General features: G+C 46.4%; 2 protein-coding genes across 5 annotated transcripts in view; one reads left to right on the top strand and one right to left on the bottom strand.

Moving 5' to 3' along the window:
- Nucleotides 1-16,012, top strand: part of lig1 (ligase I, DNA, ATP-dependent) — a 22,272-nt gene extending 6,260 nt beyond the window's left edge. The window contains 11 exon segments of the mRNA XM_055641230.1: nt 1,213-1,308; nt 1,500-1,610; nt 8,862-8,933; nt 9,956-10,100; nt 10,200-10,282; nt 13,974-14,126; nt 14,494-14,547; nt 14,665-14,808; nt 15,018-15,110; nt 15,546-15,638; nt 15,955-16,012. Coding sequence (XP_055497205.1) covers nt 1,213-1,308; nt 1,500-1,610; nt 8,862-8,933; nt 9,956-10,100; nt 10,200-10,282; nt 13,974-14,126; nt 14,494-14,547; nt 14,665-14,808; nt 15,018-15,110; nt 15,546-15,620 — 1,026 coding nt within the window. The 3' untranslated portion in view covers nt 15,621-15,638; nt 15,955-16,012.
- Nucleotides 16,013-38,052: 22,040 nt separating this feature from the next.
- On the bottom strand, nt 38,053-97,781 carry LOC129700574 (exocyst complex component 3-like). Of its 4 annotated transcripts, none has more exons than XM_055641193.1 (12): nt 96,807-97,781; nt 85,254-85,709; nt 62,616-63,270; nt 59,289-59,406; nt 58,432-58,557; nt 54,711-54,811; nt 52,295-52,384; nt 47,074-47,197; nt 46,868-46,990; nt 46,607-46,762; nt 44,035-44,153; nt 38,053-38,628 (listed from the first exon to the last, which is right to left on the bottom strand). In XM_055641193.1, exons 2-12 carry the CDS (start codon nt 85,654-85,656, stop codon nt 38,448-38,450), a joined length of 2,196 nt encoding a protein of 731 aa, XP_055497168.1. In that variant the 5' UTR covers nt 85,657-85,709; nt 96,807-97,781; the 3' UTR covers nt 38,053-38,447. The 4 variants fall into 4 exon arrangements, with proteins under 4 accessions (XP_055497168.1, XP_055497166.1, XP_055497165.1 ...); XM_055641191.1 differs by lacking the exon at nt 96,807-97,781 and adding an exon at nt 91,896-91,986; XM_055641190.1 differs by lacking the exon at nt 96,807-97,781 and adding an exon at nt 91,275-91,887.
- Between the last annotated feature and the right edge of the window lie 4,719 nt (nt 97,782-102,500).

Raw genomic sequence — 102,500 nt, 5'->3', positions numbered from 1 at the left:
CCAACCCCTGTACCCCCCCCCCCACCCCCCGTACCCCCCCCCCCCCCCCCCGTACCCCCCCCCAACCCTGTTCCCCCCCCCCAACCCCGTACCCCCCCCCAACCCCCCCCACCCCCCCCCCCCAACCCCGTACCCCCCCCCCAACCCCGTACCCCCCGACAACCCTGTCCCCCCCCAACCCCCGTACCCCCCCACCCCCGTACCCCCCCCAACCCCGTACCCCCCAACCCCGTACCCCAACATCCCCCCCAACCCCGTACCCCCCCCCAACCCCGTACCCCCCCCCCAACCCCGTACCCCCCCCCAACCCCGTACCCCCCCCCAACCCCGTACCCCCCCCCCCCAACCCCGTACCCCCCCCCCCCCAACCCCCGTACCCCCCCTCCTCCCCCCAACCCCTACCCCCCCCCCCAACCCCAACCTCCCCCCCAACCCCGTACCCCCCCCCAACCCCGTACCCCAACCCCCCCCAACCCCGTACCCCCACCCCACCCCAACTTCCCCCCACCCCGTACCCCCCCCCCCCAACCCCCAACCCCCCCCCAACCCCGTCCCCCCCAACCCCGTCCCCCCCCCAACCCCCCCCCCCCCAACCCCCCCCCAACCCCCGTACCCCCCCCCCAACCCCCCCCCCCAACCCCCCCCCCAACCCCGTACCCCCCCCCAACCCCGTACCCCCCCTTCCCCCCCAACCCCGTACCCCCCCCAACCCCCCCGTACCCCCCCCCCCCCCCCGTACCCCCCCCCCAACCCCGTACCACCTACCCCCCCCCAACCCCGTACCCCCCCCCCCCAACCCCCCCCCCCCCCCCCCCACCCCAACCCCGTACCCCCCCCCCCCCCACCCCCGTACCCCCCCCAACCCCGTACCCCCCCCCAACCCCGTACCCCCCCCCCCCTCACCCCGTACCCCCCCCAACCCTGTACCCCCCCCCCCCAACCCCGTACCCCCCCCCCCAACCCCGTACCCCCCCCCTGTTACCCCCCCCCAACCCCCGTAACCCCAACATCCCCCCCAACCCCGTACCCCCCCCCCCAACCCCGTACCCCCCCCCAACCCCGTACCCCCCCCCCCCCCCCACCCCGTACCCCCCAACCCCGTACCCCAACTTCCACCCCAAACCCCGTACCCCCCCAACACTCCCGCAACCTCAGCCCTAAAACTGTGCCCCACTCTCTGCCCCTCTGTCTCCACTACTGTCTCCCCCCCAGATCCACGTGTTGGAGTCGGGCGACGTTCACATCTACAGTCGCAACCAGGAGAACAACACGACAAAGTACCCCGACATCATCAGCAGGGTCAGCAAGGTGAGGGGTGGGGGGGGGAGAGAGAGGGGGGAGAGAGAGGGGGGGGAGGGATGGGAGGGAGAGGGAAAGGTGAGAGAGAGGGGGGAGAGGGGGGGAGGGGAAGAGGGAGAGACAGACAGAGAGAGAGAGGGGGAATTAAGGGCAGGGGATGGAATGTGTGTGGCCACTCTACCCACTCTCTACTATCCCAGGTGTGTAAGGCCCACGTTCGCTCCTGTGTGCTGGACACTGAGGCCGTGGCCTGGGACAGAGACAAGAGACAGATTCAACCCTTCCAGGTCCTGACCACCCGCAAGAGGAAGGTGCGTGAGGGGGGGGGGGGGGGGGGAGAGGGGGGGCTGAGGGTCACAAGTTCTCGGAGCAGTATTAGAAACATAGAAATTAGGTGCAGGAGTAGGCCATTCGGCCCTTCGTGCCTGCACCGCCATTCAATATGATCATGGCTGATCATCCAACTCAGTATCCCGTACCTGCCTTCTCTCCATACCCCCTGATCCCCATAGCCACAAGGGCCACATCTAACTCCCTCTTAAATATAGCCAATGAACTGGCCTCAACTACCCTCTGTGGCAGAGAGTTCCAGAGATTCACCACTCTCTGCGTGAAAAAATTAGGCCATTCGGCCCATCAAGTCCACTACGCTATTCAATCATGGCTGATCTATCTCTCCCTCCTAACCCCATTCTGCCTTCTCCCCATAAACCCCTGACACCCGTACGAGTCAACAATCTCTCTGCCTTGAAAATATCCACTGACTTGGCCTCCACTGCCATCTGTGGCAAAGAATTCCACAGATTCACCTCCCACAGACTAAAGAAATTCCTCCTCAACTCCCTCGGAAAGGAACATCCTTCAAATCTGAGGCTGTGACCTCTGGTCCTAGACTCACCCACTAGTGGAAACATCCTCTCCACATCCACTCCATCCAGGCCTGTCACTATTCGGTGAAGTTTCATGAGGTCCCCCCTCTCACTGTCTCTCACTGTGCAGTTTTGGTCCCCTAATTTGAGGAAGGGCATTCTTGCTATTGAGGGAGTGCAGCGTAGGTTCACCAGGTTAATTCCCAGGATGGCGGGGCTGTCATATGCCGAGAGAGTGGAGCGGCTGGGCTTGTACACTCTGGAATTTAGAAGGATGGGAGGAGATCTTATTGAAACATAGAAGATTGTTAAGGGTTTGGACACGCTAGAGGCAGGAAACATGTTCCCAATGTTGCGGAAGTCCAGAACCAGGGGCCACAGTTTAAGAATAAGGGGTAAGCCATTTAGAGCGGAGACGAGGAACCACTTTTCCACCCAGAGAGTTGTGAATCTGTGGCCATTTAGGACTGGGATGAGGAGAAATTTTTCCACCCAGAGGGTGGTGAATCTGGAATTCGCTGCCTCAGAGGGCGGTGGAGGCCGGTTCTCTGGATGTTTTCAAGAGAGAGCTAGATTGGGCTCTTAAAAATAGTGGTCAGGGGATATGGGTAGAAGGCAGGAATGGGGTACTGATTGGGGATGATCAGCCATGATCACATTGAATGGCGGTGCTGGCTCGAAGGGCCAAATGGACTACTCCTGCACCTAGTCTATTGTCTCTCTCTCTGTCTCTCTGTCTCTTCTCTCTCTCTGTCTGTCTCTATCAATCTGTCTCTCTCTCTCTCTGTCTCTCTCTCTCTCTCTAGTCTCTGTTTTTTTTCCATTTCAAAAACGTTATTCAGCACAAACACATGACACATCGACAACACAATCAGGTGACAATGTAACAAATAATCATTATAGTACAATGATGCATTCAGTATTTACAATACTCTCAACCCCACGTGGTGACCAGCGCCCACGGAAGGCCTCCAGTCCCCGTGGACACCGCATGTTCCCTCTCCATGGACACACGTGCACGAACGTAGGCCCGGAAGAGGGGCAGGCAGCCGACTCTAGCCTGACCATCGACCGCCTGCTGCCTGGACCCGCGTATGGCCATCTTGGCCAGGCCCAGGAGTAGACTGACAGGTAAGTCCCACCCTCCCACTTGGCTCTCCCCACACCCTCCCTTGTGTCCAAACACTAGAATCATGGGACTAAAATGTAACCAGAACTTTAGGAACAACCCCTTCAGATATTGATACAGGGGCAGTAGCCTCTCACACTCCATATAAATGTGGAACACGGTCTCTTCCTCGCCACAGAAAATACAGACAGCGGACGAGCCCGTGAACCGACTCAAAAGTTTGTTACATGCCACTGATCTGTGCAGCACTCTCCACCCCAGGTCCCCAATGTAAAGGGGGACAACTCCCTTGTAGAGGGACCCCCACTGGGGACCACCCCCTCCTTCAGGTGGTAACACCGTCTGCCATGGTGTGTCAGGACGGGAAACGAAGGCAAGGAGGTGCAGAATATGCAGGAACATTCTATACAGTGAGCGTCTCTTGCAATCATGAAATGGCACGCTAATCATCTCAGAAAGGCGGCTCAGGTTGCGTGGAGCCGGTGCCCGAGATATATCCCGGAGCCGAGGCCGATGAGCAGATCTGGCGGAGCGGGTGAAAGCTCAGTCTGAACCACTATAAGCGCGCGCCTCTCCTCGACACCCGCCATGACAGTGTGGGGTCCGGCCACTCCCGCAGCCGCAACATCCCCCTCCCCTCGTGGAGCAACACGCTGGCTGAAAACAGCCAGATTCCTCACTCTTAACACATCCCGGTAGAAAACAGGCAAGCCCCTTAGGGCGGGTCAACTGATGCCCGCCACCGGGAGCCGCGAGACCCCCCTTAGACAACGACCCTGACTGAAAAAATACGTGGCCAGAGTGTGCCATCTGGGGGGGTTCTCTATATACATAAACCTCCGCAGTCCTGAGGCGGAGAGCCGCCACCTGGGTACGCACCAATACAATGGACTGGCCGCCCTCCTCTAACGGGAGACTCAGGACCGCTGCGGAAACCCGGTGCTTCCTATTTCCCCAAAATAAATCTACCAGCTTCTTATGTAAAGCAGTTACAAATATAGAGGGCGGGACAAGAGGAGCCAGCCGGTACCATAATATGGAGGCCACCAGCTGGTTTATGACCAACACCCTCCCCTGAAAGGAAAGAACTCCAAGCAGGCCTGACCAACGCCCCAGCCGGGCAACCACTTTCTTCAACTATTCTGTCTCCAACTCCTGCCAGTTTGCCGGCCAAGTATCCTCAGTGGGACTCAGATACACTCCCAGATAGAGGAGGTGTGTGGTGCTCCATGCATACATTGCCAACTCCTCTGGCAGGGAGTCCACCTGCCACTGACCCACTAAAAGTCCAGAGCACTTGCTCCAATTAATCCTGACAGAAGATGCATCCGAGAAAATCTCCTGGCAGTCACGCAACCTCCGCAGGTCACCAGGATCAGTGAACATAAGGAGTACATCATCGGGCATACCCCGAAAGAACCTGATCAAGAGACAGAAAAGCAGCTGACTGACCAGTACCCTGTGCTAGATGAATCAGGTCCCTAACCAGGTGGATGTTACCCTGAATGGACCGACCAGGGACTGTATAGGACTGGTCATGGTGAATCAGCTGAGACAGCACAGAGCCCAGGCGATTTGCCATCGCCCGTGCAAACACTGCATATACTCTGTACATAGGAGAGAGGCCGGGCGCCAGTTTTTCAACAAGCGGAGTTCCCCCTTCTTGGGCAGCAGGACAACAACTGCTCTACGCCACGAGAGGGGCATCTCCCTGGTCGCCAGGCTCTCCCCCGTCAACCCATCCAGCCCGGGGGACTTGCCCCTCCTGAGCTGATGCAATGCACGAGTCAACTCCTCCAATGATAAGGGGCCATCAAGAAGATCGGCCACCTCCCTATATCTAGAGTCGGTAGACCCTCCCACATGTCCTGCTGAGCTTCCCTGCTGACTCCACCTGCGGAGAACAGGGAACCATAAAAGGACCTGACCAAGGCACTAATCCTCTCTGGATCCGTGACAGAGGAGCCATCATCCACGAGCTGCTTGCGGGCTCCCCGCCCTTTCTCCAGAGAGAAAAAGAAAGGCGAAGCTCGATCCAGATCGTGCAGCATCTGGACCCGCGCCCTCACGTAAGCGCCTCGGGACCGCTCAAGTTGCAGGTCCCCCAAGGCTTCCTTCTTCTCCTGAAACTCTCCCCATTCACAAGTGTCATCTCCAACCCGACCCAGGCAAGACTCTGCGTCCATCAGCTCCCTCTCAAACCTCTCGACCGCTGAGTCCCGCTGCCCGGTCAACCCCCACGTGTATTCCTTACAAAAAAGACGGATGTGAGCTTTCCCCACATCCCACCACTGCCTAAGGGAAGAGAAGCATCTCTGCCTCTCTCTCCACCGCACCCAGAACCGACTGAATGACTCCCGGAAACACCGATCCTCCAGCAGCCGGTTGTTAAAGTGCCAGTACGCAGACCCGTCCCGAACGCGTGCTGCATTAAAGTCCACACGCACCAGAGCACGGCACCAGCTGCATTGAGGCCGCTGAGACACGGGAAACATACGCTCGGGAGATATATATTCGATCACAGTGGGAACCTCCAACCTCCGCGATAAAGCAGTGAATCCCTCTCAGCTTCTTCGCTACAGCAGGGGCACACTGAGTACCAGAACGGTCTCGTCACTAACAACAGTATGCATGTTCTACAGAAAACTCACTGCATATTTCCCCTCTCTGAGGACTGATAATGCTGAAATCTTCAAAAACTCACTCTACTTCCGTTTATATTAAGTGTGGCAACTAAGAACGTGCAAACACACTAGATTGTGATCCTCACACTCCTCATAGACTCGAAAACTCTCTCCGAAGAACTTCAAAAACTTCCAAACTTCTCAGACTCAGGAAGATCAATATCTTTGTTACCAAGAATAACCTCGAGAGTCTTAATAAATCCCGGCAAATCTGCCCACCGTCTCCGTGCCGCTTCAAGTTTTGTCCTGACAGCTCGGCTTGTTTTGAAAAAGTCCCGAACCTCATGGATAGCGACTGATTGAGACACAGCCTTGGGGCCCGGACACTCAGCCACCCCACTCACACCTGGAACAACACCCTCTTCTGCACAACGTCACGGTCATTTTCAGAGTTGAAAGGACTACAGCTCGCTGACAACTCACTCACCCCACTGCACAAGCCGGCCCCATCACTCACCCCCTCCTCCGGCATGACACCACCCCCAGGATCAATGCTGAGGGAGGGTCCTAAAGAGGATTACATCCCCGACCTCCACAGCACCCAGAATACCAGCAACACCCAGAAGATCTCCATGTTTTTTGGACTCTCCCTTTCTTACTCAGCTGGTGGGGCAGCACACACCCCCCCCACAGCACCTCCACTGGCTCTAATAAGGAGCACAGACTGGAACATTGATGCCCCCGAACCTCCCCCTCCGGGCTGACTCAGCCCATCCCAGAGGACACACACCCAGGGGAGCTAAACTCAACGCCCGATGAGATAACTCCCTCGGAGGGCCCCTGAGATGAAGGGACACCCACCCACCCAGAGGACACAACTCCAGAGGAGGCAGCCCCAGCATCTGGTCTTGTATTACCCGCTGAAGATCCCTACAACAGAGGCCCAACCTCCGGCCCAGAAGACACCAGTTCATGACCACCATCCTCATCATGGGTGGAAGGTCTGGAGATGGGCGTCCCCCTAACTTTGGACCCGTGCCCCTGCTCTCCCTCGCCGCGCTCACACCACTAGCATGCCGCGGTACAGTGACCTCCATAAAGGAAGGATCTTCCACCTCCACACGACCCCCAGTCACTTTGCTACCCGCATGTTTTACCTTCACTACCCCCATCTGAACCACCTAAGCTCCTTGCTGGGCCACGGCAGGTGCACTCTGGACCTCACTGGAGCTGACAGGTGCCCCTTGGGTGGTCTCAGATCTAGGCAAGTGCCCATTCGCTTGCGTTTGACTCGCTTGGGTGGGCTTACTCGTCTTCCTCTTCTGCTTCTCCCAAAGTTTCTCCCCCCCACCCCCCCCCCCCCCCCCCCCACCCTCCTCCCCCTGCTCCTCGCCATCAGCCACCACCACAGGTGCAGGACGTAGGGGGCGGGGGCCATCGCTGCCCTGAGTCACCAAGGCGGAACTTGCAGCCCTAGATGGGCTATCACTGCTGCTCTGGGTCACCGGGGCAGAGCTGGCAGCTCTAGATGGGCTATCACTGCTGCTCTGGGTCACCGGGGCAGAGCTGGCAGCACTAGCCTGGTCAGCAGTACCACCCCGTGTCACCGAGGCATGACGAGCCACCCCGGATGGGCCCGCAGTGCATTCCTGGGCCGCTGCGCTAGAACTTCTAGCAGTGATCCCGCGATTATGACACTCCCTACGGAGATGTCCAAACTCACCGCACACATGACACCGTGCCTTTCCCCAACTCTGTCACTCGCATCTATGGAGACCCTTGTGCTCCACAACAAAGCTCCCCTCAACGCCTTCCTCCTCTCCCACCTTCATGAAAACCCTCCTTTTGAAGCTCCTTTACATACAGGTCATTCCCGGGGTGCATAAGCCTAAAAAGCTTAGACCGCACCTCCCCAACCATAGACAGGTGTGGAAGAAGTGTTGCATCCCGACTACACATGGGGCAACTCCACAGGAGAACCGGTCTCACAGTAAACACCCACGGATCCACCTGTATAAGGACCCCCCCCCCCCCCCCCCCCACTGAGAGCCCCCTCTCCAACGCTAGGGCCACATCCACCCAGGACTCAACCTTTCCTCCTGCAAGCCCGGAAGAGACAATGACATCCCTCTTGCAAAGGTCTTGCAAGCCCTTTGCAATTGCTCCCCTGGTCCACAGGGGCCCAGTTTGGACCGAGATCCCGAATATGTCCCAACCCAAGTCAGCATGAGGCTCATCCTCAAATGGCCCTGAACCCGCCCCTGAAACCACAGCTGCATAACTCCGGCCCTTTGGCCGGCCCCCCACCATCTTGACAGTAGCACAAACCAGCTCCAGGAAACCCAGCAGCTCGGCTCCAAGCGACTCTCTCAGAGACAGTCACAGTCTAAGATAAGCAGCAGAAGCAGAAACCTCCAGCTGACGCAGGGAAAACCCCAAGTTCGTCCACAGCCGAGAGCAGTTTTTGGGAAGCTCTTTTACAGCCCTGCCGGAAGCAAAAGTACCTTCTTCACATTAAGCCAGGCGGCAGCAACACTGTGCAAAATGGTGTTGGGGCAGATAATCAGTGCTAGAATCGTCAGACACCCAACTCTTGCCTACCTTCGATCTCCAGGCACTGTTGGCAATCCGCCAGTCACGGCCACACCCACACCCACACCCACTGCGGTGCAGAAAAACTCAGGAATATCACACTAATGGAGGAATCCTTAAACAAAGGAAAGTTTCAGCAGTCCAACGATAAGTTAAACTATGAAGCCTCACTGCCACTGTTCCTCCTCCATCAACAAGATCCTTGAAAGGCTGCTTCAAAACTTTTCAGCCACCGGAGCTGAGAAACACACAGCCTCTCTGTCTCTCTGTCTCTATCTCTCTCTCTGTCTCTATCTCTCTCTGTCTCTACCCCGTGTTCATGCTGTGTGCCTCTCTCTCTATCTCCAGGATGTTGCTGCTGCTGACATCACGGTGCAGGTTTGCGTTTATGCCTTTGATCTGCTCTACCTCAACGGAGAGGTAAGGACCCACCCTCTCTCTCCCTCTACCTTCCCCCCACTCTCCCTTCCTTCCCCCTCTCCCTCCCCCCCTCTCCACCCTCCCCCCACTCCCTATACCCTCTCTCTCCCCGCCCTCCTCCTCCACTCTCCCCTTCCCCCTCTACCTCTTCCCCTCTCTCCACCCTCCCACCCACTCTCTCTCTCTCCCCCTCTCCCAGTCTCTCTCTGCCTCTCACTCTCTTTCTCCCTGTCGCTCTCCCTCCCCTCTCTCTCTCTCTCCTCTCTCCCTCTCTCTCCCCACTCTCTCCCTCTCTCTCTCTCTCCCCCTCCCTCTCCCCTACATAGAAACATAGAAAATAGGTGCAGGAGGAGGCCATTCGGCCCTTCGAGCCAGCACCGCCATTCATTGTGATCATGGCAGATCATCCCCAATCAATAACCCGTGCCTGCCTTCTCCCCATATCCCTTGACTCCACTAGCCCCTAGAGCTCTATCTAACTCTCTCTTAAATCCATCCAGTGATTTGGCCTCCACTGCCCTCTGTGGCAGGGAATTCCATAAATTCACAACTCTGGGTGAAAAAGTTTTTTCTCATCTCAATCTTAAATGGCCTCCCCTCTTCTCTCTCCCCCTCTCCCTCTCTCTCTCTCTCTCTCTCTCTCTCTCTCTCTCTCTCTCTCTCTCTCTCTCTCTCTCTCTCTCTCTCTCTCTCTCTCTCTCTCTCTCTCTCTCTCTCCCTCTCTCTCCCCCTCACTCTCTCTCTCCCCCCCTCTCTCCTCTCTCTCCCCCTCACTCACTCTCCCCCCTCCCCCCTCTCCCTCCCCCTCCTCCCTCACTCTCTCCCCCTCACTCCCTCTCCCCCTCCCTCACTCTCTCTCCCCTCCCTCTCTCTCCTCTCACTCTCTCTCTCTCCCCCTCACTTTCTCCCCCCTCACTCTCTCTCACTCACTCACCTCCCCTCACTCCCCTCCCCTCACTCTCTCTCCCTCACTCTCTCTCTCCCTCCCTCACTCTCTCTCTCTCACTCCCCCTCTCCCCCAGTCCCTGGTGAAGGAACCTTTCTCCAGACGCCGCCAGTTATTGCGAGAGTCGTTTGAGGAGATTGAGGGAGAGTTTGTATTTGCCGAGTCGATGATCGGGAATAACACCGAGGATATTGCTGAGTTCCTCGAACAATCCATCAAAGGTGAGTGTGGTGGGCACGGACTGGGTGGGCCGAAGGGCCAGTTTGCCCGCTGTATCTCGAGACTAGACTACTCCCGTCTCCCTCGCTCTGTCTCCCCAGACTCATGTGAGGGTCTCATGGTGAAGACTTTGGACGTTGATGCAACCTATGAGATCGCCAAACGTTCCCACAACTGGCTGAAGGTAGGTGGTCGATGGGCCGAATGGCTCCCACACTCTCCCTCCCCCTCCCCCTCCCTCTCGCACCGCCATTCATTGTGATCATGGCTGATCATCCCCAATCAGTACCCCGTTCCTGCCTTCCCCTCATATCCCCTGACTCCACTATTTTTAAGAGCCCTATCTAGCTCTCTCTTGAAAGCATCCAGAGAACCAGCTTCCACCGTCATCTGAGGCAGAGAATTCGACAGACTCACCACTCTATGAGAAAAAGTGTTTTGTCGTCTCCAAATGGCTTACTCCTTATTCGTAAACTGTGGCCCCTGGTTCTGGACTCCCCCAACATCGGGAACATGTTTCCTGCCTCTAGCGTGTCCAAGCCCTTAACAATCTTATCTGTTTCAATGAGATTCCCTTTCATCCTTCTAAACTCCAGAGTGTACAAGTCTAGCTGCTCCATTCTCTCAGCATATGACAGTCCCACTATCCCGGGAATTAACCTTGTAAACCTACGCTGCACTCCCTCAATAGCAAAAATGTCCTTCCTCAAATTAGGGGACCAAAACTACATACAATACTCCAGGTGTGGTCTCACTAGGGCCCCATACAACTGCAGAAGGACCTCTTTGCTCCTATATTCGATTCCTCTTGTTATAAAGGCCAACATGCCATTCGCTTTCTTCACTGCCTGCTGTACCTGCATGCTTACTTTCATATACTGATGAACAAGGACCCCTAGATCCCGTTGTACTTCCCCTTTTCCCAACTTGACGCCATTTAGATAGTAATCTGCTTTCCTGTTTTTGCTACCAAAGTGGATAACCTCCTATTTATCTGCATTAAACTTCATCTGCTATGCATCTGCCCACTCCCCCAACCTGTCCAAGTCACCCTGCATTCTCATAGCATCCTCCTCATATTTCACACTGCCACCCAGCTTTGTGTCATCCACAAATTTGCTAATGTTACTTTGAATCCCTTCATCCAAATCATCGATGTATATTGTGAATAGCTGCGGTCCCAGCATCGAGCCTTGCGGTACCCCACTAGTCACTGCCTGCCATTCTGAAAGGGATCCGTTAATCCCTGCTCTTTGTTTCCTGTCTGCCAGCCACTTCTCTATCCATGTCAGCACACTACCCCCAATACCATGTGCTCCTATGTGGAACCTTATCAAATGCTTTCTGAAGGTCCAGGTACACTACATCCACTGGCTCTCCCTTGTCCATTTTCCTAGTTACATCTTCAAATAATTCCAGAAGATTAGTCAAACACTAGACTAAGTGGGACCCGTTGGGTCCCAGCATCACACGGGAGGGCTGGTCACCCAACGCAATATTCCACCTCTCCACCAATTCCAATATTGCTGGCCAGTGGGGGGGGGGGGGGGGGGGCTTTCTGTTGCGCTAGTTCGTACTATTTGTTGATCACACACTCCCTCCACCTCACACAGCCACTCACATACAGACTCTCACACACACACACACACACACACACACACACACACACACACACACACACACAACACACACACACACACACACACACACACAATACTAAAATTCCAAGTAACTTAGAACGTGTTGAATATACAGTGTGGAAAACGAATGTTTAAAGCCTCCTGTAGAGGCTGCTGCTGCTGAAGCAAAAAGTGCTTTAAATAACATCCAACAAACACTCACCATAGACAAAGCAGTCAGCTCTCTTGAATTATTGAATGGCGCCTGCACTCGTCGCCATCATGAGGTCACCCTCTCGCTTCTTGCCGCTAACCATAAATGACGTCATCTGCGCCCTTGCAACTAAGCGAAAATCACAGAATGAGTGACAATTTTGAAATTAAACACAGTCCTGATCTAATAAAATGTTTATTCATGCTTTATCCATCCGAAAACTGTTGCATGCAAGCCCTTTAAAAGCCAAGCCAATTGGACAAAAACACTTTGCAAGCCAACAACACATTTGCTGAAAGCCCTTTAAAAAGCCAACCTAATTGGGCAAACACTTTGCAAACAACAAACACATTTGCTGAAAACCACATCGCGGGGACTCACCGTGGAGTGGACGTGCATTCAGTGCTATTCGCAGCTCAGAGAGCCGTGACCCTCTCGCTTCATCCGTCTGGCAGAGACTGAGCCACGACACTTACGGGTTTTATAGCCCCTCCCCCCTGCTGCCAGAGGGAGCAGCAGACAATGGCATTTTTTTAAAAAACATTAATATCTGATTTTTCATCGATGGGAAAAATCCTCCGCTCCAGTCCAGCGGAGGGGGGCTCTGAGTGAGGTGGCCAAAAATGACGGCCGTAAGTGGCGGCGTTCTCTCGGAAATCACATTGCAGTGAGTCAAAAGCGGTCAAGATCTTACTTTTAGTAATATATATAGATGATATCCTCTTCGTAAGTTCATGCTGACTCGGACCGATCCTGTTACTGCTATCCAAATGTTCGGCTATCTCATCTTTTATAATTGACGCCAGCATTTTCCCCACCACCAATGTCAGGCTAACTGTTCCGTTTTCTCTCTCCCGCCTTTCTTAAAAAGTGGGATAACATTAGCTATCCTCCAATTCACCGGAACTGAACCCGAGTCATTAGAACATTGGAAAATTATCACCAATGCATCCACAATTTCTAGAGCCACTTCCTTAAGTACCCTGGGATGCCGACCATCAGGCACTAGGGATTTATCAGCCTTCAGTCCCATCAGTCTACCCAACACCATTTCCAGTCTAATGTGGATTTCCGTCAGTTCCTCCGTCACCCCAGATCCTCTGGCCACTAGTACATCAGGAAGATTGTTTGTGTCCTCCTTAATGAAGACAGATCCAAAGTACCTGTTCAACTCATCTGCCATTTCCTTGTTCCCCATAATAAATTCACCTTTTTCGGTCATCAAGGGTCCAACTTTGGTTTTAACTAATTTTTTCCACTTCACATACCTAAAGAAGCTTTTACTATCCTGCTTTATATTCTTGGCTAGCGTACCTTCGTACCTCATCTTTTCTTCCCGTATTGTCTTTTTGGTTATCTTCTGATGCTCATTTAAACAATCCTCTTGCTTCCCGCTCATCTTTGCTACGTTGTACTTCTTCGCTTTAATTTTTATACTGTCCCTGACGTCCCTTGTCAGCCACGGTCGTCCCTCACTCCCCTTGGAATCTTTCTTCCTCCTAGGAATGAACTGGTCCTGCACCTTCTGTATTACTCCCAGAAATACCTGCCATTGTTGTTCCACTATCACCCCTGCTAGTGTATCTTTCCAGTCAACTTTGGCCAGCTCCTCCCTCATGGCCCCATAGTTCCCTTTATTCAACTGCAATACTGACACCTCCGATCTACCGTTCTCCCTCTCCAATTGTAGATTAAACCTGACCATATTATGGTCACTGCCTCCTAATGGCTCATTAACCTCAAGGTCCTTTATCAAATCCGGTTCATTACATACGATGCTGCCTGACCCGCTGAGTTACTCGAGTACTGTGACTTTTTTTAGTAAAACAGCACCTGCAGTTCTTTGTTTCTACTCACTCTCTCCCTCTATCTCTCTATCTGTCTATCCCCCTATCTCTGTCTGTTTCTCTCTATCTCTCTCCGTCTCCCTATCTCTCTTTCTGTCTGTCTCTCTCTCTGTCTCTCTCTGTCTCTGTGTGTCTGCTCTGTAACTGTGTGGCTCTCTAACTAACGCCGTGTCTCTCTCTGTGTCTCTCCGGCAGCTGAAGAAGGACTACCTGGATGGAGTTGGGGATTCACTGGACCTGGTGGTTATTGGAGGATATCACGGGCGGGGGAAGAGAACGGGCGTCTATGGGGGATTCCTGCTGGCTTGTTACCACCCCGACCTCGAGGAGTTCCACACTGTGTGTAAGGTACGGGGAGAGAGAGAGAGACGGGGAGAGGGAGAGAGTCGGGGAGATAGAGAGTCGAGGAGAAAGACGTGGGAGAGAGAGAGAGACGGGGAGAGGGGGAGAGAGAGGCGGGGAGAGAGAGAGTCGATGAGAAAGACGGGGAGAGAGAGAGAGTCGAGGAGAAAGAGACGGGGAGAGAGAGAGACAGGGAGTGAGAGATGGGGGAGAGAGACAGGGAGAGCGAGAGACGGGGAGAGAGAGAGTGGGGGGGAGAGAGAGAGAGAGGGGAGAGAGAGAGAGAGAGACGGGGAGCGACCGAGACGGGGAGAGAGAGAGAGTCTATCGATGCTCCTTAACGTGGACTCCCCTGATCTCTCTCTGTCCACAGATTGGGACCGGATTCAAAGACGAGGAACTCGGACAACATGCCAACTTCTTCAAGGTAACGTTCTCACACCCCTGCCCCCTCCCCCCCCCCCCCCCCCCCCCCCCCTTTCCCTCGCTCTCACTCCCCCTCTCCTTCTGTCACTCTCCCCCTGATTCTCTGTCTTTCCCCTAGGCCCACGTGTTAGACTGCCCGCGACCATATTACTGCTGGGACAGTTCGGCGGAGCCGGATGTGTGGTTTGATGCAGTTCAGGTGTGGGAGGTGAAGTGTGCCGATCTCTCTGTCTCCCCCATCTACAAAGCTGCTCTAGGGATGGTGAGTAACGGGGAGAGGGGGGGGAGGGCGAGGGAAGAGAGAGGGGGAGGAAGGAGGAGAGGGGAGGGAGTGTTGTGCAGATGTAGAGGGGGGGGTAAAGGTTGGGGGTACGCTGGGAGGGTCACACACGTTGAGGGGAGGGGGGGGGAGCGGGAGAGGAGGGGGGAAATTAGGGGGACACACTAACTCTCTCTTTAACCCACACACAGGTGGAGGAGGGGAGGGGGATCTCTCTCCGTTTCCCTCGGTTCCTGAGGGTCCGTGAGGACAAACAGCCGGAAGAGGCAACGTCCAGCTCGCAGGTAGTGACAGGGGGAGAGGGAGGTGAGTGGGGGAGAGGGAGGTGAGGGAGAGGGTGGGGAGGGGGAGAGGGAGGTGAGGGTGAGGGAGAGGGGGGGGGTGGGGGAGGGGGGGGGGGAGGGGGGGGGGGGGGGGAGAAAGGGGGAGGGGGGGGGGGGAGAGGGGGGGGGGGGGGGAGAGGAGAAAAAGGGGAGAGGGAGAGAAGGAGGAGAGAGAAAGAGTGGGGAGAGAGAGAATCTCCCTCTGTTTCTCTCTCTCTCTCTCTCTCTCTCTCTCTCTCTCTCTCTCTCTCTCTCCCTCTCTCCCCCCCCTCTCTCTCTCTCTCTCTCTCTCTCTCTCTCTCTCTCTCCCTCTCTCTCTCTCTCTCTCTCTCTCTCTCTCTCTCTCTCTCTCTCCTTTCTCCCCAAACCCACCCACCCCCCTTCTCTCTCTCCCAGATTGCCGACCTCTATCAGAAGCAACAACAGATTCAGAACCAGCAGGTCCCAGTGTTGAGGGACGACTCGGACTGAGGAGAAAGATTGGGAGGGGTAGAGAGGGGAGGGGGCCGGGGCGGGGCGGGGTTACAGGAGACTCCAGCCCCTCTCCCTGACACTGAGAGAGGGGGAAAAAGGGGAGAGAGAGAGTGGGGGGGGGGAGAGAGAGAGAGAGAAGGGGGGGGAAGAGAGACGGCGGAGAGGGTGGGGAGGGGGGGAGAGAGAGAGGGGGGAGAGAAAAGAGAAGGGGAGGGGAAAAGAGAAGGGGGAGAGGGTGGGAGGGGGAGAGAGAGAGAAGGGGGGGGGGAAGAGAGAGAAGGGATGGGAGGTGGGGTAACAGTCGTCTCTAGCCCTCTGGGGAGGGGGAGAGGGTAACGGTCTCAAGTCTCTTTGGGTCTGTGTCGCTGTGTTTTAGGCGCAACAATAAAATATAATGTTTGTAAACATCCGCGATGTCCCGTCTCTAGTTTATAACTCCTCCTAGGCTGTGGGCCGAGGAGCTTTTTTGTGCTGTTTCGTTACCCAACTCACGGAACTACATGAAATTTTCACATAGTGTGTAAAAATATTATATAAATCATCCCTGAAACTCGTCAAGAACAAAACTTGCACATTTTTTATTAAATTAGAGAAAAAACTGAAAATGTTGGGGTATTTTTAGTCCAATCAAAGCACGTTTGACATTGAGTTGTATTCCAGTTGGCCAATCACGCGCTTTGGTTCAGGCTAGCTGGGCAGGGAGCACACAACGTGGCTGAGAGGGCTTCACTGATGCCTGTTTTACTGGAGATTCCCATGAAGGTTCTTTGTTCTGTGGAATACATGTCGTGTAAACTTGCAGCAGGGTAATTGAATTTAGTGAGAAAATCATTAAGAAGGCTGAAGAATGTGCTGCTAAGTGGATAGAAGTGGAAGAAAGCCTTGAAAGCAAAGTCCCTGCTGAGATGCTGCAGTCAATCTTTGTGAATCAGCTGGAACTGAAAGGTAAGATTTAAAATCTGAATTTATGAAAATTAATCTGTATGGACTTTAATTTAATTGCACCCTTTATAATGTGAAAAAATGAGATGTGGAGGCTGTACATTCACTCGTTCATTCATTCATTCACTCACTCAATGAATTGGTGTATGTGAACTTGAACTAATTTATCTATGGTAGTAACAGTTATTCTCGTTAACATTAAGAAAAAGTGCTCCGATCGCGGGGCCTGTGTACTTAACATAGTCTGAATTAAGAAGCAGCCGATTGGCGAACGCTGAGCCACGGAGTGTGTTTGGATCATCTCCGCGTTGGGGGGGAGAGTACATAGTGCCGTCCATAGCGGCCGTTTCCAGGCCCCAACCACGGGAGAAAAACGGAGGAATATTCATTGCACTTTATAGGCTTCCATTGCAGTGAGAAATAGTCAGAAATGGCTGATGTTTATGTAGAAATGAATTGGTGTATGTGAACACAAACTAATTTATCTATGGTAGTAACAGTGTTATTCTCATTAACATTAAGAAGAGGTTGACATTTTATGAATTGCATGCAGACTTAATGACTATGAGGCTTTTTTTTGTACCCTCTGCCTGACCCTCCACTTGAACTTGAACTAACTTATCAATGGACATCAAAACTTATCAAAAGACTTGGAATCTGATGAAGAATATTCAGATGAAGATCAGATGTAATGTAAACAAATAAATTGGGGAAATAAATGATCATATAAAGTTTTATTTTAATGTCGATCGTTTCACTGTTTATTTGGTCAAATTATTTAAACGATGAGTGAATTACTTATGATAATGGCGTGCTCGTGAATGATGGTGTGACAGTCCACCCACACATCCATCCGTACACACACTTCCATGCATGCAAACACACATACATGCACACATAAATCCGCACACACACACACACACATCCATTTGCACGCTGACATACATCCACACACACATCCATCCATTCACACATACATCCATCCACTGAAACATACACACTGACATCCACATATCCACAGATAAACGTTTGACAGGTATACACAGACACACAAACTAGTGTTGCATTGTTTGAGTATCTGTAGTTTATGTGTGTGGCTGTGCATTACCAGCACGCCATTATCATAAGTAATTCACTCATTGTTTAAATAATTTGACCAAATAAACTGAAACAATCGATATTCAAATAAGTTCCACAAATTCACAACTCTCTGGGTGAAAAAGTTTTTTCTCACCTCAGTCTTAAAAGGCTTCTCCTTGATTCTAAGACTGTGGCTTCTGGACTCGCCCCACATTGGGAACATTTTTCTTGCATCTAGCTTGTCCAGTCCTTTTATAATTTTATATGTTTCTATAAGACATTCCCCTCATCCTTCTAAACTCCAGTGAATACAAGCCTAATCTTTTCAATGTTTCCTCATATGACAGTCCCGCCATCCCAGGGATCAATCTTGAGAACCTACGCTGCATTGCCTCAATCACAAGGATGTCCTTCCTCAAATTAGGAGAGCAAAACTGTACACAATACCCCAGATGTGGTCTCACCAGATCCCTATACAACTGCAGAAGAACCTCTTTACTCCTATACTGAAATCCTCTTGTTATGAAGGCGAACATTCCATTAGCTTTCTTTACTGCCTGTTGTACCTGTCAGCCAACTTTCGGTGACTGGTGTACAAGGACACCCAGGTCTCGCTGCACCTCCCACTTACCTAACCTAACCCCATGGAAATAAGAATCTGCCCACTTGTTTTTGCCGCCAAAGTGGATAACCTCACATTTCTCTATATTATACTGCATCTGCCACGCATCTGCCCACTCACTCACTGTCCAAGTCACCCTGCAACCTTCGAACATCTTCTTCATAGTTCACACTGCCACCCAACTTTGTGTCGGCGGCGCGGCTCTGGCCAGCAGCGGCCTCTGCAGCCTGTCCGCGTTTTTATTATTTTTGTCTGTGTTTTTATGTAGTTTTTGTTATTTTATGTTGGGGTGTGTGTGTGGGGGGGTGGGGGGGGTGGGGTGGGAGGGGGGGGGGAACTTTTTGAATCTCTCCCTGCACTGGAGACCCGACCTTTTCTCGTCGGGTCTCAGGTGTCGTTGAGGCCGCAACGAGGAGCGGCCTCCAACAGGAAGAGACCGGGGACTCAGGTGCCGACTCACCGTTGCCGTCGCGGAGCTGGCCGAGTCCGGAGCGGGTGGAGCGGTGGAGGAGCGCTGCTGGAGCGCTGCTGCTGCTGCTGCTGCTGCTGCTGCTGCTGCTGCTACCGGAGAGTCGGAGGCTCCAACGACGGGTCTGTGGACGACGGCATCGGGAGCCCACGGCTCCCTGGAGGGAGACCGCTTTTCGGGGCTCCTGCAGCGGCGACTTCTCCCGCCCGAGTTGCGGGGTTGAAGAGCTCCTGGAGCGGGGCCTACATCACTGCCCCGCGCGGCTGGAATGGCCGCCGTCTCTGCGAGCGCACACCGGGGGCTCCAACACCAAGACCCGGTGTGCGACCTCGCACCACCCGGCGTGGCTTTAATGGCCGCGGGACAATCGCCATCGCCAGCCGGGGGCTATGACTTTGACTCTGACATCGGGGGGGGGGGAGAGTGCAGTGGAGAGATAAGTTTATTTGGCCTTCCATCACAGCTATGTGATGGATGTTTATGTAAAATGTAATTATGTTGTGTCTGGGGTCTATTTGTGTGTAATGTATGGCTGCAGAAACGGCATTTCGTTTGGACCTCCAGGGGTCCAAATGACAATTAAATTGACTCTTGACTCTCTTGACTCTTGTCATCCGCAAACTTGCTAGTGTTGCTCCTAATTCCCTCTTCCAAATCATTAATATATATGGTAAACAGTTGCGGCCCCAACACTGAGCCGTGCGGCACTCCACTCACCACTGCCTGCCATTCTGAAAAGGACCCGTTCACTCCTACTCTTTGCTTCCGGTGTGCCAACCAATTTTCTATCCATGACAACACCCTACTCCCAATACCATGTGCTCTTATTTTAGTCACCAGTCTCCCGTGCGGGACCTTATCAAAGGCTTTCTGAAAGTCTAGATACACTACATCCACTGGCTCCCCTTCATCCATTTTACTTGTCACATCCTCACAAAATTCCAGAAGATTAGTCAAGCATGATTTCCCTTTCATAAATCCATGTTGACTTGGACTAATCCTTTTACTTCTATCCAAATGCCCCATTATTACCTCTTTAATAATTGACTCCAGCATCTTTCCCACCACCGAAGTCAGGCTAGCTGGTCTGTAATTCCCTGTTTTCTCTCTCGCTCCTTTCTTGAAAAGTGGGATAATATTAGCTACCCTCCAATCCACAGGAACTGATCCTGAATCTATTGGAAAATGATCACCAATGCGTCCACTATTTCTAGAGCCACCTCCCTGAGGACCCTGGGATGCAGACCATCAGGTCCAGGGGATTTATCATCCTTCAGTCCCATTTGCCTACCCAATACTATTTCTCGCCTAATGAAAATTTATTTCAGTTCCTCCTAGATCCTCTGTCCTCCAGTACATCTGGGGGATTGTTTGTGTCTTCCTTAGTGAAGACAGGTTTGAAGTACTTATTCAACTCTTCTGCCATTTCCTTGTTGCCCATAATAATTTCACCCGTGTCTGCCTTCAAGGGACCCACATTTGACTTTGCTACTCTTTTTCCCTTAACATATCTAAAGAAGCTTTTACTGTCCTTCTTTATATTCCTGGCCAGCTTCCCTTCGTACTTCATCTTTTCAGCCCGTATTGCCTGTTTTGTTTCCTTCTGTTGTCCTATGAAAGTTTCCCAATCCTCTGGCTTCCGGCTACTCTTTGCTGTGTTATACATCTTTTCTTTTAGTTTTATTCTATCCCTAACTTCTCTTGTCAACCACGGTTGCCTCCTACTCCCCTTAGAATCTTTCTTCCTTTTTGGAATGAAATGATCCTGCGTCTTCCGGATTATGCCCAGAAATTCCTGCCATTGCTGTTCCACCGTCATTCCTGCTAGGATATCTTTCCAGTCTACCTTGGCCAGCTCCCCTCTCATGCCTTCATAGTCCCCTTTGTTCAACTGCATCACTGCCACTTCCGATTTAACGTTCTCCTTTCTCAAATTGGAGATTAAAACTAATCATATTATGATCACTACCTCCAAACGGTTCCTTTATCTCTAGTTCTCTTATCATATAACCACATAACCATATAACAATTACAGCACGGAAACATGCCATCTCGGCCCTACAAGTCCGTGCCGAACAATTATTTCCCCCTAGTCCCATCTACCTGCAATCCGACCATAACCCTCCATTCCTTTCCCATCCATATACCTATCCAATTTATTTTTAAATGATAAAATCAAACCTGCCACCACCACTTCCACTGGAAGCTCATTCCACACAGCTACCACTCTCTGAGTAAAGAAGTTCCCCCTCATGTTACCCCTAAACTTCTGTCCCTTAATTCTGAAGTCATGTCCTCTTGTGTGAATCTTCCCTACTCTCAATGGGAAAAGCTTGTCCACGTCAACTCTGTCTATCCCTCTCATCATTTTAAAGACCTCTATCAAGTCCCCCCTTAACCTTCTGCGCTCCAGAGAATAAAGACCTAACTTATTCAACCTTTCTCTGTAACTTAGTTGCTGAAACCCAGGCAACATTCTAGTAAATCTCCTCTGTACTCTCTCTATTTTGTTGACATCCTTCCTATAATTGGGCGACCAAAATTGTACACCATACTCCAGAATTGGTCTCACCAATGCCTTGTACAATTTTAACATTACATCCCAACTTCTATACTCAATGCTCTGATTTATAAAGGCTAGCATACCAAAGGCTTTCTTTACCACCCTATCTACATGAGATTCCTCCTTCAGGGAACTATGCACAGTTATTCCTAGATCCCTCTGTTCAACTGCATTCCTCAATTCGCTACCATTTACTATGTACGTCCTATTTTGATTTGTCCTGCCAAGGTGTAGCACCTCACACTTATCAGCATTAAACTCCATCTGCCATGTTTCAGCCCATTCTTCCAAATGGCCTAAATCTCTCTGTAGACTTTGGAAATCTACTTCATTAGCCACAGTACAACCTATCTTAGTATCATCTGCATACTTACTAATCCAATTTACCACACCTTCATCCAGATCATTGATGTACATGACAAACAACAGTGGACCCAACACAGATCCTTGAGGCACCGCACTAGTCACTGGCCTCCAACCTGACAAACAGCCATCCACCATTACTCTCTGGCGTCTCCCATTCAGCCACTGTTGAATCCATCTTGCTACTGCATTTATACCCAACAATTGAACCTTCTTAACCAACCTTCCATGAGGAACCTTGTCAACGGCCTTACTAAAGTCCATATAGACAACATCCACTGCTTTACCCTCATCAGTTTCCCTAGTATCCTCTTCAAAAAATTCAAAACGATTAGTCAAACATGACCTTCCAGGCACAAATCCATGTTGACTGTTCCTAATCAGACCCTGTTTATCCAGAGCTTATATATATATTATCTCTTAGTATATTTTCCATTAATTTGCCCACCACTGAAGTCAAACTAACAGGTCTATAATTGCTAGGTTTACTCTTAGAACCCTTTTTAAACAATGGAACAACATGCGCAGTACGCCAATCCTCGGGCACTATTCCCGTTTCTAATGACATTTGAAATATTTCTGTCATAGCCCCTGCTATTTCTACACTAACTTCCCTCAATGTCCTAGGGAATATCCTGTCAGGACCTGGAGACTTATCCACTTTTATATTTTTCAAAAGTGTCAGTACTTCTTTTTCTTTGAATCTCTTAGTATCCATAGCTACTCTACTTGTTTCCCTTATCTCACATAATTCAATATCCTTCTCCTTGGTGAATACCGAAGAAAATAAATTGTTCAATATCTCCCCCATCTCTTTTGGCTCTGCAGATAGCTGTCCACTCTGTCTCTCTAATGGACCAATTTTATCCCTCGTTATCCTTTTGCTATTAATATAGCTGTAGAAACCCTTCGGATTTACTTTCACCTTACTTGCCAAAGCAACCTCGTATCTTCTTTTAGCTTTTCTAATTTCTTTCTTAAGATTCTTTTTACATCCTTTATACTCCTCAAGCACCTCATTCACTCCATGCTGCCTATAATTATTGTACATCTCTCTCTTTTTCCAAACCAAGTGTCCAATTTCCCTTGAAAACCATGGCTCTTTACAATTTTTACTGTATCCTTTCAACCGAACAGGGACATAAAGATTCTGTACTCTTAAAATTTCCCCTTTAAATGTCCTCCATTTCTCTTCTACATCCTTCCCATAAAACAAAATATCCCAATTCACTCCTTTTAAATCCTTTCGCATCGCATCAAAGTTAGCCTTTCTCCAATCAAAAATCTCAACCCTAGGTCCAGTTCTGACCATCTCCATAATTATATTGAAACAAATGGTATTGTGATCACTGGACCCGAAGTGCTCCCCAACGCATACGTCCGCCACCTGACCTGTCTTGTTTCCTAACAGGAGGTCCAGCACTGCCCCTTCTCTAGTAGGTACCTGGTTCATCTGACAACACTAAATCTAGAATTGCCTTTTCTCTGGTTGGCTCCATTACAAGCTGCTCTAAGAATCCATCTCGGAGGCATTCTACAAACTCTCTTTCTTGGGGTCCTGAACCAACCTGATTTTCCCAGTCTACCTGCATATTGAAATCTCCCATAACCACAGTGGCACTACCTTTGCTATATGCCAGTTTTAACTCCTGCTGCAACTTACACCCTACATCCAGGCTACTATTTGGGGGTCTGTAGATAACACCAATTAGTGTCTTCTTGCCTTTACAATTCCTCAACTCAATCCACAGTGACTCTACCTCGTCAGTCCCTAAGTCTCCCCTCGCAAGGGACTGAATTCCATCCCTCACCAGCAGCCCCCCCCCCCCCCCCCCCCCCCTCCTCTGCCCACCTGCCTGTCCTTTCTATAGGATGTATAACCCTGAATATTAAGTTCCCAGGCCTAATCCTCCTGCAGCCACGTCTCAGTAATCCCCACAATGTCATATCTACCAACCTCTAACTGAGCCTCAAGGTCATCTACTTTACTTCTTATACTTTGCGCATTCATATACAATACTTTTAATTCCTTACGCATCTCACCTTTCACATCGATCCCTATTACACTTGGCCATACTCTCCTATCCCTTGTGAGCTTCCTTTCCCGTTAATTCTGGGGGTCATTAACCATCCCTTTACTCCCTTTCCCTTTAACTCCGTCCATAGCTACCCCATTTGTCACCCCACCCCCCTTATTCAGTTTAAAACCACCCGTGTATCAGACGGAGGGGTGGAGATCGGAGGGAAGGGGAGGATAGAAGAGGGGATGTGAGGAGAGGGGAGGAGAGCAGAGGTGGAGAGGAGGGGAGGAGAGGGGTGGAGAAGAGAGGAGGGGAGGCGAGGAGGGAGATAAGGGGGAGAGACGAAATAGAGGGGAGGGTTAGGGCGAGTGGAGAGGAGAGGGAAGTAGAGAGAGGAGGCGGTGAGAAGAGGGAGGGGTGGAGTGAGAAGGGAGAAGAAGAGAAGAGCGGAGGAGAGAAGAGAAAAGGACAATAGACAATAGGTGCAGGAGTAGGCCATTCGGCCCTTTGAGCCAGCACGGCCACTCAATGTGATCATGATGATCATCCACAATCAATACCCCATTCCTGCCTTCTCCCCATATCCCTGGACTATCTTTATGAGCCCTATCTAACTCTCTCTTGAAAGCATCCAGATTAGAGGAGGGAGGTGAGGAGGGAGGGGGTATAGAGGAGGGGAGGAAGTGAGAGGGATCGGAGGAGAGGAAAGGAAAAGAGAGGAGAGGAGAGGGGACATCCCCCACCTCCACTGTTACAATTATCTTTGATACTGGATTTGAGGGGAAGGGAGAGAAGAGAAGAGGGGATGAGAGGGGAGTAAAGGAAGGGAGATGAATGGAGTAGATGAGTGGAGGTGGGGAGAGTATGCGAGAGGAGGGGAGGAGGTGAGCACAGGAGAATAGAGGAGAGGAGGGGAGAGCAGAGAAGGGAGGCGAGGATAGGAGAAGAGGGGAGAGGAGAAGGGAGGGGAAAGCGGGGAGGAGAGGAGTGGGAGAAGGAGGGGAGCTGAGAGTAGGAGAGGAGAGGGGAGGAGGAGAGTAGGGGAGTGGGGGGGGTAGTGGAGAAGGGAGGAGAGATAAAGGGGGGGGGGGTAGGAGTGGAGAGGAGACAATCTCTCAGCTCCACCATTTTACAATAATCTTTGGTGCTGGTTTGGAAGGGAGAGGGAGGGGAGGAGAGGGGAAGAAAAGAGAGGAGATGAGAGGAGAAGCAAGGGGAGGGCATGAGAGGAGAGGGGATGAGAGAAGACAAGAGGCGAGGAAAGGAGAAGAGAAGGGAGAGATGAGGGGAGGGAAGAGAAGAGCAGAGCAGAGGAGAGGGGAAGGGTGAAAAAGAGAGGAGGGGAGCGGAGAGAAGAGAGGTGAGGGGGAGAGAAGAGGGAGATGGAGGGGAGCAGGAGATTGAGGGGACAGGAGAGGGGAAGGGTGAAGAGGAGGTAGGAGAGGAGACAATCTCTCACCTAGTCCATATCGTAATTATTTTTAGTGCTCAGTTGAGGGGGGGGGGAGAGAGGGAGGGGGGGGAGAGAGGGAGGGAGGGGGGGGGGGGGGGGGGTGGGTGGGAGATGGAGGGGAGGAGAGGAGAGAAGGAGTGGAGAGGAGGAGATGAGAGGAAAGGTGAGGGGGAGAGGAGAGGGAGCAGAGAGGATGGGAGGAGTGGGGAAGAAGAGAATAGATGAAGAGGGGAGGGGAGGGCAGGAGATGAGAGGAGAGGACAATATCTCACCTCCGCTCTATTATAATTATCTTTGTTGCTGGATGAGAAAGGAGGAGGGGAGGAGGGAGAAGAGGGGATAGAAGAAAGGAGGGGGGGTTAGAGGGGAGGATAGGAGAGGTGAGTGTGCAACGATGCACAAGAATTTGTAAAAATATGTAACTAACAATGTGCAATAATGTGCAACATTCAGCAACAATGTGTGACAATGAGCAACAATGTGCAGCAATGTTCTACAATGTGCAACAATTTGCAAGAATACAACAATGTGTAACAATGTATAACAATGAGTGACAATGTGTTACAATATGTAACAATGTGCAACAATGTGTAGTAAAGTGCAACAATGTGCAACATAGTGCAGCAATGTGCAACATTGTGTAACAATGTGCAACAATGTAAACAAGGTACATCAATATGTAACAATGCGCAACAATGTTGAACAATGTAAGAATGTGCATCAATGTGTAACAACATGTGACAATGTGCAACAATGCAACGATGTGAAGTAAAGTGCAACAATGCGTAACAATGTGCAGCAATGTACAACAATGGACATCAATATGTAACAATGTATAACATGTAACAATGTGCAACAATATGTAACAATTAGTGACAGTGCAATAATTTTTTATTTTTTTTTAGCAAATGCAAAGTCCTTTAGCCAAGCAGTTGCCTCTTGATCTGCTGTATGATGGGCGACAAGTCCTCCTTTGAGTCTTTGTTGAGGGCATGCTTCAATGATGTGTTGCATTGTTTGCTGCTCTCCACAAGCACACCGTGGGGTTGGACTGCTGCCCCATTTGTGAAGGCTGGCCAAGCAGGGGCCATGTCCAGTCCTGAATCTATTCAGCGTCGTCCACTGCTTCCTTGGGAGATTGGTGCCAGGGACCGGTAGGGTGGGGTCTGACACCAGATGTTTATTTGGGACGTCCTTGGACTCCCATTCCTTTTTCCAAGCTGATTGGATGGTGAAATCAGCTGGTGGTGAGTTCTTCCAAATTGGTCGTCTAGATGGAAGTCGAGCAGTGGGTGGGTTGAAGATGTCCATGTGAATTGGCAGGTGAGGGGAGTTTTTCGTCTTTTGGAGCATCCTTTGAGAGGACTACTCGCCGGATGTGTGGAGGGGCTATGTTGGATAGGACAGGGAACCAGGGGAGTGGTGTTGAGCGGATTGTTCCGGTGATGATCCTCATTGTTGAGTTCAGTTGAGTGTCCACATGGTGTGTGTGGGATGACCTGGACCAAACAGGGGCACAATATTCGGCTGAAGAAAATGCAAGGGCTAGTGCTGAAATGCACAGTGTGGGGGCTGCTGCCACCCACTTTGAGCCAGCAAGCTTACTGAGGAGATTGTTTCTGGACTTCACCTTAGCTGTTGTTCTTTTGAGATGTTCCTTGAAGGATAGAGTCCTGTCAAGGGTCACTCCGAGGTAGGTTGGAGTGGGGGCATACTTCAGTTTGGTCCTGCTCAGATAGATGTTTGGTTCTCTTGTGGCTTCTGTATTATGGAGGTGGAACACACTGGAGACCGTTTTTTCTGGGCTTGGTTTTAGGCGCCAGGTTTTGCAGTACTTGTCCAGTTTAGCAAGGTCTTCATTGAGCACCTGTTCCAATGTACCAAAATCTGGTGCTTGGAAGGCCAAACAGATGTCATCTGCATAGATGAATTTGTGGGATTTGGTGGTGGGTAGGTCATTTGTGCAAAGGTTGAACAGGGTTGGGGCTAAAACTGACCCTTGCGGGAGCCCATTCTTCTGCGTTCTCCATGCACTCTTGTTCTGACCAAGGTGAACTCTGAACCTGCGATTGGAGAGCAGAGATTTGATGGTTTCTGATACCCAGGCAGGTAGTGCTTTGGTGAGTTTTAAGTAATATGTAATAATGTCCTTCGATGTGGCTGAATGTGCAACAATGCACCATAATGTGCACCAATGTGCTACAATGTACAACAATGTGTAACTGTGACAAAATGTAACAATGTGCAGCAATGTGCAACAATTTGCAACAAATTGTTAGAAAATGTAACATAGAAACAGAAAATAGGTGCAGGAGTAGGCCATTCGGCTCTTCGAGCCTGCACCGCCATTCAATATGATCATGGCTGATCATCCAACTAAGTATCCTGTACCTGCCTTCTCTCCATACCCCCTGATCCCTTTAGCCACAAGGGCCACATCTAACTCTCTCTTAAATATAGCCAATGAATTGGCCTCAACTACCCCCTGTGGCAGAGAGTTCCAGAGATTCACCACTCTCTGTGTGAAAAATGTTTTTCTCATCTCGGTCCTAAAGGATTTCCCCTTTATCCTTAAACTGTGACCCCTTGTCCTGGACTTCCCCAACATCGGGAACAATCTTCCTGCATTTAGCCTGTCCATCCAACCCCCTAAGAATTTTGTACGATTCCCCCTCAATCTTCTAAATTCTAGCGAGTACAAGCCGAGTCTATCCAGTCTTTCTTCATATGAAAGTCCTGACATCCCAGGAATCAGTCTGGTGAACCTTCTCTGTACTCCCTCTATGGCAAGAATGACTTTCCTCAGATTAGGAGACCAAAACTGTACACAATACTCCAGGTGTGGTCTCACCAAGACCCTGTACAACTGCAGTAGAACCTCCCTGCTCCTATACTCAAATCCTTTTGCTATGAATGCTAACATACCATTCGCTTTCTTCACTGCCTGCTGCACCTGCATGCCCACTTTCAATGACTGGTGTACCATGACACCCAAGTCTCGTTGCATCTCCCTTTTCCTAATCAGCCACCATTTAGATAATAGTCTACTTTCCTGTTTTTGCCACGAAAGTGGATAACCTCATTTATCCACATTATACTGCATCTGCCATGCATTTGCCCACTCACCCAGCCTATCCAAGGCATCTTGCAGCCTCCTAGCATCCTCCTGCATGTTACAATGTGTAGCAATGAGTGGCAATGTGCAACAAAGTGCGACAATATGCAACAATGCACAAGAATTTGTACCAACGTGTAACAATATGCAATAATGTGCAACATTCAGTGACAATGAGCGACAATGCAGCAATGTCAAGTCAAGTCAAGTTTATTTGTCACATACACATACGAGATGTGCAGTGAAATGAAAGTGGCAATGCTCGCGGACTTTTGTGCAAAAGACAAACAACAAAACAACCAAACAAATTATAAACACAATCATAACACACATATTCTTTTACATAATAAATAATAGAAGGAAAAACGTTCTGTAGAGTTAGTCCCTGGTGAGATAGGCGTTTACAGTCCGAATTGCCTCTGGGAAGAAACTCCTTCTCGACCTCTCCGTTCTCACCGAATGGCAACGGAGGCGTTTGCCTGACCGTAGCAGCTGGAACAGTCCGTTGCAGGGGTGGAAGAGGTCTCTCATGATTTTATTTGCTCTGGAGTTGCACCTCCTGTTGTATAGTTCCTGCAGGGGGGTGAGTGAAGTTCCCATAGTGCGTTCGGCCGAACGCACTACTCTCTGCAGAGCCTTCTTGTCCTTGGCAGAGCAATTCCCAAACCAGATGGTAATGTTCCCGGACGAGATGCTTTCCACCGCCGCTGCGTAGAAGCACTGGAGGATCCTCGGAGACACTCTGAATTTCCTCAATTGCCTGAGGTGGTAAAGGCGCTGCCTTGCCTTACTCACCAGTGCTGAGGCGTGTGATGCCCATGTCATATCCTCAGAGATGTGGACTCCCAGATATTTAAAACAGTTCACCCTATCCACAGGATCCCCATTTATCCTCAATGGAGTGTACGTCCTCGGATGATGTGCCCTCCTAAAGTCCATGATCAGCTCCTTCGTTTTTTTGATGTTCAAGAGGAGGCTGCTATCCTGGCACCAGAGTGCTAGATCAACCACCTCCTCCCGGTAGGCCTTCTCATCGTTGTCTGAGATCAGGCCCACCACCACAGTGTCATCAGCAAACTTAATTATTGAATTGGAGCTGAACCTAGCCACACAGTCATGTGTGTACAGGGAGTACAATAGGGGGCTGAGGACGCAACCCTGGGGCGATCCTGTGCTCAGGGTGAGGGACTCCGATATATTCCCTCCCATCTTGACTACCTGGGGCCTGGCGGTGAGAAAGTCCAGGACCCAGGCACACAGGGAGGTGTTGAGCCCCAATTCCAGTAGCTTCCCGGCCAGTCTGGTGGGGACTATCGTGTTGAAGGCTGAACTGTAGTCTATGAACAGCATCCTCACGTAGCCCCCCTTCTGGCTGTCCAGATGGGAGAGAGTGGTGTGCAAGACCTGGGAGACCGCATCGTCCGTGGATCTGTTCGGACGGTATGCAAACTGCAACTGGTCCATGTTCCGAGGGAGGAAGGCACAGATGTGATTCTTCACCAGCCTCTCAAAGCATTTCATGACTACCGAGGTAAGGGCCACCGGACGGTAGTCATTCAGACAGGCTGGGGAGGCATTTTTTGGTACCGGTACAATGATGGATTTTTTGAAGCAGGCAGGGACCACGGACTTGTCCAGGGAGAGGTTGAATATTGTAGTGAGCACCGGAGCTAGCTGCGTAGCACAGGACTTGAGTACTCGCCCCGAGATGCCATCGGGGCCTGCAGCTTTTCTCGTGTTCACCCGTGTCAGTGCCCTCCTCATGTCGCGTTCTACAATGTGCAAGAATGTACAACAATGCAACAACGTGTAATAATGAGTGACAATGTGTTACAATATGTAACAATGTGTAGTAAAGTGCAACAATGCGTAACAATGCAACAATGTAGTAACGTGCAACAATGTATATAATGTACCTCAATGTGTAATAATTTGCAACAATGCAAAACAATGTGGAACAATTAGTGACAATGTGCAACAATATGTAAAATGTGCTACAATGTGGGACAATGGACAAATGTGCACCAATGTACCACAATGTGTAAAATGTGCACCAATGTGTAATAATGTGTAACAATGGGCAACAATGTGCAACAATGTGCAACAACGTTTTACGTGTTACAATGTGCTACACTGCAACAACGCACAACAATTTGTAACAATGTGTGATAATGTAAGAGAACGTACAACAATGTGTAACAATTTGCCACAATGAGTAACAATCTATAATAATGTGTAAAACAATGTGGTACAATGTGCAATAAATTGCTACAATGTGCAAAAATATGTAGCAATGAGCGGGAAAGTGCAACAAAGCGACAATGTGCAAAAATGTGTAATAATGTGCAACATTGTGTAACAATGTGTGACAATGTTCTACAATGTACAACAATGTGCAACGATATGTAGTAAAGTGCAACAATGCGTATCAATGTGCAGCAATGTACTACAATATGTAACAATGGACATTAATGTGTAACATTATAACATGTAACAATGTGCAACAATATGTAACATTGTGCAACAATATGTAACATTGTGTAACAATGTACAACAAAGTGTAACAATGTGACAAAATAAAATGTGCGACAATGCACATCAATGTGCAACAATGCACAACAATTTGTAACAATATCGAACAACGTGTGACAATGGAAAAGAACGTACAACAATGTGTAACAATGTGCTATAAGGTGCAACATTGTGCAACAATGTACAACAATTTACACAATGTAATAATGTATAACAATGCAACAATATGTGACAATGTGGGATGGTGTTCCGGTGAGGGCGGCCCGGCGCGGGGCTGAGACTGCGCTCCTGTGCGGGCGTCCTGGCGCGGGGCTGAGACTGCGCTCTGGTGAGGGCGGCACGACTCGGGGCTGGGACAGCGCTCCGGTGAGGGTGGCCCGGCACGGGGCTGAGATGGTGCTCCTATAGCTGAGGCGGCGACCTGAATCCGGGGCTCGGCCGCGAGCCAGTGGACGACATCGTCAGGAGCTCGCAGGTCACAGGCTGGTGCCTGTTTTCCGGAGCTCCCGCGGCAACAGCTGCGTCCGCAGGACTGGAGGGCGGCAGCTTCGACCACCCCAGGACATGGAGCTTGAACCGGCCCGTTTGCGGGCTCGGTGAGCCGCGGGACTGACTTACCATTGCCCGCTGGGGAATCGCCTCAGCGCAGATGGAGAAGAGGAGGGAAGAGACAGTAACCCTAAGATTTTTACCTCCATCACAGTGAGGAGGTGCCTGGTGAACTCACTGTGGTGGATGTTAATTTGTATTTATTGTGTGTTTTGTTGTTTATTATTATATGTATGGCTGCAGGCAACGACATTTCTTTCCTGTCTGCCAACCACTTCTCTAATACCATGTGCTCTAATTTTGCCCACTAACCGGCAGTCATTGTTTAAACCGCTGTTCATGTGTTTTAAACTAGTTTTCTGCAGTTCCCAGGTCCCTCGTGTGCCCAGGTACTGGCTGCTGTTCCCAGGTCAGCTCGCTTGCCCAAGTTCCAGCTGTAGTACCCAGATCGCCTGCATTCCCAGGTACTGGTTGCAGTTCCCAGGTCGGCTCGCCTGCCCCGCGACTGGCTGTAGCGCCCAAGTTGCCTGCATGCCCCGCGTCTGGCTGCAGTTCCCAGATCGCTTGCCTGCCCCGCGACTGGCTGTAGTTCCCAGGTCACAAAAACGAATTGAAAAAAAATCTGCCTGCAGGCCGGATGATTTCAGGTTATGGGCCGCATCCGGCCCGAGGGCCGTAGGTTGCCGACCCCTGTCCTAACCCGAACTCTGGTGTACTTGTCAAACAACGTCCGTCTTTGATCTGAATACTTTGAACTTGAACAGTTTTCCAAAAAGCAGACCAAGAACAGACTAAATTGGAATGCAGTTCCAACTCTTTGATATACCTAATCTGCCGAAACGTCTGTCTTCCCAACGAAGGTCACTCAAGAGGAAGAATGAGAACCTACCATCTTCACCAAAGCCTTCAAAGCACCAAAGATCTTACATACAAAATGATATAAATTATGTAAAACTTACCATGAATGACAGAAATAAAAAGTGTTATCCTTGATTGTGAAGTTCAATTTTGAATTATTTAATATATATATATTTTTTAAAATATTTTTATTAGAATCAAACATATTATAAAGTATAGTTACATATTATAGTAAAAACAACTTTTCATATACATCAATCATACATTATTAAAATTTTCAATTGTCGATTAATTCTGCTAGTGTTTTTTATATATATAGATAGAAAGAGAGAAAAAAGAATTACAAATATCGAAAAAGAGAAAAGGTGGAATGAATTACTTATAATACATCATGGGAGATAAGTTCATAGATTATGAAGTATAACTCTTCATCTAATCCTGGGTTCAAGCTTCAGTTGGGTTTTCGTGCTGGGCCAATCTACCCCTTCAATTAGTTAATGAATGGAGCCCATATTTTAACAAAAAGTTCTTGTTTGTCCAAGTCTAATTCTTTCCAAGTGTAAGGTGTCTGACATTTCCACAATCCACATTTTAATTGTGGGGGTTATAGGGCCTTTCCAAAATTTAAATATTAATTTTTTCCCAGTTATTATACTGTAGTCGAGGAAGTTTCTTTAGCTCGTTGTGAGTGTTAAACTTTGTCCTGATATCCCAAGTATTATTAATTTTGAGTCTGGATCCAATTTAGTATTAACAACTTCAGAAATTATTTCAAAATATCAATCCAGAAATTTTTAATTTTTGTCCAATTTGCAAAAGTATGTGTCTGCATCTAATTGGCCTCTAGATGCAGACATTTATCACAAATAGGAGAAATATGTGGGAAAATTCTATTTAGTTTTATTTTGGAGTAATGTAATCTGTGTAAGACTTTAAATTGTATTAAAGCATGTCTGGCATTTAACGAGCATTGATGTACATGTTGTAAACTTTCGTCCCAAATATCGTTCGTTATAGGATGACCTAACTCATTTTCCCATGTGTATCTATATAGTTCCATCGGTGGTACCTCGTTGTTTTAGAGGGTGTTATAAATATAAGCTATTAATTTTTCAGTGTTAGGATGCTTATTCAAACATTCATTAAGAATTTCTGGTTCCCTAGTCCTATAAACTTGTGTATTAGATTTAACATAATCTCTAATTTGTAGATATCTGAAGAAATTATTTGAGTGCAGTCCATGATTCTGTTGTAACTATTGAAATGAAAGAAAGATGCCTTTCCTATAAAGATGTCCAATCTTTTTAAATCCATAATTTTTCCATTGTGTGAAACCTTTATCCAATACGGATGGCTTGAATAAAGGATTATTTACAATGGGAAGACATAGTGGTATATTATTCAGTTTTAAAGCCTTGCCAAATTTCTTGTTTTATTTCTGGGCAGTCCATATTAAAAACATGAATTTCTGGCTGGAAGAAATGGATCACAACCAGATTGGTTAAGGATGGAAAAGGAAGACTGTTTACCTTTTGAAATTGGTTTGATTATATTTGCTCCCACAAAATTGCATTAAAAACCTATAAGGAAAACCCTATAATACATAGTGGAATACAAATTTGGAAACAAGTAAAAAAAGCTTTAAAACTGAGTTATTTAATATTGAAGGGGTTGGTGCAATATACGGCTGACCCACAAATGTGTTGTTATGAGATATACTCACGTTTGGAAAATTCATAAATCACATACAAAAGCAATGTTTCCAAACCAGGGCTTTGGAGATTACCTCATTCTTCAGGGAACAGGGGTTCTCCTCTTCGAATATAGATAAGGCTCTCACCAGGGTGTCTATACTCCGTAACTCTACTCTCACACCCCATCCCCGTAACTAGGACAAAGTCCCCCTTGTCCTCAACTTCCACCCTACTGGCCGTTATATACAACAAATAATCCTCCGTCATTTTTGCCACCTCCAATGGGATCTCACCACTTGCCACATCTTTGAACCTCCTGTGCAATTGTTTCACGGTTGGGGAGAGGCCTGTATATTGAAGAAGCATTTTTCCTCTAATATGTCAATTTACCTTGAATGTAGAAGAGCTTATTAAAATCTTCTTACATAGACCATATTTGTATTTTCTTTAAATCCTCTTTTGGACCTAAGACAGTAGGATGCATGACTTACAACAAGAACAAAACCAAACATGTACAACAGTGTAAAAATTGATAATTTTATTATTGTGGTAAGTCCAGATCTATTAAAGAAACTTTCTAATAACTTTTTACAGTACTGACAAACCTAGTATCCCCATGACCATTGATGGGAGAACAGAAAATAATATTTTCACGACAGAATAATATCGACAGAAATAAATAATATTTTCTCACCTTTCTTTGGTGGAATAGTGAGCTAAACTTGTAGATGTAGGTGCCAGGACGGTAATCACAAAGCAGCTTATCAAGATGGCACTAAAATGTACCCATGACCTACTACGGCTTTTTCACAGAGTGGTCTATCTTGTCGGGAACTAAGGGGGACCTGGCGTAGAGGGGTTGTATGATGGGTGAGTACTTTTTGTAACTTTGTCGCTGCCTTTGTGGCGACTCTTTTGTGTACTTTGTGTTAAAAAACAAAGAATTTCACGGCATCTCGCCAGGTACAAGTCCCAATCTACCTTCAGACAGTCAGACAGACAGATAGACAAAGACAGACAGAAGATAGATTAAGTTAAATTGGTGCGTAGTGTGTGTTAGAGCAATACAAGGGAAATTAGGGGGTGGGGAGGAAGGATGGGAGGGAAATGGGCAGAAACCGTTAGATTAAGCAGGGGAAAACATTTAAAAAGAAAATTAACAAAAATATGTTAATTGATAAGATATGCTATATCACAACATGCTATACTGTTCCCCCACAACACTGATTACACTGTGAGAGGCATAACGGAAGTCGGATTGAGCATACTAAAATGGCGGCCCTTCTGCTCCATTGCGCACTACACCCGAGTGCATTGGAAATTTGCAAGAGTAGTCTGTCTTGCTCGTCTATGATCTTTGGTTCCTGGCGCCCCCACCTCTGCGCTGGATCTCTTTGTTTTCGGCAATGCAGCTCATCCACCTCAGTCCCACCTCGGCCCCACCTTGAGGCTCCAGCCCGACCTCATGAAGGTGTCTCCAACTAGTCCTCGGCTCGTCCTTGGGGATCTGGCCCGAGCATCTCCCCTCGACCACTTGCTCCACACCGGCCTCTCTCTGCAGGCCGCGTGCGAGTCCCCCTCCGTAGTCTGACCCAGTGTTTCCACTTTGAAGGAAATTACCTGAAATTCTGGAAATTCCGGTTGTCTTCAGGTAATTTTAGGGAAATGAAATAATTTTGGGAAATCTCCTGGCCCGATAAGCCTTCCGCAACTGCGTATGTGCGACTGCCTCCCCAACCGCGCACGCACGGAATCCGGGCACACTAGCAGGGAGATGCCAAAGGGTCCAATTAGGCCTGCGGGATGATTTGCAGGAAAAAGTATGTACCTGTATATTTACAACCATCGGCGCCTGCGTAGTTGGGGGAGGCCAGTCAGCCGCGTTACAATTGAAAATGGCGCCAGTGATACCGACTTCCCTCGCATGCGCAGTGGGCCCAGTATCCCCGTATGCACAGTCGCACATGCTCATTTGGGGAAGCCTTACCCGGCCGGGAAATACAATCAAATTCCGGGTAATTTGGAATTCTATTTCAGGAAAAAAAACATTGAGGTGTGCAAGCAGGCAGGCCGGGTCACATGGAGTGTCCCTGCTTATTGGCAGTGCCTCTGCTCACCAGGAGTGTCCCAGCCCACTGCTCACCGTTTTTTTAATAATCCAAATGCTTTTATTCAATTATATACAAATACACAGTAACGAAATCAAAACTGCCATTAGCATTTTGCAATCAAACAGTTATCAGATTAAAATATTGGCAACTTTACCTACAATACACTCGCCCCCCCACGGCAACCAGCGTTCACAGAAGGCCTCCAGTCCCCATGGACACCATGTGCTCCTTCTCCAGGGACAAGCGGGCACGGACATTGGCCCGGATGAGGGGCAGGCAGTCAACTTGGGCTGCGCTAGACTGCCTGGATCCACGAATGGTCATCTTGGCCAGGCCCAGGAGCAAACCGACAGGGAGATAACTCCCCCTCCCCTCCTCCTCCTCCCAACCTTACCCCCTCTGTTGGGTGACCAAAGATCAGGAGCGTGGGGCTAAAGTTCAGCCAAAACACGAGGAGCAGCCCCTTCAGATAGTTGTACGGAGGCTGCAGCCTCTCGCACTCCATCTACATGTGGGACATGGTCTCTTCCTCGTTGCAGAAGTGACAGGCGGCTGGCGTGTCCATGAACTGACTCAAATATCTGTTGCACGCCACAGTTCTGTGCAACACGCTCCACAGCAGGTGCCCGATGGAAAGAGGGAGGACTCCCTTACAAAGAGACCTCCACTGGGGACCACCTTCTCTGTCAGCCCCACTGCTAACCAGGAATGTCCCTACTCACCAGCATGTCCCTGTTTACACAGAGTGTCCCGGCCCACTGCTCACCAGCATGTCCCTGTTTACCGGGAGGCTACCAATGTCAACTGCAACTGGTACATTTTATACATTCTCAAATGACGAGATTTTGTACAGAGACTTGATTAACAATAAAAACGAGGGATTTTGATTACAGAATGAACTCAGGCCGTCTTAATTATGTCGGAAACAAAATGAGATGATTATCCACAGGTCTCAATTCATTAATAGTAGATCCAAATGTCAGTTATAATGATGGGTGCATGCATAATCAGTTCATAATCATAATCACGCATAATCAATTCCTGTTCAGCTTTGTCTGCGGTTTCCTGTTATCACATTGGCACAATCCACAGCTCTATTCACTAATTATTAGCCCTCACTATTGTTTACCCTTCCCCTAGGAACCCGAGGGGGTAACCTTTTTACGCTAAAGGGTTGTGGGTGTATGGAACAAACTGCCGCTGGAGGTACTTGAGGCAGGTAAGAAACATTTGGACAGGTACATGAACAGGGTTAGAGGGATATGGACCAAATGCAGGCAGGCGGGACTATTGTAGATGGGACATGTTGGCCAGCGTAAGCAAGTTGTCCCAAAGGGCCTGTTTGCATGCTTGTTATTATATAACAAAAATTATATATTCATACAGCATGCAGATTTTCATCAAACTACATCTATTGGAGTCATTAATGTATGGAAGCAAATGCTATTTGCTGCAAACAGGCTAATTCACAGTTTCCAAAGCTGTATCATTGTTTTACATACAACGGCTTTCAACAAAAAGGTAGAAAGTAACAACTTGGTATAAACCACCCTTTCCAATGCATATCATCACTGCATCAATTGGAGTCATTGGTTTGATTGTAGCACCGATAAGTTATTTCAAAATGTATGGAAATGAATGCTGTTTGCTGCAAGCAAGCCAATTCAGTTTCCAAAGCTGTACAGTTGTTTTTCATACAACAGCTATCAACTAAAACATATTAATGTGTTGTAAACTATCCTTTCTGATGTATTACAATACTGTATCCTATGAAATAATTGGTTTGATTGTAGTTATTGAAAAGTAATTGCAGGAATCATGGGAGCAAAAGCTGCTTGCTTCAAACAGACCAACTCAGAGTTTCCACAGTTGTTGTGTGTTTTTCCATATATCAGCCTTGAACTAAAATGTAGTTAGTAATAATATATTGTAAACTAATGTTTGTGATGTATTTCATGAAGTTGAGATGATTAAAGTCATTTATACGATAGTGGCTCCTTGCCCTGAAAAGTTATTGCAAGATTTGTGGAAGTGAATGCTGCTTGCTGCAAACAGTGTTTTCGATCTGTAGATTTATTTTACACACATCGGCTTCTTACTACAATGTCGTTGGTAATAACGTGTTGTAAATTAACATTTTTCTGATCATGAAGCTGAAGTGATTGGAGTCATTTACTTGTTCAGTTCAGTTTAGTTCATTGTCCCGTGTTTCCAATCGCTGGTCGGCCCACAGAGTACGCGCTGACCAGCAATGCATGAATACTGACTCTATCCTACACACACACATGGGAATACTGTGGGGTTAGGAGGGAGGGAGAGATAGATCAGTCATGATGGGCCGAATGGCCTAGTTCTACTCCAATCACTTATGACATGACAATTCACAATTTTGTTTACCAAGACAATCAGCCCTCAAACCTGTGCAGCAGCAACTCTAAACATTTAAAGCAAATTAAAATGATGGCAAGCAGGTCACTGGTCCAGTTTTTATATCGGCAAAAAGAAAGGGGTGGCTAGGTTTTATTGGCTCTTTCATAGTTTCCTCCAGTTGACTGAAATGTTCCATTAATTTGCTTTTCTTTCTTCCTCTTGAAATCCCACGGAAGTAAAGAAGGGCTGAAATATGCTCCTCACTGTAAGATACAAGTGTCAATGACAATGAGAATCAGAACATTTTAATTTTAAGATCATAATCATCATCATAATCATACTTTATTAGCCAAGTATGTTTTGCAACATACGAGGAATTTCATTTGCCATAGAGTCATACTAATAAAAAGCAATAGAACACACAAAATACATTTTAACATATACATCCACCACAGTTACTCCTCCACATTCCTCACTGTGATGGAAAGTGACAAATAGTTCCATCTCTTCCCTACTTTGTTCTCCCGGGGGACTCGAGCCTTCCGTTGATGGGGCGATCTTGGCTCCCGGAGCTGCTGGTTGGGCCTTCCGCATCAGGGTGATCAAGCTCCTGCATTGAGGGGTGGGAGGAATCTCAGCTCCCCTGCGCCGGGCGATCGGACCCCAGGTCGGGGCTGGTCAAAACCTTCTGCGTCGTTTGGAGCTCCCAACATCTGTCTCTAAACGAGACTGTGAGCTCCTCGATGGTTGAGCTCAATGCGTTTTACGCACGCTTTGATAGGGAGCACGTTTGATAGATGTGCCTTCCCGAGCCCCCATTCACTGTGATGGTATTTCAGTCTCAGTCACAGAGGCCGACTTCAGGAAATCCTTCAGTGGGGTGAACCCTCGGAAAGCGCCTGGACCTGATGGTATACCCGGTTGTGTTCTAAAAACCTGTGCGGACCAACTGGCGGGAGTTTTTAATGGAAGTTTTCAACATCTCAATTCTGAGGGTTGTGGGGGGAGGGGGGTTGTGGGCAGGGGGGTTTGTGGGTGGGGGAAGAGTATGTGGGGGGAGGGGGGCTTGTGGGGGGAGGGGAGGGTTGAAGGGGAAGGGGGTTGTGGGGAAGGGGTATGTGAGCGGGGGTGTGGCATTGTGGGGGGTGTTGTGGGGGGTTGTGGGAGGCAATGGGTGAGTGGGGGGGGTGGGGTGTGGGAGGGTGGTACATGGGCAGGGGGGTTGTGGGGGAGAGGGGTGCATGGACATGGACGGGGGGTTATGGGGAGGGAGGTGTGTGTCGGAAGGGAGGTGTGTGTCTGAAGGGAGGTGTGTGTCGGGGGGAAGTGGTGTGGTGGGGGAGAGGGCTCAGAGAAAAGACGGGGGAAGAGCCATGGGGGAGAGCGCAGTATTACGGGGGAGGAGGGCAGGAGCCAGCGAGGGGGACCAGAGGGGAAGGGGTTTGTGGTGCGATGGGGACTCACAGCGGGCGCTGGTCGCTGGTCACAGGCCGCCGGTTGCTTCGCTGGTCATTCTCCTCTGCCGGGATCAGGGTCTCTGCTTTCTGTTTGGTGACATCGGTGCCATCTCTGACTCTGTGCCAGGCTGGGCTGGGCCGGGTTGGATTGGATTGGGCTGGGCTGGGCTGGGTCGGGTCATTTCCGGTCCCTCCCTCCGAAAATTGTGTCCGGTTGGAGACCTCCACCGGCTATCCAGAGCGTCCTGCAGCTGCAGTCAATACGCGATGGCGCAGGAAGAGGCAAACCAGCCCGAGAAGTGACAGTAGAAGGGACCAATCCGCGAGGCGCTGAATGGCAGGAAAGGCCATCGAGCTGCGCACGCGCAGTTTTTAAGATTTTTAAACTTCGATAACTCTTACCAGCTTCCACCGATCGGAACAAAACTGTGAGTAAGCTGGCGGAAAATCATAGCGCTATCGCGTACCTTTTTTGCGCAAATAGAATGACCGCAAAACTGGAAGATAACAAGATCAGAGTTTTTGTCATGTATAGAAGTTCTGTTCTGGGCACCATGTTAAAGAAAAATGGTGTCAAGCTGGAAAGGAACGGAAAGATTTACATGGATGTTGCCTGGTTCTAGAGGGAGAGGTTGAGAAGTCTGGGACTATTCCTTGGAGCACAGGAGGATGAGGGTGTGGAAGCTGCAGTATGACACTAGGATAGCTGTAAAGCACGATAACCTTTAGGCATTCATTGACGCACATCAATGTTGCCGATGCCAATGTTGTGGGATGGTAATCCCTTGATGCACTTCACAAGGTTCTTGATATTGAAAATTAAATCTGTCTATCCTATTACTAAAACTCTCATCTTGACCACTTACGGTTTGCTTTTTTTAAAAATGTGCACAAAACGGTACCGTATATCGCTATCTTACTCGCCGTTCTCCTCTGCTCCTAGCGCACCAAGTTTTGTTCCGATCGGTGGAATATTACAAAAGTTATGAAGGTTTAAAAAAATCATGAGATCAGCAGATTGGTCTTCTCGCTTGTCAGTCACCATGAAGGTTAGGCCCGGAGGTGGGGCTGAGTCCACAAGCCGTGTGGAGTCGGGGCAAGCCGCTGTGTGGAGCTGGGAGGTGCGGCGTGTGAACGGAGTCCCCCCACACACACCCCTCCCCCCCACCACACCCTTTGCCCCTTCCCCCCTCCCCCCACCCCACATTGCAAAGATCCTACTGCTGTTGTACAGAGCCCTAGTGAGACCACACCTGGAGTATTGTGCGCAGTTTTGGTCCCCTAATTTGAGGAAGGACATTCTTGCTATTGAGGGAGTGCAGCATAGGTTTGCAAGGTTAATTCCCAGGATGGCGGGACTGTCATATGCTGAGCTGGGCTTGTACACTCTGGAGTTTAGAAGGATGAGAGGAGATCTCATTGAAACATAAAAGATTGTTAAGGGCTTGGACACGCTAGAAGCAGGAAACATGTTCCCGATGTTGGGGGAGTCCAGAACTAGGGGCCACAGTTTAAGAATAAGGGGTAAGCCATTTAGAATGGAGACGAGGAAACACTTTTTCTCACAGAGAGTGGTGAATCTGGAATTCTCTGCCTCAGAGGGCGGTGGAGGCCGGTTCTCTGGATGCTTTCAAGAGAGAGCTAGATAGGGTTCTTAAAAATAGTGGAGTCAGGGGATATGTGGAGAAGGCAGGAACGGGGTACTGATTGGGGATGATCAGCCATGAGCACATTGAATGGCGGTGCTGGCTCGAAGGGCCGAATGGCCTACTCCTGCACCTATTGTCTATTGGCAGGCCATGCCAGCGGCAGGCCACAGCTGCACTCCCTTACCAACCCCTGTCCCACCGGCCCCCAACAATCGCACCTGAAGCCACCCCCATCCCCCCGGCTGTAGGCTCAATTATATTTGCATGAGTCGAGCATCGTTGAGATCAACAACTTACAAAGACCTCACGGATGCATTAAACAATAATGATGATTTGGAAAACATCGGAAAGCGCATCATTCGTCTTCTCGACATTTGTCGGTGGACCAAGATACATGATGGAACGATGCCAGGATGTCATGATGTACACATAAGTGCAAGTGAAATGAATTTGCCAGCAGCGGTAAAATTAAAAAAGAACACACAATACGCAATAAAAAAATTTAACACAAACATCCACCACAGCATTCATCACTGTGGTGGAAGGCACAACATTTGGCCAGTCCTCCTACATTTTCCCCCGTGGTCGGGACCTCAACCCTCCGCAGTCGCTGCTGCAGGCATGCAGATGTACGGACAGGGTAGGTCCAGGTAGGTCCTGAATTGGTGCTTCCCCACTGGAGGCCGCGGCTTCAGGTTGGTGTCGGCTGCAAGCCAGCCAGATTTAGAGTCCCCGCCGCGCCGCAGCCAGAAGCATCGCAGACCGCACGGCCGGCAGTCGGTGCTCCTCTCCAGGGATCCCCTGCTCTGGTCGGTAAGTCCCCACTGCGCCCACGGTAGAAGTTGTCCGCGGACCGGCGGTCGGATCTCTTCTCCTCTGGGGTCCCCAACGAGGGATCCCGGGCTGCGTACACAGCACCAGCAGGAGCTCCGCAGACTGTGGCTTCAAGGAGGTGACCGAAGCAGTTTCCCCCTTATCCCCCAACACCACCCCTCACACAAGACACACAGAGAGACATTAAAAACATACATTAAGACACACTAAAAAAACTAAAAAAGTAGAAAAATCAAACACGCTGCTGGCAGCTTATAGCGCTCCCACCGACCAAACTGGAGCAAGCAACGACAGTGCCTCTTTCACAATCAGCAGCTGTGGGATAGACCAGACTTGATTGCAAGAGTATTCGATCTGAAAAGAAAGCTATTCATCAACTACCTCACTGGACCACATGGCCTCTTTGGCAACTGTATAGATTTTGTCTCCACTGTGGAATATCAGAAGAGAGGTTTGCCTCATTTGCACTGTCTGCTGTGGCTTGACAAAGCAACTAAGCCAAGACCAAATGATTTTGACAGATTTGTGCAAGCCTGAAATACCAGACCTGCAAGTAGATCCTGAGCTGCATAAATTGGTTCTCAAGCACTTGATTCATGGATCATTCTGCAACCGTACCTCTCCATGTTCAAATGAAGGAAAATGCAGTAAGAGATTCCCAAAGCCATTTATCGCGACATAATTCATACGCTCTATACAGGAGAAGATCTCCAGACATGGGAGGATTTCAGGGACATCAAGAAGGACACCGGCATTGACATATCACTTCTGATTGGGTGGTGCCCTATCATGCTCAACCATTGAAGTTGTTCAAATCACACAACAACGTTGAGATATGCTCCTCTATAAAGTCAGTCAAATACATCCACAAGTACACATTGTAGGGAAGTGATCAAGAAGCTTTTAGAGTTAACAGGGATGACAAAATTACAGTACTTGACTGGCAGATACATTGGTCCATCAGAAGCAGTGACATCAATCCTTGGATTTCCGACTCATGAGAGGCAGCCCGCTGTCTTTCGACTCCAGACACATCTACCACAACAACGAGTCGTTATCAGAGTCAATGCTGCTCAGCAAGTGAGCAATGATGATATGGCGAGAATGACTTTAAAATTGAATTTGTGGCATTGTGTTCTCAAGAGCAATTTCCAAGAACACTCTACCACGCTGATGTTCCCCGATTTTACACATGGAACAATAAGAGATGGCAAAGAAGGAAGGTTGGGAAAAGTGGAAGATCTTCCAGGTCTTTTTGAAGCCAATGTTCTGGAGTTTATCGGAGTTTATCTTGCACTAAATGTTATTCCCTTTATCCTGTATCTGTATACAGTGGCCGGCTTGATTGTAATCATGTACAGTCTTTTTGCTGTTGAACAGAACGGTTTGAGACTAGTGTAGATGGGACATGTTGGTCGGTCTGGGCACAAGGGCTTGTTTCCACACTCTATGACTCAAAACAATCTTTTCAGATTCAGATTCAATTTTAATTGTCATTGTCAGTGTACAGTACAGAGACAATGAAATGCATTTGAGACAACGAAATGCATTAAGAGACAACGAAATGTATCTGTATCGAAATGTTAACAAAATGTTCTATGTATCTATATGTGACAATAATAAACTAAACTAAAGAACAAAAGTGCAAGTTTCCAGCCCAACAATCACAGGATGAAAAGCTCTTTGCCAGAGTAAAAAGCCCTTGCATGCACATTATTATTCCACTTACCCAATATCAGGATAGTCCTTGTATAATGCGATAAGCTTTGATTCAAGATCGGTATCATTTGTGTTAATAAACTCAAACAAATGTTGGGTTACTGGAAAAAGCCATGAAGCAGTTGTACCCTGTGAAATAAAATGTATATATTGTTTATAAATCATCAAATGAAAAATTAATTAAATATGCTTTACTCTTTTTATGTTCTATAATCAAAATACACATCAAGAATTTTCAAACCGGACTTCTGGACATTGGACATTCCCATTCAAGGACCTTTGAGGTAATAAGATTTCTATTAAGTTAAATCACATGTTTGCATATTTTAAAAGTTTTGACTTCTTCACGACTTATTTCCATTTTTATATTCTAATTAAGATAAACAAATGATATGAGTCTTTTCCTTGAGATGCTGAAACTGTTTTGAAATATCCGATAAATGTTCTTGGAAGTATATAAATTTGCAGGGATTTTCTGAAAGTTTATTTGTATTTTCAGACAGTTTCCCGAACAAAAATACTTGTAAATCTCTGACGTTTTCACCAAAGTTTAGATGAAGGTTATATCAAGAATTGAAGGATTCATTAGAAATGCAAAATTATCCAATCACAAACAATGGTGAATACACTAGGTAACAGGGGACATAAAATAGTAGTTATATTAACTAATTCTCAACAGAGCTAGTTGAGTATTTTTACGGTTCAGTGCATGATGGAATGGTAGAGATCTCATGATTTTACACACCTCTATAAGATCACCCCTCATCCCCAGCCTACTCAACGTCTCCCTATAGCTCAGACCCTCTAGTCCTGGCAACATCGTTGTACATCTTCTCTGTACTATTTCCAGCTTGATAACATCTCTTCTATAGCATGGTGCCCAGAACTGAACACAACACACATCAAAAGACCAAGCGCAGGCTTGGCGATGGTTTTGCTGAACACCTCCGCTCAGTCTGCCTAAACCTACCTGATCACCAGGTTGCTAAACACTTTAACTTCCCCTCCCATTCCTACACTGACTTTTCTGTCCTGGGCGTCCACTAATGTCAGAGTGAGGCCCAGGGCAAATTGGAGAAACAGCACCTCATATTTCGCTTGGGCAGCTTAGACCCCAGCGGTATGAACATTGACTTCTCTAACTTCAAGCAACCCTGATTTCCCTCTCTTTCCATTGCACCCTCCCCCTTCCCAGTTCTCTGACCAGTCTAACTGTCCCCGATTACATTTTATCTCTATTTGTTTTGTTGTTAACATCTCCGAGCTAACAATGATCTTCTTGATCTCCACCCCCTTTGATGCTTCATTTTCACATCTTCCATCCTTATATCTGTAGTCTCCCCTTCCCCTGATTATCAGTCTGAAGACGGGTCTCGACCCAAAACATCACCCATTCCTTCTCTCCAGAGATGCTACCAGTTCCGCTGAGTTACTCCAGCATTTTGTGTCTATCTTCGGTTTAAACCAGCACCTGCAGTTTCTTCCTTCACTATACTCTAAATACGGCATCACCAACATCTTATACTACTGCAACATGACCTCCCAAATTCTATACTCAATACTCTGACTGATGAATGCCAATGGGTCAAAAGCCCTTTTGACCACCCGATCTACATGTGACTCCACCTTCAAGGAACCATGCACCTGCACTCCAAGATCCGTCTGCATCTACAAGACTCCCCAGAGCCCTACCATTCACTGTGTAGGTCTTTCCCATGTTAGGCTTCCCAAAATCAACACCTCAGTATTAAATCCCATCAACCATTCCTCAGCCCACCTGACCAATTGATCAAGATTGCTACAATTTTTCACAACCTCAATCAGATTTGTGAGATACGACCTCCCACATACAAAACCATGCTGACTGTCCCTAATCAGCCCTTGTCCATCTAAATGCCTGCATATCCTATACTCTTAAGTAACTTTCCAACCACAGATGTTAAGCTCACTGGCCTAAAGCTCCCAGCATTTTCCCTGCAGCCCTTCCTGAATAGAGGGACAACATTTGCCACCTTCCAGTCTTCCGGCACCTCTCCTGTATTTAAAGACGACTCGTAAATCTCAACCTAGGCTCCCGCTGGTTTCCCACAATGTTCTCGGATATATCTGATCAGACATTAGAGATTTGTCCACCTTCATACATGATAGTACCTTCAGACCTCTTCGACCGGGAACATTGACTGCCCCAAATTCCTCCGCCCTCCTGTTTTTCTCTTCAATACAGAGGAGAAATACTAATTGAGGACCTTGCCCATTTCACGTGGCTCCACACAGAAGTGACGGCTTTGATTCTTGAGAGGTCCCACTCTCTCTCTCATTACCCTTTTCCCCCTTATGCATTTACAAAATCTCTTGGGATTTTCCTTGAGCTACCTCCTGGGCCCTTTTTGCCCTTCTGATCTCCTTTTTTTTAAACTTTGCTCCTTAGTTCCCGAAACTCCTCCAGGGATACACTTGATCCCAGCTGGCCACACCTGGCTCACGTGTCCACTCGTCAGCCAAGCTAAGCAAATAAATAAGCACAGGGAGATTCCAAATAGTTTTTTCAAAACCAGGAGGAAATATAAAATATTATGACTTACAAATTCTTGATACATCTTACTTATTCTTCCCAGTTCTTCTTTTATCTTATTTGCTGCTGTGACACGTCTTGCAGGTAATTTCCAGCTGATGTTCATTTTCATCATTTGTATAATGTACTCTTTAACAAACTGATAGTGGAGATCAGAAATCAGCACCTTTTATTTAAATAGAGATATAGGTTTAGATATTTATTATAAGCTCCTGCTTTATGGTATTTAATAAATTAACCTTTTTTTACTGAACAACAATAAGCAATGTACCTGGCAATTGGCCTGCTTCATTTTCTTGAAGTCTTTGCAATATATTTCAGTCTTTCTTATTAGCTGATTAAAATCTTCACTGCAGGTTAACCAATTCCTTGTCATGAGCTTCTTAAAACAAGGCTAGAGAAAACAAAAAAAAATCACAGCATAGCGCTAACTCCTTGATATCTAAAGCATTCAGGTGAATACTATTGCCAACATACCAATGCTTGAAACAGAAGGTCATCTGAGAGAATTTTGTTGAGTTCCTGCACTGAATTCTTTAGTGTCTTATCCACTTTTCCGAAATGAGCGTCATTATCTTGTTTAAGAGTCTTCATGAATTCCCTGTGTAACAAAGGAAGTGTTAATGCCTCTCATGCCTTCATAGTCCCCTTTGTTCAACTGCATCACTGCCACTTCCGATTTAACCTTCTCCTTCTCAAATTGTAGATTAAAACTAATCATATTATGATCACTACCTCCAAGCGGTTCCTTTACCTCGAGTTCTCTTATCATATCTGGTTCATTGGACAACGCTAAATCCAGAATTGCCTTTTCTCTGGTCGGCTCCATTACAAGCTGCTCTAAGAATCCATCTCGGAGGCATTCTACAAACTCTCTTTCTTGGGGTCCTGAACCAACCTGATTTTCCCAGTCTGCCTGCATATTGAAATCCCCCTTCACCACAGTGGCACTACCTTTGTTACATGCCAGTTTAACTCCTGCTGCAACTTACACCCTACATCCGGGCTACTATTTGGGGGTCTGTAGATAACACCAATTAGTGTCTTCTTGCCTTTGCAATTCCTCAACTCAATCCATAGTGACTCTACCTCGTCAGTCCCTATGTCTTCTCTCGTAAGGGACTGAATTTCATCCCTCACCAGAAGAGCTACCCCCCCCCCTCCTCTGCCCACCTGCCTGTCCTTTCTATAGGATGTATAACCCTGAATATTAAGTTCCCAGACCCGATCCTCCTGCAGCCACGTCTCAGTAATCCCCACGATGTCATATCTACCAACCTCTCACTGAGCCTCAAGCTCATCTACTTTGCTTCTTATACTTTGTGCATTCAAATACAATACTTTTAATTCCTTATGCATCTCACCTTTCACATCGATCCCTATTACACTTGGCCACACTCTCCTATACCTTGTGAGCTTTCTTTCCCGTTAATTCTGGTGTCATTAACCATCCCTTTACTCTCTTAAACTATCCCTTTACATCTGCAGATTCTGACAATTAGGTGTAAATTGCATGAAACGGTTTGGATGAATGCAAACCAGACATACACATTGTAAAAGGTACACAAAAATGCTGGAGAAACTCAGCGGGTGCAGCAGCATCTATGGAGCGAAGGAAATAGGTGACGTTTCGGGCCGAAATCCTTCTTGACTGGGTCTGAAGAAGGGTTATATAGAGACTGGATCTGAAGAAGGGTTTCGGCCCGAAACGTCACCTATTTCCTTCGCTCCATAGATGCTGCTGCACCCGCTGAGTTTCTCCAGCATTTTTGTGTACCTTCGATTTTCCAGCATCTGCAGTTCCTTCTTGAACACGCATTGTAAATATTGTTGCAAAGCTTTACTTTTAAACTGCATCTCGAAACTTCGTCAGATACATTGTATTAGTCACTGTTTTATTGGGTTGGGGAAATGTCTATCATGTATTGTGTTAATCGATATCTGTTATTGGACTATATAGAGACCCACACCCCTGTGGTTTGGCCCCTCAAGGTTCGGGGACCTATAAAAGGCCACTCCCATGAGGTCCTGTGGCAATCTTCTTGCAGAGCGCTTAGGACTGTGTGGCCTTCTGGAGTGTCTCTGCTTGAACAGAGCTAAGAGGGCAGATACGAGGATCTAACCCGCAGTGGTTAGGTATAGTAGTGGGGAACTGTTATTGTGTTTTTCCAAAATAAAGTTTAGATGCGCAAGTGCTTGACTCAGTGGTTTTTGACTGAAACTAGACTGGGGGGGGGGAGCTTAGAACGAGCTATTTACAGAAGGAGGCAATAATATTCTGTGCATTATATTAATAAAACATTATGAAAGGGTAGTTAGAGTGATAGAGTCACACAGCATGGAAACAGGCCCTTCACCCAACTTGTCCACCCAACACCCAGGCTGCCCCATCTACACTGCCCACATTTGGCCTATATCCCTGTAAATCTTTCTTATCTATCTACCTGTCCAAATATCTTTTAAATGTCGCTAAAGTACTAAATAAATCCAAAGATATGGAGCTTTAGTTGTCAGGTGAGGTTTTGGAGAGCCATCTTGTGTCCATATTACGTTGGAACAATACAAGAGCAAAAGGATTTGAGTATAGGGGCAGGGAGGTTCTACTGCAGTTGTACAGGGTCTTGGTGAGACCACACCTGGAGTATTGCATACAGTTTTGGTCTCCAAATCTGAGGAAAGACATTCTTGCCATAGAGGGAGTACAGAAAAGGTTCACCAGACTGATTCCTGGGATGGCAGAACTTTCATATGAAGAAAGACTGGATAGACTCGGCTTGTACTCGCTAGAATTTAGAAGATTGAGGGGGGATCTTATAGAAACTTACAAAATTCTTAAGGGGTTGGATAGGCTAGATGCAGGAAGATTATTCCCGATGTTGGGGAAGCCCAGAACTAGGGGGTCACAGTTTAAGGATAAGAGGAAAGTCTTTTAGGACCGAGATGAGAAAATCATTTTTTACACAGAGAGTGGTGAATCTGTGGAATTCTCGGCCACAGAAGGTAGTTGAGGGCAGTTCATTGGCTATATTTAAGAGGGAGTTAGATGTGGCTAAAGGGATGGGATACTGAGTTGGATGATCAGCCATGATCATATTGAATGGCGGTGCAGGCTCGAAGGGCCAAATGGCCTACTTCTGCACCTATTTTCTATGTTTCTAAGTTGGCTGCAGTGAGAAATGTATTCCCTGTAGAAACAAGGAACTGATGCTGGTTTACTAAGGAAAGAAACGGTGCTGGAGTAACTCAGCGGGTCGGGTAGCATCTCTGGAGAACACAGACAGGTGATGTTTCTGGTCAGGCTGGTGCCTTGGAATGTATTTGCCCTTTTTTGCCAGGGTATTCAGCACCAACTGTGACTTGATTTCCTTTGTAATCAGGGTGGTGACTTGAGGTAGGAATTTAAAGAACAAAGGGAGATGAGTAACAGAATATAGAATTGAAAGGCATTTCAGCTATTCAACGTTTTTTGCATGAAGAAGTAGAAGAACTTGACCGTTAACACACAACAAAAGCGTTCCGCCGTACCTCAGTACACATGGCAATAAACTAAACTCTAACTCACCTTTTACAATTTGCAATTATTGGGAGAATTAGAACAAAACAAATAGTTATTATAGATTCAGATTCAGATTCAATTTTAATTGTCATTGTCAGTGTACAGTACAGAGACAACGAAAATGCATTTAGCATCTCCCTGGAAGAGCGACATAGCAAACGATTTGAATAAATAATAATAAGTGTCCGGGGGGGGGGGGGGGGGGGGGGGGGGGGGGGGGGGGGGGGGGGGGGGGGGGGGGGGGGGGGGGGGGTGGTGATTGGCAGTCACCGAGGTACATTATAGTATTATAATGTACCTCGGTACTATAATTGTACTATTATAGTTTTGTACTATAATTGTACTATTATAGTACAAAACAATCGTATTATAGAGTGCAGAGTACAAGGATGTTGTCAGGACTCGAGGGTCTGAGCTATAGGGAGAGGTTAGGTAGTCCAGAACTTTATTCCTTGGATGCAAGAGGACAAGGGATGATGTTATAGAGGTGTATAAGATTATCAGGGGAATAGATAAGGTGAAAGCACAGCGTCTTTTACCTGTAGGAGAATCAAGAACTCGGGGAAGTAGGTTTAAGGTGAGATGGGAAAGATTTAATGAGAACCTCAGAGGCAACTTTTTTCCACACAGAGGGTGGTAGGTATATGGAACGTGCTGCCACAGGAGATAGTTGAGGCAGGTACTATAACAACATTTGGACAGGTAAATTGATAAGAAATCCAGAGATTTAGAGGGAGATGGGCCAAACATGAACAGATGGGACTAGTGTAGATGGGGAATCTTGGTCGGTATGGGCAAGATAGGCCAAAGGGCCTATTTCCATGCAGCATGATTCTATGTCTATGATCTATAGTACAATAGGAGAATCATGACAAAATGCAGGTAGAATATTTTTAGAAGTTTGTAAATAAAATGGGAAATAAAAGGCCACATAGCATTAACAAATGTTATTTAGGGAAAGGGAATATAAAGTCTGTGGGAACAAAGAAAGCAAATGAGATTCTGACAAACGCTACGGAGAAGAAAAAGACAATTATCTGTAACTACATTTCCAAAGCATTCAGTCACGTGGAAAAAGTGTCAAGTTAGGAAAAGGGGAAGTACAATGAGATCGGGGGTACTTGTTCATCAGTCAATGAAAGTAAGCAGAGCAGGCAGTGAAGAAAGCGAATGGCATGCTGGCCTTTATAACATGAGGAGTTGAGTATAGGAGCAAAGAGGTCCTTCTGCAGTTGTACAGGGCCCTAGTGAGATCACACCTGGAGTATTGTGTGCAGTTTTGGTCTCCAAATTTGAGGAAGAACATTCTTGCTATTGAGGGAGTGCAGCGTAGGTTCACAAGTTTAATTTCCAGTATGGAGGGGCTGTCATATGTTGGTAGAATTGAGCAGCTGGGCTTGTATACTCTGGAATTTAGAAGGATGTGAGGATATCTTATTGAAACATATAAGTTTATTAAGGGTTTGGACATTCTAGACACAGGAACCATGTTCCCGATGTTGGGGGAGTCCAGAACCAGAGGCTACGGTTGAAGAATAAGGGGTGAGCCATTTAGAACGGAGATGAGGAAAACCTTTTTACACAGAGGGTTGTGAATCTGTGGAATTCTCTGCCTCAAAAGGCAGTGGAGGCCAATTCTCTGTATGCTTTCAAGAGAGAGTTGGATAGCGCTCTTAAAGATAGCAGAGTCAAGGGATATGGGGAAAAGGCAGGAACGGGGTATTGAGTGAGGATGATCAGCCATGATCACAGTGAATGGCAGTGCTGGCTCGAAGGGCTGAATGGCCTACTCCTGCACCTATAGTCTTTTGAAACAAGGAACTGCAGATGCTGGTTTACAATAGAAGACACTAAGTGCTGGGATAATTCAAGCAGCATTTCTGGAGAACATGGATAGGTGACGTTTTGTGTCGGAACCCTTCTTAACACTGAATGTCAGACTGAAGAAGTGTCCCAAATCCAATATGTTGTTTGTTCTCTAGAGATGCTGCTTGACCAGATGAATTACTCCAGCTCTTTCGTCTACTGACTGGCCATTCCTATTTGTTCTTGAGCAGTTGCTACCCTGATGTTCAATCCACAGCCATTATGAATATATATCTTAATGTTCATATTATTGATATAATTATTAATAACACTTACTCGAGGGCAGTGTAGCTGTTGATGCTGACAACCAGGAGAGGTAATGGGTTTGAAGCACTCTGTTTTCTGACCTTCAGGTCTTGTTGGTAGCTTGATTCAAACACATGGAAACAAAATCTGACTAGTACGTTAAGTCTCCTTGCAACAGGTCAAATGGTTAAATAAACTCAATCCATACACTGATAGCATTCCAATGTCAATAAATAATATCATAGAGTATTTGTCATCTGCAAATTTGCTAATGTTACTTTTAATCCCATCATCTAAATCATTAATGTATATTGTAAATAGCTGCGGTCCCAGCACCGAGCCTTGCGGTACCCCACTAGTCACTGGCTGCCATTCTGAAAAGGACGCGTTAATCCCCACTATTTGTTTCCTGTCTGCCGACCAATTTTCTATCCATGTCAACACCCTACTCACAATACCGTGTGATCTAATCCAAAGCATACCACCTCATCTGTGAAACAAGGTGTTCTGGCCTGGGCATGTATGGCTGCTGAAGGTACTGACTCACTTATCTTCATTGATGATACAACTGCTGATGGTAGTAGCATAATTAATTCTGAAGTGTATAGACACATCCTATCTGCTCAAGTTCAAAACTCATTGGCCGGAGGTTCATTCTACAGCAAGACAATGATCCCAAACATACTGCTAAAGCAACAAATGAGTTTTTCAAAGCTAAAAAATGGTCAATTCTTGAGTGGCCAAGTCAATCACCCGATCTGAACCCAATTGAGCATGCCTTTTATATGCTGAAGAGAAAACTGAAGGGGACTAGCCCCCCAAAACAAGCATAAGCTAAAGATGGCTGCAATACAGGCCTGGCAGAGCATCACCAGAGAAGACACCCAGCAACTGGTGATGTCCATGAATCGCAGACTTCAAGCAGTCATTGCATGCAAAGGATATGCAACAAAATACTAAACATGACTACTTTCATTTACATGACATTGCTGTACCCCAAACATTATTGTGCCCTGAAATGGGGGGACAATGTATAAACACTGCTGTAATTTCTACATGGTGAAACCAAAATGTATAAAAATGGCCTTTATTAAAATCTGACAATGTGCACTATAAGCACATGTGATTTTTTCGATTACAAATTTCAAATTGTGGAGTACAGAGGCAAATAAATAAATGATGGGTCTTTGTCCCAAACATTATGGAGGCCACTGTACAGCGCAGAAACAGGCCCTTCAGTCCATCGACTCCGTGCCGCCCAGCGACCCCTGCACATTAGCACTATCCCACACACACTAAGGACAATTTACAATAATACCAAGTCAATTAACCTAAAAACCGGTACGTCTTTGGAGTGTGGGAGAAACCGAAGATCTCGGCAAAAGCCCATGCAGGTCAAGGGGAGAACGTACAAACTCTGTACACAGTACTCGTAGTCTGGATAGAACCTGCAGCAAGGCAGCAATGCAACTGATGCACCACCGTGCTGCCCTTAATGACCTTGTATCATTTTAGTATTCTCAACCGCTGGTTAAATGCAACTTTTTGTGATAAAGATAACAAAACAATAAAATGCAAAGGATTGGGATTCATTTTTAGGGGAGCAGAATTAGAAAATCAGGAAGTAAAGTGATACGTTTGTGGAACCTTTGGTTGGTCACATCAACAATGCTGTGTACGGCTCTGGACAATATAGAAATATAGAAACACTTGTAGAGGCAAAATCATTTACAGAGATGGTAGGAGTCTACATTCATCAGAAAAGGATGCCATTTTATTCTTGGAGATATCATTGTGAGATAAATATGTCTTAAAAATTATAAAAGGTATTTGATCCAATGAAGGGGATTGATGGTTCAACTTGTGGAAATGTTAAATACAAATGACCATAAATATATCACAGTAATTAATTCACCAGTTTTCAATCTTTATCTATCTCCCAATGATTAAAATGTGCAACTTCAGACATCGTTCACTGATGTCTTTATGGGGAAGTTAAAGAATATAGGCAAAAGAAGAGGAAGAGAAGGATCTACAAAGAGGATTAAATGAGGAGGCTGGTGTCAAACATGAACTCATGCTCTTTCTTATTCTGTAAATTCTGTGACAAGGCACTCGAATGTGTTCCTATTATTTTATGGAATCAAAGCATTCTTGAAAACAAGGACGAATAAGATGAGTTATATTAAAAACAGAAAGAATGGAATGCATATTCCAGATTTAAACCCTTTTAATAGGATAATTCAGATTTGCTCTGCTTCCCCCTAAAAGGAAGCATTGTCTTTGAGTTTAGGCGACAACGTTATACTCCTTATTCTCTGTTCCAACTCTTATCTTTCACTCTTTCACTGAAAGTGGGTCCCTGTTCCAGTGGGAGCTGGCTCTGATCATTCTGATTTGCAGTAACACCTTGTGGGCAGCTTATAAAGAAGTAATATACAATTACCAGTGTATAAAATTTGTTAATTCTTCCAAGCAGTAACATAAAACACTCTTCTTCAGATCCTTGCTGATCTTGCCCGATTCGTTCAAATGAGATGCAATCATCTGAAATGTCAAAACAACTTAGCTTTACATGAGGCATTATCTGCAATGATCAGCTTTTGATGATAATACCTGAAGCTAATTCCAGTTACTTTATTGTGCTAACTATACCCTAATTTGCATTACATCTTCTCCATGTCCCATGGGGAAACAGTTATACAAGGGATGATGGAGAGGCAAGAAACATGAAATTATTACAGTTCATAAAACATTTGACTATTGATTGCATTCTAAAAGGGCTGTCCCACTTGGGCGACCTAATTGGCGAGTTAAGAAGAGTTTGAAAAAATGACATGTTGAAGACCTCCTTCGACTATGTTGAAGACCAGCTATGACTAGTTACGACTAGCTACGACTAACTTTGGGAAAATTGGACACCAAATAGTGGAGAGAGCTGAAAGCTATCTACGACTACCCTCAATTACCTACGAGTAACATGCCGATCTACTACGACTAAACCTAGCTGAGGCCTTGAGTACGAGGAGACCACTCCTGAGCATGAAGGAGAATTATGAAGACCTCCTATGACCTCGTGTCGAGCATGCTGCAAGTATAAGTCATGGGCAAACTCGCCAGAATGCGCGGATTAAGTCGTCCAAGTTTCCCCACCACCCACACACATACCCAGTTAAAAAATAAATAAAAACTACATTCAAACGAGACAAAAAATAATACAAAGACAGATGGACTGCAGAGGCCCCTGCGACGTGAATCTCGCCACCCACCCACCTCTATTGGAAGTGTTTATGTCATTCTCTAATGGAAGCCCCTGACTGACTATGTTCCAAATGGCAGCCAGCCAGAATGCGTTAGCCCACTCCAGGCTACCTGCCCACCACCTTGGCAGTGCAGCGTAGGTTCACGAGGTTAATCCCTGGGATGGCGGGACTGTCATATGAGGAAAGATTGGAAAGCCTGGGCTTGTATTCACTGTAATTTAGAAAGATGAGATGGCGCGCGGTTGCGACCCGACCCGACCCCGGAGATTCGGAGGCTTACCACCCACTATAAGGAAAACACTTCTATGTTTACCCCATCTAAACTAGTCAACCTATGGTGAAGGAAAGAACTGCAGATGCTGGTTTAAATCTGAAGAAGGGTCTCGACCCAAAACGTCACCCATTCCTTCTCTCCACAGATGCTGCCTGTCCCTCTGTGTTACTTCAGCATTTTGTGTCAGCCTATGGTGTACTTCCATCAAGTCTTTTCTCAATGTTTTTTTGGCTTTGAGGATAATAATTCCAGTCTTACCCTACTGAAATACCTCTTTCTTACAACTCTCGCACAAATTGCAATAGTTACTAATTCAATTAATGTTCAGTTCCAAATTGAAACCTGTAATTTGTTACGGGCAGAGAGGGGCATATCCAGGTCAGTGAACCGTTGAAAAGCTTGGACGGACCAATTTCTTTAACCTTTACTTTAGACTTTGGTGAAATCATGACATTAAAACCTCAAGAACCTACACACTTACTGAAGTTCCCCTTTAAAATCGCAACAGAAAAATTTAAATATTTGGGTATTCAGATTACTAGAAAATATAAAGCATTATTCAATGCTAATTTCATACCTTTATTAAATAAACTTAATACACAGATTAAATTTTGGAAAACACTTCCCTTATCATTATTAGGTAGAATAAATGCAATAAAAATGATCTTCCTACCACAATTACTATACCTATTTCAGTCTATACCGGTATATATACCAAAATATTTTTTTAAAAAATTAGACTCTAACATTACAAATTATATTTGGGACTATAAATCACATAGAATCACAAAAAAACACTTATGTAAACCAAAAGAGGTCGGGGGGACTTTCACTTCCGAATTTTATGTATTATTACTGGGCAGTGCATATTAAGAATATGATTTATTGGTTGGATAGTTCTACACAACAGACAGAATGGATAAAAATGGAGAAGGAGGATTGTCATCCTTGTAATATAGGAACGATCCTCTTTTCCCCCAAAAAACTGAATAACACAATATATAAGAAGAACCCAATTATATATGGTACAATAAGAATTTGGAAACAAATAAAATTATCTTTAAAATTAAGAAATCTATCACTGTTAATGCCAATTGCGAATAACCCTTTATTTAAACCATCTCTTATTGATAAGACATATAACCAATGGGAAAGTCTCGGAATTAGAAGGATCAGGGATATGTACGAAACAGGAAACCTACTATCATTCCAACAACTACAATTAAAATTTAAATTGAAAAACAATCAATATTTTAAATATCTTCAGATTTGCGACTTTGTGAAAAAATATATACAAGGATATCAAAAAGTAACTCCTGACTTATTGGAAGAAGCAATGAATATTGAAGCTGACTCACAAAAATTAATATCCTATTTATATAATAGTATTCTAAATATAGACCTACCATCGACAGAGGTACTTAGAGAAGAGTGGGAACGGGAATTAATGATAAAAATTACGAAGGTTAAATGGGAAAAATACCTGATATATATTCACAAATGTTCAATTAATGTAAGACATAATCTAATACAATTTAAAATTGTACATAGATTATATTATTCAAAAACAAGATTGAACAAATTTTATCCAAATATATCCGCCACTTGTGATAAATGTCTAGCCCAAAAGGCAACTATAACACACTCCTTAGTTTCCTGCATAAAACTTTATAGATTTTGGAATGATATTTTTGAAATACTTACAAAATTATTCAAGACAAGAATGGAACCTAATACTGAAATGATTATATTTGGTGTAATGGAAGATGGGAATAAATTGAACACATCTCAAAATCTATTCCTTAATTATGGTTTAATAATAGCAAAAAAATTAATACTTAAATTTTGGAAGGGTACATCAATACCAACGCTTAAAATGTGGATTGCAAGTATGTTGGACACTGCTCATCTTGAGGAAATGCGATTCCTCCTAATGGATAAATCAGACCAATTCATAACGAGTTGGTCTCCATTCGTCGTTTTTTTGGAATCATATGGTGTAACACAATTGTAAAAAATAACTGTTTCAGGACTGGACGAGGGTTGGTCAAGACTATAAATAATGATCTCCTTTTCTTTTCACTATTTTCTCTCTCAACTTTCTTCATTTACTCGTTTTCTTTCTTCACACACTATATATTTCACATTTTTCTATCCTTTACTATCTAACCTCTTTTTCTTATTCTCATCTTTTTTCAATGTAACAAAAAAAAAAAGAAGTTGTACATAAAATGTATTATGAAAATATATATTAGGCACTTTGGTGCCATATGACTGTGCTTACTTCTAATAAAATAAAATATAAAAAAAAAAAAAAAAAAAAGACTTTGGTGATAGTGTGGAAACAGGGCCTTGGGCCCAGCGAATCCAAGTCGACCAGCCTGTACAATGGTACTATCCTACACACTGGGGACAATTTACACCACAGAAGCCAATTAACCTTCAAACCTGTACTTGGACTGTGGAAGGAAACTAAAGCACACGGAGAAAAGCCACATGGTCACAGGGAGAACGTACAAAGTCCGTACCATGGTCAGGATAGAGCCCCGGGTCTGTGACGCTGTAAGGCAGCAACTCTACCGCTGCCCCACCACTGTGGACGGAAATATTCAGAACATTGAGACATTTACCTCACATATATCAGAGGCAACATGAGAATGATAACAACCCATCATTATTTCTGGTTCATATGCAGATTCTGACCATTTTGATTTGTCTTCCTTCAGTGTATTTATCATCCATGTTGGAACTTTTAACTGCAAGTCAAAAAGGACAGCTGTTATCCAAAAAATCGTGTAATTACTTAATGCTAAACTTCTGTGTGTGAGAATGTTTTGAGTTGATAATTTTTTGTCATTTAATTGACAATCATTTTTAACTAAATTGTTGGACGATGTATCAAATGTTTCATATCTTGCAATATCTTTAGATGTGCATATATCTGGCGCTGTGAGGCAGTGGCTCTACTGCCCACATCACTGTGCTACCCACAAGTGTAGACAAGCCTCTTCACATTGCCACATGATTACTTTTTCCTTAGCGCTTTTTTAAATCCTTATTGTTAGTTTTTGCCAACCCCCTCCCCCCACAAACCCCCGCCCACACACGCTCCTCCCCTCCACCAAACCACCCCCCTCCCACATCCTCCCTCCCCCATACCCCGCCCACACGCACACCCTCCCTCCACCCCCTCACATCCCTCCTTCCCCCCCTCGCAAACCCCTCCCACCCATATACACACTTCCCCCCCCCCCCCCCCCCCCCCACCATACACCACCGTGGTGACCGGGACCCAACGGGTCCCACTTAGTCTAGTGAGAATGAATAATCTGGCTGGAGAAAGAATGCCACCATGAAGCAGAGGTTGTGATGCTGCACACGAGACGATCTCTCCTGAAAACATACTCAAGGTTTCTTTCTGTACATTTAAAATTTTCCAATGTTAATTTAGATGAGCCACAAATGTCAGTCATCATTGAATTTGTACCTTTAAAGCTTCAGTGTACTTGTCCATGATATTCTTTATAATCCCTTGGTCCAACAGTGGTCCCAGTTCTTCTACATTTACCTCTGGTAAAAGATCAGGATGGTTCATAACATCCCCACTGTAAACAAAGTGCATTCTTTAGCCTCTTAATTTTCATAATTTACACAATGGCGATCCATGTGAAGATTGCAACTCACTCACAGCGCTAGAAATGTCAATTTCTGCTTACTATTTGCACAGAATATTGCCAGAGTTTTAAGTTATTTTACATTTCCTACATCTGCAGTGTTCTGATTGTAAAATGACTGTTGTGGTCTTGTTTCATCGATAACAAGTGGCAAATGGGTGTATGCGTGCTTGCTAAAACATTAAAATATGATTAAAGAAAAGCACACCATCACAACAGTAAAACAATTTAAAAGATGCAATGCTTCCGTGGCTTTAATGCAAAGAAAAATATATTTTCCCAGGATGGAAAAAATCAAATAGTGGAGGGCATAGCTTTAAGATGAGAGGGGCAAAGTTGGTGTGTGGGACAGGGTTGTTTACACAGAGGATGGTGAGTGCCTGCAACGCATGCTGGGGGGGGGGGGGGGGTTATTGAAGTAGGCACATCAGTAGCATTTTAAATATTTTTGGATGGGCAGATGGATATGCAAGGAATGGAAGGATATGAGCTATGCACAAGTAGATAAATGATGGTCCTGGCACTATGTTCAGCACCAACATTGTGGGCCGAGCGGCCTGTTCTTGTGATGACCTGTTCAATGTTCTGTATGCTTCATTAACAAGATTACATCCAAGATATATTTTATGTGGACAATGCCTGCTTTGCATTAGGGGTGCCGAGTGTGAAATTAGTCGCAATGACTCAAAATGATGGATAGTAAAGTCAGAGGGAAGATGCATGACCATCCCCCCTCCCCCCCCCCCCCCCCCCCCCCCCCCCCCCCCCCGAGTCATAGTCATAGTGTGATACAATGTAGAAATAGGTCCCTTGGCCCAACTTGTCCACACCGGCCTACATGTTCCTGCAACACTAGTCCCACCTGCTCGTGTCTGGTCCATATCGCCCCAAACCTGTCCTATCAATGTACGTGTTTAAGTGTTTCTTAAACGTTGGGACAGGTCCCAGCCTCAACTACCTCCTCTGGCAGCTTGTTCCATACACCCCACCACCCTTCGTGTGAAAAAGATTCCCATTAAATCTTTTCCCCCTCACCTTAAGCCTATGTTCTCTGGTCCTCGATTCCCCTATTCTGGGCAAGAGACTGTGCATCTACCCAATATATTCCACTCATGATTTTATACACCTCTATAAGATTATTCCTTGGAGCTCAGGAGGATCAGGGGTAGAGTCCCAGCCTACTCAACCTCAGCCTATAGCTCACACCCTCTAGTCCTGGCAACATCCTCGTACCCTTTCCAGCTTGCAGCATCTTTCCTATAACACGGTGCCCAGAACGGAACACAATACTTAAAATGCAGCCTCACCAACTTCTTATACAACTGCAACATGACCTCCCAACTTCTGTACTCAGTATCAACTAAGTTAACCTAATATCTGCCAGGCTTGCCCTTCCTCTCTTCCAGTTCCCCTACCCTCCTACAATTAGTCTGAAGAAGGGTCCTGGTCCAAAACATCATGTATCCATGTTCTCCAGAGATGCTGCCTGCCCCACTGTGTTATTAGCATTTTGTGTGATTTTTCATTAAATCATACGTTCAATGTGTGGTTTCCTGTCTGAATGATCATCAACCTTCAATATTAACACCTTTGCATTTTTCAACAATATTGTTTGACCTAGTGAATATTTGCAGCACCTAGTCCACTGAACTAATGGGTATGAATTGCTATTGCCTTGTATACTTAAAAATACATGGGATGTTATAATAAAAACCCTTCACACTTCATATGTCTTATTAATGATATTTAAGCTTCCAATTTAATCACATGTATGTGTCAATATTTATTTGGCAACCTTAATAATGTTTTAAAAGTTAAATAAAATACCAGCTGGATGTTTAGCTGTGAGAATTATTTAATGCAATTGGTCACTTAGCCTGTTTGCTGACATTTTAGATATATAGCAAGGATTGGGTGAAACGGATGCTTTTTGGCAGCAGGAGACAGGAAAACAGGATTATCTTGGTGTGACTTTTCCTTCCAGGTCAACAGTAATCATTGTGGACACAAGGAACTGCAGATGCTGGTTTTCAACAAAAGACACAAAGTGCTGGAGTAATTCAATGGGGTCAGGCAGCATCTCTGGAGAACATGGATAGGTGATGTTTCAGGTCTGGACCCTTGTCGGACTCGATAGGTGACATTAGCCCCCTTCTTCAAATTCAATCAAGACCATAAGATAACGGGGTAGAATGAGGCCATTTGGTCCATTGAGTCCACTCACCATTCTAGCGGCCGATCTATTAACAACCAGGTTCAGGAATAGCTACTTCCCCACAGCCATCAGGCTATTAAACCTGGCTCGGACAAAACTTTGATTATTAATAACCCATTATCTGTTATTTGCACTTTATCATTTTATTTATTCATGTGTGTATATATTTATATTACGGTATATGGACACATTGATCTGTTTTGTAGTAAATGCCTACTATGTTCTGTGTGCTGAAGCAAAGCAAGAATTTCACTGTCCTATACAGGGCCACATGACAATAAACTCACTTGAACTTGAACTTTTCACCCTCAACCCCATTCTCATGCCTTCTCCTCGTAACCTTTTATAGACAATAGGTGCAGCAGTAGGCCATTCGGCCCTTTGAGCCAGCACCGCCATTCAAGGTGATCATGGCTGATCATCCACAATCAGTACCCCGTTCCTGCCTTCTCCCCATATCCCCTGACTCCGCTATTTTTCGGAGCCCTATCTAGCTCTCTCTTGAAAGCATCCAGAGAACCGGCCTCCACCACCCTCTGAGGCAGAGAATTCCACACTCACAACTCTCTTTTACCCTCTAACTAACCAAGAATCTATCAATCTCCACTTTAAAAATACCCAATGACTTGGCCTCCAGAGCCGTCTGTGTCAATGAATTCCACAGATTCACCACCCTCTGGCTAAAGAAATTGCTCCCCATCTACATTCTTAAGGTGCCTCCTTTAATTCTGTGCCGTCTGGTCCTCAACCCTCTCCACATCCACTCTATCCAGGCCTGATTCAAGGCTGCAATCAAAAGCAAGGATAATTGTTGCTTTTCCATTTTCTGGATCAAGAGCCAGCAATAATCTTTCCCTGCTGATTCGAAATGTCCTCAAACAATATCTAAAAAATATTAAACAATATGAATGAGTGGTCAATCTACCTTTTGTAGGTGTGAATAATCCAGTTGAGCAGTGCATAAAGATCATTAGATTCGAGCTGTTTTTGTTGGATACATTCCAAGTGAGAAGATACAGTTTGGTGATAATATTTCAGGTACACATTAAAAATATTGTAACTTCCCGGATAACTCTTTTGGGTAAAGTTTTTGACAGTTTTCAAATCCTCCACAATGGTTTGTTGAAGGTCTAATAAGTGCAGTGCCATCCATGAAGCCTTCTGCTCCTTTGCAACGAAGGGCAGGTTTGATATCCGTTCCTTTACACTTTTGGCTACTGTTTCTGCCCACAATTCTTTCCACTTTCTGGGTCTTCTGAAACACTCAGCATCAGAATGATTCATTGCCTCTTGCCACTCTTTATCTGCTGCTTCTTCCACATCAATAACGTTAATTGCTGAACGCAGATGGCTGCTATTTTCTTCGGGCATAGTGAGGGAATTGGCAATTATGGACGTTATTTGTTTGGCAAGTGCGTCATGAAGCAGATGAAGATCTCGAACTTTGATCTTGTTTTTTTGGTGGCATTCGTCATCTTTTGCAAACTTTCTCTCATTCAGCAACTCCTTTTCCAATTTATTTATATTTTCATTGGCCTCCAGAAACAATTTATTGGTTATTAACTGGTTTATTTCCATTACTGCAAGATAAAATTAAACACAATGAGTCACAGTAAGTGGGTTGAATGCATTATATTCAACACACTTTTAGTTTAGTTTAGATATAGAGCGCGGAAACAGACACTTCAGCCCACCGAGTCTATGCCGAGCAGTGATTTCTCCCCACACTAACAGTCTCCCCTACACACTCGGGATAATTTACAATTTTACCAAGCCACTTAACCTACAAACCTACACATCTTTTAAGTGCGGGTGGAAACTGGAGCACCCAGAGATAACCCATGCAGGTCACGGGATAATCGTACAAACTCCATATAGACAGCAACCATAGTCAGGATCGAACCAGGCACAGAAATCGCTGTCCAAACATGGGGGGGGGGACACACAATTTCTTGGCAGGCGCGCACGCGAGGTTTCGGCCGTGGGCCCTATGGTCGTTAACATCGGCAACTGACCTAGTTGGTGACCTACTCCGAACTCCGGCAACAGCAGAATCATGGGGCTTTATCAGCCCGTTTGCGGGGCCTTTCATCGCCCGGCGGGGGCTTCGAGACAAGGAGCCTCAATCGCCTTGATGCACCCCCTCTAACTGACACCTCCCTCCTCCAATCATCGCGCTGAATCATCATGGGCCCTCCACTGACTGCTGACCGACGTCCCTCTCGTCCAATCGACGCCTTCGATCATCAGTCCCACCCCCACTGAAAGCGGAGATTTTAAACAGCTTTTTTTTTTCACTAAGTTTTCAAATCCGGATTACAAAAAATGGGGGTGGGGGATCGGCCCCCACCTCTCAAAGCAGGAGAGGGCGTGTCCCCGCCCCCCCCAGGGATTTCCACGCCAGGATCGAACCCAGGTCTCTGGCGCTGTAACGCAACAATTCTACCGCTGTGACACAGAGCCACCCTATTTACATAACTTTTTTTTTCTGACAGTTACATCTCTACTATATTTCACAGTATTTTGCACAAAAACAATGAAACAAGTTTAACGTCTATTAAAAGGAAGAATAATTCATGATTTCTTACATTTTCAAATATTCCTGTGAATGTATTACAATACATACATAGAAAATATATATGTGCGTCATCACCGAAATGTCACCCATCGAAGTTCTCCAGAGATGCCGTCTGAGCCGCCGAGTTACTACGGCATTTGTGCCCCCTTGTGGAAGATGTCGGCAGTTCAGCTGGGAGTTTCTCTCCACCGCCTCCTACATTCTTTCTCACCCTCCCACTGTCGAAACTGGAAGAGCAGCGAGCCCGGGCGACATTTCTATACCTACGAGGCAGACGGGAGGCCCTTGCCATCCACCCGTGGCAGTAACACAGGTCATTCAGGAAACGGGACCACCTACTGTGAATTGTTACGTGAGTGCGTGTAAGTATGACATCACACACTTCAGCACGAAGTGTATAGAGGAATAAACAATAGACAGTAGGTGCAGGAGTAGGCCATTTGGCCCTTCGAGCCAGCACCGCCATTCAATGTGATCATGGCTGATCATCCCCAATCAGTATCCCGTTCTTGCCTTCTCCCCATATCCCCTGATTCCGCTATTTTTAAGAGCCCTATCTAGCTCTCTCTTGAAAGTATCCAGAGAACCTGCCTCCACCGCCCTCTGAGGCAGAGAATTCCACACTCACCACTCTCTGTGAAAAAAAGTGTTTCCTCGTCTCCGTTCTAAATGGCTTACTCCTTATTCTTAAACTGTGGCCCCTGGTTCTGGACTCCCCCAACATTGGGAACATGTTTCCTGCCTCTAGCGTGTCCAAGCCCTTAACAATCTTATATGTCTCAATGAGGTACCCTCTCATCCTTCTAAACTCAAGAGTATATAAGCCCAGCCACTCCATTCTCTCCATATGACAGTCCCGCCATCCTGGGAATTAACCTTGTAAACCTACGCTGCACTCCCTCAATAGCAAGAATGTCCTTCCTCAAATTAGGGGACCAAAACTGCACAATACTCCAGGTGTGGTCTCACTAGGGCTCTGTGCAACTGCAGAAGGACCTCTTTGCTCCTATATTCTATTCCTCTAGTTATAAAGACCAACGTGCTATTTGCTTTCGTCACTGCCTGTTGTACCTGCATGCTTACTTTCATAGACTGATGTACAAGGAACCCCAGATCCCATTGTACTTCCCCTTTTCCCAACTTGACGCCATTTAGATAGTAATCTGCCTTCCTGTTTTTGCTACCAAAGTGGATAACCTCACATTTATCCGGATTAAACTTCATCTGCCATGCATCTGCCCACTCCCCAACCTGTCCAAGTCACCCTGCATTCTCATAGCATCCTCACAGTTCACACTGCCACCCTGTGCCACACTGAATGTGTGGCAAAGATGAGAATACAAGTGTTCCCCAACCAGTTACCATGGATGAACAGAGAGGTCCATTCACAGGTGAAGCCCAATTCTGCTGCTACACGGGTGGGTTTCAACTAAATAGTTGGGGGCGGGGACGGGGGGGGGGAAGGTATAGGCAAATTGAAAATACAATGATGAAGTTAAAGGGAAAGAGAGTATTGGAAAAGTTATGAAATACACCAGAATTAACAGGACAGAAAGCTTACGAAGAGATAGGAGAGTATGGCGAAGTGAAATAGGAATCGATGTGAAAGGTGAGATGAGTAATGGATTACATTTATTATATATGAATGCATGAAGTATAAGAAGTAAAGTGGATGAGCTTGAGGCTCAGTTGGAGATTGGTAGATATGACATTGTGGTGATTACACAGATGTGGCTGCAGGAGGATCGGGTCTGGGAACTGAATATTCAGGGTTATACACCCTATAGAAAGGACAGGCAGGTGGGCAGAGGAGGGGGGGTAGCTCACCTGGGGTAGTGGGGTTGGTGAGGGATGAAATTCAGTCCCTTGCGAGGGGTGGCACAGGGACTGACGATGTAGAGTGGCTGTGGATAGAATTGAGGAATTGTAAAGGCAAGAAGATGCCAATGGGAGTTATCTACAGACCCCCAAACAGTAGCCTGGATATTGGGTGCAAGTTGCAGCAGGAGTTAAAATTGGCATGTAACAAAGGTAGTGCCACTGTGGTTATGGGAGATTTCTGTATGATTGGGAAAAACTGGGAAAACTGGGAATTTCTTGGTCCTGGACCCCAAGAAAGGGAGTTTGTAGATCGCCTCCGAGATGGATTCTTAGAGCAGCTGGTACTGGAGCCGACCAGAGAAAAGGCAATTCTGGATTTAGTGTTGTCCTTTGGACCAGATTTAATAAGGGAACTCGAGGTAAAGGATTCGCTAGAAAGTAGTGACCATAATATGTTAAGTTTTAATTTGCAATTTGGGAGGGAGAAGATTAAATCAGAAGTGTCAGTATTGCAGTTGAACAAAGGGGACTATGAAGGCATGAGAGGGGAGCTGGCCAAGGTTGACTGGAAAGGGATCCTAACAGGAATGATGGTGGAACAGCAATGGCAGGAATTACTGGGCATAAACCGGAAGATGCAGGATCATTCCATGCCAACGAGGAAGAAAGATTCAAAGGGGAATAAGAGGCAATGGAAGTTGCCTGGAATAAAAACTAAAAGAAAAGATGTATGACATAGCAAAGAGTAGCGGGAAGCCAGAGGATGGGAAACTTTCAAAAGACAATAGAAGGTAACAAAAAGGGCAATACGGGGTGAAAAGATGAAGTACGAGGGTAAACTGGACAAGAATATAAAGAAGGACAGTAAAAGCTTCTTTAGGTATGTTAAGAGAAAAAGATTAGTAAAGACAAATGTGGGTCTTGAGTACTGGGGTCGGTGGGGTCGCTGCGAGCCGGCAGCCCTGCTAGCAATGTGTTCGTTTTTTTCAACTTTTTTTGTTTTTTTAGTGTGTCTAAATGTGTGTTTTTAATGTCTCTCTGTGTGTCTTGTGTGTGGGGGGGTTGTGTGTGGGGGGGTTGTGTGTGTGGGGGGGGGTTTGTGTGTGGGGGGGGTTGTGTGTGGGGGGGGGTTGTGTGTGGGGGGGTTGTGTGTGGGGGGGTTGTGTGTGGGGGGGTTGTGTGTGGGGGGGGTTGTGTGTGGGGGGGGTTGTGTGTGGGGGGGGTTGTGTGTGGGGGGGGTTGTGTGTGGGGGGGTTGTGTGTGTGGGGGGTTGTGTGTGGGGGGGTTGGAGAAATCGAAGATAGACAAAAATGCTGGAGAAACTCAGCGGGTGAAGCAACATCTATGGAGCGAAGGAATAGGTGACGTTTCAGGTCGAGACCCTTCTTCAGACTGATGAACGCATTGGTGATCATTTTCCAATGTTCTATAGCAGAGCTGGGGAACCTGTGGCCTTAAGGCCGCATTAAGTGCTGTCCTTGGATTGAATCCAAATTTTGTAATTGGCCAAATAAGATGTCACACATTGGAGAATCTCTGTTTTTGCAACACCTGCTTGGCCTCTTTCCGTGAAAGTTGCAAGCTGTGAGTCACAGCTCCAAGGAGTCTGGACCCTAGATGGAAGTTGAAGATAAGGTGAGGTGCAGATGTCCTTCCTTTTGTTAATATGTATGATGGTTTTGAAAAAGAGCTGAGCAAATACATGATTAGGATTGGTCATAGGATGTGGTGTTGAGTATTAATTATGTTGTAGAGTGTTTGTACTGTTATCTTGTGACTGGTTAAAGTGTGAAGCCTTGTTCAAATTGTTTATTGCATGCAGCTAGCAGGTCGCTTTCTGCTCCGCGGGGACAGGACTATGGACTCCGGTAAGAGCAGGGGAGGGGGTCTCTGTATATACGTGCATGAGAATTGGTGCAACAACGGGACAATCATAGACAATCATTGTTCCCCTGACCTCGAGTACATGTCTGTAAGATGCCGGCCTTTTTTTCTACCGAGAGAACTAACAGTCGTAATTGTCACGGCTGTGTATATTCCACCTGACGCCAATGTAAACAAGGCGCTCTCTCTCCTGCTGAACACCATTAACGAACAGCAGCGGGACCACCCCGAAGGTGTTCACATAATCGCAGGGGACTTTAATAAGGCCAACTTGAAGACTGTACTGCCGAAATTCTACCAACATGTCAAGTGTTCTACTAGAGGGGTGAACACGCTGGATCATGTTTACACCAATATCAAGCACGCGTATAGAGCCATCCCCATCCCCCAACTCGGCCAGTCAGATCATCTCTCCCTCCTGCTCTCTCCAGCCTACACCCCCCTCAGACGCAGTGCCAGGCCCACCATAAAATCTGTTACAACCTGGCCTGAAAATGCACTCTCCAATCTACAGGACTGCTTTACCCAGACAAACTGGGACATATTCGAACACCAGGACCTGGAAACTCTCACAGAATTGGTGCTGGACTATATCAAGTTCTGCATCGGAAATGTGACTGTAGACAAAAACATACGGGTTTTCCCAAACCAGAAACCCTGGATGTCCAGTCAGGTCCGCACACTCCTCAGAGCCCGCGATGCTGCCTTCAGGTCAGGTGACAGAGCTCTGTACAGGGCTGCTCGAGCCGACCTGAAAAGTGGTATTAAAAAGGCCAAGGCGGATCACAAGAGGAGCATAGAGTCCCACTTGTCCAGCAATAATACACGGGAGGTATGGCGGGGCATACAAGACATTACCAACTACAGAGGCTGTGCCACAAAGTCAGAAGACCTGAGTGCGCCGCTGGCAGAAAAGCTAAATTGCTTCTTCTTCTTCCGCATTGAAACATCACAACAGCAGCACTCACCTGCTACAGCCCTGTTCCCACCCTCACCTGGCTCCTGTACTACCCCACTCACTGTCGGGGAACACGATGTCAGACGGGTGCTCCTGGCAGTGAACCCCAAGAAGGCTACCGGCCCAGATGGAGTCCCTGGTAAGGTGCTCAAAGCGTGCGCCCACCAGCTCACTGCCATCTTCACCAGAATTTTCAATCTCTCCCTGGCCCAGGCAGTTATTCCGTCCTGCCTAAAATCAGCCACAATCGTCCCTGTGCCGAAGAAGTCTCCCATCACCAGCCTTAATGACTACCGTCCTGTGTTGCCCTCACTCCGGTAATCACGAAGTGCTTCGAGAGATTGGTCCTCCAGCACATCAAGGACTATCTACCACCAGACTTCGACCCCCACCAATTCGCTTATCGCCAAAACAGATCCACAGAAGACGCCATCACCGTAGCTCTCCACTCTGTGCTGAGCCATCTGGAGCAGGGGCAGAGCTACGTCCGGATGCTCTTTGTGGATTTTAGTTCAGCCTTTAACACAATCATCCCGGACATCCTCATTGGTAAACTGGTCACTCTCGGCCTCCCCACTGTCACATGTGCCTGGATTAAGGATTTCCTCACAAACCGGCCCCAGACTGTGAGACTTGGCCCCCACCTCTCCTCCACTCGCAGGTTGAGTACCGGTTCCCCACAGGGCTGTGTGCTAAGCCCCCTCTTATACTGTCTCTACACCTACGACTGTAGTCCGGCCCACAACAACAACCGCATCGTCAAATTTGCTGACGACACTACTGTGGTCGGACTTATTTCAAAGGGAGACGAGGCAGCCTACAGAGAGGAAGTCCTGAAGTTGACAACCTGGTGCTCAGAAAACAATCTGGCTCTGAACACCAGGAAAACAAAAGAGCTCATTGTCGACTTCAGGAGGCACAGCACCGACTTAGTCCCCCTACACATTAACGGGCGAGTGTGTGGAGAGGGTCAACACCTTCCAGCTTCTCGGCGTCCATATCGCTGCTGACATCTCCTGGACGGACAACACGACGGCGGTCATCAAGAAGGCTCAGCAGCGGCTGCACTTCCTGAGGGTCCTCAGGAAGCACAACCTGGACTCTAACCTGCTGCTGACCTTCTACCGCTCGTCCATCCAGAGCCTGCTGACATACTGCATTACAGCATGGTATGGCAGCTGCACCATGGCAGACAGGGAGAGGCTTCAGAGGGTAACCAGGACAGCGCAGAGGATCATTGGTTGCCCTCTCCCCTCCCTGATGGACATCTACACCTCCCGCTGCCTTAGCAGGGCAAAGAAGATCACCAAAGACAGCTCCCATCCTGCGTTTGGACTGTTCGACCTGCTGCCCTCTGGAAGGCGCTATAGGTGCATCAAATCCAGGACAAACAGACTCAGGAATAGCTGCTTCCCGAGAATTATATCTACCATAAATTCAAATCCACACATGCACTGACTACACCGCCCAACACGGACTTCCATCTGTATATATGTATATATGTATGTAGCGCCGTAGAATTTGTGCACCTATTCCCCCCCCCCATCTCCCTTCTGTTTTGTTTTTCTGTTTCTTGTTTTTTGTGTAAAATTGTATGTATGCACTGAGTACGAGCAGCTTTCAGTTTCACTGTACATGTATAGTGACAATAAATGGCATATCTATCTATATCTTTATACTACCTTGGATAATGTTTCTTTACTTTGGTTAACTGTCTTCCAACGAGACGGAAGTTGAGGATAAGGTGAGGTCCAGATGTCCTTCCTTTTGTTAATATTGGTTCTAGGCCACAGTCTTAGAATAAAGGGGAGGCCATTTGAGACTGAGGTGAGAAAAAACGTTTTCACCCAGAGTGTTGTGAATTTGTGGAATTCCCTGCCACAGAGGGCAGTGGAGGCCAAGTCACTGGATGGATTTAAGAGAGAGTTAGATAGAGCTCTAGGGGCTGGTGGAATCAAGAGATATGGGGAGAAGGCAGGCACGGGTTATTGATTGGGGCGATCAGCCATGATCACAATGAATGGTGGTGCTGGCTCGAAGGGCTTGAATGGCCTCCTCCTGCACCTATTTTCTATGTTTCTAATATGTATGAGGGGTTTGCGGAAGAGTTGAGCAAGTTGGCAAGTACATGATTAGGATGAATTAGACCTCAATGTAACAGAACAACTTCACACAATACTCCAGAAGGAAAATATATATTATTCAATCGCTTTGGATGAATCAACTGATACTATTGACTCGGCGCAGGTTTTATACTTCATTCGGGCCATAACAGACGATTTTCTTTGCTACGAAGAGTTACTTACGGGTAGAACACGAGGAATTAATGTATTCAACAACTTTCAAGATGAATGTCGTGAAGTTAGACTTTGGTTAATTTAGTGAGTGTATGTACAGACGGTGCACCTTCTATGACAGGAACATGTGAAGGATTTATTGCACAGATAAAGAAGATATTACCAGATCTAGATGCTCTCATTTCATTTCATTGTATCTTACATCAGCAAAATCTCTGTGCTAATTCTCCTATTTTAAGTGCCACTTTGCAACAAGTTATAAGCATGGACTTGTAGGGCCGAGATGGCCTGTTTCCGTGCTGTAATTGTTATATGGTTATATGGTTATAAGTATTGTTACCTATATTCGTGCAAATACAACACAGCATCGTCAGTTTCGTAATATGCTAAAGTTGAACGATGAGTCATTCAGTGTGGATTTGCCGTATCATTGTAAAGTGTGTCGGCTATCGCAGGGACAGGTGTTAGCAAAATGTTTATCTTTGCAAAAACAGCTGGTTAAATTTAATGAAGAACAGAATCAGCAATGTGAATTATTGAAAGAAGATTTCTATAGAAATACGGCATTTCTGTGTGATATCATGTCAAAACATAGTGACTTGAATGTTTCTTTGCAAGGTAAAACTAAGTCTATATATGTGGCAAAAAATCCAAGCATTTTGAAAAAAGCTATCTTTTTTCAAAACTCATCTTTTTCCAAAATGAAATTTGGGATGAACATTTCCCCCAGTTAGCGAAGATCATTGATGAGCAGGAGGATTCATGCCAATCATTTGAAGAATACACAGCTTATAGACTTGTTAATTACAGAATACAATGAAAGATTCACTGACTTTGAGAATCATGACTCCACACTCAATTTAGCATTTCAACCTCACCTCGTTGATGTCTCCAAGGCTCCTAAAGAACTACAGATGGAATTGATTGAGCTCTCAGTTGACATTTTAAAGTCCTTATTTAACGCTAAGAAAGATCCGATTGAAATATGGAAAAATGCTTTATTGCTTTACAACCACTTATTGCTTCCAATCTACATTCTCCTACCCAAGCCAAATCAAGATGCCCTTAAGGTCACAAATGACGGATACCCATCTGAAAGATCAGCTGAAACCGCGTACCTCCATGTTGCAACCAAATATTCAAATGCTTTCAAACAAAAAGAGGTCACAACAAAGTCATTAAAAGTGTTTAAGAAGGAACTGCAGATGCTGGAGAATCGAAGGTTACACAAAAAAGCTGGAGAAACTCAGCGGGTGCAGCAGCATCTATGGAGCGAAGGAAATAGGCAACGTTTCGGGCCGAAACCCTTCTTCAGACATTAAAAGTCATTAAAAGGTTAGTTAACTTTAGAATCAACACATTTTTTTTCATTTTCTTGAAGATTACACAGTAGTTAGATTTTTACAAAATAACGTACAATTTGAAGTATATCTAAATGAAGTTTCTTGGATACGCCTTATTAGATTACAGCTAACTTAATGCGGCATTCCAACATGAAAAGACTCCCCACCCCTGTTCTATAGATTCAAGATCAGTTCCTGTGGATTGGAGCTGATGTTATCCCACTTTTCAAGAAAGGAGCAAGAGAGAAAACGGGGAATTATAGGCCAGTTAGCCCGACAACAGTGGTGGGGAAGATGCTGGAGTCAATTATTAAAGAGGTAATAACGGTGCATTTGGATAGCAGTAAAATGATTGGTCCAATTCAGCATGAAGTAATGAAGGGGAAATCCTGCTTGACTAACCTTCTGGAATGTGGTGAGACCACATCTGGAGCATTGTGTGCAGTTTTGGTCTCCTAATTTGAGGAAGGACATCCTTGCTATTGAGGCAATGCAGCGTAGGTTCATGAGGTTAATCCCTGGGATGGCGGGATTGTCATATGAGGAAAGATTGGAAAGACTGAAAGGTACACAAAAATGCTGGAGAAACTCAGCGGGTGCAGCAGCATCTATGGAGCGAAGGAAATAGGCGACGTTTCGGGCCAAAACCCTTCTTCAGACTGATGGGGGGTGGAAAGGGGGGGGGGGGGGGGGGGGGGGAGAGAAGGAAGGAAAAAGGGGGAGGGGGAGCCCCAGGGCTGGGGGATGGGAGGAGACAGCCCGAGGGCTAAGGAAGGGGAGGAGACAGCAAGGGATAACAAAATTGGGAGAATTCAATATTCATGCCATCAGGATCTAGGCTCCCCAAGGAATATGAGGTGCTGTTCCTCCAATTTCCGGTGTTGCTCACTCTGCCAATGGAGGAGGCCCAGGACAGAGGGGTCGGATGGAGAATGGGAGGGGGAGTTGAAGTGCTGAGCCACCGGGAGGTCAGGTTGGTTATTGCGGAACGAGCGGAGGTGTTCGGCGAAACGATCGCCCAACCTCGGCTTAGTCTCACCGATGTAGATCAGCTGACATCTCGAGCAGCGGATGCAATAGATGAGGTTGGAGGAGATACAGGTGAACCTCTGTCGCACCTGGAACGACTGCTTCGGTCCTTGAATGGAGTCGAGGAGGGAGGTAAAGGGACAGGTGTTGCATCTCTTGCGGTTGCAACGGAAAGTGCCTGGGGAGGGGGTGGTACGGGAGGGAAGGGAAGAATTGACTAGGGAGTTACGGAGGGAGCGGTCTTTGCGGAAGGCAGACATAGGGGGAGATGGGAAGATGTGGCGAGTGGTGGGGTCATGTTGGAGGTGGCGAAACTGACGGAGGATTATATGTTGTATGTGACGGCTGGTGGGGTGAAAGGTGCGAAACGTTGCCTATTTACTTCGCTCCATAGATGTTGCTGCACTCTCTGAGTTTCTCTGGCATTTTTGTGTACCTTCGATTTTCCAGCATCTGCAGTTCCTTCTTAAACACTTGGCAAGGCTGGGCTTGTATTCACTGGAATTTAGAAGGATGAGAGGGAATCTTATCAAACGTATAAAATGATAAAAGGACTGGACTAGCTAGATGCAGGAACAATGTTCCCAATGTTGGGGGAGTCCAGAACCAGGGGCTACAGTCTAAGAATAAAGGGGAGGCCATTTAAAACTGAGATGAAAAAAAACGTTTTCACCCAGAGAGTTGTGAATTTGGGGAATTCTCTGCCACAGAAGGCAGTAGAGGCCAATTCACTGGATTCGAATTTAAAAGAGAGTTAGATAGAGCTCTAGGCAGGCACGAGTTACAGATTGTGGATGATCAGCCATGGTCACAATGAATGGCGATGCTGCCTTGGTGTCAAATAGTCTCCTCCTGCACCTAGTTTCTATGTTTCTATGTTCAAGTCAAACAATCTTGAGTGGTACAAGAGATCTATTTACGAGCTTCACAAAGCCATTAAGGGTGTCAGGAGGGAATAATAGACCATGCTAGAGTCCTGGAATAACCACATTGACATCTGTCATGTTATGTTCATAAGTGAGAGAAATAGAATTAGGCCATTCAGCCCATCATGGCCGATCTATCTCTCCTAGCCCCATTCTCCTGCCTTCTCCCCATAAACTCCGACACCCGTACTAATCAAGAATCTATCTATCTCCGCCTTAAAAAAATCCACTGACGGCCTCCACAGCCTTCTGTAACAAAGAATTCCACAGATTCACCAACCTCTGACTAAATAAATTTCTCCTCATCTCCTTCCTAAAAGAACGTCCTTTAATTCTGCGGAATGGTTCCATTTGGCGCCGCCTTTTCAGCACCGCTATTTCGGCACCGCTGCTTCGGCTCCGCTGAAACAGCGGCGGTGGAACGGCAGCACCGAAATGTACCCGACCCGTCACAAGAACCCTAGTTTCAGGGTGTTGTTTAAAACCATGCTTCATAATATTATATTGTGCCGATACCATCTCATCTTAAACAATGTTCAAATAATGAAAACATTAACACAAAGGTAAACCTGCACTGACAATGTATGAATTAACCATCAAGGCATAGAGTGCCTGGCCCATCAAATTACTCCAGCACGTTGCACCTCTCTTTGCCTGTGAAAACTAAATTGGATCCGACGTCCCTATTGTGATAGTTTTACTCAATGATAACACCGGTGCCCGAGGGTCATAAACCATTGGATGCTGACCCCTGACAGGAATATTATCTACAAGTAATTAAACTTAAACATGTAGAATAGAAAATAGGTTATTTGTTTGTTAGTTGCCCAAAAGTGTTTACCTTATGAGGGAAAAAGCCTCGGAAACAATAAATCAAAAACATTGTAGATACCGTAGAGCGCGATCTCTCTCTCTCTTCTGATGATGGGTCCTGGACCTGAAACATTAACTGTTTCTATTGCCACAGATGCTTACAGATCCATTTTGCAAAAGGTCGGCGCGGGAACAGAGGTGCCGGAACAGAGGCGCGGAAACAGAGGCGCCGGAACAGAGGCGCCGGAACAGAGGCGCGGAAACCCAACCCTTAATTCTGAGGCTTCTGAGGCTGTGACCTCTAGTCCTAGACTCTCCCACCAGTGGAAACATCCTCTCCACATCCACTCGATCCAAGCCTTTCACTATTCTGTATGTTTCAATGAGGTCCCCACTCATTCTTCCAAACTCCAGCGAGTACAGGCCCAGTGCCGCCAAACGCTCATCACAGGTTAACCCACTTATTCCCGGGGTCATTCGTGTAAATCGTGTCGATTGTGGCACGGCTTGCATCCAATACAGGCTGCAAAATGAAGGCAGGCTGTGTCGCTGGCAACATGACCACCTGACCAGCTCAAAGCATTCAATGCTTGTTTTCAACAGAAGGTCAGCAGAATGAAGTAATCTGTCGCGACTGCCTCTGGTGCAACTGTACCTATGGTTACGGTCACAGATATCCGATCGGTCTTCCCCAGAGTGAACCGCGGACAGCAACTGGGCGAACGAAGGCCACATCCAGATCCTCAGGTCTTGCACGAACCAGTAGGCAAGAGTAATCTCGGACATCGTTAGCCTCTCCCTACTTCATTCTGAGATACACACTTCTTTTAGGAAGACCACCATCAGTCTTCTGGCCAATCTACATATATCCCCTGCAATTTGTGGTAAAGGTAAAATAAAGCCTCTGTTCCACTTAGGAAACCTGAACGGAAACCTCTGGAGACTTTACGCCCCACCCAAGGTTTCAGTGCGGATCCCGGAGGTTTTTGTCACTCTCCCTACCTGCTTCCACTACCTGCAACCTCCGGCAACCATCTGCAACCTCCGGGAACCGCACGGAAACCTTGGTTGGGACGCAAAGTCTCCAGAGGTTTCCGTTCAGGTTTCCTAAGTGGGACAGGGTCATAAGTCTATGCAGGGTGACATCTTTCCTGCATTACATTCAGCTCTGGATCATCTTGAAAGTAAATTGTTATTCATTCACCTTCTCTGCCTTTAAAACCATTTTAATGAATAAGCGCTGGAAAAAGGGCACAAAATGCTGGCATAACTCAGCATGTCAGGCAGCATCTCCTGAGAACGTGGATAGGTGACGTTCCAGGTTGGAACATTTCTTCAGACCCAAAACGTCACACATCCATGTACTGTCTGACCCGCTATGTTACTCCACCACATTGGGGTTTTTTTTGTGAACCAGCATATGCAGTTCCTTGTTTCAATACACAACAGACAATAGACAATAGGTGCAGGAGCAGGCCATTCGGCCCTTCGAGTCAGCACCGCCATTCAATGTGATCATCCACAATCAGTACCTCGTTCCTGCCTTCTCCCGATATCCCCTGACTCCGCTATCTTTAAGAACCTTATCAAGCTCTCTCTTGAAAGTATCCAGCGAACCGGCCTCCACCGCCCTCAGAGGCAGAGAATTCCACAGACTCACAACTCTGTGTGAAAATGAGAGTGTCCAAACCCTTAATAATCTTATATGTTTCAATAAGATCCCCTCTCATTCTTCTAAATTCCAGAGTATACAAGCCCAGCAGCTCCATTCTCTCAGCATATGAAGGTCCTGCCATCCCGGGAATTAACTTTGTGTACCTACGCTGCACTCCCTCAATAGCAAGAATGTCCTTCCTCAAATTAGGGGACCAAAACTGCACACAATACTTCAGGTGTGGTCACTAGGGCCCTGTACAACTGCAGAAGGACCTCTTTGTTCCTATACTCATCTTCTCTTGTTATGAAGGCAAACATGCCATTCGCTTTCTTCACTGCCTGCGGTACCTACATGCTTACTTTCATTGACAGATGAACAAGGACCCTCAGATCCCGTTGTACTTCCCATTTTCCGAACTTTACACCACTTAGATAATAATCTGCCTTCCTGTTTTTGCTACCAAAGTGGTAACCTCACATTTATACACATTAAACTGCATCTGCCATGCATCTGCCCACTCACCCAACCTGTCCAAGTCACCCTGCTTTCTCATAGCATCCTCCTCACAGTTCACACTGCCACCCAGCTTTGTGTCATCTGCAAATTTGCTAATTTTACTTTGAATCCAGTCATCTAAATCATTGATGTATATTGTAAATAGCTGCGGTCCCAGCAACGAGCCTTGTGGTACCCCACTAGACATTGCCTGCCATTCTGAAAGGGACCTGTTAATCCCTACTCTTTGTTTCCTGTCTGCCAACCAATTCTCTATCCATGTCAGCACTCTACCCCCAATACCATGTGCCCAAATTTTGCCCACTAATCTCCTCTGTGGGACCTTATCAAATGCTTTCTGAAAGTCCAGGTACACTACACCCACTGGCTCTCCCTTGTCCATTTTCCTAGTTATATCCTGAAAAAACTCCAGAAGATTAGTCAAGCATGATTTCCCCTTCGTAAATCCATGCTGACTCGGACCGATCCTGTTACTACTATCCAAATTTGCCGCTATTTCATCTTTTATGATTGATTCCAACATCTTCCCCACCACCGATGTCAGGCTAACTGGTCTATAATTCCCCGTTTTCTCTCTCCCACCTTTCTTAAAAAGTGGGATAACATTAGCTACCGTGCAATCCACAGGAACTGATCCAGAATCTATAGAACATTGGATAATGATCACCAATGTATCCACGATTTCTAGAGCTACTTCCTTAAGTACCCTGGGATGCAGACCATCAGGCCCTGGGGATTTATCAGCCTTCATTCCCATCAGTCTATCCAACACCATTTCCTGCCTAATGTGGATTTCCTTCAGTTCCTCCGTTACCCCAGATCTTCTGGCCACTGGTATATCAGGAGGATTGTTTGTGTCTTCCTTAGTGAAGACGGATCATAGAAACATAGAAAAATAGGTGCAGGAGTAGGCCATTCAATATGATCATGGCTGATCATCCAACTCAGTATCCTGTACCTGCTTTCTCTCCATACCCCCTGAACCCTTTAGCCACAAGGACCACATGTAACTCCCTCTTAAGTACAGGATCCAAAGTACCTGTTCAACTCATCTGCCATTTCCTTCCTCCCCATAATAAATTCACCTTTTTCAGTTTGCAAGGGTCCAACTTTGGTCTTAACTATGTTTTTCCTCTTCACATACCTAAAGAAGCTTTTACTATCCTCCTTTATATTCTTGGCTAGCTTACCTTCGTACCTCATCTTGTCTCCCCGTATTGCCTTTTTAGTTATCTTCTGTTGCTCTTTAAACATTACCCAATCCGCTTCCCGCTCATCTTTGCTATGTTGAACTTCTTCTCTTTTATTTTATACTGTCCCTGACATCCCTTGTCAATCATGGTTGCCCCTTACAGGTACAGCAGGCAGTGAAGAAAGCGAATGGCATGTTGGCCTTTATAACAAGAGGAATCGAATATAGGAGCAAAGAGGTCCTACTGCAGTTGTACAGAGCCCTAGTGAGACCAAACCTGGAGTATTGGGTGCAGTTTTGGTCCCCTAATTTGAGGAAGGACATTCTTGCTATTGAGGGAGTGCAGTGTAGGTTTACAAGGTTAATTTCCAGGATGGCGGGACTGTCATATGCTGAGAGAATGGAGCGGATGGGCTTGTACACTCTGGAGTTTAGAAGGATGAGAGGGTATCTTATTGAAACATATAAGATTGTTAAGGGCTTGGACACGCTAGAGGCAGGAAACATGTTCCTGATGTTGGGGGAGTCCAGAACCAGGGGCCACGGTTTAAGAATAATGAGTAAGCCATTTAGAACGGAGACGAGGAAACACTTTTTCCCCCACAGAGAGTAGTGAGTGTGGAATTCTCTGCCTCAGAGGACGGTGGAGGCAGGTTCTCTGGATGCTTTCAAGTGAGAGCTAGAAAGGGCTCTTAAAAATAGCAGTCACGGGATATGGGGAGAAGGCAGGAACGGGGTACTGATTGTGGATGATCAGCCATGATCACATTGAATGGCAGTGCTGGCTCGAAGGGCCAAATGGCCTACTCCTGCACCTATTGTCTATTGTCTGTTTCCAAATGTCTTGCTTCCCTTGGAATCTTTCTTCCTCTTTGGAATGAACAGATCCTGCACCTTCTGTATTATTCCCAGAAATACCTACTATTGTTGTTCCACTGTCATCCCTGCTAGGGTCTCTTTCCAGTCAACTTTGGCCAGCTGCTCACTAATAGCTCCATAGTCCCCTTTGTTCAACTGTAACACGGACACCTCCGATCCACCCTTCTCCCTCTCCAATTGTAGATTAAAACTTACCATATTTGTATCTACCGATGGTTCTGGACCTGAATCTTGGGGCCCCCTTCTGCAATTGGCTTCTTGACTTCCTGACCAGCAGATCTCGGGTGTTTAGAATTGACCATAAAATTCCCTGCATCCCGACCTTCTGCACTGCTACCCCACAGGATTGTGTGCTTAGTATCTTTTCCTCCACAGCCTTCTGTGGCAAAGAATTCCACAGATTCACCACCCTCTGACACAAGAAATGTCTGCTCATATCCTTCCTAAAAGAAAGTCCTTTAATTCTGATGCTACGACCTCTAGTCCTCAACTTTTCCACTTGTGGAAACATCTTCTCCACATCCACTCTATCCAAGCCTTTCACTATTCTGCACGTTTCAAAGAGGTCCCCCCTCATTTTTCTAAACTCCACCTAGTACCAACAAATTTCAATTTCACTCAAAGACATACAGGTTTGTATGTTAATTGGCTTGGTAAATGTAAAAATTGTTCCTTGTGGGTGTAGGATGGCGTTAATGTGCGGGCATCGCTGGTCGGCATTGACCTGGTGGGCCGAAGGGCCTGTTTCCGCGCTGTATAAACTAAACTAAGAGCGAGTTAGATTTAGCTCTTTGGGCTAAGGGAATCAAGGGATATGGGGGGAAAGCAGGAACTGGGTACTGATTTTGGATGATCAGCCATTGATTGGCGGTGCTGGCTCAAAGGGCCGAATGGTCTACTCCTGCACCTATTTTCTATGTTTCTAAATGCTGATCATGGATTAACCTACTAAATCCTGTGATCAGTCTTGTAAACCTCAAGATCAACAATTACTTTGGGATGAAGTACATGAAAGAGATCGAGAACCTAGTGTCAGGTTTGAACACAGAAAGGATCTATTAAGCACACCAATATGTTGTTTCCTGCACCTTATAACCATATAACAATTACAGCACGGAAACAGGCCATCTCGGCCCTACAAGTCCGTGCCGAACAACTTTTTTCCCTTAGTCCCACCTGCCTGCACTCATACCATAACCCTCCATTCCCTTCTCATCCATATGCCTATCCAATTTATTTTTAAATGATACCAATGAACCTGCCTCCACCACTTCCACTGGAAGCTCATTCCACACCGCTACCACTCTCTGAGTAAAGAAGTTCCCCCTCATGTTACCTCTAAACGTCTGTCCCTTAATTCTGAAGTCATGTCCTCTTGTTTGAATCTTCCCTATTCTCAAAGGGAAAAGCTTGTCCACATCAACTCTGTCTATCCCTCTCATCATTTTAACGACCTCTATCAAGTCCCCCCTTAACCTTCTGCGCTCCAGAGAATAAAGACCTAACTTATTCAACCTATCTCTGTAACTTAGTTGTTGAAACCCAGGCAACATTCTAGCAAATCTCCTCTGTACTCTCTATTTTGTTGACATCCTTCCTATAATTGGGCGACCAAAATTGTACACCATACTCCAGATTTGGTCTCACCAATGCCTTGTACAATTTTAACATCACATCCCAGCTTCTATACTCAATGCTCTGATTTATAAAGGCTAGCATACCAAAAGCTTTCTTTACCACCCTATCTATATGAGATTCCACCTTCAAGGAACTATGCACGGTTATTCCCAGATCCCTCTGTTCAACTGTATTCTTCAATTCCCTACCATTTACCATGTACGTCCTATTTTGATTTGTCCTGCCAAGGTGTAGCACCTCAAATTTATCAGCATTAAACTCCATCTGCCATCTTTCAGCCCATTTTTCCAAATGGCCTAAATCACTCTGTAGACTTTGGAAATCCTCTTCATTATCCACAACACCCCCTATCTTGGTATCATCTGCATACTTACTAATCCAATATACCACCCCTTCATCCAGATCATTGATGTACATGACAAACAACAAAGGACCCAACACAGATCCCTGAAGCACCCCACTAGTCACCTGCCTCCAACCTGACAAACAGCCATCCACCATTACCCTCTGGCTTCTTCCATTCAGCCACTGTTGAATCCATCTTGCTACTGCATTTATACCCAACAATTGAACCTTCTTAACCAACCTTCCATGAGGAACCTTGTCAAAGGCCTTTCTAAAGTCCATATAGACAACATCCACTGCTTTACCCTCGTCAATTTCCCTAGTAACCTCTTCAAAAAATTCGAGAAGATTAGTCAAACATGACCTTCCAGGCACAAATCCATGTTGACTGTTCCTAATCAGACCCCGTTTATCCAGATGCTTATATATATTATCTCTAAGTATCTTTTCCATTAATTTGCCCACCACCGAAGTCAAACTAACAGGTCTATAATTGCTAGGTTTACTCTTAGACCCCTTTTTAAACAATGGAACAACATGCGCAGTGCGCCAATCCTCCGGCACTATTCCCGTTTCTAATGACATTTGAAATATTTCTGTCATAGCCCCGGCTATTTCTACACTAACTTCCCTCAATGTCCTAGCAAATATCCGGTCAGGACCTGGAGACTTATCCACTTTTATATTTCTCAAAAGTGTCAGTACTTCCACTTCTTTGAAACTCATAGTATCCATAGCTACTCTACTCGTTTCCCTTACCTCACAAAATTCAATATCCTTCTCCTTGGTGAATACCTAAGAAAAGAAATTGTTCAATATCTCCCCTATCTCTTTTGGCTCTGCAGATAGCTGTCCACTCTGTCTCTCCAATGGACCAATTTTATCCCTCGTTATCCTTTTGCTATTAATATAGCTGTAGAAACCCTTTGGATTTACTTTCACCTTACTTGCCAAAGCAACCTCATATCTTCTTTTAGCTTTTCTAATTTCTTTAAGATTCTTTTTACATTCCTTATACTCCTCAAGCACCTCATTTACTTCATGCTGCCTATAATTATTGTAGATCTCCCTCTTTTTCCGAACAAGATGTCCAATTTCCCTTGAAAACCATGGCTCTTTCCAATTTTTACTGTTTCCTTTCAACCGAACAGGAACATAAAGATTCTGTACTCTTAAAATGTCCCCTTTAAATGTCCTCCATTTCTCTTCTACATCTTTCCCATAAAACAAAATGTCCCAGTTCACTCCTTTTAAATCATCTCGCATCTCATCAAAGTTAGCCTTTCTCCAATCAAAAATCTCAACCCTAGGTCCAGTTCTGACCTTCTCCATAATTATATTGAAACTAATGGTATTGTGATCACTGGACCCGAAGTGCTCCCCAACGCATACCTCCGCCACCTGTCCAGTCTCATTTCCTAACAGGAGGTCCAGCACTGCCCCTCCTCTAGTAGGTACCTCTATGTATTGCTGCAAAAAACTATCCTGCACACATTTTACAAACTCCAACCCATCCAGCCCATTTACAGAATGTGTTTCCCAGCCTATGTGTGGAAAGTTGAAATCTCCCACAATCACTACCTTGTGCTTACTACTAGTATCTGCTATCTCCTTACATATTTGCTCTTCCAATTCTCATTCCCCACTCGGCGGTCTATAATACACCCCTATAAGTGTTGCTACACCTTTCCCACTTCTCAGTTCCACCCAAATAGCCTCCCTAGATGAGCCCTCCAATCTATCCTGCCAAAGCACTGCTGTAATATCTTCCCTGACTAGCAATGCAACACCTCCACCTCTTGCCCCTCCAATTCTATCACACCTGAAGCAACGAAATCCTGGAATATTTAGTTTCCAATCACAGCCCTCCTGCAACCATGTTTCACTGATCGCCACAACATCATACTTCCAGGTGTCTATCCAGACTCTAAGCTCATCCACCTTTCTTACAATGCTCCTAGCATTAAAATATGCACATTTAAGAAACCCCCCCGTCTCTTCTTCTCTGTTTATTTCCTTTTTTTTCTTTCTCCTCTTGTGTCCGAGTGCTTCCCTTTTCTGCTTCCTGCCGCCCATTCTGTCTACTAGCTTTCTCTATTTGAGTCCCTCGCCCCAACCATTCTAGTTTAAAGTCTCCCCAGCTGCCTTTGCAAATTTCCCCGCTAGGATATTGGTCCCCCTCGGGTTCAAGTGCAACCCATCCTTTCTGTACAGGTCCCACCTTCCCCAAAAGAAGTCCCAATGATCCAGGAACTTGAATCCCTGCCCTCTGCACCAGTCTTTCATCCACGCATTTATCCTCCACCTCGCTCCATTCCTACTCTCACTGTCGCGTGCTACAGGCAGTAATCCTGAGATTGTTACCTTTTTGGTCCTTTTCCTTAACTCTCCTCCCCTCCCTAAATCCTCCCTTCACGACCTCTTCCCTTTTTTTACCTATGTCATTGGTACCTATATGTACCACGACCTCAGGCTCCTCTCCCTCTGATTTAAGGATATCTTGGATGCTTTGAGACAAGTCCGAGACCTTGGCACCAGGGAGGCAGACCACCATTCTGGTCTCCCGACTGCGTCCACAGAATCGCCTATCCGACCCCCTAACAATAGAGTCCCCAATTACTATTGCCCTTTTCTTTTTTCCCCTACCTTTTGGAGCAACAGGGCCGGTCTCTGTGCTGGAGGCCCGTCCGCTGTCACTACCCCCGGGTAGGCTGTCACCCCCATCCGTACTCAAACAGGAGTACTTATTTGTAAGGTGTACCGACATTGGAATACTCACTCGTTCCTGCCTCTGCCCCTTGCCCTTGCTTAGCGTGACCCACATGTCTCTCTCCCGTGGTTTTGGAGTGACCACCTCTCTATAACTCCCCTCTATGACCTCCTCACTCTCCCTGATCAGACAGAGGTCATCGAGCTGCTGCTCCAGGATGCTAATACGGTCCCTTAGGAGCCCCATCTCGCTGCACCTGGTACAGATGTGGACGTCTGGAGGGCCATCCGACACCATGATCTCCCACATCTGACATCCAGAACAGTACACTGCTCTGACTGTCATTCTCCCGCCTTACCCTGGATCCGATACCAGTATAATACGATAGAAACTGCTGGGAGAAATCAGCAGGTATCTGACTCACAACAGCTGCTCCCTCTTGACCTTTAAACTGCACCTTTATTATACAAACAAAAAGCACTGTACCTTTAGCCCACTGTACCCTTAGCTCACTGTACCTTTACTAAAGCACTGTACCTTGACCTTTAATATTCTGCATTGATCCCTGATGTGGCAACTTAGAAAATGACTTATGGACATCCATCTTTCCACCATTTTCCCTTCGTACCCAACACATTAGTACAAGTGTTGGAGGTTATAGGGAGAAGCAGGAGAATGGGGTTGAGAGGGAAAGATAGATCAGTCATGATGGAATGGCAGAGTAGACCTGATGGGCCGAATGGACTAATTCTATTCCTAGCATTGATGAATTTATGAACACAAAACAAATAAATTGATGGCACCAGAGACTGTAGATCCTGGTATCTGGAGCAAAAACCAAACTGCTGGAAGAACCCAATGGGTCCAGCAGCATCTGTGGAGGAAAATGGACCTGTGTTTCGGTTCAAGACCCTTCATCCAGCCTCGATGAAACTTCAGCGTGTTATGTAGCCCATATTAATATCTCCATTCTTTACCTGACAATGGTGCAATTGTGTTCTCAGTTGCCTTATCGTCTTGGTCTTGCACTGCAATGCACATGATTTCCTCTTCTCTGATTCCCATCTGCGAGTTATTTGCTGTGCTCTCGTTTGACATAACCGATGGTTTATCCTTGTCTGAGCTTTTTGAAGGCGAGAAGCTTAATTTTCTTTTACTTAATCTGTAAATGTTTCTTAATATTCCAATCTGTTCTTTTGGACTTGTATCAAGCACCTTAACTTTGGGACTGCTGGGCTCTGGTGATGTTTTCTTGCTACTTTGCCTCACGTTATTTGGTCCATCTTGGCTATCTGGTGTATTGCAGCCAGCCTGGCCTTGAACTGGAGAATCCATGGCTCCGGGCAATTTATCATTTAACACTAGTTCCGTATTTGACATTCTGGTTCTCCTGAAGTACTTCCGAATCCGAGCAATAAATCTGTGTCGTTTCTCTAGAATAAAATGAAAGCATTGCTAAAATGTATTCAATAGCTTAGTTAAAGCAATCTCTATCACATTCAAACAAAAATATTTTACATTATGCTTGAGGAAAAAGCTTTAACTCAAAACAAAAAAAAAAGTTTCTTAAAAAAAAATAATTATTTTGAAATTGATTTTAAAACTCAACTTGATATTTTGGTTTAGTTGTAGAGCAAGGTCAATTAATATATATACTTACGTAAGGTCTCCAGTAGCCCAGCATGCAAACTATACATTTATCCACTGTGAAACTATTTTACATTTATATTACATGGTTATCAATTATTTTACATGTCCCAGACAGCTGTGGAGACCAAGACATTGGGTATCTTTAGATTAATAGGTTCTTGATTTGTAAGGGTGTCAAAGGTTACAGGGAGAAGGCAGGACAATGGGGTAGATAGGGGGAAATTGAATTAAAATAGAATTGAATGGATCGATGGGCTGAATGGCCTAATTCTGCTTTGATGACTTATGGTCTCATGACATATGTCTTTCAACCAATATATTTCTCCAAATCAAGTGCAAATATTTTAAATGGCTAGAGCTAAATGTGAATCCAACCAACCTTGTTAAACAGGCAAAAGCAACTAAGTTTGTAGGTTCACATGAAGCAGTGATAGTAGGGACAGCAGAAATGCAGGCAAGAGGAGAATATTTAATAATCAAGGATTGTTCAGTTTGAAACTATTACTCCCAACTAAAGGCCACATTGAACGGATAAGATTCAGAAAAAGCGCACAACCAGTTGTAGATACATTTACATCAATCCTGAGGGAAGTATTCAAGGAAAAATTAGTTGGACTCCAAGACAATTTCTCTCCAATATAGAAACAGAGGAATCATGAATCTAGAACCTCATTAATATTGAGCAACAGTGGAAGGCAAAAAATACAGAGATGTTATAAAAAGGTTCGAACAAAGATCAAGAGTTCACTACTGCAAAGACAGTGGAATATGAAGTACAATCTGATCTGCCTATAGCATGCGAGAGATAGTATTTGAAAGAATTCTAAGGTTAATAATTAGAAAGGCACTGGTTCACCATAAGCACTGTCATTGTGATAGTGGAAACATAGAAAATAGGTGCAGGAGTAGGCCATTTGGCCCTTCGAGCCAGCACTGCCATTCAATATGATCATGGCTGATTATCCAACTCAGTATCCTGTACCTGCCTTCTCTCCATACCCCCCGATCCCTTTAGCCACAAGGGCCACATCTAACTCCCTCTTAAATATAGCCAATGAACTGGCCTCAACTACTTTCTGTGGCAGAGAATTCCACAGATTCACCACTCTCTGTGTGAAAAATGTTTTTCTCATCTCGGTCCTAAAAGACATCCCCCTTATCTTTAAACTGTGACCCCTTGTTCTGGACTTCCCCCAACATCGGGAACAATCTTCCTGCATCTAGCATGTCCAAACCCTTAAGAATTTTGTAAGTCTCTATAAGATCCCCCCTCACTCTTCTAACTTCTAGCGAGTACAAGCCGAGTCTATCCAGTCTTTCTTCATATGAAAGTCCTGCCGTCCCAGGAATCAGTCTGGTAAACCTTCTCTGTACTCTCTCAGTGGTAAGAATGTCTTTCCTCGGGTTAGGAGACCAAAACTGTACACAATACTCCAGGTGTGGTCTCACCAAGACCCTGTACAACTGCAGTAGAACCTCCCTGCCCCTATACTCAAATACCTTTGCTATGAATGCTAACATACCATTTGCTTTCTTCACTGCTTGTTGCACCTGCATGCCTACTTGCAATGACTGGTGTACCATGACACCCAGGTCTCGTTGCATCTCACCTTTTCCTAATCGGCCATATAACCATATAACAATTACAGCACGGAAACAGGCCATCTCGGCCCTACAAGTCCGTGCCAAACAACTTTTTTTCCCTTAGTCCCACCTGCCTGCACTCATACCATAACCCTCCATTCCCTTCTCATCCATATGCCTATCCAACTTATTTTTAAATGATACCAACGAACCTGCCTCCACCACTTCCACTGGAAGCTCATTCCACACCGCTACCTTCTGAAGTCATGTCCTCTTGTTTGAATCTTCCCTATTCTCAAAGGGAAAAGCTGATCCACATCAACTCTGTCTATCCCTCTCATCATTTTAAAGACCTCTATCAAGTCCCCCCTCAACCTTTCTCTGTAACTTAGTTGTTTAAACCCAGGCAACATTCTAGTAAATCTCCTCTGTACTCTCTATTTTGTTGACATCTTTCCTATAATTGGGCGACCAAAATTGTACACCATACTCCAAATTTGGTCTCACCAATGCCTTGTACAATTTTAACATTACATCCCAGCTTCTATACTCAATGCTCTGATTTATAAAGGCTAGGATACCAAAAGCTTTCTTTACCACCCTATCTATATGAGATTCCACCTTCAAGGAACTATGCACAGTTATTCCCAGATCCCTCTGTTCAACTGCATTCTTCAATTCCCTACCATTTACCATGTACGTCCTATTATGATTTGTCCTGCCAAGGTGTAGCACCTCACATTTAGCAGCATTAAACTCCATCTGCCATCTTTCAGCCCATTCTTCCAAATGGCCTAAATCACTCTGTAGACTTTGGAAATCCTCTTCATTATCCACAACACCCCCTACCTTGGTATCATCTGCATACTTACTAATCCAATTTACCACACCTTCATCCAGATCATTGATGTACATGACAAACAACAAAGGACCCAACACCGATCCCTGAGGCACCCCACTAGTCACCTGCCTGCCACCATTCAGATAATAGTTTACTTTTTTGTTCTTGCCACCAGTGGATAACCTCATATTTATCCACATTATACTGCATCTGCCATGCATTTGCCCACTCACCCAACCTATCCAAGTCAACTTGCAGCCTCCAAGCATCCTCCTGACACCTAACACTGCCCCCCAGCTTCGTGTCATCCGCAAACTTGGAGATGTTGCATTCAATTCCCTCATCCAGATCATTAATATATATTGTAAATAGCTGGGGTCCCAGCACTGAGCCTTGCGGTACCCCACTAGTCACTGCCTGTCATTGTGAAAAGGACCCGTTTACTCCTACTCTTTGCTTCCCGTCTGCCAGCCAGTTCTCTATCCACATCAATACTGAACCCTTAATACCGTGTGTTTTAAGTTTGCATACTAATCTCTTATATGGGACCTTGTCGAAAGCCTTCTGAAAGTCCAGATATAACACATCCACTGGTTCTCCCTTATCCACTCTATTAGTCACATCCTCGAAACATTCTATAAGATTCGTCAGACACGATTTACCTTTCATAAATCCACGCTGACTTTGTCCAATGATTTCACCACTTTCCAAATGTGCTGCAATCCCATCTTTAATAATTGACTCCAGAATTTTCCCCACTACCGATGTTAGACTAACTGGTCTGTAATTCCCCCTTTTCTCTCTCCCTCCCTTTTTTAAAAAGTGGGGTTACATTAGCTACCCTCCAATCCTCAGGAACTACTCCAGAATCTAAAGAGTTTTGAAAAATTATCACTAATGCATCCACTATATCTGGGGCTACTTTGGCCGCTTCCTGGCCATTCAGTATTGCAAGTCCACCCTTACAGAATTCACAAATCATCATCCAGAAATTTGAGACACAGTATAAACTTCACTCACAAAGAATTTATGTGGGAAATAAAGTAAATAAATGAATGTATGCGTGTATGGTGCATCTTTGCTTTATAGAAACGTCACAATACAGGTGGTTATCTATGAAAGCGGGGGTTGGTTGTATCCCATAACCACCCGATTCATATCATCAAGCACTCATAAAAATTGTCAAATGTGATATCCCTTCCATAAACATGACTGTTTAGACTTTTGGACGTCAAAGATACAGAGTGGGAACAAACCATTCAGCACATTGAGTCCGCATCAACCAGCAATCTCCCCTTTCCCTGGCACTATCTTACACACAAGGGACTTGGCACTTTGGCCTTCATCAGTCAGAGTATTGAGTACAGAAGTTCGGAGTTCATGTGGCAGTTTACAAGACGTTGGTGAGACGGCATTTAGAATATTGTGTTCAGTTCTGGGCACCATGTCATACGAAAGATATTGTCAAGCTGAAAAGAGTTCAAAAAAGATTTACGAGGATGTTGCCAGGACTAGAGGGTGTGAGCTATCGGGAGAGGTTGAGTAGGGTGGGTCTCTATTCTATGGAGTGCAGGAGGATGAGGGGTAACCTTATAGAGCTGTACAAAATCATGAGAGGAATAGATCAGGTAGATGCACAGAGTATTTTACCCAGAGTAGGGGAATTGAGGCCCAGAGGACATAGGTTCAAGGTGAAGGGGAAAAGATTTAATAGGAATCGGAGGAGTAACTTTTCCACACAAAGGGTGGTGGGTGTATGGAACAAGCTGCCATAGGAGGTAGTTGAGGCTGGGACTATCCCATCGTTTAAGAAACAGACAGGTACATGGATAGTACAGGTTTGGAGGGATATGGACCAAGCTCAGGCAAGTGGGACTAGTGTAGCTGGGACATTGTTGGGCGGTGTGGGCGAGTTGGGCCGAAGGGCCTGTTTCCACACTGTATCACTCTAGGACTCCATAAATTACAATTTACAGAAGCCAATTAACCTACAAACCTGCACGTCTTTGGACTGTGGGAGGAAACAGGAGCACGTGGTCACGGGGAGAACGTACAAACTCTATACAGACAGCACCCGTACCTAGGATCAAACACGGGTCTCTGGCGCTGTGAGGCAGCAACTCTACTGCTGCGCCTGATTGGAATCTCTCCTGGTTTTTATAATGCAAAACGACAACTACCTGAACAAGGACAGATGTCAGGTCTCAATTGCTGGGAACTTTCCACAAGTTAGGGAATTACTTCCAATGATACTGACAGTTGTCAGCAGTTAATCCCACTTTCTATAGTGGCAATGTTTAGTTTGGCTCTCTGACCTTTGATTCTGTACTATTATTGAGATGCTTTCTGTTAATCAATCAATCAATCAATCAATCAAATCAACCTTTATTGTCATCTTGCAAAGCAACAGTTGTACAGTGCAAAATGAGAAGACGTTTCCCTGGGAATACCGGAGCATCACATGAAACTTAAACATTTCACACATAATAACAGTAAAAACAATCCAGTCCCTGATGAAACAGTATAAATAATTAAAAGCAGATAAAACATCAACATTAAAATACAATAAAAAGTCATTAAAATGTCTAGGACAGTTGATTTGAGTGGCCAGTGCAAGAGTTATTAAAATGTCAGTGCAAAGCAGCAGAATCAGGTGACTGTTAAGGCAGCTTCCTAATCTTTTTTCAATGTCTACACAATTTCCTCATTTCCCACTGTGAATTCCCCTGCGGGAAAAACATATTTGAATTACTTGCAGAAGCTTTTTTTTTTTTTTTAAGTACTTAGATTAACAACTGAGTAACGCGAAACACTGCTGCAATTCAAGTCTAAGTTATAAACCAAACTTTCAACTAAGGTATTAAAGAAAGGAAAATAAAATGCAAATCTACGTCCAGGATGGGTTTAAGTACCACCTACTTACTGTGACAGGGCAGCAGTGATTTGGAAAGCCTCACCAAGCCATGAAGCGACAGGGGCTAGATCAGCACCGATTCACCCCAAATGCCCAGCTGGTCAGGACCAAAGATTATAGAGGAGTGCAGGCAGAAGTTGGCTGTGGTTCGCATCAGGCAACCAGTCCGTTGTAGGAACTCACTGCGAGTCCGAGTCCGATGTCAGAGTCCGTCCTAGGAGTCCAGGGATCAATGGGAGCCGCTCCCGGGGTACAGGTTAATGGGAGCCTCTCCCGGGGTACAGGGATCAATGGGAGCCGCTCCCGGGGTACAGGGATCAATGGGGGCCTCTCCCGGGGTACAGGGATCAATGGGAGCCGCTCCCGGGGTACAGGTTAATGGGAGCCGCTCCCGGGGTACAGGGATCAATGGGAACCTCTCCCGGGGTACAGGTGCGCAGCTCGGGCCTCTCCCAAGCCCAAGGTCGGTTCTCGGGGTGCAGGTAACTTCCAAATTGCGCTCCAGATCCCAAGCATAAGCCGCTGCAGCAGCTCGGCTTTCCGCCTGACTCAGTCCAGGGATAGTAGATTGATCACACACACACACACAAATGCAATTAGGTCCGGTTTTCGGTCGCGTTTTTAAAGCACCTTATTCGGCGACGAAGGCAACAAAAGTTCCGCTTTCACTTTTGCCTGTCACAGCGAGGCTACCTGAGATTAAACACATCGCCCTCCAGCGATATCACTGCGAAATGCGACCGGGCTTTATCAACGCAGGTACACAAACATGCTGGAGAAACTCAGCGGGTGCAGCAGCATCTGCGGAGCGAAAGGAGCGAAGGAAATATTTCCTTCGCTCCATTTCCCTCGCTCCATAGATGCTGCTGCACCCGCTGAATTTCTCCAGCATTTTTGTGTACCTTCGATTTTCCAGCATCTGCAGTTCCTTCTTGAACGATTTATCAACGCAGACGGTTTCAGTAGCAATGTTACAAAATTTTGAGATTTTAGATTCAGATTCAGATTCAGATTCAGATTCAATTTTAATTGTCATTGTCAGTGTACAGTACAGAGACAACAAAATGCATTTAGCATCTCCCTTGAAGAGCGACATAGCAAACGATTTGAATAAAAAAATAATAAGTGTGGGGGGGGGGGGGGAGGGGGGTGGTGATTGGCAGTCACCGAGGTACGTTGTTTAGTAGAGTTTTAGATTTTAAAAATCAAGTCTGTAATTTATCCCATCCGATAAAGTATAAAAAGAAGTTTAATTTGACACCTAATTCACTTTCATATCTTCAGTATTAAAAAAGTTATGGCCATTTTCATACTCGGAAATTAGCATCTTGTTCCCTATTGCTTTACCATTGACTTAACACAAAAGCTGTGATCGAGGACAGTCAAAAGCCCATAACTTTCTTAAAAATTAAGAGAACTGAAAGAAATTTTCAGTTATTGTGGATAGAAGCATTCTGAAACAAATATGAAACAATCTTACTTAGATGACTTGAAATTAAAGCATATAATTAGTTAGTTACCTAATTGTAGCTAATTACAAAATTCAATTACTAGATCTAAACATCTAGCAATTTCTTAAGAATAGATTAACATTTTTAAATAGCCTAAGTCTCTAAATAACACTTACACAAGAATTCACAATAAAACATGTTTTTTAAATCTCATTGTCATGGATTTATAGGCCAAAAGGAAGGAATTTAACGTTTAATACCTGTAAATTGATAGCCATTTAAATCAACTTGCGAGTGGGTTTTACTGGAACGGAACCATTTGGAACGTTGCGGTTGTGGTGATTTATACCCCCATATCGGCATGCCGGTTCGTATGGGGACCAAATCACCGTTTCGCAACTTAAAATGTGGCCTCCGACAAAATATAATCCAGGACAAGGTAAGAGAAAGTCGCGTTTTAACCCCCCCCTCAAACGCGCCAAAATCGCGCACACGGCCAGTGGCAGAACTGCAGCGCTGCTGAAGGTAAGTATTGTAACATACCTAGTTTCAGTTGTTGGTATTGCCCGTTGATACAGAAATAGTGTTGTACAAATGGAACAAAATGCCTGATGTTCGAAATTGGCCAGGTAAGTTTGTATTATGGTCATATTATATATATATGATCATTTAAAAGTGGAAGAATATTTCACTTTGATCATTTATACACTTTATACAATACACTGTCCCCAGATGCAAAGACAAAGCTGCTGACTCACAGCGCCAGAGCATGTCTCGGGTGCTGTCTGTGTGGAGTTTACACGTTCTCCTGGTGATTGCATGCGTTTCCTCCAGCTGCTCAACACGTCCCAAAGATGGTTAATTTAGTTATAGTTTACCGAGTCTGCACCACCAACCAACAATCCCCATGCATGAACACTACATCAATATGCCCACACATCTGAGATGAGGAAGCAGCATTGCTCACAATTGGCTCCTCATTCTGTTCTGAATGCTCCGGCTTTTTCTCCTTGTTCTTCTGTTCAATGTGAAGTATTTCAGGATGATCTTGGTTGCACACATTACAAGTCATACGACTTGCAGTCTTTGGCCATGTATCCCACCTTCAAACATCTAAAGCAGACTCCTTTCTCTCTTAAGAAGTCTATCTTTGTTTTGTGCCCTTTCTTCCTGATCTGTAGACACCGTCCTAAAGTGTGACCACTCTTATTACAGAACGAACAAGAACCTTGAGTATTAGTGGTAGATACATGTCTTCTCGCTCCACCTGTTGTCGGATTTTCTTGCACTGCTGTTTCTACAGGTATTACAGTTGGTGCAAAACTGCTTCAATTTGGTCCTGATCTTTCTCTTGTTTTAGCACAAGTAGAACCTTTCACATCTGCAATTGGTCTAGGATCCTGAATGTTTCCGAAAAGTGGATCTGACAATATCATCACTTGCTTCTCCATGAAGTCCACCAGGTCAGAAAATTTAGCTCGACGTCCATATTCATCCGGTAGTAGACATGCCCTATCCCTCCACTTGTCTCTGAGCTTGTAAGGCAGTTTTAGAAGGATGATCTTCATATTGGAAGCAACATTTATTTCCTCCATATAGGTGAGATGTTCCATAGCATTGCAACAACCTCTAAGAAACAGCGAGACCACATGCAATGCCTTCACATCCTCTAGCTTGAACACTGACCAAGCAAAAGCCTTGGCCATATATGCATTGGCGATCTTATGGTCATTACCAAAATGTTTTTTAAGCAGATCTTTTGCCTTTTGATAGCCCTCGGCTGGAAGCAAATGTCAGCAACTGTGGACTAGCTCCTCTTGTGTATTTCTCTAGAAAATGCAGGCAATCACTCTTATCATTAGTTTTTTTTTAAACTCTTTTTGCAAATGCCATTATTAAAACTTCATACTGCAAAGGATCACCATCATAAACAGGAATGTCTCTTGGTGGTAAGGCAGAAGAGAGGTTTTGTTGAGCCAGAATAGTAGTAATCTCATTCTGCTTCTTCATGAAGTTCCAGATTTCACGTCGGTTTCCATCATTCAGTACAGGGAGAGTAGTGCTCACATGCCCCTGTACACCATTGCTCATACGAGTCTGTACATTTTGTCTCTGAAGAGAGGGTAGGTCATAACATGAGTTCTAACAGGTGGTCCATGAGTTGTTTGTTTTGGTTTTACAACCTGTTGCACCTGAGCAGGCAAATATTCATCTGCCTGTAGATTTAATTTAGCTGATGTTTCTCTTTGAGCAGCTCTTTTTCTCACATAACAGCTCCTCCCCTGAGATACTCTAGAGGAAGCGGCTTCTTGATTCCTTGGCATCAAGTACATTAATCCTTGCATCGTTTGTCACCAGCTCCGTCTCTAGTTCCAACATTCCATCTCTCTTTTGAAATGTTCCTCTTGTGCCTTAAGCTCAAGCTTGGCATTGGTTGCTGCTAGCTCAGTCTCTCTTGTCAATTGCTCCTTTTGTGCCTCAAGCTTGTGCCTTTTTCTCAGTGCAGCAGCCAGTTCCAAGAGCCCAATCTGCCTGAACTTCAATACGAGCAGAGACCCTTGAAGATGCACATGATGCAGAACCAGATTTGTGGCTTGGTCTTCGTTCTGAGACATTTGAAACACTGTCTTATAATGTGGATAAATGTGAGGTTATCCATTTTGGTGCAAAAACGGGAAAGTAGACTATTATCTAAATGGTGGCCGATTGGGAAAGGGGGAGATGCAACGAGACCTGGGTGTCATGGTACACCAGTCATTGAAGGTAGGCATGCAGGTGCAGCAGTCAGTGAAGAAAGCGAATGGTATGTTAGCTTTCATTGCAAAAGGATTTGAGTATAGGAGCAGGGAGGTTCTACTGCAGTTGTACAGGGTTTTGGTGAGACCACACCTGGAGTATTGCATACAGTTTTGGTCTCCAAATCTGAGGAAGGACATTATTGCCATAGAGGGAGTGCAGAGAAGGTTCACCAGACTGTTTCCTGGGATGTCAGGACTGTCTTATGAAGAAAGACTGGATAGACTTGGTTTATACTCTCTAGAATTTAGGAGATTGAGAGGGGATCTTATAGAAACTTACAAAATTCTTAAGGGGTTGGACAGGCTAGATGCAGGAAGATTGTTCCCGATGTTGGGAAGTCCAGGACAAGGGGTCACAGCTTAAGGATAAGGGGGAAATCTTTTAAAACCGAGATGAGGAGAACTTTTTTCACACAGAGAGTGGTGAATCTCTGGAACTCTCTGCCACAGAGGGTAGTTGAGGCCAGTTCATTGGCTATATTTAAGAGGGAGTTAGATGTGGCCCTTGTGGCTAAGGGGATCAGAGGGTATGGAGAGAAGGCAGGTACGGGATACTGAGTTGGATGATCAGCCATGATCATATTGAATGGCGGTGCAGGCTCGAAGGGCTGAATGGCCTACTCCTGCACCTAATTTCTATGTTTCTATGTCTTCAGGTCCAATTTCTTCTGATTCTACAACACTTTGTTGTATGGCACATTCAACTAAAGAGTGTGTAGTTTGTAGTCCAACTTCAGAGAACCACCTATCTACATCTTGTATAAAACCATTAAAAGATTAAATTCTTTCTTGAAACCATTGATTTTGCCTTTCAAGCTCCTTTTCAGGCAGTGGTACTTCCACCAATGACTCCTCTGACTTTGCACAGCCTGATTAATTGAACCAGATTAGATTATATTTCATTCACATTCTCATTTGGTTTCATGAGCTCCTTCAGCTTTTCAATTAACGATAGCTTGTTTACATATCGTATTTCTTGCTTTCTGACCCCTTTCCATGGACAATTCCCGACCTTTGTCCGTATATTTAATGATTCTTCTTTCTTTTGCAGAATCCTAACCCTCTTGTGGCTGAGCTTTAGACATACTGGCTCACTATCCCTTTAAGACGTGTAAAGCCATATGATTGCAATTGGAATTCAAAACAACTTGACTGGCATTTCAAAACAAAAGATGTTGCTGTAATTCTCAAGGTCACTTTTCAATTCTCCATCAGCAGCTGTTTTCCAATAGAGCTTCTCTTATAGTAGCCATTCCAATAAATCTTAATACTATACGTTTAGCTGTACGTACCCACTCTGCCCCTGCACGTTGGCTTCCGAAGTTTCCAATCTTCATTAGTCAGATAGCACAGGAGGCGACCTTGTCTAGTTGTCAGCGTCAGGCTTTAGCAATAAACCAATCCTTTGTTCCAGGTTTTCACAAGCTCCAGTTTCACTCATAGAGAACAGTTCTTACTTTAATGTAATGGTGTGGCAGTCCCTGGATATTAGGCCACTCCTTGGGTCATCCCCCTCGGCACTTGAGGGACAGGGACAAGGGACTGCCCACAGTTGTGAGTGGATGTTCCCAACCCTCATTAAAGAACCTTTGAACCTGCCTGGCGTCTAGCCTTTTTCTGACCGCGTCCAGGCCACTACATTGGTGACCCCGACGTTCATCCCGCTTCGTGATGGACCAGACGCCGTCGTGCTGAAGCCCCTGACTTTGTGGACTGAAGCCTGATATCTGGTTCCAGCAGCAGAGGCACAGTTTGCTCTGCGGGGTGTGACGGTGGCTGCATCAAAATACTATTATGTCATCAGCGCTCTTGACCAGGTGACTGCGAGGCGAGTAAAACCTTACCTCCTCGCCCCACCCAGCTGATAACAAATATGCAGGCCTCAGGGCCCTGCTCATCAGGAGGTTTGACCTTAGCTAGTCCGATCGGGCAGCTCAGATTCTGCGCATGGACGGCCTCGGTGATCGCCGGCCCTCCTGGAGGACAAGCTCGCCCTTATGAGCAACCACAAGCCCTGTTTCTTGTTTAAACATGCCAACCTCCAGCAGCTCCCGCCCGACATCCGCCTGCAGCTCGCCAGCGATCCCGTTACCGACACACAGGCGCTGGCCGAACACGCTGACCAGCTGTGGATGTCCCGTCAGCGAGACCTGGAAGCGCCGGCCGACCTTTCCGCGACATCAGGAAGCGCAGAGCAGGTCGGGCCCTGTATTGACCGCATCTCAGCCACTTCCGGACGACCTCCACGGCAAAATCCTGCCACCATCGAGCACCTCAGAGCAGGCACGTCACTCCAGCATAGCCCGTCAGCAGTTCCCTCTGACGCCAGCAGAGGTCGCCGGTGGACGGCCCAGCCAGCACTATCGCCTACACCACCAGACGCCAGCAGAGGGGGTTGGTGCTATTATCACTGCCGCTGGGGAGCCGCAACTAGGCATTGTCGCCCGCCCTGTGCGTTCCCAGGAAATGAAGGGGACGGTCGTCAGTGATTCCTTCGGCGGCCGGCCATATTCATCGCCTGGGATCGCCGCACCAGGGGTCGGTTCCTCGTGGACACCGGGGCAGAGGTGAGTGTGCTGCCTCCGTCCATCGCTGACATCCGTGCAGGCAAACGTGTCCTCCCTCTCTGCGGCGAACAGGAGCCTTATTCGTACTTACGGGGTCCGCACCATCTCCATCAACTTTGGCCACAGCTGTTTATCATGGGCGTTCGTCATCGTCGACGTTTCCCAGCCGCTGCTGGGTGCCGACTTCGTACGAGCCCATTCACTCCACGTGGATGTCAAGTGGCATCACCTGGTGCACTCCACACAACGGAGCCGGTCTCCCTCCACGTTGGTGACCCGGCTGCACGCCCCGATGGCCCCCTGACCTCGCACATCCTGGCAGATTTCCTGGACATCCTTGAACCCCACTTCCACTCCTCAGCCCCCAAGCACGGGGTGGAGCACCACATTCCTACTCCCGGCCCACCCGTGCATAAGGGCATCTCGTTTCGCACCGGCCAAGCTCCGAATAGCTCGGGAGGAGTCGATGCGGCCCTCTGATAGCCCATGGGCGTCACCGCTCCACATGGTCCCCAAGGCAGGCGGGGGATGGCTCCCGTGTGGGGATTACCGTCACCTGAATGATGTAACCGTCGCCGACAGGTACCCGGTCCCGTACATTCAGGACTTCAATGTCCACCTGGCCGGGGCATCGGTGTTCTCCAAGGTGGACCTCGTGCGCAGGTACAGCCAGATTCCGGTCCAACCCCGATGATATCCCTAAGTCAGCCATTCCTACACCGTTTGGGGAGTTTGAATTTTTGCGGATGCTGTTTGGGTTGAAGAACGCTGAGCAGGCCTTTTAGCGGCTTATGGACTGTGTGTGCCATGGCCTGGACTTTGTATTCATCTACTTGTACAACATACTCATGGCCAGCTGCTCGCAGCAGGAGCACTGCATCCATCTCCGTCAGCTGTATCAGCGCCCCAGTGACCATGGGTTGGCTATCAACTCGTCCAAGCGCTGTTTCAGGGTGACGGCCATCGACTTCCTTGGCCACCGCATAGTTCCACAGTCGTAACCGCGTCACTCCACGGCCACCGTGGTACCTCTGCGAGCCGGGGGGACGCTGTCCGCCGGTTCCCCCGTCCAACCACCTGCAGGAATTTGTGGGGATGGTCGCATGTGATCACTGCTTCTTGCTGGCGGTAGCCGGAATCATGCGCCCACTTTTCCACCTCATCGCTGGTCATCGCAGGGAGGTTGAGTGGTCCGACTAAGCAACAACGGCATTCGAGAGGCCTAAGGAAGCCCTGGCTGAGGCCACGATGCTCGTCCATCCATGAGAGGATGCCCCAACCACCCTGACGATGGACGCTTCTGAGGTTGCGGTTGGGGCAGTGTTGGAGCAGCTCATTGACAAATGCTGGCGGCCACTCGCCTTCTTCAGCAGGCATCTCAGTGGTGCTCAGCGCCGTTATAGCGCTTTTGACCGTGAGCCCCTTGCCCTGTGCTTCACCGTGCGCCACTTTTGCTACTTCCTGGAGGGAAGGCCCTTCACTGCCTTCACGGATCACAATTTTCACGTTTTCCAAGGTTTCAGACCCGTCGTCCCAAAATGCAACACCTCACACTTCTCTGTGTTAAATTTCATCAACCATTTCTCCGCCCACCTGGCCAATGGATCCAGATCCTGCTGCAATCGTTCACAACTGCAATCGATCAGCCATGATCACAATGAGTGGCGGTGCTGGCTCGAAGGGCTGAATGGCCTCCTCCTGCACCAATTGTCTATGTTTCTATGTTCCTACAACCATCTTCACCATCTGCAAAACCACTAACTTTTGTATCATTAGCAAACTTGCTAATCTTGCCCTGTATGTTCTTATCGAAAGCATTGATGTAGATGACAAACAGTAACGGGCCCAGCACCAAACCCTGAGGCACACCACTAGTCACAGGCCTCCATTCTGAGAAGCAACCTTCTACCATCACCCTCTGTTTCCTTCCGAGAAGCCAATTTACTATCCATTCAGCTATCTCTCCTTGGATCCCATGCGATCTAACCTTCCAGAGCAGCCTACCATGCGGAACCTTGTCGAATGCTTTACAAAAACTCCATGTACACAACATCTACAGCTCTGCCCTCATCGACCTTTATTGTCACGTCTTCAAAAAAATCAATCGGATTTGTGAGACACGACCTCCCACGTACAAAACCATGCTGACTGTTCCTAATCAGCCCTTGTCCATACAAATACCTGTACATCCAATCCCTCAGAATACTCTCCAGTAACCTTGGAGGAATTGTGCTATATCCCAGGCAGAGGCTTTTGCCTCCGGTGCCACTAAACCCACCCCCCCACCCCACCCCACCCCCTCTGTAGTCAGGGGAAACCTGGGGTGCGGAGGGCATGGGTGGGGGTGGGGAGGGTCAAAAAAAAGGGGGGGGGGGGGGCAAGGCGGCAAAGAAGATGAAATACCTGGGGAATAAAATCCCCGGAGATAAGAATGTTCCACCCATCCTGTCACCTTCCATTAGGGAGTCCACAAGCCCCATAATCCAGCTGGGGCAGAGGGGATCGGATGGGAGGAGGGGGAGTCGCGGATGAAAGGTGCTCAGGTTTGCCCAGAGTCTGTGAGCTCCTCCCCTTTGAAAAAAATGAGGAATCTCTCTAGGAAGGAACTTCCGTCCTGGATGAACAGGAATCCTCCGGGGGGGAGGGGAGTACTGTGGCGGAGGAAGACTCCCGCCCGCCCGGTCCCATGTTCTGGAGGGGATTCTGCGGACCACTCGGGTGTTATGGAGCAGGGGGAGTTTCCTGTTGGGGTGGGAGTCCCACATCAGGCACCCGAGGAAGCCCTGGAGCAACCCACCCAGGACGAGGCGCAGAGCTCGCCTCTGGAGGTAGAGTGTAGGCGGGGGGAAGGGTTGGGGCCCTTCAGGACCTGCCTCCAGAGGGACTCCGTTAGTCTGGTGCACCAGCGTCCACTCTGGGCCCAACTGGTGGAGGGACTGTCGATGGCCTTGACTCTCCGGGCACATCTGGGGAAGGTCCCTCTGCCACTGGCCCCAGGGTTGGGACTGAGGTGGAGGAGAGACCAGCGGGTGGGGAAGAGGCAAACGCTGCACAGGGTGAAGCAGGAGTATCGAGCACTAAGGGCATGTCCGGGGATGTGGATGGTGACTCTATATGCAGTGAGTGGGTGGAACAATGAATCAGTGGATGTTCTCACTCCCCCCGATGCCACTCCACTCATTCAGTGGGGGAAATATGCAAGGTCATCGTGTCCACGGAGGGAACCCAACATCGACCCAGACTGGGCTCCCTCCAGTGGCCAAACTTATACGGGCTCACCAGCTCGCTGAGCCTCATCCTCAAAAGGAGGTGGAGGGGCAAGGAGGAAATGGGGGTGCAGGGGATCGACCGGCGACCAGCTTCTTGGATGATCTGTAAAGGGACGCCAAGGCCGAAAGCAGCGTCGTTCCAGCTGAGGGTCGAGGGAGCAGTAAAGCGTCCCTTGTAGCAAAGATCCGGAAGGTAAGTCCCCACCGCCAATCCACCTAGGGTTCGTAAGTGGAGGAGCAGCTCTGCTGTCAGTGACCGGTGGACTGGTGAGGGGATCTAGTGTACTCATATATAACCATATAACAATTACAGCACGGGGTGGTGATGGAGACCGTTCCGATATCCAGCGCGATCAGGAGTGGGTGAAGAAGTTGAAGGACCTTTGACTTGGTGGACTCCACCCCGACTCAAGTGCCTTCTCCAGGAGGTCAGAGGGGGGTGGGTCTCACCTTGACCGCCTGTACTTTTCCCGGGCGTACGTTTCCCGTGTCTCAGCGGCCTCCATGCGGTACTCGGTCCACCACCTGGTATGTGCGGAGTTTACCCCGCAGCACACGCGGGGAGGGTCCACCTCCTGGCACTTTATGTGCTGGCATTTGATAAGGTCCCACATAGGAGATTAGTGGGCAAAATTAGAGCACATGGTATTGGGGGTAGAGTGCTGACATGGATAGAAAATTGTTGGCAGACAGGAAACAAAGAGTGGGGATTAACGGGTCCCTTTCAGAATGGCAGGCAGTGACTAGTGGGATACCGCAAGGCTCTGTGCTAGGACCACAGCTATTTACAATATACATCAATGATTTGGATGAAGGGATTCAAAGTAACATTAGCAAATTTGCAGATGGGTGGCAGTGTGAACTGTGAGGAGGATGCTATGAGAACGCAGGGTGACTTGGACAGGTTGGGGGGAGTGGGCAGATGCATGGCAGATGAAGTTTAATGTGGATAAATGTGAGGTTATCCACTTTGGTAGCAAAAACAGGAAGGCAGATTATTATCTAAATGGCGTCAAGTTGGGAAAAGGGGAAGTTCTACGGGATCTGGGGGTCCTTGTTCATCAATCAATGAAAGTAAGCATGCAGGTACAGCAGGCAGTGAAGAAAGTGAATTACATGTTGGCCTTTATAACAAGAGGAGTTGAGTACA

The sequence above is a fragment of the Leucoraja erinacea genome, chromosome 9 (genome assembly GCF_028641065.1).
Source record: "Leucoraja erinacea ecotype New England chromosome 9, Leri_hhj_1, whole genome shotgun sequence".
Taxonomy (NCBI): Eukaryota; Metazoa; Chordata; class Chondrichthyes; order Rajiformes; family Rajidae; genus Leucoraja; species Leucoraja erinaceus.
This window is presented reverse-complemented; position numbering and strand designations above follow the sequence as displayed.

Excerpts from the sequence above, each read along its gene's own strand:
- LOC129700574 (XM_055641193.1), bottom strand. The coding sequence starts at position 85,656 with ATGTCAAATACGGAACTAGTGTTAAATGATAAATTGCCCGGAGCCATG. Across the intron at positions 63,271-85,253 it reads CACAATTGCACCATTGTCAG|TAATGGAAATAAACCAGTTA; the intron begins GTAAAGAATGGA and ends TTTATCTTGCAG. Across the intron at positions 54,812-58,431 it reads TTGCCTCTGATATATGTGAG|ATGATTGCATCTCATTTGAA; the intron begins GTAAATGTCTCA and ends TTGACATTTCAG.